Here is a 124,767-nt window from a genome sequence, read left to right on the forward strand (position 1 = left end):
AGCTCTGCTTTTAAAGAGTATCTAGGGTTATCGTGTCCCTTTGCCACTGCTGTCTTGTAACACAAATCAAAGTCTTACCGTGATTCATTAACGTTTCAGAATTGCACTTGAAACAAATCTTGAGATAATAAAATGTGACTGTACATTCTGAGAATAACAAAGAGATTTCAAGGAACCAGGCATAAGAAAAGGAAAATAAAAATAATCATCCTACAATAGCACTGTTTGTGTAGCTTCATGAGCTTTTAATTTTGGTTTATTTATGTATTAATTTTGAGTTCATGTCCATAGTCCCTTGCCACTCTAAAGCACTCATCACACTCTGTGGCTTAATAAATGAGGGACTGAGTGTTAACTAGTCTAGGAATCATCTGCAAAGCTACTGGCAGCTTTGAAAATTTGGAAAGATGCATTTTTTTCTAGTCATTAGACACAAGCTTGCAAATCACATTTCAGCCTTAGATTTTACTTCACTCCAACCCATGGATAGAAATCTAGTGTTTCTTTTGTCTTACAGACTTTAGACAAGAATAAAAGTCCACCATTTCAGCATTAAAATAATATATTGAAAATAAATCTTATGTGTGTAAGTGTTTAAAGGAAATGACAAAAAATGTGTGCTACTTTTTTCACCTTTGTCTATCTAAAGATATAGATCAAATATCAAATATCTTTTCAAAAACTCCTGCACAGCAGATTCTGTCTGCCACTACACAACTTTGAATAACATAAATAATAAATAACAGCTACAATTCCATTGATTTTAAGAATACAATTTAAAAAAAGCATTAATATAAAACACCCTCATGAAAACTTAAAAGTGTCTAATGTAATGACAGAAGGTATTCCAGACTGACACAATCTACAAGAATGATTTGCCAGAAAAATACAGAGTGCATTCTTATTCAAAGAGTGAAAAACAAAAGGTTTTTTAAATGCACATAATAATAATAATTTACTCCTTTTACTGAAACAAAATCTTTAAAATCCTGAGGAGGTAAAAATAATAGATTTAAGGATTTAAGTAAGGATATTTAAAGGTCTAGATTATCAGTTCATTGCAAAATAATAATAATGTATAGAAATAAAAAAGGATGATGACAGGATGAAGCAAACAAAACTATATTATAGATTCAACATTTATGATAATATCCTAAGATCACTACTGAGAAGTAAATATTACTAAACAAACATCAAAATGAAACAGAAATAGCATGGCATACAAGAAACATTTGCAATGGGTGACTTTAGAAACAGAGGGAGACTCTATGATGTTAAAAATGGAAGTAAATCTGAAGACTGATATGGCCCTAGGCATCGTCTCATTCTGTATCTATGCACACAGGCTTGTTCGCAATTTGACTGCCCAGAGAATGTTTGTCTTTTGCCTCCTGCAGAATTTACGTGAAAATTCTATCCTGAAAAAAGTAACTTAAAAGTCTGGGGGAAATAAAGCAATTTGTGAAACATTGACAATGCATGTGAAATCTACTACACTAAAAGATCATGCAGGAAAAATGTTAACATGTTGAAATATATGCTACAGTATGTCATTTCCAATTTTATGTCCCTCATGTACATAAACTTTCTGTGTAGTCAATGTCCTCTATAATTTGAAGAGAAAACAGAAACATTTTGTGTAACAATCTAAAAAAAATAACTTGGCTGTAGGGGACTAACAAAGCAAGAACTTCAAATTGCTAATCATGCTATAAAAGCATTTCCCTTTAGCCTTCATACTGATCAAACGGTAATTGACTTCTTAGTTTAATCATGATAATTGAGCCAAACATCCTCTGGGACATAAATATAATTTATTTGTGACCACATAAAAAAAGAATTAATTAAAATTATGATAAAACATGGATTATCTTTTTAAAACAACACATCTGGATACTGCTCCAAGTCATGACTTTAATTTGTCACTCTAAACACTGTTAAACATACTGTAAATGTTCTTCTTTTCCATCCAGATTGACTATCGTTCCTCTAAGTAATGATATTAATAATGATAATAATAATTTCATGATACTAAACTTCTGGTAATAGGTTTCTGGTATATAATTATTTCGCTGTCATACAAAAGTGATCCATAATATGAGAACCATATTATGAGAATATGAGGATCTGTGTATTTCCACAGATATGAATCACTCACACTTTGTACAGCAGTAATAAAAAGGGAATATCTTTCCCTGCATTTTCATATAATGCAGAATTTAGGATTATCTTCTGAATGAACCTTTATGAACCTTTATCTTCATCAATTCCGTAAAGGTTGCTGTACAATGTCACTGGTGACTTCATCTGTAAAAAAGGTTCAGAGAAAAGCCAGTCTATTCAATGTGAGGAAATTAATAAATAAGAAGCAACATTTAAGGTAAGGAGTGTTTAAATATACTTTATAGCACTGAAGAAAATTTGAAGAGATCATTGCACAGCCTTCCTCCCTTTGAGTTAATTGCTTCTTTGACTACCAAGTGTCTAAAGGAAATCAAGCATATTTATTGATTATTAATTGTGCTACGCAGATATTTACAGATTAGAAGAGGGTGAAAGGACGCGTTTGAAGATACAAACAAGTTTATCTTCATCATGTCACTTTCATAACTGCTGAAACCACCATTTCTAAACACACCGGAATCCAGCACAATACAGCACATTCTGTCTCCTCATTGCACCTGCTGTCACTCACAGGACACTGTGGATTTTAGTAGCTCTTTCTTGTCAGCCTTTGTCTTGATACGCTGATTCACTTGTAGAGAGACAAGCAGTGCAAACTCTCAGATGGCGGGAGCCATGTGGAGTAAAGACTCCGGACTGTGGGGGGTGGGTGGGTCAAACCCCATGTGGGAAACAGCTGCTGTGGACTTGGGCAAAGTCACTTTGCCCACATTACTCCGGGAAACCCAGCTGTACAAAAGGCTGCATTTAAAAAGAAAAATGGGTTTAAAAAGGTAAACTGAAACCCCCTGTCAGTGGCTCTGTGAGACCACATCAGTTGCATAAATCAATGATAATTCATGCAAGCAAAGAAGAGACCATAACTGATTGTCACGTGGCCAATGCAAAAGTATCCACGACTCAAGACCAAAAAAGGACCTCTTCCTCTTGAATGTTTTCTGATGAACTATTAAAATCAAATAATTATACCTCATTATTTTTGCCAAGTGTGTTGATTTTGAAACATTTTGAGGTGTGGACATTGAAAGGGTGGAGAAGTGCCTGCACAGAAGCAACACGTCTCTATAACATGAGCAACACAAATCACTATGAGAAACACACTGGTCTGGATCTGAGTACCCTTTCTGGCCTGACCTGCAGTGTCCGTTTCAGCACGTCAGGGCAGAACTGCCCATTACAGCCAGATGGGTTTCTCTCAGCACTCTGGCAGTTCAAAACATTAATCAACCCACAGGCACATTTACTTAGAAAAATATGATGTTTACTGTATTTTAAAACACTCAATAAACCTTATAATATGCCTTAATTATGGTATGTTTGAAAACATGGTATTTTTAGTATTGAATATCTTTTTGACAATATGAGTTCCATAAAAACGTGTATTGTCAGGGAAAAAAGCAGTCTTTTAATGTTAATCATTGTTCTGTTCTCTGTAGAGAAGCCTATTCATGTTTACATGTGATTATGGTCATTAAGTATTTCCCTTTATGTAAAGAACTAAATTTCCAAAGGAGATAAAATGTATTTTTATATTTCTGAGGATTAAGGATTTGATTTTATTCTGATGAACAGAAATCAATTCACCAATTCAGAAAGCAGCTTGTTTGTAGTAAGGGCTGCAGCTGTGCTAAATCTATTCCAATAGTACAAAAGGAAGCCAGACTTCCCCCCCAGACAGACACAGGTCCATCACAGGGCTCCCACTCGAACACACATGGCATAAATAACAATAAAGCTATAGAAACATATTCCTTTGGCACTTCTGCAAAAATAAGAAGGAATTAGGTAGGCTGAAATAATCTTTTTCAGATATGTGTATTTTAAATAATAATAAATAATGTATTTTATATAATATGTTTCTTAACTCTGACTGTTTTATTAAAGGATTTATTTATTTTTTCCCTGACGTCACCTACTGTACAAAGGAGATTGCTGTGAAAATGTGAAAGCAAACATCAAAAGTCTTTTAGATTCCCATTATTGATCGACTGTGTTATAGAGCAGGCTTCTAAATGTCGGAAATCCAGGGGACAACAAAAAAACAATAGCAATTAACCTATCTTCAATGAAGGAAGAATGGTATGTTGTAAAAACAAACCAGCAGAGCTAATGCTGTAGTAAAGGCTCACATCCTGCTGCTCTCTGAGGTCAGGTTATCACAGAAGAAAAGCCAATATGTTCACTAAGTGCTTCTTTCTTTTCAGTACACCCAGCATTTCTAAGGGAGGTGGCTATGAGATATATTTTTGCACATTTGTTTGGCCTGCTCTAAAAATTAATTTCACTAGGGACAATAACATCCAATGATTGAATGCTTTGACAATTTTGGAATGCTTAGTCAGTTTGGCTTAACCTGCTTAGTTAAAGGGTAGCTGCATGGTCATAGGACGAGAAGACTCGAACCCCATTCAGTCAATCAAAGGGTAGCTGCAAGGTGGAGATGGGGTAAAGGAAGGATGCTTGAGACAAATGAGAAGGGAGGGGCTTGGGTCTGATATACAGTATACCTACTGTAATTACATAATGATGGTGATTAGGCATACTGTAGCTTTTTGTGATTGACTAGTCATTATTATGTCTCCTGAACTTCAGTTAATAATTTCCATTTAAAAAATTTTCAGAAAATTTTCAGTCAAGGTGGTTTACTAGGAACATCCCAGTATTAGGTTATTAAAAGGTTTATTGAGTGTTTTAAATTACAATAATTTGACTTAACCCACTTGGCTGACCTTCTGGCAACAGGACGAGAAGCTCGAGAACCCCATGTTGTCAAGGATGGAGTTAGGAGCACCTGGTTGGACCCCATGCGGCGCTGAGACTGTAGGTACAGTAGCTAGTGACTGGCATCCAAATCCCAAAGGCAAAAGGCAAAAGTCGAGGTAGAAGAGCTAAGTCGGGTATCACAAGAGTCAGGTCGAGAGTATCCAAATCCAAAACGAGAGACGAGACGAAGTCAAGCAGGAGGAAAACAAGGTCGGGGAGCCAGAAATCAGGTCGAGAGTAGTATACGTGCACAAGAGAAAGACAAGGGTTATTCTCAATAGTGAGCGGGGACTGAGTGGAGTGAGAGGGTATTAATAGGGAAGAGCGTGAGGAATGACAATTGATTAATAAGTACGTGACTACGGTGAGAGGTGCTCGTACAGTAGGAATGCGGTTCGCGACACGCGTAGAGTGAGGAGTTTCCAGGGGCAGCTGCAGAGGTGAAGATGGGGTTTAGGAGGGATGCAAAAGACCTAAGCGAGGGAGAGAAGGGGATAAAGGGATAATTTATAAAGATTGGGTGAGAAAATTACATCAGGATTGATTCTGAATTACTGATAGCTGAGAGATTGACATTGACTGTTGTCATCCCTCCTGAACTTTTGTTATAAACTCCATTTATTTATACATATTAAAAGTATGGTGAGTTAGGATGTTCTGAAATACTATTATAAAGCATTTCATTTTTAAAGTAATAAAATGTGACTTCTATATGCAAAGATGTGTATGATGGATAAATAATTTGAAGATATTTGTTGTTGTTGTTGTTGTTAAATTTTGCTTAACTATCCATAATACTTTACTATTTTAGGGCTATTTCCAGTGCAAGCGAGTCAGAATAACTAGGGTGTTCTACCCTGGTTGTGACTTTGCTGACTCACTATGTCTGTTTTTGACCCCTCACGCGGTAAATCCATCCATTGGATTCAAACTGCAGAACTATTCTTGTTCATTCTTGAGCAGAGAAAAAGACTTCAAGCCCACTGTGTGCCTGAAGAGAAAGCCATTATGGTCACTGAGAAGCCTGAAGTATATCTCCAGGTGCCGACTGATTTCTGTTTCACCATTTCTCTTTCTCTGATAAGGGAAAGGATACAATTTTTTTTGCTATTTCTGGCTTTGCTTTTCAGTAGAATTATAATTCATTTTTCTTACTACCGTTAATATTTTGATAGTTTTATCCAGAGCAACTTGTATTTGCACCAACATACAGTACTGTACAGCAGGGTACTTTACTTGAAACAATCTACAGTATGTGAAGCACCTCGATCAAGGGTACTGTACAACATGTGGGATGTGATCCCGCACAATTCCAGCTACAGTACAAATCACTGTTCCACACTGAAGCCCCTTAAAGAGCGAATAAATAAAAAGAATAATCAGATCCTGCTGCTTTATAATGTATGTATATAAAATATATACTTTTATATTATACAGTATATCCTCCCCTGACACCTTCTGTCACTTTCAATCTTACATACAACTGTACCATCCTGCTCTGTCATTTTTGCATCTACAAAAAACAGTCCCGCTCTAATAGTACAGTAGAACCCTAGCAACATTTCTGTATATGTTTTTGTGAACATCATTGATAAACAATTAAAAAATATTGTTTTTCTAAGCTATGTTTCACTGCCTCCTTTAATTACAGTTCACACTCCGCTCCTTGTGATTCCTTTTAATTCATGTAATGGCACTGTTATTTCTTGTCCAATCTGCCTGCCAGCCAAGACATGAAATTCCCCAATTGGACCCTGTGTCGCGGTACTGGACCTGCTTTGGTAAAATAATCAGCAGGAGGGGGAAAGGGAGCCAGGAGCCAGGAAAGAATCACATGTTCTCCATTAAATATTAAAAAGCTGGCACTTCTGCAATATTTACAAGGATTTCTTTTTGCCTTAAAATGTTAACAGCAGCAGCGACATGCTTCACCTTTCCTTGTTTTACTTCTGTGGCAGTATCACAGACCCCTGGGGAGGAGGCCTTCAGGCCTGCGGGGGCTGTTGTTTTTCCAGTATACTGGCACATTAGGGAGGCTCTTTGGTGACTCTTGGAGGCCGGGTCACAGAAAGCTATAACGTCTTTGAGCCACAAATAGGAATCACACTGTGTTTGGCTGCTCACTGTAAGGTATCTCTAAAAAGTGTACCATTAGCAGCCAGAAATCCATTGCAGACTAATATATAGCACTTCAATTTGACCTCAGTAGGCCCTTTAAACCAACTGAAATGCAGGACAATTTCTGCAAGTCTTTCATGAAATGTGAAGTTTTAAAAAACAAGAATTGAAGCTTGTAAGTATTAGTTCTTTCACGCTTTCTTGTCACATGTGAATTCACCTGTAGGCCATCAACAGTCATTCACTGAAATAATGAAGAAAGTAGGGTTGAATCTTTCCTGCTTTCAACACATTCTCTCATATTCTGCAGGGAAAACCATTTGTTTAAAACAAAAGTTTTTTCATTGTGATTAATATTTAATAATTCCAGCCTTAACCTTAACAGTAGGTGTTTTTTTTTTGCTTAAATATTTATGCACAACAGCCTACGCTAATTTGTACTCATTCTTATCAGGAACAGATGCTGCTAGAATTACAGTAGTCAGCAATATGGCTAGTAGTCAACATGCAATAAAGATATTTTTGTTACTGCAATTTTAAAAACAGTTTCAATCAGAACTGTATATGAAACAGATGCAGGCTGGAATAAATAATGGAATAACAAAGCATCATTTTTATTCAGACTTGGTAATGGCTAACTAATTTCTTGAACGACACAACAAAATGCATATGACTCGAAACTACAGAACATTGTTAAACCTTTGTATTGGTAAATCCAAGCACATTTATCTTGGTCATCATATATCAATCACTATGACTTATAGGAAATATTAAATTTCATGTGACTGCTTCACAGCATTAGAAACAACCATTGAAAAAACTTGAAGCTCTAGTCTGCAGGGATGCCAGAAATCACAGTGCAGTTCAGTGCAGGTTTGAGATTAATTATGAAGGCCTTCGGTGGGATACTGTAAGTAGAGATATTGTATAATGTACCAACGTTGTTCAGCTTTGAAAACTGTTTCTTATTCCAAGTTTTTTATCCTAAATTTACTGCAATCAGAAAACAGCCTCCTGTGTTGCCACATAAGGAATAAAATGTTGTGTTTGGAAAAGGTAAGCCAAATGCAACATCATCACTTGACCTTCTATTCACAATCCAAGCACAACTATTATCGTTCTTTAATGCAGCTTTATTCACCTGTGGTCAAATATTGTCTTCACCAAAGCCAATCTCATGAACATAATTTTCTTCATTAAGACATTTGAACACAATTAATATGCTATTAAAGGTTATCATAAAGCAGACTAGCACATTAGCTGAAAAACAGAAGTGCCTTCAGCCTTATACAGTATGTGTTCTACTGTGCCTGCTATTATAGCCTCTAATTTCTGCTGACAAAAGACTAAGATGAAAGATGCCCAATGCCTGTACAATCCATCTCCTTGCATCCCTAAAACAGGGTGGTAGGCCACACAGTCACATCAGTTCCCCAGACTTTTAGACTCAGTCTCACTCATTTACATCGCCTCTCTTTAACTGGGTGATCTAGCACCAGCTGCTGCCTGAATGATAGAGCCTGATTAATGTGCCAAAGACCAGGTTACAGCACCCTCGGTGATTGAAGAGGCCATTATAATAGAAGACGAAATTGAATAAAATAATGAAAAATTTAACAGGTCCTTGTTTTTATATACTTCTGAATAATGACTTTAGGGTGCCTGGAGACAAGCTGGGCCATTTTAACGAGCCCTGTTAAGTTAGTTGAAGATTTCAATAATTAAAAAAACACGTTCTATTTATAATGTTATTACCAGCGAGAGAGAATAGATTAGCCACGCGTTTAATATATCCAGTGTATAAGTAATCCAACGTGTCTGTGTGTACAGTATACAGTATACTGTATACAGATGCTATATACTGTAGGTGGACATTAGTGCGGAAATAAATGACTGGAAAGGAAATTGAGTTTTTCTGTTGTACACCACGTTTAAATGATTTAAAAAATCATTTGTTTCAGGACACTTCAGACAGAAGTCCTTCTTCAGCTGTTTAAAAATAAAGATAACCACGGTGCAATGAACCTTTGCAGTCATTCAATACTTCCGTGAATGACACTGTGACATCAAAACAGAATGTTACTATTCCGTATGTACATTATACTGTTTAGAGCACTATATAATGTATTGTTTGCGAATCCTGATTGTGTTCTTTTTGGTAAAAACCTTTTTTTCAGCATTTTAGACTGTTTTGTTCTTTTCACTTTCACAGTGGAATGACAGCTGGTTACTGGCTCTAGATGAGTGACTTTGAGGCATAACAGAGCTCAATTTGTTTTACCGAAGTGCAAGAAACCTGTATACTACCTGAACTTGGATTTTTTGTAAGTCTTAATGGATTAAAAGAAAAAAAATAATACTTTTATTTTTGAGGCCCACCCCATTGGTACAGACACACCTGTACAACACATTCAACTCATCTAACAAAGGAAAGTGTGGAGCCCCATCTTATTTTTACATTTTCAAGTCAGAATTGCCTGTCCCCTTAAATGCAAATACACTCACTTTCAGACATATAGAGCAAAAATACATACAGCCAGGGACATATTTGGATTAAACAGTGTCTGACCTAGACAACGGAAAAGCTTTAGCTGATACTGTAACTAATGAAGAGTTTTTTTTTCTTTAAAGACCCAATTAATAAAAAATGCTTTCGGTGGCAAAGAGTGTCTCTGTGTGACACAAAGAGTGTGAACTCTGCCATTACATAGCAATAGAAATCAGGCTGGTCTTCATCTGCACCTACGTGTGTGAGTGCTGGTGGCCACAGCCTTTACACCTTGTCGTCAAAAAACACCCTCGGGACCCCGTATGTGTGTACTTCAAGGGTCAGTCTGAAGGAAGACTTTCTGACTGAAAATCATTTCCAGTCACTACCTGTGTTTCAATGAAATGCTACAAAAACAACAGCCTTACAGAAGAAGACACTGAATGTACCTGTACAGGGCCCAGTAGAATTAAGATCTATAATTTCAATGTGAAACTAATCCTCAGAAAACAAAATATTTCTAAAGGAGTTAATATTCTAGTTCTTGGAGGTGATATTGCTAGTTTTGCAAGTGGCCAGTTTATACTTGTTCATATAGAGAACATTAACATGGATGCTATTCTTAGCCTACGTAGGCATATTCATTAATTTAAATTGGGACGTTCCCACCCTTAATATTACTTGTTTTGTTTATATTTCTTCCTCCTTAGATTATTATCCCTTGACCAGATGGCCTCCTATTGTCTCCTTGCACACCTGCCTTGAGACCATTGAGTCTCTGGGTATCAAGGTTACCAGTGGAGCCCACCAGCAGGCAAGAGAATGTGAATGATACTGTACCTCAGCCCAAGCACAAACTGAGCAGTGAAAACAAGCAGAACAAGGGGAACAGAACCACTTGAATCACAGAATTTTTCGTAACCCATTTTCTGTTGTTGTTTTCTTTTTTTTGCTCAGTAAGAATCTTTTGTTTTTTCCTGTCATAAGAAATTCTGAATAAATATTACAACGAAATTGTTTTTTTTTTTCTAAAATGAGAGAAAAGAGACTTGGAAATATTTCATTGTTTGCAGGACAGTGAAAATTGCTTTACCCAAGATTTCAATGCCTATCTCAGTAAGAAATATTGTACTGCTGGCCTGAACCTCTGGCAATTTTACAAATGTTTTTAATGGGCAGTCTTCCTAGCTCTTACTACAGTGGCTTTAAGCTATAATGCAGTAACGGCATCATGGCGCATTTTAATTATATAAACTGTGCAATTAAATTGAAATGTAATTTAAAATGAGTGACCTGGTAGGATGCACCAAAAACTGAAAATGCACATTGAATGAAAGGCCCATGCCTCTTTTAAATCCATCAATTTCAATGAACTCAAAGTATTATGTTGTCTGGAAATATCAACCAATTAAGTAATTCAACTTAATGATCTGGTACTTACTTGATTATTCCTAAATAATTTGGTATTTTGTGTGTGTGACCAAGAATATATTATTATATGTCACTATCAGTGTGACATTCTGCATTCACTGGTTATGTAAAACTGTCATAAAATCATAGAAAAAGACATGCAGGTTACATAAAAATAATTTATAGTCCCTACATATTATTATACTTTAAGCATATAATTCAGCAGAAATTGCTGTTTTTACTAAACTGAACAAGAACAGGAACAATACAACAACTAGTTAATCAATGAAACATATTGGAGAGGCTCCCAAAGCTGTCAGATAATAATAATAATCTTTAAAATTATTTATTCCTGCAGCCTATGAAATATGTTTTTGAAAGATGAAACACGGGCCATTAAAACTGCAATTGAGCTCATCCAATTGATGACTATGTCTTAGCGACAGCCCAGCTACAGAACAACAGCAGATGGGAAAACCTACAACATACTCCTGATTTAAACCACCTTGTCAATGGAGAAAAACTTTTAGAAATCTAAAAGTAAAAAGAAACCCAGAATGCGGATCTGAAGATTAGAATAAACTTGCAGGGGTCTCTGTTATAGTTATCCTCGTAGCTCTTTCCGTCAGATGGCACAATGACCTTCTCTTTTAGTTATGAGACAAGCAGTTAATGGATATGAACTATTGTATCGGTCATCTGCCAAACATCCCCCTCTTTTCACCCAAGAGGTTGAATACACACAGGTTGAATACATCTCCTCTTGGTGGCTCTGGTCCTTCTTAATTTAAATAATTAAGAATAATTTAAATCCTTACATTATAAAACCTGAATGATGATAATGATGATGATGATGCTCTTTTCAAGAAATGCAGAAATGCCCTGGGATTATTAATGACCACAGACAGTCAGGTTCAGTCCTTTTTTAAGGAGGACAGCTCCTTACAGTATAGTGTCTCCATTACTACACAGGGGTACTAAGACCCACACAGACCGCAGGGAGAGCAATCCCCACAGGTCCCACTAACATGTTTTCCAGCAGCTACCCTAACTTTTCAGGAGCTCTCCCATCCAGGTATTATCCAGACTCACAACTGCTGAGCTTCAGTGGGATGTCAGTTGTAGGGTGATATAGCAGCTGGCTAATGCTTAATACTGCTGGATAATGTTTTTATTTATGGTTTGAAGTCCATGGGATCTTTCTTAAATATTAAGAATAAGAATAAGAATACAATAAACTTGATAATAAGATAAACCGGATAATGAGAAAAAGACCAACTGCCTTTTGGTGGGATTCTGCATTAAGGAGCAGAATATAAATCATTTCCAAGAACCAACAGATGTGTGTTATTCTATTTTAGGAAATAAAAACTAAACCTTTTATTGGCACGTGCAAACTTCAAAATGAATAGCCAGCTGCTGCATGGAATGTTAATTTGGGGTCAACTCATTGCAAGGAATATGTCTTCATTATTAAACTTCATTGCTTTAGTACATTTTTTTCCTCCACAGAAAATGGTTCTAATCCCGATTTTTACACCACAAAAGTAAGAAATCTTTTTTTTTCTAATCTGAAAAAGTCACCCGTCAGTAGAAAGATCCATTCATGTCCTAAAATGATTTTTTTTGCTGACACACTTGGATACCGGTAGAAAAGACCAATCTAAGCCCAGGCCTCAGACAGGCGATAAGAAAGTCTTTTGATGTGGGGCCCAGAGTCCTAGGCAAGAGTTAGCAGAATTCAGTAGAGGCCTGGTGAGCAGACAGCAGGGGTGTCAGGGTGTACAAGCCGAGCTGCCGAATTGCAGAGTAGTGTCAGGGGATATGAGCAGAGCTGACGAACAGTAGAGTGGCCAGAGATTAGCACTGTTAATCTGTTAATCTACAGGGCCAGCAGTCTGCTGGATATCCACATCCTGTCAAAATCCGCAACGTTTATAGTGCACAGGCACATGAGACCCTGCAGACCCAGTAAATATGTGTTTTAAAAAAGAGATGGTAACATACTGTACAGGTACCTAAGCTTTGGATGAGTGAATGAGTCAACATCTCACTTTCAGATATCTGAACATTCTCATTTAATTCACAAAGTAAAGGTCCAAACAAATTAAGTCAACAATGCTCTACAGAGTATATAACTTCCATCAGCAAAGAGATTTAAACTTTTATAAAAACACTGAAATAAAGGAAGATCCATAACTGTAAGAGAAATAGAGCCACAAGAAATTAGGCACTGTCACTTTTTTCTTTATTAACAATTTTATTAAAGAATATTGTGAGTGAAAAAGAAACTACTGTGTTTATCTCCAATTATTTAGTTTGCCTAATTTTCTCATATTCTATATTAAGAGTGGCGCTTGGGAAACTCTTTTTCTTCCTCCACATCAGTCTAAGTAATTGAAAGTTCTGAGGTGTAACGCTTAATAATGGAAGTAATTTTCCATGGAAAGTGTTTAGACTTCAAATGAGCAGAGATGATATTCATTAATTGGGAAATCTCTGGAAAATATTTACTTCTGCATGAATAGCCCAAACATTTGAATGCACTTAAGACCACTAACCTCAGAAGACATGACTTTATGCAAAACTTTATTACATAAACTAATTTTCTAACTATGCAAAACTAATTTTCAGCACTTACAGTACATACTGTATGTTCTACCTATGTCTTCCATGTGTTTGAAGTACTAAACCTACACTCTTTTAATAGTTTATTTTTTTAATTTTTCCTTTTTTTTTTTCCGAAAGAAATTTAGATAAGTAGAGATCTTGATTCACATAATAACTTGCCTCTGTGGATGCATGATAGGAATATCTGCAGTAAAATAACCATTCATCCATCCATTTTCTGACCACTGTATCCAATACAGGACTGTGGGGGAGCAGAAGCCTATCCCAGCAAGCAGTGGGCACAAGACAGGATACACCCTGGACCTGGACATCACAGGTCAAACACACATATACATATATACACACACTCACACCAGGGCCATTTTTCTCAGAAACCAATACAGTAAACATACCAGCAGGTTTGGACAGTGAGAGGAAACCAGCTCCTGAAGGAAACCAACATGAACACAAAGAACATACACATGCAGATAGTGGCCTTAGAATTGAACCCATGGCCCCAAGCAATACTGCAATGCTAATCACTGCACCAACATGTCACCTGATAGCTTACTGTCCATGAAAAATGCAGACCTTTGGGTTTAGCAAGATTGTTCATTGCATGAGCCTAATCGTATTTCTGTATCAAGATGTAGGACAGAGTGAAAATGAGTGTGTTGCAAAACATTCTGCATTGCCCTAACTTCAAATCTCCTCACCTTTGTATCTCACTTGTTTACGAAGCACTAAAGCAAATTGATCGTGGCTCTTCCTGTATCACTGTAATGAAGCTGAAATAGTAATGTTCCTGAGAAAGAGATTTTATTATATCCAACCAACATGACAGGAACGTTTCTGCTGCAACATCTCATTAATGACTTGGAGGTCGGTTGCTAAATATAATAGCAAGAAACAGCAGGGGATTCAGAGTAAATAACCTTTTCGTTGCTTTTGTTGCCTAATAACTACTGTTTCTTGCCAACTGCCAATATGTCTTATTATCCTTTAATGGCCCGACCTTATTGTTCTAGATGAGAATTGTAAGACAAAATATTTGTTTTTCTCCAGTCTCAGTGCTTTCTGTTGAGAACTCGGTACACAATGAAAACAGAAAGTGACAAAAGCTATATTATCTGGATAAATGTTGATTCAACACCAAATAAGGCTCAGGTGTTTCTGAAGTTTATTTCTCTGGGCTCTTTGCCCAAATTACTTGAGTGCCTATAAGTACCACTGGTTTAAGATCTTTCCAAGATCCTGCTCTTTGGACACACCAACTAACTTTTTGAGTAGGATTTTGTATAGCGTATGTTTGTAATTAACGATCCTCTTTTATTAATTATCTTGTTTGTCCGTTGATTATTAGGATAAACTTCACAATGTTTGTTCTAATAATTTAGAATCATTTTTCAATTCATTTGTAAACCTAAATTTAAAAAAAAAAACATAAAAACATGCATGATACTAAGTGAAAATTACAAGGATTTACATCTTTTATGTCTGTAAATACACAAATACAGCCCTTCATTAAAAGTAAAATTCTAATTCCAATGTCAGGGTAGCAATTTACCGAGGAATCATGGGATGACCTTGAAAATGTAATGAATGAATTTTTATCCATATATATTTTTAAATATATCCAACATCTATTATGTTTTACCTACAAAAGGTGGGACTGAGAAGACAGCTGGATGCACACAAATTATCCCGATGAAGGCTTGTTTGCTGAAATATTGACTAATGCAAGCAAACATTATTTTGGAGCATGACGTCACATGGAGAGTGTGACTCTACTCTTTATACTGTATTTTATTTCTGGATGGCACCTCTGTGATTATTGGGAGTGCATTCTATCTCTCTCCATTAGTTGGACCTTCACGGAGCTCCAGCAGCAACGTTCATATTAAACTCAGAGCTGTCCATACTAGCTGTGTGTGGACAGCCAACGTTAAACTGTTGGCTTGCCTACATGACTACTAACTACCCAAAGGACTAAATGGGCCAAATGTCCTCCTGTCGTTTGTAACTGTTCTTACATTCTGATGAATGCAACAGAAGCAATATGGAGAGTAAATGAAGGTCAGACTCATATTCAAATATTACATTTAATTAAAAGACCTCGTATGACCCTTTTGTAATAACATAATACAGTAATAAAGCTATACAGTATGTGGTGTACCGAGAGTTTTATTAAGTTTCGTTTCTTTTCTGCACACATGGTCTAATGTGGCTGTCAAAATGAGCTCCGGGTCTTCAGGCTTTGCAAGGTTTCCAGTGAAACAGAAGGAGGCACTTCTGTGTGCCTTGGGAGTCTTATTCTGGAGGTGGGACCTCTCCTTTGTTCTCCATTGTCTGAGGAAATGCCGCATTGTCGGACCCTCAGGCATCCCCTGGGGAGCAGGGTCCTGCTCCTCAGTCAGAGAAGAGTGGCACATGCTCACGGAGACTAGCACAGACTCGGGGGCTGTTTCAAAAGTGCTTACTATAAAATAACTCCCGAGCTTTAGGCTATTTATATCGGATATGAGGAGATAATTTGTGGTAGCTGCACACTGCCCGTGGCATTTCTTTTTTAATTATGAAAATTAAATGAACGGGCTCAGTTCCTTGGCAGTGCCTTTTGTGGGAAGCCGTCCAGTCAATTGAGTCAATAGACATTGAACTGGGTGCTCAAGGAGTAGCTTTGTTTTAATAACGTACTGTGTCAAAAGACACTGTGAAGTATACAATATGTGACTCAGTGTTGAAAATCAGTAAGAGAAAAAGGCCAGCTCAGGAAGAGCATGGAGGGCAATAAAACAATTTATTTATAAGTTCTATTAAAAAATCTCAAAAATCACAAAGTTCCCTTTTCCATAGAAGAGTGTTAGCCTGAAGGAGCAACATGAAGGGTTTATTTAGTGTCCCATGGCAGAGGGGCTTTGTGGGATACTGGATTGGGTGGGGTAGCTGTAGTACACATGCAGGAAATAAAATGAGACAGGGACTTCTAACAGTTACACATGATAGAGCAGGCTAAAGAAGATCAACTGATCCGGAAGTGCTTTTTGAGATCTCGATGTCTATCCCTGTTAAACCTTTTAACACAATTTTATTCACAATTTCTAAAGTGGTTTTGCTGGCACCCGTCAGCTTCATACAGTATTTGCAAAAAAGACCAGCCCAGGACACGAAAAATAATTAAGCGACTGAGCTGTCGAGTGCAAAGTGTGCTACAGTATATTCATTAATTTCTCAGGCTGTTCAGTTAGCAGTTAGACCAGATTCCTGGGGAAGGTCAGGAGCTAGATCTTGGAGTATCTATCCCATCATCGGGCAGGCTGAAAGGCCTCGGTCTGCTCCTGAACTCGGAAAGAAACTTACTGTAGAGCAAGCAAGAAGAACTAAGGAAACAAAGTGGGTACATTTAGAAATTAATCTGTAATGATATCATCAGGAAATACTTTGCTAATTGTTACAGTACTTATGTGGTTCGCCTGATGTGAAATGCCTAAATTAGAAAATATTTAAGACTTGTAATGAGAATGAAACCTAACAAATTTTGCACAGATTAATTTATTCTCAGTGCTGTTAATTTCTTTTCCCACCTTTCTCACGTCTGATTTTTTTAGATACTAATTGTGTCTGTTCAAACACTTTTCTGAGCAAGAGCTGTCAACTTCAACGAAGCGTGTTGCAGTTTTATACCCCTGATGAATTGCTTATGAAATCTAGTGTCAGGTATGTACTGGAACAACAACTTTATTAAGTCCTCTCTCTGAAAGACCATTGTAAAGAGTCTTGCAAGATTCATATGTATTTATAAAAATTAGTAATTTAGTACTGTCCTGTAATATCAGCCAAAAGTTGGAATTTTGAAATTAAGTATTTTCTCTGTTTCCTCTCTTTAAAATATATTGAAACCTTTAAGAACATACAGAAGTTTACAAGCAATAGTAGGCCACTGTGTCCATAAAGGTTATGTCATTCCTAGTAGCTAGTATTGATGCAAGGGTCTTATCTACACCATAGTACTGGCTTCAACAACATGGCTGGTTCGCCTGTTCCATGCTCTACAGTCTCATATAAACCCATCTGTGTTCCCTTGTGTTCAGTTTCCTGTTTCCTCTGTTTCCTGTTTCCCTGTTGATTCTGAATATGTTCATTGGGTTGACTGTCGGTGCCTTCTAGGATTTTGAGTCTTTAAATCAAATTTCTGAGAGCAGGGCATCCCTCTAAGCCTGAAAATGTCCACCTGGTCCTCTCCTCTGGACTAATTCCATAACAGCAATATATTTCTTGTATCATGGTGACTAAAATTGTATACGGTATAACCTTCTTGATCATAAAATGAGGTTGTGAGTTTTTACCAAAACATACCTTGAATACCTTGGTATAAACCTACAGTATATTTTATCTCTATATCCTAATTTTCTGTTTGCATTTTTATTTCTTTCCCACATTGTCTAGACGATGAAAATGATGTATCAAAGTAAATACCAGAGTCTTCTTCACAAGTAGCTTCAAATTCAATGACTCCCATTTTATATCTACTGTATAGTTTATGCATGTCTGTGCTATTCATGTGTAATACTTTGCATTAGTCTACAGTAAAGTGCACTTAATCTTTGACTTAATCTTTCTGAATTTCCTTCGCAGCTTCTACAGTGTATATAGAAAAATGTATTTACTTTGAAATGCAAATTGCTCTAGGAAAATCATTGTTCAACAATAACAATAAGTGCACTAGGATGAATTACTACATAACACACATTACACATAACAGTCTGGCAGGAAAACTCCGGTCACTAAAAGCAACATGCAGTTTAACATGCTGGCTGTTGCATTTTGAGTATTCATTAAAATTGATCAATATTTTGCAAAGCGAGAGATTTGAATGATGAGTGATCCTTGAATGATGAATGTCTTAAGTCAGATACAGGTATTCAGTGTTTGAATAAATTAAAGTATATTACCTTCTCAAGCAGTGTGTTCACCATCTACTGGAAAAATAAAACAACACACAAAAACATAAGGTCTACAAATGGTTTCAGCTTTCTGTGATAGTAAAAAAGGCTTGTTTTTTTTAAAAGCAGATAATGACATAAAGTCTCTGAGAACGTTTGAAATATTCACTGTGTGACTGACCTTTGCTTCAATGGGACCCCTCCCTCAACCCCTGCAAGTCCTTTATGCTGTAGTAATTAAACAATGAAAAGTGATAACAGTATTTTTTTCCTTTCCTGGAATTGACTAAGAAATTAAAACATAGGCTGGAGCTTGACTGAAAAAAGCATGCCAAAATCCTCTGATTGCTTGTGTAAAACATGTACAATATAGCTTCCTCAGCAGTTCTCCTATCAGCTCCCACTCAAAAGATCCTGCCTGTGGATTTCACAAAGAGGTGAACTTGGACCCTGCTGAAGAGATCCTTGTTTCAGTACTGAATGCAGATCAATTGCATCCTCTCTTATTCTAGCGAAGGCCATCTTGAATAACAAGATTAGATAAAAGGCTTGCATTGTCTTCTTCTGAAGAACATTCAAGTTTTTTTTTGTTTACATACTGTACAGTACATGTACTCATCCAGAATACGAAAAAAGCCAATGCATCAGTTCCAGTGGCTGTGTTCTAACAGGCTTCCCATTAGTGACACCGGCACTGTCTATGAAGAATTACCAGCAGTAAGGGAGTGGGGGGGTGAAAAACTCAGGAGAAGATGTGAAGTAGAAGTCTTGGCTTTGATGTTATGTAACTTTTCTTTCCACCCAGTGCCTCTTTCACATCATCAACCATTAAACATTATTATTAAACTTTAAGCTTTGGCAAAATGCTAAAATCTTGATGCTACTCCAGGGACTGTACCCATTAAGCAAGTTACAGCTTCACTTGTAATGAAACAGAGAAGACTCTTGAGGATTGGAGGTTATTGGGCCTTCTTGCAATGCACCCTGATAGGTTTATTGATACAATCATACAAGAACTCTGTTACGAAAATGATTTCACATAATACAACAGCCAAAACAAATCAGTGCTGCATGATGCTCTACCAGTGCCACCTGACATCTACAGGGTCGACTGAGCTGATTCTCCACTAGAGTCACTGTAACACTACTCATTTTCACTGAAACAAAAGGAACACGTCTTCTTGGCACTACTTTCATCCTCCAGAGTGTTTTCCAATCTAAAGTTGTTCTTTGACCCAGGAATGGATTGACACAGGGTGGTCGTGTGCAGCTCTGTCCAGACCTTGGGAACTGCTGTTCTTAGAGCTCACATGTCAGCTCACATGACACTTTGCTTAAAGTACTGTGTTTTGAATTTGTTGTGGGAGTGTACTGTGAAGTGCTGCTTGATTTTCTGTTGGTATGTCCATCACCCTGCAGCTCAGAGCATTAAAAAAGTGGTGATGAGCCTCAGAATTCTGGCCCAGGAACACTAAGGGACACAGAATAAGCAACTATGCGGGCAGTCAGGTGTCAAGACCACCAGCCAGTGGAGATCATCTCGCAAAAGAGCTAACCAGTACCAGCAGCGGGTTAATAATAATAACAAGCACCGCCGCACGTGTTAATTCATCAGCACACACTCTACCGTGCGGCGAGCAGCACTATTTAAACCATCCTAACCCGTTTAACGCTGCTCGGTATTGAGTTAACTCCTTGTGAGCTCTACCTGGCGATTCCTACACCTTGTGTCACTCTGGATTTTGGACTACCCCTTTTGCCTTTTGACTTCGTACCTCGTCTCTCGATTCAGATTGTTCGCCACCTGTGTCTGACCTGGATTTCAACCTTCCTTCCTCGCATTGACCTGGATCTCGCCTCTCGATTTGGATTGTTTGCCTCCGGTGACTGCCTTGGATTTCGACCTTCCTTCCTCCCATAGACCACGATCTCGCCTCTCGATTTGGATTGGTTGTTGCCATGACTACAGGCTACTCCTGCGGCTGCACAGGATCCATGCCTCCTCATTAGTGATTCGTTACAGAATACCGAGCCGTAATGATGGATCCCGCGGACACGCAAGCTCTTCGCTCCCTTCTCCCGCAGCATTCCCAACTGTCACCCAGCTTCAATCTTCGCTCCAACAGCCCACTGACCACGGCTCCTGGCTTTCATCTCCCCCCGTTTCGCCAGCTCCCGCACCGATTCCTACAACGCCTTTTGCACAAGCACCTGCTCCGACCCCCGCGGCCCCACCCACCACTCCCTCAACCTTACCATTTGTTCTCCCGGAGAAGTATGACGGCAACCCTTCAGGCTGCAGGGGCTTTATTGCTCAATGCTCCCTGGCTTTCCAGCTGCAGCCTGAGCGCTTTTCTACTCCCCGGGAGCAGATTGGACTCGCTCTTTCCTTGCTCACAGGCACTATGAATATCAGGTTATGCCTTTTGGACTCGTTAATGCCCCGGCGGTCTTCCAGTCCTTCATGAATGACATCTTTAGGGACATTATTGGAAATTTTGTTTTGGTATACTTGGACGACATCCTCATTTTTTCCTCCGACCCTCAGGAACATGTCCGTCACGTCCAGGAGATCTTGTCCAGACTCATTGACAACAAGCTCTATGCCAAGCTCGAGAAATGTGTTTTTCATGCTTCTAAGATTCAATTTCTGGGCTACATTATTTCTCCCCTTGGAGTGGAGAGGGACTCTGCCAAGGTTGCGGCTATTAATGACTGGCCAGTGCCTCGCAATTTAAAGCAAATCCAACGCTTTCTAGGTTTTGCCAACTTCTACAGGCGATTCATCTGGAACTTTAGCTCTGTTGTTGCGCCCATCACGGCTCTGACCCGCAACCGACCTAGCCGGGGTAAATAGAACCCGGAGGCTAACCAGGCATTCCTACACTTGAAACAACCCTTTGGCTCGGCTCCACTCCTATGGCATCCGGATCCCTCCCGGCCTTTCATTGTTGAGGTTGACGCCTCTGCCCATGGTGTTGTTGCAGTCCTCTCCCAGCGTCACGAAGAAGAGCGCATTCCACATCCCCGTGCCTTCTTTTCTAACAAGCTCTCTCCCGCCAAGGTTAACTACGATGTGGGTAATCATAAACTCCTTGCTATCAAGCTGGCCCTCGAGGAATGGAGACACTGGCTGGAGGGGGCTCACCACCCCTTTGTCATTATCACAGACCATAAGAACCTGTCCTATATTCAATCTGCCAAGCGCCTCAACTCACGTCAGGCCCGTTGGTCACTTTTCTTCTCTCGTTTCAATTTTGTCATCACCTATACGCCTGGCTCCAAGAATGGGAGGGCTGATGCACTCTCTCGGCTCCATGACCCCCCAGACCTGGACTACACGCTTGAACCAATCCTCTCATCCAACAGAATTGTGGCGGCGATTCACTGCTATATTGAGGATCAGGTCAGGCCCTCAACCGAACTACAGTTCCTCTGCGCTGTCCCCCGGAAAAGCTTTTTGTGGCTGATCGCTTGCATTCTGCCATCTTGCAATGGGGTCATGACTCCCAGTTTGTGGGTCATCCTGATAGCAGACGCACTCTGAACCTCCTGACCAGGGACTTTTGGTGGCCTTCCATGAGAGCCGATGTTGCCGAGTATGTCCGGGCATGCCCCATCTGTGCCAGGTCTAAGACCTCACGGGCTAGGAAAGCTGGCCTTCTTCACCCCCTTCCGATCCCACACCGCCCATGGTCCCATAAAACAGTCGACTTCATTACGGATCTTCCTAACAGTCAAGGCCATACCGTAATGATGGTGGTCTCCGATGTTTTTCTAAAATGGCCCATTTTGTTACCCTCCCCGCACTGCCCACGGCCCAGGAAATGGCGTCACTGTTTGTGCAGTAGGTTTTCAGGATACTTGGTCTGCCCAGGGATGTGGTCTCTGACAGGGGCCCTCAATTTGTCTCCTCCTTTTGGAAGGCTTTCTTTCAAGCACTTGGGACCCATGTATCCTTGACTTCTGGATATCACCCTGAGGCCAATGGACAGGTGGAAAGGACTAACCAAAGCCTCCTTACCTTTCTGAGAATATTCACCTCATCTTCACAGGATGACTGGTCACCACTGCTTCCCTGGGCAAAGTATGCCCATAACTCCCTTACCTCCTCCTCCACAGGTCTCTCTCCCTTCCTCTGTTTATTAGGTTATCAACCCACTCTCATCCCCGACACCCCTTTGGTTACGGCTGTGCCTTCGGTGCAACAATTCATTTCCAAGCTGCGGAGGTCCTGGAGAATGGCTAGGACAGCCCTCACCAAGTCGTCCCAGGGCCACACTAATTTCGCCAACCGGCATCGCAGACCTGCCCCCCGTTTTCGGAGAGGACAGTTCATCTTGCTATCAACAAGGAATCTATCTCTACGCCTGCCATCCAAGAAGCTCAGTCCTAGGTATATTGGTACCTTCCGGATTCTCTCCTGGATCACCCCGGTCAATTTTCGCCTCGCGCTTCCCCCCACCTTCAGAATCCACCCATCTTTCCATGTCTCCCTCCTGAAGCCCTACCACCGTTCGCCCCTTGCGGCTCCTAAACATCGCCCCTCACCCCTGCATCTCATTCAGGGGCATATGGTCCATATATGGTCCACAAGCTCCTCGACTACAGATGGCACCATGGTACCCTTCAGTATCTAGCCGAATGGGAGGGTTATGGCCCTGAAGAAAGGTCCTGAGAAGGATATTTTGGACCCTACGCTCATCAGTTGTTTTCACAGGGACTATCCTGATCGGCCGTCTCGGGCGTCGGGAGCCGCCCGTGGGGGGGGGGTTGGGGTACTGTCACGACCACCAGCCAGCGGAGATCATCTCGCAAAAGAGCTAACCAGTACCAGCAGTGGGTTAATAATAATAACAAGCGCCGCCGCACATGTTAATTCATCAGCACACACTCTACCGTGCAGCGAGCAGCACTATTTAAATCATCCTAACCCACTTAACGCTGCTTGGTATTGAGTTAACTCCCTGTGAGCTCTACCTGGCGATTCCTACACCTTGTGTCACTCTGGATTTTGGGCTACCCCTTTTGCCTTTTGACTTCGTACCTCGACTCTCGATTCGGATTGTTCGCCACCTGTGGATTTCAACCTTCCTTCCTCGCATTAACCTCGATCTCGCCTCTCAATTTGGATTGTTTGCCTCCGGTGACTGCCTTGGATTTTGACCTTCCTTCCTCCAATAGACCACGATCTCACCTCTCGATTTGGATTGGTTGTTGCCATGACTACTGGCTATTCCTGCGGCTGCACAGGATCCATACCTCCTCATTAGTGATTCATTACATCAGGGCTGTGAGAGGCCTGTGTCCCATGCAGATGAGCAGTGGGACTAATGAGGGGGAGAGTGTTTTGCAGTGAGATGGTAAAGTGAGGTAAAAAGTAAGTAAAAGTAAGTAAACAACACAATGATAATGGGCAATGGGTATCTATATAATGGTACATTTTTACTATAAAGTAAATACCTACACAGCGGATAGTACTTCTACAATTACAGCAACTAGTGGCAACCCACTGAAGCTAAGCAGGTGTGAGCCTGGTCAGTACCTGGATGGGAGACCTCCTGGGAAAAACTAAAGTTGCTGCTGGAAGAGGTGTTAGTGGGGCCAGCAGGGGGCACTCACCCTGTGGCCCATGTGGGTCCTAATGCCCCAGTATAGTGACGGGGACACTATACTGTAAACAGGTGCCGTCCTTCGGATGAGACGTAAAACCGAGGTCCTGACTCTCTGTGGTCATTTAAAATCCCAGGGCATTTCTCAAAAAGAGTAGGGGTGTAACCCCGGCGTCCTGGCCAAATTTCCCATTGGCCCTTACCAATCATGGCCTTCTAATAATCCCCATCTATGAATTGCCTTCATTACTCTGCTCTCCTCCCCACTAATAGCTGATGTGTGGTGAGCGTTCTGGCGCACTATGGCTGCCATCGCATCATCCAGGTGGGGCTGCACATTGGTGGTGGTGGAGGGGAGTCCCCATTACCTGTAAAGCGCTTTGAGTGGAGTGTCCAGAAAAGCGCTATATAAGTGTAAGGAATTATTATTATAATTATAACTACGGGATGGAAATGCATTTTCTTCACATTAAAGTTTGATTTTTAACTCAGAATCAGTACAATAGAATCAATTTTGTATTCTATAAGACACTGACAAAGAAATATTCGAAAATCTAAAGTAGCTGTTAATATTCAACAGGCACTCTTGAAGGCACACTGAATAGGTCTGCTCTAAAGGATCTCTGCTCTCTTCTGTCACTGACTCTGTACAGGAGGGTCTTACTAAACAGAGCTCACTGGCATTCCCCAAGTCACTTTCAATGCATTATCATCCTACAGTGACAGCCAGGGTGCCACCTTCCATGAAAATGTGATCTCTATGAGCTGCTAAGGGTCAGCTTCAATATTTAAACATTATTTTTCTTTCAGGCCTCCAGCTGTTACGATGGATTAATCCAAATCACACCCAGAGCGATGTCAGAAAGAGCATCTTATAACCTTAGACCAAATCTCTTTACCCATTAAAAAATGATCCCATTACAAAAATACACAGACACAAAGACACAACATGTTCATTTAAAAGTGAGAGCTCCAAGTAAATATCATTTTACTAAAATTTTTAGAGAGCTTGATCACTTACATAATCTGATTAAATGGCATTTGAATTAGTGAATGTGTGACAAAATATATAGTGAATAAGGGGAAAAAGTCAGACAGATCACATCTCTCTAATCAAGACAATGAAGTCGCTTTCACAAAGCTATCAGGGAAATCTCCTGCTGCACGTGGCAACAAGAGAACTGAGTCCAGGTGTGGGAGATCGAAGAGAAGGATAAAAAGACAGGGAAGGAGGCAGGCTAGGTTTAAGCAGGGAGGATGGTCGTGAACTGAACCTGAGTGAAGGAAACGTTGTAGTGGCAAGCTAATCGTAAGGGTATCGCAGATAAATTCAGAACGTGGAGTTAGGGAATGTGTCCTGTAAGGAAGTGGAGAAGTCGAATCAGAAATAAGAATCGTGCTTGGAAAGATCCTTGCTTTCCTGATACCCGAAGAGTTGAAGTCGTAACTTTAGAAAAACGATCAGTTTGTTTCCTAATGGCAGAACTGCTACGGCTCGGAAAATTCTACTTTTCACGTTTAGAACCTCAGCTGCAGGGAATGGAGATGTTCCACGAGGTTTTGTTTTTCTTTTATCGTACGGTTATGCGATAACCTCTCAGAAAACGCGTTTCCTGAAGTTCCTTCGCAGCATAAAGTGATACCTGGAATTGTTCAGTGAAGACCGTACAATTGTAATGCAGTTTACACTACAGCGTGAAAACCGACAATGTCTCTAATCGGAGTTGTATTGACATTACAACGAAGTTGTCCAATAGCGATAATGCCCGCCAGACGACAGTCAGCCTGCCTCCCGGTAACTTCATACTTCAGCCCGGGCTCACTTAATTTAGCGACAGGGAGCAGAAACCGCCTGCCCCATCCGTTATCGGTGCGCTTATCCCGGTGCGGCGTATTCTGCATAAGACGTGATTCTATCCCAGGAGCAAGGCTTTCTGCTGTCAGGCTGAGTGGAATACCAGCGGCTGTGCACAGCAACTGTTTTCACAATTAAATGCACTGTATAGATTACACACATAGATGGGTATACAATTTGAGGAAGAGGGTCACGTTGGTTTTTTTTTCTTTCCTGAAAAAATATTGCAATGGGCACTGCCACAGCAGACAGTTCTTAGTTGTAATGAACATGGGTATTTAGATACTTATGAGTCAATAATGTATCAAATAAACTTCAAAATGTCATCATTCATTTTCCATATTATAATCACTACGTGCAGCATAGTATTGCTCTCAATTCATTATCATTTCTTCTATTTTGTCTGTAAATGAGACAAGATGACGGGCTTCTTTAACACCTCTGCATCTCATCACTGTTTTAATCATGACCCACATGTGTAACAATAGCTTCCTGCTGATCATACAGCTTCCTGCTGAGAAAGGATGTGTAAGATGCCATCATGTTTTTTTTAGATGCTCTGTTTAAGGCTCTGTCTCCCCTGACACTTATTACACTTATCTTTTAATTCTGACTACTCTCTTATTTCTGAATGTATCAAAAGGTGTTAAAATAGATGAGATATATTGAAAGCTTGGATGGTTTGTGGAATTTGCATAGAAAGAAAAAGATTCAATTAAATCCTGGGGAAACAAGAGATATTTAGGGGAAATGTGTGACCTGCATACTGAGATTTTAAGTGATTCTAGATAGGAGGAATCTCAATGTGTATGAATTGTGTAAAATTGAATTTCAACAGTGACCTTCAAAACCATATGTTGGAGAAAAGCAGCATTCTTTATATGAGCTAAATATTCCCGAGAGCTTCTGGGTTTGCGAGACCTGTCCATGAGCGTTCTCCTGCTGCATTCATTTAAATAGGAAAGCATGCAAGTAAACCATGCAGACAGCAACTCCACAACAACACAGCACAAAGACACACGCCACACCAAACCAGCACTTTGCCTTGCAGCCCCTGGGTCAACACTGGCTTCTGCAGCTGAGTCAGCAGGAGTCCCTGTGCATAATCACTTTCCATGTCATTCAAGAAGGACGAGTCAGGAGTGTCTTTTTCTGGGCAACATGTTAAACAGTTAGTTCAGTTCTATAGACTGCCTTTCGAGGAGTGCTGAACAAATTGATATCCATTGCATCTGTTAAAGTTGCTGCTGGATTACTGCAATGCCTTGTCTGCAGGCCTTCACAATTCCATGTTACATTGAATATGGTTTAATCAAAATGAAGCTGTCAGAGGATTACTAGAACATAATCATAACACCATACTATTCACATTCTTCATGCGTTTCCACAGGAACAGGTCCTCGGTGGTTCTGGACTATTTAACCTCCAGGGTCTATTGGCATTCTACACTATTGTATTAGCTGTTCTTTGGGATGTACTGTATGAACTCTGCTGGTCCATCAGATTGATGTGAATTCAGCAGCGGCAAGCAAGGGCTTTTCACTGTGTTTCAGTTGAGGACTTGTAACTCCATCCGGTGGCATAATTGACTCCTTCCAACTCGCATCTTAAAGCATTTGAGGCTGTGCTTGTTTTAAGTATAATTGCCCCTACTGTGTCTAGCTTAAGTGCTATTTAAAGGCAATGTATCATGTATAACCATATGTATTATTCACTGTATGTACAGGTGATAGACATGCTCCCAAAATAATGTATCTTAATTTTAAAATATTGGCCCCCCAAAACAAAGAAGACAAGCATTAGGAAGCATTAATGAAAATGTTTGGATGAAAAGTGTGCAAGAAAACCTCGCAATGTAAAGTTCAGAGGCCATGAGACCACATGGAAGATCAGTGAAAGGTCCCCCTTCTTGATTTGTCACAATCAATGACGATAACAATGGGATCAATAGTGGGCTTAGTCAAAATTTACAATCGAAGAAAGCCAAAAGTTAAAGCAATTAAGAGAAAAATAAAAAAAAATCCATATTTGTCTGTATCTAATTACCATACAACCATTTGAAATGAAACATAATTGCTTGATTGCTTAATAAATGTTTAATTATGTTAATTAAATAATCTTTTCCTGCCAACAGCAGCACAACACGTTCAGGCTTTTCTTCAGACTTTTTCATTGCTCAGACGATTCATAGTGTGGTACTATGTGTTTTGCTTTTCAAGTGCAATGTGAGTTTTCTATTTAGTTTTCACATGAAACTGTGACTATATTAGCCTTTTTTCGTTCAAGATTCACTAATTTTACAAAACAGAAAATATTTTTTAGGAACTTTAATTTTTATCTATATCAGCTTTCTTAAGCAGTAAGTATTATTTCAGATGGCATTGCTATGGTGCTCCAATTCATCACTCGACTGGCCCTGAAAAGTGACATCTGCACATCTTAGTGTTGGTCATACCTCACTGCTACCCCAAATGCCACTTGTCTAAAATCAGCCTACCACCCTGAGATCAAACCAGCTGTCAGTGTGGTCTGCAATTGGACTCTCCTGTTCCCAGGCAGGGAAAGCAACTATTGGCTCCAGCACTGCTAAGAGAGAGTCTGTAAGTGGCTGGAATCTGCGCTGAAAGCAAAAGGCAATGAGGAACCCTGGGAAGGGTCCAACATGTTAAGGCCACCTGACAGCAGTACAGTACCTGTGGGCAGATCCTTCACTGAGGCCATTCCATTCTGACTGATGTGACTGGACAAAGCACAGATGGCCTTGAAGTGTCCAGCATAGGGAATTTATTTGATCAAATGTGTTGCTAACAGGAAACATACACTATGTTTGGTGCTTTTTTAGCAAATGAACCAGTTATTACAAAAAAGAATTGCTTGACAAGGAACCTGTAATCCTTGAAAAGATGAGCTTCACACACTGCTGCACGAAGCAGAGAATATGCTCAAGCATAACTGATTATGATGCATGCTTATGAAATTACATGAACCCCTTTCCTTTCTTCAAACAAAGCAGCAAGGGCAGATGATATACCATACACTGTTCAGCTGCATCCCCAATTCCAAACATATATTCCTGAGTCTTATTTTTCACTCCCATTGCTTTATGTTTTAGAAATGGGTATTTAGCGTGAGAAAAGTGTTTCAAGAATAGTTTCTCGACAGTGCTTTTAGTTATTTTCTTTTGTATTACTTCCAGGGTTAGTAGAGGTTTCACAGTGAGGCAAAACATCCCAAAAGAGAATTTTTTCTTTTTCTCTGCTTTTTTTCTTTTAACGTCAGTCCCAACACCAAAGTTAATGAAGGTCGTTACACTGATATGGTAAAGGCTTTCATTCAGACCACTGGCTGGGCCTGTTGTGCAGATTCCAACATGGGCTGTCATTCATCCACATGATCTACAGTATAGTTCCCTCAGTGTTGCAGCACAATTTTCCACTTGTTACACTGTCTTAGAATTGTCACTGGAGTTCATCTGCACATTGAAAAACAACTGCAAAATCAGTTCATTTCAGTTGATTTGTCACATGCACAAGTGCAATGACATGCTCACAATTGTACACAATGTACAGTATGTAACAGATATATTAGTATATGAAAAACAAGTGCAATAGTATAAGAGACTATTTCCTGCCTAGTTTTGATAACGAGCTTATTTTCATGGCTCTTTTTGGTAACAGAAGATTGAAGTGGTGGCAGGACATATCTTCTAATTTAAGCAGATGAAGTTAATTATTCTGTAGACAAGTCTGGACAGTGCAGGATTATGTCCCTAATCATTGAAGGCCAAGCATAGAGATGAGTAAGCAACCTCTTCTGGTACATTTTCCTTTGGAAAAACACTTTAACCTCAGGACCATATTTAAGAAAAAACTTCCAGCTGCTTGAAAATGCCAACATTTAAATATTTTATTAGCAGTGTGTGAAATGTCAAGCAGGATTGAACTATTTATTTATTAACATAACCATGATATTTAATACCATAAAATCAGAAAAAGTCCCCTAGACTCATGTGTGTGAGCCTAATATTAGTTTTCCTCCCGTACGGTGAAGCAGACTGTGAATTCTGACTACTGAAATCCAAATAAAACCAAAAACTAAAACCAAAGCCAAAGTATGCTTTAATAAATACAAAATAAGTAACTTGAGTGTTACAATTTGATTGATAAGCACTGTAGTTTTTCTTGCATGAACTTAAGCATGTTGCTTTCCCATAACTTAAAGCCATCACAAATTTTCACCTAACAATGAAGTAAGGTCAAATGGGGAAGATATTTAGCAAACTGGGGAAAGGCTTTCCCTGTGAAAAAGTGCCTGCTGCTAATGTTAATGGCAAAAACGCACTTGACCTTTAAATTGCTTTGTGCTTTTGGCTCTTAACGTGGAGCAGTTTGCCTCTCCATCTCTGACATGCGCTCATTGACAATAGGAAAAAATTGAAGAAGACATCAAAATTTCGCAACAAAGACGTGGACCACAGAGGAACCATTACTTCACCTGCTCAAGTGATGAGACTATAAAAACCCAGTCGACTGGAAGGTCGGAAATCTTCTCTGCAATAAACTTGGGCTGATGAGTGAGGTGCCTCATTTGAATATAAAACACACTTTGTTTTCCAGCAACACCTGTTATTTAGTGGTAATGGCTTTTCTAACCTGTCAAAGTGTTTAAGCTGGGGAAAAGGAATGGGCCTCCAGCTGTGCGGTTTTACAGAGAAAGCTTCTGTGGAGAGATATTAGTTTAATGAAATGTGTACAGATTGTAATTGTAGTAATAAGAGGGCAATTCCCTGGGGAGCACTCGAGAGGCGGCAGGCGCAGTCAGCCAGAAAACAGGAACTATATCTGACACCGTGAAGGAGGGGGGGGGGGGACAGAGCATTAGGCAGGAGAAACTTAATAAATAAACGTGTCTCGTTAAGAAGGCGAAGGCTGCATATGTTTTAAAATGGATTGAGGGTTTTGCCTTAAGAATGAGCTCTCTAATGCAGGCCTGCAGCTGTAGGAGAAGTGAAATTCCTCCATTTCGTGTTCCAGCTATCTTCTTTTTTTATGGGTTTATTTCACGGTACCTCCACATGGGACAACGCTGCTCAGTCAGCCGGTCGCTCTATTAACTAGCAGTGTCCAGGTAAAATTCCTCAAGAGACAGCTCAGCCAGGCTGGGAAAAAAATCTATCAGCTCGTAGGCGACAGCTTGAAGGAATCTCATTTTGAGATTATTGGCACGGAATCTTATTTAAATAAAAAAAGAAGAAATGTAAATGTGATGTGATATCTTTTGCAACTTAAGCATACAAATGCTATTACCACCAATTATAATAATCAACAACAGCCATCACAATTCTAACATTAACGATCTTGTGTCTTTGTCAATTTCTTTTTCATATTTATTTTCTGTATGCTCAAGACCAATGTTTAGTTAGAACGTAAGAAAGGTTAAAACTGAGAGGAAGATGTCTGGTCATTCAGCCTGTATGGCTGCTAGAAGCTAACAGATCTCACCATCTCATCTAGGACTTCCCTGTAGTTTCCAATTGTGTTGTCTGGTTCAAGGTTTATTATTTTGAAGATATACAGTACATTGGGTTGAGGATTCATTGAGGATTCAGAATATGTTAATCAAGTCCCCTTGTATTCCCCCATATTCATGAGTAAAAAGAAAAAGTTCATTTATCCTCCCAATGTAAGACATTTCCTTAAGCTCGCAAATGTACTGTATCTAGTCGCTCTTCTCAAGACTGATTCTGCAGCAGCAATATCTTTTATGTAACATGATTTGATATAATTTCTACACCTTAACTATGTTTCCTAACATTGTTTCCCACATTGTCTAAAAAAGTAAATTGATGTGTCTACAAAACAGCTAACCTTTTATGTTGACCTTTATGAATAGCTTTATGAAAATCTAAATATACCATATTGTATGCTCTGTGTGTATCCTTTTTCTAAATCCATGTTGAGTATCCCTTAGAATCCAATTACTGTAAAGATGTTCTTCGGAGAGTGAATACTCCAGGTGAGGTGCTGCAGTTAGCAGTGTATCCCAGAGAGCTGTATTAGGATCTATGCTCTTCCTGATGTAAATGAATGATCAAGTTTCTGGCACAGGCAGTTAACTAGTCTTGTTGGCCGTGAAGACAACCTAGTGTTATACAAACCATGCAAATTTGAAATGTATATTTCAAAACAAGATAGATTACATCAATTAAATATCAGCAAAACATAATGCATCAACGCCCTTCAATATTCAGTACTACCCTGAACAGGCTGTTTAATATTATGACAACCTGTTGTTGTATGGACTATAATTCCAGTTATAAAAAAGAATAAACATTTCACATTTCCTCCAATTTCTTCAAAGAGAATTTAATATATTACTGTATGCTGCTGAGAAACTGAAGGCAAGCTGCTCTAATGTTCAGATTCTAATTTTCTTCTCTTCCTGGGTGATGTGGACACCTGCGGTGGGATCATGGGGTTGAAATCTGTATTCTATTTATATCAGAAGACGAATATTCATTTAAATGAGTTATTACATCACCGATACATATTGTGTATGCTAACATTAAGAGCAAGTAACCAGGGATTTCACATAATCCATAAATATTCCAGTAAATACGCAAAATCCCTATTTAAAAATGAATGGATTTTGTGAATCCCTGGTTTGACATGATAATTTTATCACATATGTATCTGTGTTTATATACATTGCCCTCTATATTTATTTGTGCCCTCAATGAAATAGGAATAAGAAACATTAAATAACAGAAAGATTCATGATTTGGATATGGTGTCTTGCTTAGAAAACATCGCATTCTCTGACACAAATCCTAAAATACAGTATGTACTGTAATCTTAATTGCATTGCTTTTTAAGGCTCTACCTTCAAAGTGAACACTGCATATCATTTTTTTTGCTTTTATCAAAAACACTGAATTTTTAACTCAAACACACCTTTCTCTTTTGAACCTTTACATCCTTTTTTAAAAATTCCAATACTATTTCTCAAGCTTTCTTTCTCTTCCACACCCATTGACACAGTATCCTGTATGTCCCACTGGAAGAGAGTCTGTCTGTCAGTCTGTGTGCACAACTTGAGGGTCACCAGACTGCATGTCTGAAGGTTGAGGAGGCTGCAGTGATGCAGCATATCTGGCAGTGAGGCTATATCCAAGTGTTTTGACTCCCCAGCCTAAGAGCTTTCCTTTGCAGATGTGTTTTTTTCTGCCTCAGCTTCTTTGCCTTTTGATCTAATTCCTACCGTCTATACAGCGTAAACAAGGAACATTCAATCCAGATACTGAGGAACCGACACTGAGTGCAGACAACATTAATTAATAACCCCTGATTACATTATGCATCTGATTTGAAATGATGTAACACAGCCTAACTGGCTCTGACTCAACTCTTCCCCCCCAAAGTTAGAGCATGTGCAAAAAAGACAGTTTAAGCAGTGTGTGCCTTAGTTTCTCACATTTGGTTTTGCATTCGCCCACACAAAATGAATAAAAATAGTGTTTTAAGAAAATTGAAAAGCTCAATTTTTTAACTTTTCAAAAGATGTGACAAGTCTTCCTCTAAAAGGGTGGATACAGTGACCCTCTCTGGACTGTTACTGATGTTAGGCGAGGTTATCAAACCCAGACAGCACTGTTCCTGCACCTGCTCATTTTAGCATTAGTGAATGGAGGAAAAATTAGTGCTATTGAACAGGTTGCTTCATTTTCACTTAAGAAATGCATCTAGAAAAGTGTTCTGTTTGTTTTACAATGACATACCTCTCTTTAAAATGTAATTAGCTGTCATTGCTTTTTCACCAGGTCCCAGTTTTGCAAAACACATTAATTATCCTCTGAGTATTAAATGAGTTTATCACAATATACCAAAAGTATTTAAAATATGGTTGTGATTAGCATACACTACATACATACCCAACCCTTTGGCTAAAGATGTGCCTCCTATTCTTTCTAAATCAAAATAGTTTGGATGTCTCATTTAACATTTTGTTGAACACATAACTATCATTCTTCTTTGATTAAGAAACACAAATCTAAAATCTCAGGTGGACACTTATATTCGGTCAAGATGTTATTCTTGGTGCTAAACCACTGACCGATCATACCAGCTGTTTTACTGTAGATCATTATAATAAGACTCTCATGTGAGTTGTTCTTCTGTTCTTAATATCGCCACAGAGAGGAAAGACTAACAGTAAATGGCATCATATTGATTTATGTTTGCCTCTTCTGTTAGGCTTCTTTAAAACAGGTATTAATTTTTAGATTCTTATAATGGAGATTGACACTTTCTACATTAGTTCACATACTGTATGCTTGAGAATCACTCGCATTTAGGAATTAACATGTACATTTTAATCGTGGTTTGATTATAATTCGTTATAAATCAGACACACATTTTGTAATTATTTTGCAAAAATATTTACAGTATGAACTCTCAAATTCACTTTGTTAGTTAATAAATGTCATAGTGCCTAAAGACTCTAATAGGCTCCCTGTCTTCTTGTGTGCGTGTTTTTGTCTGTGTCCTATAAGAAACTATTTCATCACGTTGGCGTCAGACATCAACACATTTTACAGCCTACATTGATTTGAAAGGGTGTTGAAATATGCAGATGGAATACTCAGAAAATTCTCAGTGCTCTGAATTACTTGGCATGCTGTCAGCTACAGAAGACTGTAATAAGTGTTTCTGTTTGTTAGGCCTGAAACAAAACATACTTTTACAACATGAATTTGTGCCCATTCCCACCAATTAATTATCTTCAATAAGCTTAATACTGCTTCTCAGAATTACCCCTAGTGTTCCTGCTGTTGTGCAAAAACGCAGTCTGAATCATTGAATTATTTCTGTCATTTTCCAAGAAAGTTGGGAGAAGTGTGACTGTTTGGTGTTTGGATTATCAGAAGACCAGTTAACAAATACACATTTGGCTGTTCTCCCCCCAACAGGATGTGATCCTGACGTTTGTCAGCTGCAGTACATTTCACAGTCCTGTAATTATTTCTCTCTGTAAGACATTGATTATTTCATATACAGTATAATTATTTTAGATACTGTATGGCCACAAATCAATTGAAAAAGAGAACTAACATCTTGAAATTCTTTTGAATATTTCTTACAAGGGCATTTTAGAACACAAGAAAGTAAGAGAGGTTAACCAAATAAAAGAGGTCATTCAACCCTTCTAGTCTGTCTGGTAGTTGGTAGTTACAGCAGTTGAACCCAGGAACTCTACCAGCCATTTCTTGAAAGAAGCCAGAGTGTTACAGTAGCTTCAGCAACTTGGTTGGTAGCTTGCTCCAGACTTCCACAATATTTTGGGTAAAGAAATGCCTCCTGTTCTCCCTTTTAAATCCAGTTCTGTACAGTTTCCACTTGTGTCCTCTGGTTCATGTTTTACTATACATTCTGAAGAAATTAGCTCGGTTCAGTGCCTTTGAGAATTTTGAATGCTTTAAACATGTTCCCTCATAATCTTCTCTCTTCGAGACTAAAAAGGTTCAGTTCATCTTTTCACTTTTTAACAAATATGTTCACTTGATCCCAGGAACATATTTGGTTGCATTTCTCTGGACTGACTCTATTCTATAACTTGATGACAAACCTGTACGCTTATGAGGCCTTACTAGATGATTATACAATTTTAATACTGTATAACATCCCTTTATTTAAATTCTACGATTTGTATCTATATACAGTATACTGATATTTTATTTATTCTTTTAATTGCTTCCCCACATTGCCTAGAAGATGTTAATGATGTGTCATCATAAGCATATGTTTTTTGTTATTAATCTTTTTTTTAATTTTCTGAAATAACTAATTTTTCAAATGAAATAATGAATAGAGCTGGGATTGCCTGAGTCTGAAATTATATGAAAGAATATAGCGCATGTCTGTTATGTGCACTAGACCTCATTGTGTACAATGAGGTTGCTATGGTGATGTCACTCCTGCAGGACGTCTGATGGGCCAGAGAGCTGCTGTTTTGGTGTGCAGGCTCTGACACCAGTGCTCTATGACTCAGGCACTTGGGGGGTTCAGTTCAAAAGCACCATCGGCTTTTATGGAATGAGGACGTTTATTTATCCTTCAAAATACATTCTTGCTCATTTCTGTTGATTTACTAGTCAAAATTTGCTCCTGGAAAAGTAAGTTTTAATTGTTTCTAGCTCTTTTGACAGAATGTCTTTGTAGGTTGGAGACCAACAAATTATTATTACTACCTTATCCAAAATGGATCTAATATCGTAACAATGTATATCAATATGTAAAATAATGATGGTGACATATTGGAATCAATTAGGATTCTGCGTCTGATAATGTTGTAAGTCCAGAATTAATACTTTCACCCCTCTCTGCAATTCTGAACAGAAAACTAGTAAAATAGTTTTGGATGTTATTATTCATCAGAACTGCTGAAGTGTAGTAGTTACACACAAGGGGGATTTATATCAGTTTTATTTCAAGATGTGGTTAATTGATAAATATGCTCTTCATAGTGACTAACTTCAATTAGCAAAGGTTCAATACTTCAAAGGTTGACGAGAACAAATGATAAAAAATAAGCTTTCTGGGTAGGGACTTTCTGTTCTGATAATATCCATTGTTTCATATTTATTAATACACATTCATTTGATCTGTGTATGTCACATACTGTACACATCCATCCAGTCCCCGGTTTAATTTTCTCTACTGTGCTGTGGTGCCTAAATAGTTCCTGAGTGTCATTTATGTCCCATGACTTCAAATGGTGCATAGCAGGGCCATTTATCATAATTGGTGGCATGTCATTGTAAACGTACCACAGTGATTTATTGAAATTAAAGTATTAAGTCATATACAGTAACTCTTCTCCTTTAATGAGTAACATGACCACAGAAATGTACAGTTAAAAACAGCAGTAATGACACATCAAAAGCATATCCTACAGTATATAACACACTTGCCATTGTTCAATCAATAGTCTGTAATTTATCTCAAATCTTGAAAAAACTCACATACAGTATGTGAATACAATGGACTCACAATGCAACAGTAATGCTGTACTGTATGTCAGAAGGCCATCTTCTGTCTGATCTTTCACCCATAAGATACAATAGATGTTCATACTAGAAATACTGTATAGAGTGAAATATAATTTATTCAATCATAGAAGAGCTTTGATATACAATGAGAGGCAATACAAATGCAACAAATGCTGTTTGTTCCAGTACTCATTTCTTGTGTCTTTAATGCCTTTCAGCACAGTTCTGATTTTAGAGTTTGGAGAAAATGATAAGATATGAAACATGAAAAGAAATTCTCATTTTAGATCCACCTCTACCATTCCCACAGATGTTCAGAAAAGGCAACAAAATATGAAGGTGATGATCCACTGGAGCATTAAAAGAAAACGGGTGTTAAGTTAGAATCACTTCGATAATAGGACCACACTTAGCAGCAAATCTTCCTATAAATAAAATGTCAATGGTCAGGATTGACTTGCTGTTCTGAAATGACAAATCAAGATATATTCAATAACAATAATAATAATAATAATATTGTTTTAATATTATTATTGTTGTTGTTATTATTAATAATAAAGAACAGCAGCTGCACTTCACAACGAACACTGGAAGAAGTGAGAAACTGCTTACTGTTGTATTAAGCTGTGTTACGGGAGACAGCAGAAAAGCCAGATTGTACAGTATAAGCCCAGAGTGGAATTTAGCCAGGACACTGGAGTCACAGTAATACCCACACATTTGCAAAAAGTGCTCCAGGATCTCTATAGACCAAGTAGCCAGGATTTCAGTACCCAGCTGTCTAAGAATGTGAAACAAAGGTCGTACCAGTTAAACAAAGAAATGGGTCCATTGGAAAACAGTCAAAGCACAGTGCACATGCACAACTGTCAAAAACTGATATTTTACATTCCTGCTGTAGAGTTTGCAACATAAATGCGCTGTGAATGTAATTGAACATAATGGCTGAGGAAAGAATGATTAGGTACTAAACCAAATATCCTTGGCACCACAACTTTATTGGCAATTTTTAGATTGTCATTTGAATTCTCATATTCAAATGTTCAGAAATCTGTTCTGTTGTTTTCCAGGTCAATGTTTATAATAAACAAAAGAACCCAACCCACCACTGAAACATTACATTGAAATGCTGTACATCCAATAGGTTGGAAAACTTGATAACACTTTATTAAATAAGATTATGAAAGTCAGAGCAGATAGGCATGTGAATCATATTACTGTATTACTTCAGGTGGATTGTGACTCTGAACTATGTCTGCAAACAATTCTAATGTTTCCAATAATCAACTATTTAAGGTGCACTTTTCATAAAACACAGTTGCATTGCCATGCTGTCCCTACTGAAATTAATCAACCAGAGCAATGTTGGCAAGATCTTCTATTTTCCTGAATCTTAAATGTGCTTTAATTTCTATCGAGTGAGGGGCACAAAGTCCCGATGACCACAGAGCTTTTCCGCAGATGTAACATCATGTCAATTCAAAGAAAACTTCTGCCTCATCCCTTCAGAGCTGCACTGAGCTAATGTACATCGGGTCTCTACACTCTGCCTGAAAAACATCACAGCACTGCAGTGCTCCACACCCCTGCCCCCTGCCCCACACCCCTACTGTCTCTGTTGGCAACTTCCACTCCTCCTGGGACATGAGAATACAGGCTTGTTAAGTCATTGATAAATTCATTGGAGGAACGAATAAAATGAACTCAGAAGACCCTGTGGCTGCAGGACCCGAAGTGAATATAGCTGTTCTAGTGTGTGTTGTGTACACTAATGACTGTGCTTTAATAAACACATTTCAAGTGATAATATAAACTACTCCATGACAGTACAGTCTTGATCCAGTGGAAGAAAAAGTGTTCAAGATGAGACACAACTATTACATTCATCACTGTAAAAATCAGTGTTAAAGCCACTAAATGAAAATGAAGCCAGCACAGTCAAGCCTTAGTTAATTATCTTGTGCTCTGATGTTTCCCCACATCAATAATTGGCAGACACTCTGAGAGGTTCAAGTAGTGTGTTAATAAAGTAAAGGTCAGTGCTCACCTTGGCCTGGTACAGTACCTCTCTTTCTTATGCTTAACCTTATTTGCTGGCTGTGTGAATGAGATTAACACTGACAGGCTCTAAAGTGCACATGTCCTCAGGTTCTGCCCATGACAAGTTGTGACTTGCTGAGACAAGTTTTGCAGACTGAAGATAATGGGTTCTTTAAAAGCAGTGATTAAGAATAATGGAGTACTGCAGGGGAAGGAGCAAGGAAGGAGATTACAATAATCATACCTCCAAGTGGGGGGCCCCGTGTTGGCAACTTTGACTTCTCCGTGGAAGATAACAATGTTGACCTTTCAAGATGATGAACTGCAATGAAACCTCTCAAAGCCAACACTCTTCCAATCACAGTTCTGGCCGTAACTACAAGAATGCATTATTACAGATGCAGAGATAAGCTCCCAGACTGCCACTGTCTGTGATAATTCATACGAAATCTATCTAAAAGTGGATAGAAAAGGGTCTTTGTGAGAAAGCGCAAAATACCTACAGATATGCAATGCAGCAAAAAAAAAAACAACAAAGGATCATGGAATACAGAATTACATTACAGAATTCTGCCAAAGAAACAACTTAAAATTTATTCAGTGTCATTAGGCAGAATAAGCTGTCAGAGGCTTCCTACTTGTTCTTCATTCTAAAGCTGCACCATACATAGCAACACTACTTGAATAACACACACATTCCAGTTAAAGAATTAACTATCCTGCTTTGCACGGACTGAAGTTGTTCTGTGAACAAAGGAGATTACTTTCAGGAGTTTTGTAATTTCTGCATACAATACTGGGAAGTCAAACAAAGAAACTAAATTAATTTTCTCGTGATTGGAGTGCTACCTTTCCTCACAGGTGTTCACTTATTTTACATACTGTACATGACAAGCCATAGTATAGCAGTGCTCTGCAGTAAATGCTCCCCTTGAGTCAGTAACTTATCTTCTGTAGTTGGTTTCTTTCCTTCAGTCGTCTCACTCTTTTTCAAGTGCAATTGTGTTGGTGTTAAGAAGTGAACTATATTGTTTTGGCTTTGCTTTGGTGGGAACTGGAGAGAGGTGAGGATGTTCTTCTAAAGCCAGAAGCATCTTTAATGCTACAAGAATCTTATAAGGGGCTCCTATATTTCTATGTATGCCATTGTGCCATTGTAGAGTTTCTGCAGCTACATATCTGCATTAATATCTGAAAACAAAACAGGTTTCTCAATGACGGATGTAACCTTTAAAATTTTAAAAGTCAAAATTAGTCATCCACCCCACCCCCTATCTCCTCCCCTTCTGCAACTAATTTGTATGAGGACAGAAAGGATTGAACGATTTCCATTCATTCTGGGAGAAATCAGCCAGATTCTAATGCTGTTTGATTACATCTCATCCTAAAATGTCAAGTGCATTTCCATTTAAAGTGCTTGCTTAAACAGCCATGAAAACGGGGAACACCCAGAAATCAGAATAACATCATGACTGATTGGAGCCTCTTTATGGCTGGCCATCATTTAAATCAGCTTTCCTTTTTTTTTTACACAATGCATTTTACAGCCCATCATCTCCCTAAACGAGCATGATGCATCACAGCAGTGGATTGACTCTGGAGTGTCATTAATAAAAATATTAAAAAAATAGAAAGCTCTGCAATGACTCATGTGTAAGGTGTTGTCCTACCATTTGCATCCATAATATTCTCTGCCAAGATTTCATTGTTACACTTCCTGAGGATAACAAATTAGATTTTATATAGAGAAAAGGGAGAAAACTATCTTTCAAGGACCTAAATTTCATAAGTGATTGCTGTCTGCTCTATACCTTATTGTACTGCATCCTTGCATTGAAGCTCCTAGACAGCATGTGATTTATTTTTTTCATTAATAAAATCGTTCAGCACTGATTATGGTGACACAATGGCTTAAAGCTCACACACAGTGCAGTAAAATCATGGTAAATCTATTGTAAAACAGAATACAAAATTAACACATAATTGACCATGACACGGCAAAGTTAAATAAAAAGAAGACACATATAAAATAACTGCTGAAAGCACTATTCAGATTTACTATTTCACAAACTCTGATGTATCTACAGGCAAAACAAAGGTTTAATGGAAAACATTTTATTTCAGAGAGTCCATGGGAAAATTCAGAAGGTGGTGTTTGTGTGAGAACTTTGTACATGAAGGCACAAAGATTCTCATCTGTAAATTAGAAATTTGGTTACTTCCTTTTGTTGACTGTAGTTTCCTTTTTCTTGTATGTGATCGTTGAAATAATAGGCATTTTCCAGGCTTAAAGCCTGGAAGAACAGTCATGCTCTACTTACAGTAAAAGAAATGTATATCCCAAATACTTCTGTATATAAACATCTTCCTGCAGATCCCTGCATTTAGCAACATATTATTATTAGTATTATTATTATTGCCTGAATGAAAACAGTTGAATGGTTGTTGACTCCTGTCTATAAAGGGGGCACCACACCTGGAGAAACAGGAAGTCGTGATTACCTGTCTTGGCTTTCATGTCATGCTGACTGCCTTGTGTCCAAGCTCCACCATGTGGAGGAATGCAGAATTCATAGATCTCTCTTCTTCAAGAAAGAGGGAATTGGTAGATATCTTCCATCTGAACCAGTCATTTATAAAAACAGAGTAAACACCACCACCACAGCAATACAGTGTGATGTACAGTATATTCTTTTTTAAAAACAGTGGAGTCCAAGGTGCCAAAAGGATATAACAACTCCAATTACAGATGCTAAGAGTAGTTTATTGCATGTGTGATTATGCTGCAGGCAATGTGAGAGCCATCTCCTGCCCACTACACAGAGCAGTGCAGACAAAATAATCTTTTCTTTTATAAGCTGGAAGCAGTCACTTTTAAATAAACTTTACTTATAACAATACTCTTGTTTAAACAACATATAGGTACTGGTAAAAACAGTTTTCATTTAGTTTTATTTCTTGTTAAATTTGCATTCTCATTTAATCACAAAACCTTGAGATACAGCCCCATAATTGTGTTATGATGTTACAGTATATATCATATTTCCAATTTCTCCTATTTTCTCTCCCGCTAAAGGCGTAATGTTTCATCCAACCCTGTCCTGTATCTAATAGATTAATCTCTATTTCCATTACTATAAGACCCAACAAATCTGGAGTGGACATGAGACATATCTCTCTTGATAGTGACAAACCTCACATCACACTTCAGAAGGTAAATGCAGACACATGAAAGTCAGGACATTGTGCAAATACTGTAAATTCATTTTAATCTAGAACCATCAGCATGAGTAATTGAATTAAAATGTGATATATCAGTTTATATCAGAAGTATTTTAATGATCACAACTGAAAAGCAGATATCCTTGTAACAAGTCCAGAGATGCATCCATATTTTAGATCTATACTTGCTTATGAATTGTGCGGCTTGACCACAGCCAATAGGATTGGGTTATCACTGCAACAAGTCTACAGTCAGTCTACACATTGAGTATCACCCAAAGCATATGTGGCTTGCTTATGGGCAGGCATTTTCACAGCAGAAAGGCAAGGGCAAATATATGGATTTTTACAAATATATTCTCTGAATCTAGGATTGTCCCTGTTATGCCATCTAGGCTCACATCTTCCGGTGTTCAACTGGATCTCTTAAAATCATTCATTTAAACCTTTCAGTTTGTCCAACATTTTTTTCTGCAGTTCCTGATTCCGTGTCCTTGGAGTTCCAACCTTCGATAACCAAGTTTTTTCACATCTGTTCCCAAGCCCATACTGTTTAAAAACAAAGCTTTTGTCTTGTACGGTTCTCTGCAGATTGTAGGACAGACTGTGAATCACACAATTCAGTGTGCTAGATTTTCAAGTGCTTTTAACAGAGCAGTCAGGTTAGCTTGTATGCTCTGTTTTCCATTTATGTCACAGCCCTATTAGGCTCAGGACACACTTTTGTGACATTATGAATCTAAATAAATGTGTAAATGGAAACCTTACTGTCAACTATTTTTTAATATCACCTTTATTTATTTGTGCATTATAGCTTTGAGGCTGCTTTAGATAGAAAGAAAAAAACTATAATATACTGTAATAGTACACAGTAAACATTATACAGTATGCATTTCCTTCTTTGTACCTTTCATTGACTGCTACTGCTACTGTCCTCTCTAGTTACTTATGTGTTGTCATGAATTGTATTTTACACACATTGAGACTTAGTTCATGCACAGTTTTAGTTTTTTTACATTTTCATTTGGGATGTTATTAGATTACATGTACTATACATCTGTGTAAAAACAAAGTGTTTAAAAATGTGAATATGGTTATATGGTGAATATGGTGAATACAGCATCATCGTGGTTACTCTGTGTAAAGCACTTTGTGATGAAGCCTGTGCCAAGCCCATCACAATGCAGAAGCCTAGACTAATTTTCACTGCTTTTGGAGCTGTTGAAAGCAAAGATCACTTGAATTACCCTGTTAACAGAAGGTGACAGCAATCTTCATCAGAGGGAGACAACACAAGTACTGCAGAACAACTGGTATTGGGTGTTGACTGTCTTGTCCTTTGATTATGTGTTGTCTTTTCCTTGATGACTAAAATACAACTCTTTATCTTCAGTTCTGAAGGATTCAAAACCCCTCTTTATTGAAATGATTCTTTTAGTCAGCCTTCGCCAGATTAAGTTTGGACTTTCCGCTGCATGCTGGTGGTTTTTTGGCTTACTACCCTGCCACCTTCCTTTTGATTCTGGATCTGCTCACCTCCTTCTTACTGTATATTCTATGTTGATGTCCAGTATTGCTTTATGTAAATGTCTACCCTTCTGTTTTGCTGCCATGCCAAACGGCCCCAATGTCTTCATTCTCATCTGTTATTTTCTAGTAATGTACTGGAAATTATAAGAAGGTAGTGGAGCCCGTTTACATTGCCCACTATTTCAGGCCTGCAGCTGGTTTTTCTTTTCCCTTTTTGTGCCATTTTGACTTCCTTTGCTCTGTGATGATAAATACAGTGTCAAGATCTCCAACCATTTCCTCAGAGCCTGAGGGTCTTCAGGTTTCTATTTCAATTGACCTCAGAGCTGCTTGACCCAACCAGTTATTGGTTTAATTAGTCAACATTAACCCACAGGCCCAGCACTAGAGAATAAGAGAAATCTCTGCACCCCAAGCATGATGCATGCCACTACCCCAGGATGTGAGCCATGGAGTCACCACACCCTGTCCAACCAGGAGATTAGCACAGGTACAACAACCGGAGCCACGATCCTCAGATAGAAAACAGAGAGAAACATCTCTCTCTACTTTATAGATGCAATATTATGTGGGTTGGTCACTTATAGGCTTACAAAGCATGGTTTTGCAAGTCATCATTTAGACAGCATTTGTTCATTAAGACAGGCTGTGATCTGGTACCCCTAAACATCACCCTTTTTATTAATTAAGATAAAATTGGCACTTCCATTGAATTAATGCAAGTCTCTTTCACTTAGAATATAGTGAAATGCTGGAGAGAAAAGCATTAAATGAACTAAGAAGTTAATTTCATTAAGCTAATGAAATATACTAATCAGTGGGCAGTTTGTCCTAAACAATGTAGTATCTGTGTTAAGTCAACTCTCCTACAGTTACATTGTCTTATACTACTGACATTCCATCCCACAAACACAGAGTATTTTTAACTATTTTATTCAACGATCTGACACGTTTTTATCCATTATATCAAAATATAACAATCTTGAAAACAGACGTACCCTCCGCTCTTAAAAGGTTTTAACATTTTGATCATTCAGAGTGAAAGAGCCTTAGGCTTTGAACAAATGAAAAACAAACAAAAGTATAATTTACAGCTTCTAGTTTTTCCTGAGTAGAAATATGCCTGCTTTGCCAGTAAATTGATCTGTATGGGCTCCCCCAGGATCTTGGCTATTTCTAATATTTATCTTCGTTACTAAGCAAAAAATATTTCAAAAAGATTTTGCTAACAGCACTGCAATCTGATCTGTATACGTTCACCTCACGCCTAAAATTCCCCATGTTTTTTGACTTGTGGTTAATTTATAAATGGCAAAGGGTCAGCCACATACTGTTGCAAGGAGAATGGATCTTTGTTAGGGCAAAGCAATACTTGGCTGAATCCGAAGAAACAAAAAAACTAAGAATTAGACCTCCTACAACATGGCAAGATGACCTCAACTGGTTTGCAGGATCAGATGCATATGGAAAAATGCTGAGGATGTCTTTATCTAGCAGTAGATATACAGTACAGTATAAAGACTGATGATGAAATATTGTATTATACATTAGATGCAATATACGGTACAAATTAATTGAGCAAGCAAGTTGTTGGAGCATAATGATTCAAAGTCTTTCCACAAATCATGGATAGCTGTTAGCCTTGGCTGGTGATAATACTGGCTCTGGAAAACCACAGTTGTGCACAGATGTTTCTTATATCTTGAATTGAATTTACAGTTTGTCTGGAATCTGGCAAACAGTCCAATCCAGCAAATGGTCACCCACTGCCCACTGCCCAGATGACATCGTCATATGCTGGAGTTGAAGGAACACCAGGAAGACCTGTGTATCTTTCTAGGAGCAGCAGTGAGAATCACTCAGTGCTGTAGGACATGAGAAGGTCTTTCATTTTTATGATTTTAAACCAACGGCACTGATCTTGTAGACTGTACCATCCCAGGGATGGTACATCCCTGGTACATACCATTGGGATGGTACATACAGTCTGTAGGCTCCTGCTACATACTGTAGCTGAATAGTGCATAGAATTCTCCTTCTAATTCTATGAGAGGATAATAATGTAGTTTTTAATGACTTGCATAGTCATTTTAAAGCTGGTGGAAAATCTAGTTTTCTGGTAGACAGTGAAACATCTGGGAGCTTAAACACAGTAAAGACTTCATGGGAAAAAAACAGACAAAGGCATTAATGAAAATCAAGTTTTTAGATGTTTTCTTTCATTTCCTGCTCAATTTTTAGGACAATATAAGAAAGAAACATAATGGAACAGATTATTTTTACAGTCGCTCAGATTTTAAGAATTTCCTAAACAGTAACAATATCAGAATGAATGAATTAAAATAATGTGTTAACAATAGTGTGTTTTCCTACAGTACATAGGAGATTCTGAAGAGGTTGGTGCAGCAGAATCAAATCTTTTAAGAAGCGTTATTAAGGGACATTCTAAACATATTTATTTTTTTCTGAAAAAAAATATAACTTTCGATTATACAGAACAAAAGAAAAAAGGAAGAGAAGAGAAGAAATTGAAAGAGTGTTATCCACAAGGTTGCATGATGAAAACTGCCTGTTGGTTATATAAACCAAGTGAAAAGATACTTTGATAAGTTACAAGAAATTTCTGTTCACCAAATTGAGCACTTCTGGACCAAAAAATAGCATATTCAGGGATAATTGTTGCTGATAATTATACACTCGCTGCCACATTTATTCTTTGTAAACTAACTTGCATTATACAGAATTATGAAGCAGTATCGTGGCACCACTTCTTTCATATCAGAAAGGATATAAAACTACATAGACAAACTAGAGGAGCTCATTTCCTTAATTGGGTGTTAGTAGCTTGATGATCCAAGAAAGTCACCCAGCTGTTTCCTAAGGATCCCAGAGCTTTGACGACAGCTGGGCACTTCCATGTACCTATGATAACTCTTATTAAAGAACTGCCTGCTGTTTCCAATTCTGCATGCACTTCTTGTCATTTTCCAAATCTGTCCATGGACCCAAATCTTAGTGCTGAACTTGAAACAGTCTTTCTGGATCACAGGGTTGATAGCTTTCAGGATTCAGAGATTCAGTTCCTTTAGTTTGCATTCAAACAAACTTCTACTTTCTTATCAGAACTTTACAGACTGCATTTTTGCAACAATGGATGGCTGGAGACAATAGATCCTACAGTATACTGTATATAGCTGTCAACGTCCTATACTGTACAGTATGTATTATATTTCATTTTGATCAACATTCTCTAATTTTGTGCATCTGATTACAAAAATGTTACAATGCTTAGGGAAAGGGGTTAAGATGTTGTCATTTCCACACCTGTCCTTCAGAACACCTGCACATTTTTTCAGTATTCCAACAAGCATGTTCTGACTTACGACCACAGGACCTTTGCAGGGCCCATTCTGCTTCAGTAAACTTTGTAAGAGACTGATTTAACAATGCCAAGAGTAACGTCAGTGAGACTGTTCCAGAATAAAAAGCAGCAATATTAAATTGTTTCGAGGGTAGATTTACAGCCCCCCATTTTATTGTTTGCATATTTATTGTATAAATAACAGTAATGATATACCATGTAATTCAACGTAATGAAGATTTATTAAAGTCAGAATTTTGATCAGATCTGTTGAATGATTTATTTGATTTAATTAGTTTGCAGATGTAAAACAGTCAGTCTGATTAAAGATAAAGACAAGAAAGGAATGAACATAAATAACGTTGGCTCAAGCACATACTCGCATACCTGGAGAGTGTTTATTAATGACTGAAAGGTATAGTTCCCAATTAGATTAAAAGGGTCTGAAGAACAACAGTGCGATACTGAATACTATTAACCTGTCTCTTGTATAATACATTGTGAGACAGAGCATTGATTAAAACTAAACGGATACGTTATTCTCATCAATGTATTGTTTATCAGCAGCTCGGGCTGCCTCCAGTACAATTTACTTCACAAGATCAATGTGCCGACACCACTAAATTCTTTGTGCTCTGAAGATTTATAGTAATGAAAAGGCTGCCTAAATCATTGCTGGAAATACCAAACTGATTTATCTTGTGTAATTGTCAAAGGACCAGCAGGCATGGGGAGAGCTGGGGGCTGGGGTGGGTGTAAATCAGCGCTCCACAAAGAAAGGTATTCACATTCATCCATATCTTCCAAAGGGCACAGAAACTTTTACTGAAACCCATGTCACCCTGGGAACTCACAACGACGTGGACACTGAGAGAACAGCAAGACAAAATTAAAGGCATTCATTTTACTTATAATTTATTTCAGTCCCAAGGATAAAACAGTGTTGGGGTTTTATTCATTCCAATTGCTACAAGAAAACAAACAAAAAAGGAAGTTAGAAAACATTTGTTAAATGAAACTAAAATCAATTGTGTTGTGGCTGGCTGCAAGAGTTCTGAAATTAGTACACTGAATCATCCACTAGGATATATGTTGCGTAGTTTTTGCAAAGAACATCATGAATTTAATTTTTTTTCAACTGTAGTTCTAAATGTTGCAGTATATAGTTTGTGACTTATGGACATACTTTGTTCCCCTGTAAAACATGAAGAAAACTAAAATGCTTATTTCTGTACTAAAAGCATCATCTTAAAACAAAATGGCTGTTGCATCACAAAATAAGTTACAGTGGAAAGAGTGTGTAGACTTTCTATAGGCACTGTATATAATGTATAATGAGTGAAATTTAGTTTTTTTATTATATTTGAAATTGAAATATATAACTATTTGAGCTAGCAGTTATGTGAGCAAGTGTTAATTACTGTGTTCTGTAGTGAGACACCCACCTTACGCCAATCCTAGCCAGTGCTGAGAGCAAATGGGTGCTGTGCTGAGGACTGGGACTGCAGGCAGTCTCCATGACTCATGAGGGGGTTGTTCAGGGTTGCATTGAATGTCCCCTTCAGGACTGTGTCCATTATGACTGGGCTCAGCTGTTGAATGACACAAACACACATACATATGCACAATATATACAGTAAAATTGCTTAAAATGTATTTTTTGCTAATATGTATGCTAAAGTTATTAAATTAATAAATGAATGGATTAATAGTTAGTTAAACAATTTAGTAAAACTTTTACCCACATAGTCACTGAAACAACAGATACATTAAATTGTTGAATAAAAAATTAGAAATGTACCTTTATTTTAAGGCAATAATAATCTCACAGTTTGCTCACTTCTCTTCTTCATCTACAGAAAAAATGCACAAACATACCAGAACTATTTCCTGTTTTGACTTGGCTGAAGAGGAATCTCTGGGTTTGGACTATTCTCTAGTATATTTCAGCAAAAATTCAAAATGTCATGTTAATGTATTGATTCAAATGCAGCTTCATTTAAATATGGCACTGACTGGACTGTAGTTAGTGGTCCAGGTAAAGATTGATCAAAAAACATTAGTCTCTCTTAGCTTGAATGTGACTGTGTATACCTAACTTTTGCAAGTATGTTACAGTACAGTATGTCTTACGTTTTATGTATTCTGCAGAGTATCTATGACACCTTGTCTGACCTTCACTACATCAATCCTTAAAAGTGCTGAAAACCGATTTAAATTATCATCTTCTAATATAACCTAGAAATCTGATGACAGTGTTTGAATTGTTAAAAGCCTTGAGTCAGATTATTTGTCTATTTAATCCACGTTCGATCCATTGCCATTTCTTTTTGTCTAGTTATTTCATTTCTCTGAAAGCTAATTCCATGTCATGCCTTTGTCTTGTAAGGGAGTCTTTGCAGATTGCAGTTGGAACCAGTCTTTGCAGAACTCGAGCTGTACTCACAGCCTGCTGCCTCGCCTGCACACCTGCCGTTTACTGCTTGGCTCATAAGAAAACGGCATGATGAAACTAAAGTGTCACATGAATCCTCCAGGGTGCTAATTTAAAAATCCCTGTATACTCGAGGTGAGCCAGCCCTGGTCCTGGACGTTCACAGTACTGTAGATTTCATAGATCGCCCTTAATCGTCAATTTTGAACACGCTGAACTGTTTTACTTCTGAACCATGATATTCGTGATTGAATGGAATAAAAACACAGACAGTGCGCAGAATATCCTGGAACAGCATTGATCATTCCTCTCTGCCAGATTGATTAAATCCTTATATTTGCTTGTTGTCTGTATAGACCAATATTAAAGGGTGCACTGCTGTATAAGGCTTTCCGGAAAGAGGGCTAGCCATTAACACTTGACATATTTGTTTTTGGTACTGTAAGTCTGTCCTTATTTTTCAAACAATAGCAACTCATTTAGCCTGATAGAAAATGCTTCCGCAAGTGTCCCTTTGTAGTAGTGAACACCATATTACTCTGTGAAAAAAGAACTTAAGAGAAAGCATTACACTTACATATTCTGTGATGCTGACTGTGCTTAGAGTATTTTCTTACATTAAAAGCTGTTCAAAATAAAATGTGTTTCTCTAGCTTGAATATGAGGAAATGAGAAGACTGTGTTCCTATGCTAGCTGATTTAATTGTGTGTCACTCACAAGCTACATTTATTTTCATGCAGTCTTATTCCAACATTGAAACCAAATTAAACTGTATTTACTCAACAGCATTCTATATCAGTTCTAGCAGTGGATAGAATGTTCTAATTATATGCATGTCCAAATCATTAAATGAATGTACCGGAACACACCATTCTAACATTTCAGTTTCATTTGACCAAACAAACAAAAAATAATATAACAAATAAATAGGCTAGTGTTATGGTGATTTCTAAAACAAATTGTTTAAAAGTTAGCTCAGGAGCTACATCACCTACATAGCAATGTAATAGTGTTTGATCGGATTTCAGCTATTGCTTTTAAGAAGTTGATGTTGATTTATACTGCATGTACTGTGGGGAAGCCAGTGGTTAATTTCAATTTGGAGACTAAACCACAAGAAAATGTTTTAGGACAGAATGTTCCAGTGCCAGTTCTTAAAACTCCACTGTTTTCCAGTTTTCACCAGAGCTTCTATTTCAATTACTTAATCTAACATTTAATAGAATTATCTGGACTTAACTTCTTAATAATGATCACGTTTTGAGTTAATTAAAAACGTTAATGATAAAATTGGAAAGCTGAAAACTCTAACTGCGCTTTAATAATAATCCATAAGGCATAAATAACTAAATTCTTAATTCATGTAAGGGTTCAAATAATAATGAGCACCTCAAGTGGAAAGAAAACCTGAATACACTACAGTCAAAGGGGTGCTGGTTTTGGAAGCTTCATCTTAAACTGAAGTAGTTCAAAACTGTTTTTGCATTTTTGTTTTAAAAAAAAATATTCTGTAGAAACATTTACCTACAGTAGCTCTGGTTTCCTATGATACCTTATTGTTTAAGATCCTCCAGAGAGATATTCCATTACTGTGAAGTAAACTGAATAATAAACTTACTAAATGCACTTATTTTGACCGCAGCCTTGAAGCAGGACACTCTCTGCAGTCAGGAGCAAACTGTTAATGTACAGTAATGAACCTCAACCTCTGCAGTAACACTATCCTAAAAGTGCACTGCAAACTTGGGGGAATCAATGGTCCATTGTTTGCACAGTGAAGGAAGGGAAATAAAAAAACTATAAGGCTCCACTCCTCAGATCTCAGTTCCTTCTTTACTTTCATATAATGTCCAGGACTTTAGACGTCTTGGTTTTAAAGGTTCCCAGTAAATAAGAGAAAATCTGCCATTGCTCACAACGCAAAAGCCACTTGCAATCTGTCTCACAAATAGTAACTGCAGTGATATTTTTCTTTATTGGGAATTTCAGTTACATTGAAAGATAATCCTAAATGTGGTGAGTTCATGGTTAGTATAACATTGCATGTATGGCAAATGCAGAATATTCACAAGCAAGTCACGAGCATATGAGCATATACTGTATGATGCACAAAGGACTACTTGAATGGAAAAATTACAGGCCTGATTAGCAGCAGATCAAGTTAGAGTTCATTTTATCCTTGCTGGCATAGTTTACATGTGAAAATACACCCACAATCTTGAAGTATCCATGAAAATGTTTCATTTATTCATCACTCACTTAAGTAAAAAAAACACAGTCTACTAAGATATCAGATGCGCTGTTACTCAAAACTGATAGCAATAATAGAGGCCTCTCAGAACAGCACTATAACACAGCAGAAGCAATCCTTTGCTTGTATAGAGTAATAAAATCCTATACAGTGTGCAATTAATGCCATCTAATCAATGTACTGCATTAAAAGTTGAAAACAATAAAAGGCAAAAAGAATCTTGAAGCAAGGCATTGCCTACATGTTTAGTTATAAAACTGGTTTTATGTTATCAAGGTGGCTCTTGAGTATCAAATACAACTATTAATTATAGTTGTAATTATACTTAATTACTATTACATTAATAATTAATTAATGTTGTAATTATAAAACAGTGTTAATGGGCACACTGTGATGTAATGCTATATCACTTATACAGTGCTACCTAGTTCTGCATAGGTAAGAGATCAACACCACTGCTTCCACAATGTATCAGACTGCATTGACATCAGCAGTGCATGACTACAATGGAGGAGTCCAGGTGAGAGACGTGCAGACAGAGCTGCTACATTGCTAATATTGCTTTAAGATAAGATAAGATCACTTTATTGGCCATATAAAATTTGTTGTATTAGGGATTTGTCTTTTCGCATACCCCAACTTGCTCTCCATGAGACACACACAGGGAGAGAAGCTTGTGGTCAGAGCACAGGGTCAGCCATTAATACAGTGCTTCTGGAGCAGTTGGGGTTAAGGGCCTTACTCAGGGGCCCACATGAGTAGGATTCTTCTGAAGGTTGCGGGATACGATACGAACTGGCAACCTTCCAGCGACAGGCGGAGAGCCTTAGCCACAGAGCCGCTGCACCGCCACCAGAAGGTGTAGATACGTGGCTGTTGCTGTTAATCAGTGTAAGCTTGACTGTCCATGGGTTCAACAATCTAAAACATCTTGCATCAATAGTTTCAATAGGAAGAGAGGCGGTCTGTCATTCCATACAGGTAGGGTTCATGTCATGTCCACCAGCAACCATATTCTTTCCCGTAAACAACCTTTTGCTAAACCGACCACAGCTATGGGTAATTCCAGCAAGTACCACCGCACTGATCAATTATCCAATCACGACACCACATTAATAATCAAACCATCCACTTCCCGGGATATTTAAACCCTCATTACCCTCAGGATTGTGCTCAGTATTAGCCTCTATCCTTGGAGCTCCTACCCTGCTGTTTCTATTGAGACATTCTCTTTCAGATTGATACTCAGGTCTTGGAATACTCTACCTTCGTCTTTCGACTCCGACTTCAGCCTCGCGATTTGGATACCTAGCCTTCGACCCCCTCTGACTGAAACCCTGGTCTTCGACATTCTTAAGACACACACCTTCATCCCTTGACTTTGACTTTAGCCCAGCGATTTGGGATAGTAGCCAACGATCTCCTGAAACTCTCAGAACAACGCACAGGGTCCTTCCTCTACCTCGTGGATACAGTTCATTGTGTGTCAGCACAGTGGCTATTTTGAGTTGTTTTTGCTGGGATACACATAGTATATACATTGTACAGTATATAGTGTATAATTTACGAATCCTTAAATCATCTTTGATAAACAGAGTAAGAAATCAACTCCGAAACTGAAATTGTTGCAGATAACTCAAAGTGCACACTGGTTTCACGTCTTTTCAAACCACTGACTTCTTCAGGGCTGTGGGAAAGTGATCCACTTTACCACAAAGGCTAATGATGAATTCAGTTGTATAATTAAGAGAATGTGGAGCAGAACCCAGATGATTCTGTGGCCCTTGAGGAGTGGAGGTAAAGAACTATTTACAGTAGGAGATGTACACAAATCTATAAGTACAAATCACAACTGGACATACTGCACTCTTTCTCCCATACAGACATTGTGTGCAAGGGAAGGAGGCTGCTACTTGGGCCTCCAGGAGGGGCACAGACAGCATCAATCTGTAGATCAAGGTGAAAAAATGTTTTCTCCTCTCACATTAAACTCGATAACTGTGCATTTACCAGGAAGAGAACACATGTAAACAGACTATATTGTTCCTCAGCCAGTCCTTTGGAATGTTTTCCTCTTCTGGACCATGAAGACTGCTTTTTGTATTGTCTTTTAGTCCAGGTCAAAAAGCATCCTGACAATGTACAACCCAAATGACAAAAATCCTCATACTGGTGTGAAAACACGGATTCTAGAAATCACTTTTTAATATATGTAAAATATATTTTTTATAACAACAGCCATGCAAATATTGGCAAATAATAAGACTATCAGAAGAAGAAAATAAATTACACACAGTGCAAAAGAATTTGAGCTCACAACTATAACACATTTACATAGCCTTCAGATCATCATATATTAACAGCAATTTCACAAAACCACACAATTATTAGTGTATTCCTTACAAAAAAATAGAAATTGACTGCATTATGGTTAATTAAAATACTCAATATGCAAAACAGTATTTTCGACATTATTTCAACATGATATTTTGTGTCATTTAAAATCAACACAATTATGATATTGATCATTTGGAAATAGATTGAAAAATGTTATTTTTGCCAAAGAAATACTGTTTAACAACTTAAAAGTTGTATAAACTAAATCTTTTCAGCAAAGATACTTTTATACCTGGTAAAAATTTTACTAAAATGTGATTCTTTGTTCTGGAGTTGCCCTGAGTAAGCAGTTGATTCACTCTGTATTTATAGAAGAACTACCACATCTGTCACATAGAATATGAACTTCATCCACAAACAAAACACATGGCTCCATTACTTCTGCATAAAGGAATTGCAGAAAAAAACACAGGACCTTCTAAAGGAAGATCTTCACTGGTAGTGTTGATTGAAACCCCAATAGAGAAATCATCACCCATGAAGTTGTACATTTTCATCATATCGTATAAAAAATGTATTTTTAAAGAGCTTTTGACTCAACATACTTAGGTCATCAAATAGCAAGACTAATAGCAGTTTAAAATATGGCCTTTAATAATAGTATTGGTAATCCCAACTGAACTGATTGGCACAGCATGTATCCCTTCCAGAAGAAGGATGTCAGCACGTCTTTCAGCTGTATGTTCTATGCTGATAGTGAAACCTGAGGTTTAATGTATGTAAAGGGCCTGACTGAATAACAGCCACAGTTATAAAACTGGAGCCATAATGGCCACAGAATCAAGAGCAACAGCACTGAAAGGAGCAAGTTATGTTAGTTGAAAATTCAGCTGTTGATCTGCAAAGTTACATAGATTGTTCAAGACTCTGTGAACTTCCAGATGATGCTAAGGATTTTGACCAGAAAACTCTCAACCCAGTACTGTTGAACAGTGTGGTACTGTACATGTGCCTATAGTTCCTTTATTTTGCAAGAAAGGATTTGTTTATGACATTTTTGTTATCATATATTGAAGTGAAATTTGAGAAGAGCAAACAAACGCTCATCTGACTAGACAATCCAAATGTACTATTATTTCTTATGTAAGACTATGAGATTAACATGTAAAAATAACTTAATATGACTAGAACACTATTCACAATGGTCACGATCTGATTTTTAGGCAAGCTTGTGATTTATAAAACTTAATACTAAACGTAGTATGAAAGGAATTTGCATTTGGTTTTAAACATGTCTTCAGTTTCCTTTAAAAAAGGTATCAGCAAATGTAACAAGGCCTTCCCTTCTTCAGCAGTCCTGGAGTGGTGCGGGGCCCTTTCTCACCTCACAGTCTTTGTTATGCTACTGGGTCAGACTGGGTTACTAAAGCATGAACACCCTGTTGCCAAGAATAGACAATACCATGGGTATTTTCGGGGATAGAAGGAGAAACAAAGCAGGCTAAAACTTCAAAAATTTGTCTGGAATGTTTATTAAACAGTCTGCTGTTTAATTCATTTCAGATCATACAAGCTGTTGGTGTTTATAAGCCAACACGGGGAGCTGGATATACCAAGCTTGTTCTGAATACTTGATAAAGGTTAGTTCAGAAGCAAAAATCAAAAGTCTGTTTTAGTAGCTATTCTGAATTGAAATTGAGTTGGGAAAGGAGGTCCAGGGTTTCATGGGGAAATTATATTTGGCAGTTTACTTTCCTCAGTTTTTGTACCAAGCAAAACACAGAAACAAGACTGTGAACGTTATTGAAGAGATATGTACAGTAAACTATTGTGTGCCGCAGACTGAGCTGGCTGCATTTTGTAGTTCTGTATGACTTCCACAGCCTCTTTGATGGGAATGTTGAAACTACTTCAAAGTGTACCCTTATCATATCCTTCTAAATCTGTATGCTTTTATGTATCCAAGAGTTCCTCTAGATTTCTTTCCTAGGCTGGATTATCTTTGTGTTAAGGTCATTATTGATGTGTTTCACAAGTTCAGTGCTGAGGTGCTCTTTCTTGAGGGAAAGCTGGTGCCTTAAGTTTGCTATTGATAGTAATAGGTTACCCAGGGATTTAAAGCAAAGGGAAGTGTTAAGGTGATCAAACACTGCCCAAGATATCACCACTCTTGGGGGAAATGAGTGGAAAAAAGTACACAGATCAGTTAATTAGTTTGAATATTCTTGACATTTTACAACTTGAGTGGATTCCTGTCAGGGAAAGTGCTGTTTTGACAACCCACAGAGGTAAATTATTTGTGTGGGTTCTGCTTTAATAAATCACAGAGGGTTCTTTTTTTCTAAAAAGTGCTAAAAAGAACTGTGCGGTCTATAAACTTAAAGTTTAAAAGACACATACAGTAACACATATTTATAAAATCAATGTTGTATTTCATCAGATAGGTAAAGATATACCATTCTACAACATCTAAGCATTATAAAAGATCCCATTGTTTCACAATATGTTCTATTCCATGCATTTAGCATTTACAATGTCTGTGACAGCTGGAATTAATACTTAAATATCTACCCATCCATTTTCTAAGCCTTTTTAGTCAGTACAGGGCTGTGGGGGAGCCAGAGCCTAACCTGGCAAACAACAGACTCGAGGCTGGATACACCCCGGAGAGGATGCCAGTTCATCACAGGGCACATGCTGACACAAACATGCCTACATTCACACCGGGACCAATTTTCCAGAAGCCTGTTAACCTACCAGCATGTGTTTGGACTGTGGGAGGAAACTGGAGCCCCTGGAGTTAACCCACATGAACATGAAGAGCATATATTTACCCCCTCTATGGGACACAGGGCACACAGACAAAAGAACATAAATATCTGTGTTTGCCTCTGTGCTTTATAGATTGTATTGTATTTTATATTATTAAGGTTCTGTATAAGATCAAGCATGAAATACCTGTGTATATATTCCTGTAAAGATAATGATTTCATTAATATGATTTCACCAATAAATCATTGGTGTTGTGAACCCTGGATGTTTATTGTGCAGTGCAAGCATTTCTTGCAGAGCACTTCAAAGGAACATCCCTTAGTGCCTACAGCACCACTTGCTCTCCTATTAAGACTTAATGCACTGAAAATACAAGGAGCCTGAGATGAGTGTGCAATGCAGATTTACAGTAATTACCAGGATTGTTCTTTGGGGCAAGTTAAAGAAGTTGATCAAATAAATGAGTGGTACTCGGACATTAATTGGTACAAAGAGGGCAACCACACAACCCTTTATTCTTAACAGATTGTTTCGGGTGACAAAGTTCCAGAGTGACTTAATGTAGTATTCCAATGAGTAATTAAACTTGGCCTTATTAAATAGCATTAACTAAAGTAAGAAGGAATGTCTGGAAACACAAGGTCTGATATACAGCCCTCTTGCAAAAGATTAAATTGCTCTATGGTCAGCATGGCTTATGCATTAAACTGATCAGCATTTTTTTTTTCTGAAGACCAACTGAGCCAACATAAGGAGGTTGCAATAAAACAGATTTCTCCTGAAGTGTCAGACCTAAAACAAGTCAAATTTCTGGCCCATCCACCAGTCTGTAACTTTAAATTCTGTACTTGACAGCAGCCTGAGTTTGAAAATACGAAGCTGGTTAGAGCTTTCACTCAGTCTGGGCCTTTGTCTTAGGACCTGCATGAAGTGATGATTTAACATGTTTAAGTAGGTCGCTGTGTCAGTATGCATGGGCTGCAAAAAAACAGGTAAAGGTTCATTCCATGCTGAAAGGCAAAGAAAAGAAACAGTACATTTCAAAATGTTGGGGGAAGCTTGGGGAAGGAGTGCAGCCTCCTTTTTGGGAGATGCTTCACAATGATTGTAAAATGACCCAAGGCTAAAGTACATTTACTAAACAATATACTGTTAAAGGGTGTGGTGTAATGCCTACAGTATGTGCCATTGTGATTCGTGAGAAAGACAGGGAAATTTAATGTGGAAATATTCCAGTTAAATGACTGAAACATCAATCCTTTCCCCAATACGCCAATGTATTTCCTTACAAAACTGTAGCTTGTTCTAATTCTTAGCCATATTTCAGAAAGATATCCAGGAGACCCCATCATTGTAGCTTCCAGTGTTTGTCAAGCTGAAGAAGCCCATCCACTGCAGCTGTGTTCCAAAGTGCCAAGCTGTCCCTGATGTGACTGTCAATTACATCTGTCAATGCAGAGAAGCTAGCACATGCTTCTCTCCATACAGAAAGTGATCCATACAGTTAAGTGCTAGCTTAAGAGGTACAGAACACCCTGGAGTGATGACCTGACTGTTCCTCTGTACCATATGTCTAAAATTACTTAATCAACGTCATTCAGACTTTAAGAGATCTAACAAATTTTAAGTATGTTAAAATGATTAAATAAATCATTTAACTGAGAAGCAGACTCGGGAAGGGACATCAGGAGCTTGTCACCTCTGGTACAAACTATTGAACAGTGCTAGAAATCCATTTTAAAAGAATCCGCATACTTGGATAAAGGAGGAGCTCTTTCTGTAACTTTGCATAGCTTGTATACTGTTTTATATATTTAATCTGCACATGTATTGATGGCTTACAGTAAATCCCTCTAGAGAATCATCACATTGGTTGACCATGTGTTTCCCTAAACGAACCTTGTTTCTCCAGCAGCATGTCACCACACTCCCACAACACTGGTCATGATTCACATTTCCCCATTAAACTTTAGCTTTGTACTGTCATTTTGTAACAAATTTAGTGTTATTATATCAATTATGAGGTCAGAACAGGTACATTTTAAAAAATTCAATTGACCTCATTTAAAGATCCCTTGTTACAATAATGTTTAATGCTGCTTAGCCTATTAAGACAGCAGGGCATATAAAATTACTGTGCACTTAGTCTGGCAGGTTCCCTGAATATGATGATGTCTATGATTATAAATGTACAAGTATAATGAGTACAAAAATGTCCAAGTGCAAATTATATAGTCCATCACATTCTTCACATCTCTGATTTTCTTTTGGGGTTTTTATAATATTCCTTTATGATTCTTTGAAATAATACATTTAATATGCTTACTGTGTCAGAATGAAATGCAGTTAGCGGAGAATACATTTTTGATTCACCCACTTCAAAATCTATCCAGGATTATCTGTGGTTTTTAAAGTACCCACTCCTGTATAATAACCCCCCCACCCCCATTGAAATATGACTCTCTCCTCAGCCATGGTTGTTAACTGGATAGGAAGTTCTAAATTGTTTAGAGGTTAGAGTAGGCAGCTGCATCAGTATGCAAGGTGAGAAGGAGGTTAATTCGACACTTAAAAGTGAAAGGAATTAAGCACATAGCATTTCTGCTCTTGAGCCTCTTCAGGTGTGTCTCACCTGCTGTAAAGTCATGTTTCTTATTCTTTCTTAATTATTTAGTTTTGTAAAACAATACATGGGAACAAAACCACACAGACATACTGTAACCCAAGTTTCACACAATTTGGGCAGAAAGACAGGAGATAAGCCATTCATCTGTAATCAAGGTGACAATTACTACACATTATTAAGCATAAAAGATGTCCTTTGGTCATTTATTTGTCCCCCTGTGCACCATGTGCTCTACACATTTATTTATGTTCAAGCCTTATAACCAGTTAAATTATGGTTAATTTGTGCTGCCAGACAATAGAGTTTATGGTGGTGACATAATCAAAATTGTTCCAATGGCTACTAGATGCCACAAATCTTTACACTGGTGTATGTGTGTTTATTATGTCCACCCTCTGCACACACCAATAGATAGAGATAGAAGACAAATACCACTTGCATTAATACCAATTCAGCAAAATTAATTATAACATTTCAGCAATAGAACTGAAACACAGTGGTGCACAGTGTACAATGCACCCGGTAAACGTTTTGTTTTCCCATTGGAAGCAGGAAGCAGATAAGCATTGGGCAGGACTCTATACAAATAAACTATTACAAATCATAAGCCTATAATAATAGTCCATGGAAAAGCCATAACAGTAAGTACAGCAAATGGTGCTCACGCCTTTTATACGTGCGGAACGTGCTGTTTTGTAAATAAGGCCTTGGGAATCCAGGCTGGCCCCAAGGTAACCTATTACAGTTTTCAGGCTCAGTGTTTCAAGAGTAATTGCTACTTCTTGCATCAAAAGATATTGAAAAAGTAGAGCCTACTCGACTGTGTGTCGTCCTGCTCTTCTCTTCGAAGACATGGTGCACAAGTGATCAGAAGGCTATTTCTATTTTTGAGAAGAAAATACAATGCATTTTCAGAACAACAGTGCTCAAGTTCCATTACACTGTCAATTTACTGTTATTGAAAGCACTTTCAATTCCATCTCTGAAAGTGAAAGGAAAAATAAATAAATAAAGGTCGGGGGGAAATTCAAGGAGCCCTAATACCTCTCGAAGCAAAGGTCATTGCTTCAGACATTGAGGTCACCATGCAGCACAGAATCGTTCAACTTCATCATGTTTCTTCAGAGCAATTCTAGAGCTCAAATCATACAGTTTGTCCTTTTAAACTGGGCCCATGTGGAGCAGCAGTTTTATCTTCATTGTTTGAAGAAAGTAATTTGAACAGATATAATTTCAGAGAAAAAGAACATCATGCCTTCAATAAAAATGGCACTGCTGCTGCTCTGCAATATATTTTCTCTAAGACGACAAGCTAGTACAGTCTTCAGTGTGCGTATGACTGGAAATTAATGTCTTCACACACCTGCTTTTCTTCCTTTCTATAAGTAATTGTTTTCAAAAACTGTTAAATATTTTTGTTCTAAAGAAAATTAAACGAAACACATTATGAAACCTAAATATCGGCACCTACAGCCAGCAATGTGCAGTAGCCAGGGGGCTGTGGGTTCGTATTCTGAATGGGGCACTGCTATACCCTTGAGCAAGGCACTTCACTCAGAATGCTGTATAAATGGGAACAAATGTACAGTAAGTTGCTTAAGATAAAAGCGTATCACCAAATAAATTAATACTAATAACCCTGGCTCCAGTTTAGATGAAGTCCATATGGTGGATGTCTAACATGATGGTGTGGTTTGATCGACTGCCTGACTGGCAGGAGATTACTAGGATTGACAAATCCTCATTAGCTGTTCACTCACTCAGGTGATCACATGGGCCAGATGCCTTAAAAATTGACTCAAAAGAATTTGACCTAATTTTTGTCTGGCATCATTGAATTGGACCAGTGGTTCAATGTTTCATTATTCGAAAACCAATAAATCTTTTAAATAATAATTATGTGTTCCTTCTCCTGGAGCTTTCTGTTTGTTATTCACATAACAAAACACATATTTGTTTGTATTTTTTGTTTTATTTTACGTCCTACCAAGTTTGGTCAAAATTTCAATTACTCTGGCCATACCAGATTTCAAGCACAGCTTGAAGTCACCGTGCTGAAAAATTGTTAGTTTTCTAGTTGAGAAAACAGGTAGGAGTGAGAGAGCTACCAGTGTCACTGTTTACCTGACCTGACCAAATGTGCATAAAGACATGCAAAGCATTACCTCATGTGAAGAAGAACCATGGAGCTCTAGTGAGGGTGAATCTAAAATGATGTCTCTAGTCAACTGTAATCCATTCAACTGTATATTTCTATAGCACTCTTCACCCTAGAGCATTGCACAGAATTAAACAACACAACACGCAAACACAAAAAAATCCAAATTGTTTCTAAGATACATTTAACAAATAAACATTTTCAATTGAGACTTAGAAGAACTCAAGGGTTCAGCCTGCCTGAAGTCTAGCAGGACAGAAATTCACAAACAGTGAGCACCTATCACCTAACACCTATCAACAGCAGATAGGTGCAGCTCCAGCTGTTTTCCAGAAGTGTTTTGGTCCAGCTAGAGGCAGTGTTTGCAGAACTCAGACAGCTTAAGGATATAAGGATATAAGTACAGTACCTATACAGTAAGTGGATACAAGGAAGTCCATGAAGATATGAAGAATAGTGATTATGAAGAGCCATGAGTATTAATTTAGATAATTTAAAGTCAATTAGATGATTACAAATAATGTGGTGAAATAGTACAATATTTTATGATTAAGATATGTTAAGACTGTAGTGCTGAAGCTCCTTTTTGAACAAGTTAAAGCTTCTTATAATAATAGAGACAAAAACAGCAACTAAGGCATTGCAAAAACTGAGATATTAGGTTATAACTATATTACTGACATCTCTATATCCCTCAAGTCAAGTACATATTTTAATATAGCTTCTGTATACTGTATATATGAGATAGAAATACAGCAATATATAAAACAGAAAGGATAATAATAGTTTCCATCAAACATAACATTCATTTGGCTCACTACATACCTATTTCAGTTAACAAAATCTTTGAATTCAGTTACAGAAATGTATAGCCATCCACTTCTGGATTTCATTTAAGCCTTTAAATTCAGATTTTTAAGGTTGTCTTTTCTTAAAACAGGAGCAGCAAAAACGAGAACATAGGAACAGATCTGTGTAATAATGTGTGTTCTGTTTTCAGAATTATAAAGATTTTTCTGAAACAATATTGCTATTAAATAATGATTTAGATGGTAGCTGTTGAGAAACCAACTGCAATGCATTGTAATATTCCCAGTCTTCAACACCAACAGATACAGTATGTAACAAAAATCCAAACAAGTGGCACAGTCGCTTTTTAAAATCAGTCTAATGGTGCCTATGGTGAACAGTAACAGACTGATTTTACAATAATATTGGGTTGTGAGGAACAGTAGGATCAGTCACTCTTATCATATACTGATTCCATGATAATGGACATGTTAAGAGTGAAGATAATGGGTTTTCTCACTTGCACTACAGGACCTTTGAACTAGGGAAAAGATCTAGTTTAAAAAGGGCAACATTCATGCATATCTAAATATTATTTCTGGGGTTGCCAGCCCCATAATGCAGTACCACTGTGACATTTAAGGCTTTTAAATAGTGAGGCACATTGAAGTTGACAACTCTCATGGCATAATAACTTAGATCTTTTAATCTAGATCTAAATTTAGCTTTGCATCTTGAGCATCTTAAGTACCAATTTACCATAATTGGTCATTAAATAACACATAACTTAACAATCCCTGAGCCTTCCTTTCCACAGCCTTCTGTCACAATAATCCGACAGTGTAAGACAGAAAGACATGAGTCAATTTCGACAAGGAAAGAAGTGGCTCCGGAGTGGATCAGCTGGACTCTCTGAAAAAAGTGGTTGCCATTTGAAGATCATCCTGCTGCTGCTGTTGCTTAGATGGAGACCAATACGAGCTGAAATGAGTCTTGTTGTGTCATTTATTATAACACCAGTATGGGTGGGAAATAAGGCAATAATGATGAGAGATTAGAGAAGCCACTACAGCAAAGATGACAGTGTAACACATCAGGTAAGAGTGCTGTGCGCAGGTATTCGATTACAGTGGCTTCATAAGCCATTAATCATTAGGGTTTCCCCTCTCCCTCTTGCAAGCTCTCTTTGCTTTTTAGGAAAAATGAGCATCTGATGGACTTCCCAGACTAGACCACCCCTGTGGCAGAAGAGTCGGCACTCAGGTCTCACTGCCAGTTTGCCTTCCCCACCCCAAGCAGAGCGCTTATTAAACTTCAAATAAAATCAAATTACTATTTATTTCCCTTTACATGACATATTCATCATTTTAACTTTCAGAATCTTTGTGTAATATATACATTCTCTTTTCAAACAAGTAAATATAATCTTAATAATTAACAAACAACACTTTTTAAACTAAGGTGACTGGCATCTCTATAAATCTCAAATACTTTGTAAGAGGACTCAGGAGGGCATTTAACAAGTGCTAGACACATGGAAAAGTTAGTGTTCATGCGTGTGGTGGCAAATAAATAAAAAAAGGCTGCTACCACAAAAATCAGGAGGTCAGATGTGGAATTTGAAGCTGAAATATCGTAATTGAAGTATTAGTTTAAAATATATAACCTACATCAACATTACTATTTTCCACTGGTGCAGATTTTCCACAGAGTGTTGTTCACTCGTGGACACACTCGGTAAGTGACAGATGAGGAAAGACTCCTGATATCACATCAAATGGCAATTGATTAAATTGATTCAATTTTAGGCACTAAAAAATAAAAAAAAAAGCTGTGGAAGAAACTTCATTTTTAATATTGGTCTTCAACAAATTAGTAGTCTGTCGTTTCCTGCCATCACTGAGGTGGTGCAAATAGGAGCAGGCAGACAAAGCCGATGACACACTGCTCTATCCTATTTAAGAAGCACAGCAGCTCTCTACGAAGTGGGGAAGGAACACTGCCCAGGAAGCAGAGAGTCGTGTCATCAATTACCCCTCTGACGTGCTAATGACTAAAGAGAGGCAGGGGACCGGCGGTGATAGGCCCATTCATCTTGCCATCGGACAACAGAGGTGTAGCTGAGTCCCGCCACACTCCATCTCCCACTGTCCCCTGCCACGAACGCATTCTGACACCCGATCAGATAGCAACAATGTTACCTATCTGTCATCCTCCCTGCCTGAAAGGCACCTTGACGGAGACGGCTAGTGCTGACATTGACTTACAGTTCCCCTGCCTCCACGTCCACATGTTCATACTTCAGAGAGGGATGAGATTTACTGGACTGCAGATAGCCTTGTGTGTGGAAGGGTGATGTGCTAATTATGAATGAGCTGCTTCTTGACGCACAAGAAAACTGTAATGATGTACAGTACCGTACACATGCCTCCTTGGTTCCTAACTTACTTAATGTGAGGAATAATAACAAATCAGACTCCTACAAAACATGAGAAAAAGGGAAGTACCACTACATGGGTTTTTGTTTTTTTTTGGGGGGGGGCACTGTGTTTATAGCATTAAGAGGAAGAGGAAGGTTTTCTCTGCTTTATATTGCCTTACACATGCAGTGCATACAGCCATGTGTGTTTTACCTTGCTGTTTTGAGATAATTAAATATAAATAGTATATATTTCATATACTGTATACATACCAGTAAGGTAAAACTTACAGGAACAATGACAAAAGGACACCCTGGCAGCAACCTTGGCATTACCTACTGTAGGTAATGTTCAAGAGGAAATTACATATCCCATTTCCTGTGTAAGGACTCACTGTCTGAAAGCCATACAGTCTCTGCAACTAGTGCTTTCAGAGTCAAGCAGATTATGTTAGAAAAGTTTTGAACAGCACTATTTTTTCACTGAGCACTACTGCTCATTATAGAGTAAAAGAGGATGTGCACCAGCGTCCTGCTTCAACACTGCCCACCCAGAAATTCTGTGACACTAGACGGCTTTCCTGAGAACCTCTTCCACACCCTTATCAGTCTTTGCTGTAGTAGCAAAGACCTTTACTGTAGTAGCTACAGGATACCACCAAAAATCCAAAAGAACAACAATGGATTATCACACAGAGCACTTATGATAGGACATGAAATACTAAAAAGACTCCTAGAACGCAAAAGAAATATGTTTAACAAACAGAGAAGATTTTTAAAGCAAGTGATCCTTTCAGATGCTAATTATATATATTATATATAAATATATATATTACATAACTATGTAAAGACTAAACTGCTATCATGCATTTTAGATAAATGTACTCAAATGGAAATGCCATGTTATCCCTGCCTAAGCATTTATACTGTAGTCTTTGGTATTTCTATACAATTTGCTGGTGCTCCTTTAATGTGATGTCAGATTGAGTAAAGTGAAACTCTTCCTATCATAATGTCCAGCTCACACAGTTTATGCCTTATTGATTTGTAGAAACAGATCTGTAAAGAGAATTATCCCACCTTTGAGCTATAGGGGTGATGTCAGTCCTCATAAAGGCTTTTTTATTCTTAGGCAGAGACACATTAGAGGCAATAAACAACTAAGTAAGTGGAGTTCTTGGTTTCTTACAGGTTAACTCATTGGATTTCAAATTCTGCTTCACTCTCCCTTATGCGTAAAGCAATTTCCCAGCTACAGTGTTTGTCTTCTTTGCACTGTTTCGTTTTACTCAGCCACTGACAATGCAGTATATACAACATAATGTCCAAATTTTCCCCTCTTTTTCTACACAGTTGAGAATGATAGTTCTTCTGACATGACATGACAGTGCATGGAAATCTCATTCTCAGCATGTGCAGGCAGGCGTGTCCATTACAAACCCTCAAAATTAGAGTTTATAATAAAATGTAATCTACAAGGTGAAAAGTCAAGTTTGAAATATCTAGTATTAGCTGAGTATTCTTATTGGTACTTTGAATTTAACTAGTAGAATTCGATTTTAACTTCCAATATCGAGATTAAGTAAAATGCTTTAAGAAAAGAAAAATAGCGTAGTGGCTTAGTAATTCTTATTTTCATGATACAGTTTATCTGAATTATTTTCTGTTATTAGAAACAAGATGTTAAAATGATCTGTAGCAGATATCAGGAGTTACATAAATACACGTAAAAACATATAAAGACAAAGCATTTACTGGTCAAAAGACTGTTCAATCCTTTGAAGAAGCCTGGGATTAATTTATTTCCTTTTTGAATTCTAGTAACAGTCTTAAAGTCTAGGTTAAATATTTAAAGGAGCTTAATGAGGGTTATAAGAACATTAAACCAGAAACTTTTAAATATATATTTTAATAACTTTAAACTTTGTTCCCCTGACACTAAGAATGTGTGAAAATCATTGAGCACTCAGATTTATTAGTGTATATAGTCAAAGATAAAAGAGTTGGCATCCTTTATCTGAAACATTATTTACTGATTCATTTAAGTTTGCCAAACTGCTTATTTTACAATGACATAATTCTGAGGGTTCTTGAACACTGCTTCATCCAAGTAATAAGCAGTAAAGATTATATGTGAATTAACTTTGTACTGAAAAATCCCATCTGTAAATTCTGTCTGAGTGTACTGTGAACAGGCTTGTTCTTAATACTCTATACTATATTTATCCTGACGCTTTCAAAACTGAGATTAGCAGTGAAAGGTTAACATTAACATTAAAATTATTTATTTAAACAGCCAGAAGAAATCATTGGATCAATTACCTGCAAACAACCAAATGAGTTAGATAAACCAAATGGCCTCATCTTTGTAATATTTTTTATGTTCTAATTTTTCACACACTTGAAAAGCACCCAAACTATAATGAGGAATTAAAATGACTTTTTTATTACAATTGTCTTTGCAAACATAATGCTATTTTTTTTGTTAGGATTATGTACTGTATGAAGTGTGCAGGTGCCACCATTATTAATAATTAACCATAATTATCTTAAATCTTGTTAACGATAATGTGAAATTTACTGCATGTGAAATCTATCAAACTATAGTACATTTCATGGATATGAGTCTAGGACTGGTGCCATAGATTATGGGATAATTCTGTGTGATGAGATGCATGTACTGTACATGTAGATTAGGTTTGGTACTGGCATTATGAATGTTACACTGTGTACAATGTGTTAATGTATGTTAGCTTTGACACTAGGATCTTGTGTGAGAACTAGTAAAAGCAGTTTCTGAGGAACTGAGATCAACCTGCTTCTGCTATTATCTACTCCCTATTCTTGTTGAAAAAGCTTACTTACCCCCTTCTATCCTCCATATTAATTATCTCTGTATTTCTTCAAAGTTTTCCTGTGGTTAAAGGAATTAGCCTTAATCCCAGTCTTCCACATGAAATGCCACTACAAGTAGCCCATCCGTGCCAATTGTATTGCAATTCTAAATGGATAAATCTGTTATTTTGACTCTGACTGCTGAAATCTTCATATTTTATCAATAAGGGTCTTCAGAAAACCTAATGATCTTCTGCCCTGTGCATGGAATCAGGTTTGGAAAGCATAAATAAATCCTGTTGTTATTCGAAACAAGTACAGTATACCCGTCTCTTTTTCTAGATTTGAAAAGAATGTTACCTCATAGGCTCCAGGCCCTGGAGTAGATCCTTTAGGTTCCTTAAAACGATCTTCTTTGGACACTATTAAAGCCATCTTTGGACTTGACTTCATCAAAGGACTGTACTGGCCAGGACCTTATGAATGAGGTAAAAATCATGTTAATTGAAGATTTGAAGAAAAGAGAAATAAAGGCACTTCCTAACTCTTTACAAATTTGTTCTTTGGACACAGAGTGTAATGAGCCCATGAATCAATAACATGAGCTCCCATAATCTAGTCCCAGTTGGTGGAGTGTTAACTAAATGAATAACACAGTGCACACATAGTAAATTTATAAAACCACTCAAGTCACGTATTGATAAGGTAGCAGTATTTATCCCTAGAGTCATAATTACTCAAAGAGAAACAAGGAAATTAAAAGCATTTCAACATTTTTTTTATTTGCTATGATTTCAAAAAGGCAATCAGAACTGGACTTGCTAAACAACACATCTTCTACAAACTTTAGAAAATTAGGTTCCATGGTAAAAATAAATATGGTGAAAAGTCTTAAATACAGTACTGAATATTTAAGACCATGTTCTGTAACTGCTGTTAAATGTGATATTTTAAAGCACTTGAGATAGTCAGCTCTTGCTGAACAAACCAGTAGCTAAGACTAAGATATATTAGACTAGATTAGTTTTACCTGGTTGAGTAGTTAATAAATAAATAATGAGACAGAACATGCAAAATGAAGAATTAATTTAATTATGCCATATCTCCGATGGGAATGTGACATTTACATTGTGAAAAAAGCCAATAGACTATCAGATCAAAAATAGCAGAAACTAATTAAGAAAAGCTGCCCAGGGGTGTGCATTCAACATTTCCACAAGCTCTTATTGAGCACTGTTTCTTGACCCTCTGGTACTTTAAAGGTGCTTACTTGTACAAAAATTAGATTGCTTTTTAAGTTCCATTGCATATTGTGAATTTTATACTTTACCTGGAGGACACAAATTTGCACAGTCTCCATCACTTGCAAAAATTATTTTAAAAAGCTGAATCGCTGAATGCATTCTAATCAATTATTCAAAAAATGATAGCTGAAAACTGAGCAGGAAGAATATACTTAAAAATGCTAATGAAAAATACTGAAATCTTTCTCAAAATTATGTTTGAGAACATGTTCTGCAAATAAAAAATCTATTTAAATGCAAATAAACTCATCATTAGGAGTTTGAACTGATGTTTTGAAGAAAGGGGAGGTATAAATTATCCAAAGAAGTCATTAATTTATCAATTTTGAAATATATCATTTTGTGCGCAGTCTTATTGTGCTAATATTTGATTAAATCCAAAGAGAAATTGCCAAGCACCATATTGGATCACATCTTGTTATTTTGTAGGGTGCAGCAAGCATCAACAAAGCTATGACACTCTCGATGTTTTTAAGTGGATGAAATTTAAAGTATGTAAGTGCTTCAGAGTCCAAACCAATACGCATGATCATCAAGAGTCAGATTGGAGTAGTATTGATGTCAAAGTGGAAGAATCTGTTTCCACTGTATATCTCTTCCTTTGTCTCTTCTACCAGTTCTGAACCTGCTCTGTAACTCCACATTTTCTCATTTTCATACTACTGTGTAGTATCGTACTACAGCTCCTTATGACAGTTGGTTGCAGTATAATCACAACCTGTTTTTCTCACAGATAGAGCATTATTATTATTCATTTGACCCTGGCTTTATCCAAGGTACGTTACAGTTACAGTGGCACAACTGAGTTATACAGTATGTAATTGATTGTTTATAAACCTGCTGGTTAGTCAGAGTATCCATGTATTGGTAGTTTTAGTCTTTTGCATGTGTTTTATTTATTCATTATAGGAGTTCACGGCAAGAACAGTAATTCTACATCTCATTGTTTCAAGAGTAAAAATAAAATTAAAAATAAAGAAAGAATAAAATGACCTACTCTCTGATATACTGTATGGATTCCAAACATGTAACACTTTATAGTCCCCTTATTGAAACTGGTTGAAAATGGTTGGAACTAAATGATACTGTATGTGGGAAGCTGATTCTCTCTCTTGATGGTGTTTCTAAATGCATTGGCATCTCCTTCATAGTTACTTCTTCAGCTATCTGTTAATGGAAACTGCATTGGAGCATCCTCATTACTGGCACAACATGAAAGCCATTTTGTGAAACATGAGGCTATTAATAGGATTAATAATGATTATCCTATTACACTGGTGTTTTGCCCTAAAGCAGTACTGTATAGGGTTTAATTTCCAAAACTTTCTTAGCTTTTTTGAAAGACCCAGCTGACTCATGTTCTTGTAACAGAATTTTTTTTAAAAAGTCAAAATTCTGTCTCAAATGTAATCGGAAACTAATATACTAAAATACATACACTGGTTAAGAACCAATTTAAAAAAGAAAAGTCATTAATATTATTTTATTTAATGCATGTATTTTAAATTAGCATGAAATTAGCTCAATAATGATTAAAGTGTATATCTGATTCTAAGTTTTCTCATTGAGTCTTTGCTCAGTAAAGCATTTCAAAAGTGCATATTATCATTGAAAGTGAAATCTATTATCAAAAAATCAAGGGCCTGAAATAATATTGGAAGCTGCCCATATTAAATGTATGCGTCTTATCATTCAGCTTCTTGTCATGAAGAGGAGCTTTGTCTTAGTAGTCAGTGATGAGTCAGTGAAGTCTAGGTCATCAGTGAAGCTATGGGCAAGCGGAAGTTATTATAAGCAGGAAGCAAAAACATGAATATCAAATATCAGACAGGTGGCACTGAAATGGACAAAGCAATATATGAGAAAAGACCTAGAAGTATATGTAGATTCTTCACTTTCTTCAACTTTCTTCAACTAAGTGGTGAGGGGAAGCAATAAAAAGCTAAATAATTACTTTAAGAATGTACAGTACAATAGAGAAATAGCGTAATTACTGCTGGCCTGCAGGGAACACCATTCTAACTCTAAGAAAGGTACCTTAAGGTTTTTAGTCTAGAACGGACATGATTATGTGGAGACTTAAGTATTCAAAATCCAGAAGGCATTGACCAAGCCAACTCAGGGGATTCCTTCCAGACCAGGAACAACACAAGGATGCGGAGACATGTAGAATTAGGTTTAGAGCCATTCTTGAAGGCAGGAGACACTTTCTTTCTTTCAGTCTGGAGCCTACTTCCATTTCAAGTGGTTTAAGCTGATTGAGTGGGCTCTTTTAAAAATCAGGAAATGGACAGATATAACTCTTACAACTTTAAACTGCTATCTTCCACATGAGCATGATGGGCCAAATTGCCTTCTCTCATTTGAAATCTTTCTTGCATTCTTATCATCTGAAAATGATTTCTAATGAAGATGTATTCCTCCTACCAAAGAGAATTGGGCCATCATGTTCATTTGGTTTCTAAGAGCTAATAGAACTGAGGATCTATAACAGCCATTTCCTAAAAGAAACAATGGTATTAGCTTCAACAATATTGCTAAGTAGCTTATTCCAGAGTCCCACAAATCTTCATGTAAGAGTGCCTCCTGTTCTGAATTTTAAATGTGCTCCCTTGTAGTTGTAGCCTGTCAGTAAAGGACATCCCTTTGAGCCAGGCGATATACCCGGTCAATAATCTCTGGACTATTTACAGTATATAGTGTGATGACCAAAATTAAACACAGTAGATCTTATTAATTTTAATATTTTCACTAGTTTTACTGTAACATCAATTTATTTATATTGTACATTCTTCACTATATATCCTCTATTGTGTTTGCCCTTTTTATTGCTTCCTACATTGTCTAGAGGATGTAAATAGTGACAGGCAGACATGGAAATGGTTATGCAGCTTCATATGCTTTCAAAATAAAAGGATTCTTTAAGAAAACATTTGCATTTAGGCAACCTGATACAAAACCACACTGCCAGTTTCTCAAATCCCTTCTAGCGCTTTTCCAGATGAGAGCTCATAAAAATATCTCAGCTTTTCACACAACAGCATTTCAACACAGCAGATTTTTTTAGAAATCATTTAAGGTGTTCAAAGTCAAAGGTTTTTCATCATCTAACTTAATATAGTAGGATGCAACTAGGAAGAGGGAATTTGTATATGTCAAAAAATCTGAGAATTCAAAGGGTTTTGTGAATGAAACCAAAAACATGATAGTCCAATAAGAAATGTCTTAGAACACATACAAAATTAACTACAGTACCTGGTATATCTGGATCAAATTTGATAAAAGCAGGAAGCCTGGAAGCAGCACTAAGGAAGGAGCTCTGTCTCCTCTTCGCTCCTTCGGTGCGAGGTGGGACATAAACACTTTTACTGTGTGTTTTATCAAAAGATTTCCCAATGTCATAGGTGCCTGGGGGAGGTGTGTCCTGAAATACAAGCCATGGAAAATGTTGATAGTTCTCAAAGCAAATAAGCTTTAAAGAATAAAGGCAAAACAGAAAAATAAAGAACAAATAATTAAATAAAGAAATTGGACAAAAATAAACAGTAATGAATTAGAAATGGTCTTTTTGGCGCTCAGTTAACATTGGTGAGAGCACTTCTGCAGTATGCAGTATTATGAACGTAAAATGTACAGTAAACAAGATTCAGGAAATTAATTTTGATGACAAACACAAAGTAAAAAGAAGAAAAACAAGAAAGAAAAAACAAGAAAGCCCTTCTGGGGTTGTGAAAAAGACACACTTGGAGGATTATTGTTTCTTATTCTAAACTGGAGAATTGACATTTACACTTTTTTTTATAAAATCTAGTTTTAAAACCCTATGGTGTAGATTGTGCTGCATGCAAGCTGTGATATATGAAGTCCAGCAATCCCCTGTGACTTGTTTGACAGGGAGCAGAAGCTGTAGTGTTGCCAAGGCATATTCTACAGGAACGACGACACGCTTCTGAAGCTCTTAATCTTTTATGAGAAAAGTGACTCTTGTTGATGTTTTGCCATGGTTTCGGTCCCATCAGACTAAGGTGTTTTTCTCAAGACAAGATCATCACTAAGAGGATAAACTTGTTCTGCAGCCTAATGCACATTATGTGTAATCAGATAATTCAATAAAATATTCTACAACAGTTCACTAGAACAAGAATACTGCCTGTCTTCAGAATCAAAGAACACACCACAAGCAGCTAGTGTACCATAGGTGCAAAGTGACTCCCAAATTCTTACTTTAGCTGACTTTAAATGCAAATGGGTGAATGCACAGCACGTGGCACCTTCTTGACAAGTACATCTAACACAAAGTAACAACGATGTACTCTATACCCACTTGTGAACTATTCATATTTTAAAGCACAATCACAGCAGTTTGTAAAGTATTTTATTTAATGACCAGCCATCACTAGCCATATTTATGACTGTTCTGGCATGAGCAAACAACAAGTTAGTGGTTGGGCATGATTTTGATTTTCTTGCATATGCATGTATGTTGCCTACAAAATACAGCAAAATAACCAACTAGACAACATCTCACAATTCTTCTTCGGCACTGAACTGTATGGACCTAAGCTTTACTTCTTTTCCTGTCCATTGTTAAACTGAGTAGATGGCCGGGTTGTAATTTAAGTGTAAATAATAAGTGTACTCACCACTTACTGAGCACCTGCAAAAGCAGTGGATTTTATGTTTATATCTCCACTGGGTTTAGAGCTTTTCAAGCTGTTTTTTTACATAGAGAGAAAGAACCACAAAATAAAATAAAAAAAATTGGCAATAGAACAGAATATGCAATGTAAACAAAGTCATATTTCACCCGTCTGCTTTCTGCAAAGTGCATTTGGTCCTAAATGTATTTTGTGACATTAATAGAACTATGATGTGCCAGACAACCCCAATCCTGGAAAGGAAATGGTGCAGACACCACGCTCACAGCTGAGACTCACATCTGGCAGCAGCCTAGTTGACAGATTGAAGGAGTGCTTCACTGTCACACATTCCCCCATTACATCTGGATTATTAAATCTAATAAGAAAAACAATCATTGTCCATATTACATCAGGACCCTGACCTCTGATTGCATGACGATGACAAGAATGATCTCTGGCAGTCTGTCACTCTAACCACTGTCAGACATGGATAACTAGACCCTGCTCCTCCCTTCTTCACCTGAGCCCAGCACTCATGTCATGATTCACTGTCAAGCACATTAGGATTAAAATGCTACCCAAGCTATCTGTGATAGCCAGTCACATGTACTATATTGCAGTCAAATGCAAAACCAAGGCTGTTTGCAAGCCATCTAATTTTAAGTAAAGATAGACAAGTCTTGAGTTGCTTTCCATATGAGAGTATATCAACAGGATTATCTATTTTGTCATCACTAATATGATTAAAATTAAAGCAGAACCTGATAAAAAAAACAAAAATACTGTATGTGTTTTACAGTTTTTTAATATTCCCAGGAATTTACTAAAAGGAAATGTGAGTATTGGTGATACTGTAAATATCATTTCATTAGTGGTCAGTCCGGTCTGTTCCCTTTGATAGACAGAACCTGTAAAGGTGTCTGTTTGAACGGGAGACCAGGTAATTCTGTTATTAGCAACACTGAGATTCTCCATGCAGCTATACAGAATCAACCAAACACAGCTGTTGTTAAGTGGGCTACTGCCAGCCACAGGATGCCAATAATTAATTTTTTACACTTGTATAGCACTTTTCTGGACACTCCACTCAAAGCACTTTACAGGTAATGGGAATGGGAATTCTCCTCCACCACCACCAATGTGTAGCCCCCACCTGGATGATTCAACGGCAACCAAAGTGTGCCAGTACTCCACACATGAGCTATCATGGGGAGGAAAACAGAGTAATGAAGCTAATTCATAAAAATATAATAAACCAACCAGCTGTGAGACCTGTGATGAAGAAACATCAGATTTCTTCATCTGTAATCTGTAATCTGTAATCTGATATTTCTTCATCTGTAATCTGTAATCTGTAATCTGATATTTCTTCATCACAGGTCTCACAGCTGGTTGGTTTATTATATTTTTTATGAATTAGCTTCATTACTTCATGTGTTAACCCAAGTTTCTTAGATACTACCTATATTGGGGGCCTTCCAGCATGAAAAATGACAGATGGCTCTGACTAGAGCACACTTTCCTCCAGGGATGACTAGTCATCATCCCTCCTACTGGAGCCTTGAGATGGTTTGATTAACAATCAGCAATTCCAAATAGGAGGTGTAAAAACATTGATTCCAAAGGTTTTAAAAAGGATTCTGAAAATGCATAGAGCCATGGATGAAATTGACATGTATCATCCTAGGACTACACCCAGCACTGAACATTTGCCACATCCTGATGTGAAAAATGTGGACAGATTTCCAAAGCATGTAGGAAAAGGTTAATAAAAAATAAATCCATGATAGTAAAGTCAGAGCAACAAGTGATGACCTAATTTACTGTCTATATGGCAATAGCGCTAGTAAAATCATCAAACACGTATTTAGCTATTCTGGGATCTCAGGGCTGCATGGAAAAAATACTTTCTACTGTTTGCCAGATGACCTGCTACTTGCTATTTCCACTACACCTATTTCCACTGCATGGCTAAAGATAGGAGCTGTAGAGCTGCTTATACAAAATGCATAATGCATCATGTAATGACTCAGTAAATAAAGTACCTCTTGTCATGCGGAGAAAGATTAAAAATTGCTTAACTCTTTAAAGCACAGAACCATCCATTAATTTTCTTAACACAGTTAAGAGTTGTAAAGGTTCTCAATACATAATAAACCATTACATAGTGCTTGCTCTTATTCAGTGCAGCTTATACAGAGACCAGCTGTTGTTGCACTCTTATAAATAAAAGTTTTAACTGAAGTTCGGGAGGGATAACAACAGAAAAAAACTAATTTCACCCAGATGCTTTAAACCACAGTCATCACCGATTTTCGCTACATATATGTCCCTTGCACACACTCTTTCTCACATTATTTTCACATTCATCCAACCTCTACCTCATCTCCACCTTGGCAGCTGCCTCTTGGTTAACTCCTCACTTTGAATGGAGGGATCAATTCTCCTCATCCTCTGGCCAGGAGGCTACCTCTTAACCAAGCAGCCAAAATGTATTACACTTAAATACTTAAAAACATTCACAAAGCATCTGATTCTTAGATGTACTGTAGTTATTCCTCATGAAATAAGGACCTAATTTTCAAAGCTAAATTAAAAAGACAGAATGCAATTCACGGGATTCACTAACTTGCTTCATGTGAGTTAGAGCCAAGGGTGTAACTGATTGATTCCTGGTAACAAGCCACTGGAGAGCTTGATTCCTAATGCACATACAGACCTTTTATGATGCAGGTTTAAAGAATTATAATGACTGGTATAGAAAAGTATGGTATAGTAAATCTAAAAAAGCTTTCCAGTATAGGTACTTCTCAAGAAAATCTTTTTCACACTAACAGACTGCTCTTGTAGGTTTTCAAGATACTCTGACCACCAAACATCTGATTAGAGTGCTTTTAAGAAAGCAGGCTATCCCATCTAAAAACTTGTCCTCTAAGAATGGAGTCTGGGTTCGACATACTAAGAATGGTATAATAGTGCTGATAGTGAGAAAAAGAAAAGAAGTTTCATGCAGCACTTTCATGTATTAAGTTAATCCACTTCCTGTTGATTCAAATCTTTGCCTCTTCCTCACCCACTTCAGCATCATTGTCATCATGCATAACAAGACAGGACAGCTAAATACAACTTATCAGGAGATAGTGGAATATACAGTATGGAGTGGTCTGAAATGTTGAAATATTTCTGTCCTGTAATGCATTGCATTTGATTATTGAGATGTTACCCCTGACCCCAGACCAGGCATATAACCTTGAACAGATAGTGTACATGAAAAAGAGATCTGTAATCTGGTAATCTGTAAAGAGATTGTGCTTGGAGATGAGAAATGGAGGAGATTTTAACCTCTGTCAAAGCTGTGTTAGTGTCTATATTAAATAATTCCAGGAAGATAATAGGATGTCTTTAATATATCCATTCATCAATTTGCCTGTACTGTATATATACTTTTCCTTTTTGATTGTGTGTGTGTTAAATATGCAGAAATTACCACACAAAAACACCTGCATTATAATCTGTGTTCTCTCTTAAATTGTTCATTCAAACCTGCTAATTACCCAACACATCTGAGCTCTTAGCAATTTAAAAGCTGGAATGGCACCAATGTGATATTAAAGATTCTGTAAATTAAATATTTAGACATGCAAACATTAGGATTCATAAACAATTCCTTTTTCTACATCTATAACAGAGTTGTTCAGATAGAATACAAAGACATACTGTACAAATATGATTTGACAAAACAGAGTGCAATAAATCTGTAACTATTTTAGGATTAAGGCATTTTTAAAAAAGCTAATGATGTGAAAGACAGCAGCTGTGATCTCTCACCTCTTCAATAGCTCATCACCTGTATGGCAACATGATGAGTTAATTGCACTTAATCAATGTAAATGTGGCATACAGAACATACCAGCAGGGAGTTTACATTGCTGCACAGTATCGACACTGTAGAATGTTTTAGTTTTTGCTAGTCCAACACTTGCGTTGCTCTTCCAGTTTGTGCCTCATTTGTAGTTTTACTAATTATGCCTCATTAATTTACTTTATTTTACCTGCACGATTCTTCTCTGTACTTATTGTCCAGTACATGTCACATACATTTTCTATACTGTAAGCCAACCTTGATCAGGGCATATGCTGAGCAAATGAATAAATATATAAATAAAACTAAGAAGAACATAAACATCACAGTTATGTCACTAAAAACCAATATCTCAATATCTCAAAAATAACTAATATCCCAGAAACTCAGCAGTTTTAAAAGGTGACTGAGTTCACTGTCTTGAAGGAGGTACCGATTTTTGGATGAGACAATCTACACAATTTGCAAAATTGGCACAATCTGGCCTCTCTAAAGTTCCCCCTAATTCATTTGATTAAGCTGTTTCACACTTCTTCACCTGACTTGCTGTCTGTGTTGGTAGTGATGCTCCAGGCTGAAGTGGGTCCTTTCCTATGTGTACAGAACTTCAGAATCCTTCAGAAAGAGATGTGCTGTATAAACGTAATTTATTCTTATTATGATTCACAGTCGAAAGTTAACCGTGACTTAAGACAATGTCAATACAAGTTATTCCATGTATAATATCCAATTACACTATACTGTATTAATAGAAAAACATATGTTATGACTAATTTGTTTCACATTTCCATTAATTCAGATATACTGAATGTATAATTGTGTGGGTATCTACTAGAAAAACTTAATGTGTTCTAAAAATTGAAAAGGGTAAAATAGAGTTATAATTTCAAACTAATAAGATGATTATAAAAAACAAAGGCTATTCAAAATTCCATCTGTCAGTGTCTCAGTGAATCTCACATCCAAATCTTTGTCCTATTTGGTTGTGTCTGATGTTGCAATTAAATAAGACATGTTTAATTCTGAAACTTCACCTTAATATGTCAGAGGCTGCTACAGGCCAATATGCTTCAATCACAATCACACAAACTGCTTTCCAATGTAATATCTCTGGCATTAGACAGACATTTTCTCCTTCTACAACATACATATTTCTGACAGATTCGGTAATTTGAAAAATGACAGAAGATTAAATATTTTTTCTTCTCTGTTTAGCATCTATAGCAGCACTGTCAAACAGATGAAATGTGAGAAGTAATATGTAATGTATCTGTCTGGTATTAAAAAAGAGAGAAAATATAATTTAAGAAAGGACTATAAACCTTTAGGTGTAGCCAGAGACATCCTTCTCAATCTCTAGCAAGAACATTAAACTGGGAAACCATAGCTAGGAGCGTGGGTCCAGGAGGCTTCACCGCCTTTGAGAGAAGCTATTTGAAAATGATATCAGTTCAGCAGGCCTTCAAATCTGAAGGATAAATAGCAAATGGCAAAATAACCCAGTTAGAGGTACAGTAAATGCTAAGTGAATAAATGTACTGAGCATCAACAGCCTTGTCAATTCCAACTGCAACAAACTCACACAATTCTCAGGAAAAATACATTTTTTCCCATTTGTCTTTCAAGAGATGCTGGATGAGATCTTGGATCAGTTAACTATGACCATGTACCTGGACACTGGTCTCAGAGCAGGATGCCATCATCTTCCGATCATCGACAGGTCTTCAATAGGCAAGTAAGGCATCCAAAGGTGACTGTAAGATTCTCATGTTGCAAGAAAGACGTTACATGAGCAGCATGATGACATGTGTTGTTGAAAATCAGGTGAGGTCCAGAACTTGATCAATGTAGCGCTGTGCAGTCAGGTTGCCATCAATCACTACTTATGGACTTCTGTAGCGACTAGAATCTCCTGGACAGACCATTACTCTTGCCAAGCTGTCAGGAATCATGGTCACTCAGATTGTGGCCTATCATTGACAGACATATTTGAATATAGTGTTTTCCAAGGTTCAAACGTGCTTGCTCTGAACACTCCAGATGACAGGTGTGTTGATTTATTTGTGCACCACATCACTATAGATGTGAATCGCATGAACTGATTATTGCTTCTGCTTCAGGAAACTCAGATCCAGCTGGATTATTACTGCTAAAATAAAGATCAGGGACTTTTACTAGTGTCTGTTTTTTATGCTTGGAAAATGAAATATTAACCTTAAAACCTAGAATTCCCTTTGGGAAATGTCTCTCCATTGCAAATGTCAATTTTATGCCAGATGACCTGTGCTCTGTGAGATCCAGTGCCAGAACTTTCTGTTGAGATTTCTTAAACAAGCTGCCCCTCAGGTCATTTTGTGACATTGACTGGAGGTAATGGGCATTTCCCCTTGTGTTTCGTCAGCACACTTTGAGTAAGGTGGTGATGACAGACCTTTATGATGGAAAATAAATGTCGCATAGGGCCATAGTTATAAGGAGAAGTGTTGGTTTACAAGACTGAATTTTAAACTAATTAAGTAGTTTAATGAAAAGGAGAAATTTAGCACCATGTCCTAAAGCTAGCAAAATACTTGAATAGGTTACAACAGCATCACTTAAGCGTACTAGTTAACTGTAAATGGACTTGGGGAAAGCGCTTTATATGTCCGTCCGAATGCAATTATTCTTAGGTTTAAACACATAAAATCCAAATTGGGAATAGAGACCTAAATGACATTATAAACTGTTTTTAGAATGTAGATTTCTCCAGACATGTAAAGAAGTCCTGCAGAACTGCACACTCTGTTTGACATTGCATGAAATTAGGCAAACCTTTGCATCACATCCTAACATCCACACTTCAAAAGCAAACACTTCAGGCCTCCAGTTTCTACTGGTGCTTCACGTTTGACTCACAGTAGCTATACTGCTGTAAGATGTGTTACATGGCTTTGAGAGGAGGACAATAATTAAAGCTGCAGTGTCTTGTGAAAGCCAGAGCGGCATCCCAAGACTGGCAATTAAGCCCACCTTCCCACTGAGGTACAGGAAGAACACATATATCACACACACTCCCTGTCAAAAAGCCTGTGTATCCCTGATCCTTTATGTAACATTGCACACTCATAAAGATTAGGACTATTTAAATTTTCAGGATCAATAACATAAATAATGGGGACGTTTACTGCCTATATTCCATTATGCTTTCTGCAGCCTCAGCACTCATTTTGTTCCATCATTGTTAGCCCTAGTTAATGAGTAAAAATGTCATGACTTAATGATATTTTACAGGGATAATAAAAAAAGAAATGAGTATGTAAGCTTGCTTATATTTTAGGAAAATGCCAATATACTGTTTATGCAGCCAATTTATTTCTGTCTCCTTCTGTATCACTATATAGTGCATTTCAGGTTTAATCAATGTACATTTTGCGCTGTACACAAGTAATTTTGTCAGCACAAATGCACTGCAATAAAGGTGTTGTCTACTGATAAATATGAGTTTTGGGCCATAAATATTAAGCAACATTAAAAATAAATTAAAACTAAAAATAAAAAAATACAGACTGTTCTTTCCAGGTAAAAAAAAACATACTGTTAAAAAATGTGAACATGTAAAAGTCTAAGTCTAAGTGGAGGAGCAGCTAATTGGCTCTCATCTGGGTTTTGACAGGACTATCCCAGAAGTGGGATAACACAACACAAATTTCCTGAGTGTTGTCTAAATTGGACTGATTTCCTTGCCTCAACCCTTCAGAGCAACCTGTGTGGCATGTTTGCATGTTTGTGTGCTTTGGCTCTTTGTCCGATACTTCTTATACAGCTGCTTTTTACTTTCTGCAGCTGGTATTGATGTCTACGTCTCTGGGATGCTAGCTGGCTTGTTTAAATGGAATTTGGATGTACAAAAAACAATTTAAAATAAGTGGAATTCCAAATTTGGAAGAACTAAGTGATATAGATAATCAAATTCTATCAAGAGGCACCATCACAAAAGGAAAACATTCTTTGATTCACAGATTCTTAATATGCATCTGAGTTATATCTCCTGTAGGTAAGATTTCTATTCTTTTTTGTATGAGTGATGGCTGATGTTAAACAATGCTTTATTTGTGACAGAGAGAATCACTGTCAAACTAGCATTGTTGTGGTCCTTTATTGCAAGAGATTCTCTACAATGTATTCAAATAAAGCTTCAGTGTTATGGCAGTGACAGCTACTGTATGAAAGCATACACAGCCTATATGCATAGGCCCACATTAAACCCAATTTTTCTGCTTAACCAATGCTTCTCATTCTGCTTAAATTGAGATGGGAACATTTGTCTGAGAATGTTTGTATAAGACACAAAAAGCAAAATTAAGGAAGTGGTTAGTAACCTAAATGGCTCTGTGTCAAAGGCATTTGAAAACATAGCAATAGTCACTAAAGTCACAATAGACATAGTCACTGTCCTGAGGGGAAAATTTCCAAGGTGCTACTGAAAGTGGACAGCAAAGTTTAAATGACCTTACATTCCTTATCTTTAAGCGCAGTGGTTCTTAATTTCCAATGTTTATAGAAAATGCAACAATCTGAAGAAGAAGGCATTCAACCCATCCAGCTCTTTGGGTTGCTAGAGTTGTTTTAGTTAGTAAATTAAGTCGATACTCATGCAGCATTCCAGAAGAGGCAAACTCAACAGACCAGGGAAACAGTGGCTGATACACACCACTGAGCCGTAGCTCTTCACCAGAAAGACCGGCTCAATAAAAATGTTATTAAGGGAGCAGTGAGAACAGATGTTTGTCAATAATAATGTGTGATATACATTTTGACTCTTTTGTTCTAGTGTTATTTGTATCATTGACTTTAAAGGTTAAAAAAGCCCTTGAGTTACCTGAAAGACAACATTGAAAATGATTTCCTATCCAACACCTATTACAGTGTGAAAACGTGTTAAACCACCTCAAGACCTGTCATTATTTATAAAAAGAAAAACAAAAAATATTCATATTTCATTTGTTATGGAAAAAAAACAATTTATTTTAAAACTTATTTTAATAACTGTAAGTCAAAGTGATTATAAAACTAAAATCACTTTTATTGTCAATTCAAGCTTCTATCATTGAACTTCTTCCATATCTTATAATGATTTGATATTTTTTAACTTGCACCTCCATATATTGTTTTGAGTACTCATCAGATAGCTTTCACAAAGCCCTACAAATCCCATATTTATTGGAGGTGTTTGAGGACAGGACTTTGTGTTGGAGTCTGCCTGCTGAATGCATGTTCTCCTTCTTTAACAAATACAGTACTTTCCATGTATCTCGGCAAATGTGTTTGAAGTGACCATACTCATGTGAAACTGCCCAGTCAGCTTCCCAGTCAGCTGGGATCCGGTGTTATATGACTCCACCCGGTTCGTGGAGGTGACCACCACTTACAAATATTACATTACAGTCACAGACTGTTTCTGTTTCCTCAAAACCAAATGTTTTGTATTATCCTTTTGCAATTAGGGCAGGGTATTGCTGTGGACTCTTTTTCCCAGGGTACTCTTCCAAACATTCCATCCTCGTGTGACTTGTTCATTTTGTAACTCATCTTCATTGTCATTTTCATGCATTTTTAGACATCTACTGTTGTATGTTCCTATAAGTTTTTTCTGTATTCATTTTTGTACTTTTTGTCAAAGTGTTACTTTATTTAGTCAGTTTGCCCTACAAAGCTTTTAAACTCTTAAGGTCTTTAGACACTGGCAGGCAAAACAAAGTTAAGGATAACACAAACTGTGTTTCACTGAAAACTTGTATTCTTTAGTCATATGAAACTATGACTATAACCCCGAATTACTTTGTGGGGATATAGCTGATGACAGCTATAAGGGAACTGCAATGAAAGAGACAGCTTTCATTTAATTAATTGTTTAAGAGCACCTTTCAATAAAATATTATTGAATTTTGAATTCAATTACTTTTTCATTTTTCCTGGCCACAAGACTTACTTCAGTGTAACACTGTACTAAGTATGATAAACAGAACTAATCATCAGACTAAGTTATTTTAATTCTATAGATAATTCTGTCTTTCAGTATTCATCTAAGATGCTAATACCCAGGCTCCTTAACCTTGGTTTGATCTTCTTTTTGTATGTAACCTTGACCTTCAGCCTCCTTGTGTGTCATCTGTACAGCTCAGGAGGCTACAAAAGTTCCTACAGCATGAATGGTATTATTGTTGTAGGTGTCCCAGTACTCTCTCTTGGAAGGAAAGAAAAACTGGAATTCTTATCAACATGGAGGTTATTAATAAAATACAGTCACAGTGTCTCAACAGGCAAAAACAATATGTTCAAACTACTTGTTTCATGGGCTCCGCTGACATGCCTAATATGATTGATGTTGCCTCCAAGCTGCTGAGAAGTAGATGGTTCCCTTTGGTGACAGCTAGCATCCTGTAAATCACATTAAGAATTTGGTGGAGCACATTTATCAGTGCAGATCTCCATTAATTTAAGAATCTGTTGTTCATTAATGGATGACAAGGAGCACTTCAGTAGCCAAGGGAAACTCACTCCCACAAAGCCTCGCTATGAGACGAAAACATGACACAGCTGTCAGCGAGCCGAATACAACTGGAGGAGGGCATGCAGGTGGAAGGGAGAGCTGGCGTGTACCTTTCAGCAATGCAGAATAAACAACTACAGACAAATTAATAAAATCTGCACAGAAATGTGGTCATCTAGAAATAATACATCTTTCATTACTACTAAGAGTTGAATGTGCGTACCACTAACATTTCATTTTTCTCCTTAAAAAGATTTTTATTCCTGAAGATCAAAAACTCAGTCCATAAAATTGAGAATATACTGTATGAGAGAACTGAAAACCGTAGCTATAGAAATATAAATCAATTTCCTCATTGTTGAAACAAAATGCCTCTATTAATTAGATACTATAAGCAATGGATAAAATTAATAAATTAATGGATAAAATCCATACAGTCCTGCAAATCAAAGAAGCACAAGTAAAACAACACTACTCTCAAAATTGCAGTTATACATGTTTAACATATTTAACACAACTGAATATAATTTCAGGGAGAACAAGAAATTATATCAAAAAACCAACTCTCTACAGCTCTACATCTCTCCATGAAATGACCTGTTGATTTAAACATCTCTAAAGGGTCCTCCTCAGGCACATGTGCCTTCACGGTGTGCTGCCGTTCAAGTCATTATCAGCTACACAAGGAGCCCAGCACATAACCTCTGCACAGACACAGGCAGCCTAAAGCAGCTAGTCACATAGCACAATTATCTGTTATTATAGACTTCAAAGTTCCCAGACACTACCCAGTAATACAGAAAATCTTTATTTTGAAAGGCCAAAAATTGTAAATATGAGGCTATTCCACACTTTTTTTAATATTTCTCACCATGGGACATGAAGAAAAGGAGTCAAATGCAATGCTAACTTGCACTACATCATGCTGGTTTTCATTAAGTCTGTTGAAAGGATGCTCAGTGTGGAATTATTAAACGGCTTTCATACACTGATTACTAAAGGGACATCTCTGTAGGGATAATTTGGGAAGGGGGTGGAGGATGAGATTTGCTATATGAGAAGCACAAATATCTCAATGAAAATGCTGTCTGATCACATTATATTTTACACAGGATAATGTATTGAAAACGTGCTCATAGTGGGATCTTAAGCTATGATGCTCTTTATAACTATTTACTGTAATCTTAAAGAGGAATTTTACCATAGAAATGACTTGGGTTAATTTTTTTGTAATACAACTTATCATTTCAAATCTAGATGACTTGGTGTTTATTTACTCTGTGTAGCACAGTGTCTTACAGTACTGTGTCTTCAGTAATTCTTCCCTGCTCTATGCTTCCACATACCATATTTCCAAGTAATGAAGACATACTCCTATAAAGTAATTTAGATATATCCTGATAAAGAAAAGGGAAAGAAAGTCTTCTAGTTTAAGAGACAAATACATCCTGGAGCCACACAGAGTTCCCAACAGCATTGAAATACAGCATTGTTTCATAATGCTACATGTTTGATTTCAGGTATGTACATCAAATTGAAAAAGTCTTCCCTCATTCTTCTTCTTCTTCTTTTTCACAGCCTTAGTCCCAGACTGTCCTGGGGTCAGCTGCTTTGATTGCTCTTGCTTTGTGTTCTTTGCAACCATGGCTTTGGCAAGATAGTTTTACGTCGGATGCCCTTCCTGACACAACCCTTTTAGTCGCCTCTTACGACAGGCAGGGATGCCCAGGAGGTATTCTGATCCCACTCCTGAGTCTTTCCTCATTCTTTTTGGAAAATCAAGTTACAACTTTGGACATTTCTCTCCCTGGTAAATGAGACAGTGAAGATATGTAGCAAAAATACAATGTCCTCTGTTTTTACCATGCTACTATGCCTTTTGTATAACTAGGCAAACAACTGTGTACCTCATTGTGCTTATCAATTAGTTGATTCCAGTGTATAACATGTAGCTATCTGACTTCACTCTCATATCAACTTCATTTGTGGTCTTCAGTTTTCAAAGCTTTTGCACTTTATATACAAAATTGATGTTGCCTTTCTTTGAATTGGATGCTTGCCTTGGTAATATTTAAAAGTAAAAAGTACAAGAACTTTTCTTTGACGTCTGCATGCTCTTGTGCAGTGGCAGACAGGGAAGAAGCTCGTTTGTGCCAGAGCCTGAGGCTCAGAATCTGATGTGAATGATTCAGGTCAAGTCATTACCCTGGGATAGTTTAAAAAGTACTTTTCTCAACCCTTCTGCATGCCATAAATAATGATTATCTGCAAAACATATTATTCTTCCCCAAAGATCAAAACTACATTTTCTGAACTATATGTTTACAATTAACTGAGGCCATATTACAGCTGCTACAGGTAGGCTCTGACAGAAGAAAATGTACATTTCATTACAGATTGTAATGCTAAAAGGCAAAATCAGAGAGTAAGCATGTGGTACAGTGGATTCTGGACGCACCAGTGATATTTAAAGACAGTGCACACCTTCAAGCTTGTCCGGTGTGGAACAAATTGAGCAACATCAACCAAATGCTCAATGAAAAAATGTAACATCACCTTCAGTCTTCTTTGGGTTTTTTTGGCCTCATCATAGCACTGTGTGTTAACTATCTTGGCAAGCACTGGAAATTCCTCTTAATTGTTGGAAACGTTTGTTTCTTGGTAGTTAGTATGAGCTCAGAATTAGAATCATAATTGGAATTAAAATTCATTTCTTCTGTTTTCTGTGTAGTACTTGCTTCTCAGACACCACATAAAAATGTCAGAGACCTGGCCAGAGTCGACAAGTATGATCCACAGCTGCTGTAGTCTCAGAGTGAAAGCAGGGATACACCTCAATGCTCTCTGTCTCTAGGAGAGGCAATATGCTGCTCAGACACTGACTGATTTAATTCAAATTTTTCTGCTGAGTGTGGCTTTCGTCCTGTGAGTGAATCCCTTTCAGTGTGGTTCTGCCCTGGCACAGGGGTCTTCACCACTGGCCCTGCAGCATCCTCCTGCCTTGCGGTTTTCCTGCCAAACTGACCTCTCAATTACTCAGACCCACTGAACCCTTAAATCGAATTATTCACTTGACTTGACCTTTCTTAACTCTTTGCAGCTTAAAAGGTTTAGAAAAGATCTATAATGCTGTACAAAGTACCAGATTAAATAAAAACTTTGGGTCCATTGCAAATTATTGTACAAACCAGATTTTGGATACCTGGAGTTGATTTTTGGTTCTACCCAATGGTACCCTATACCATGTAAATATTCTCTGTAATTGGTATCTAGAGTAAAGGCTGCAATTTTGATTACAGTCTGTGGCAAAGCTCTGTGATTTATAATTAATCTTTTATGATCAATTTTGTTTCAGTGCAAACTTTCTGAAATTTAAGCCACTGGGTGACATACAAAACTAAAAAAGCTTATAAGAGGGGCATTCAGTATAGCGTAAGTATGGCCTGTGTCTGTGTTTCAACAATTAGATATCTATTAAGTATCAGCCTCACAGATTCACACAGATATGGGTTAGCTGTGCTTTTTTTAAATGAAGTAAGAGACCATTGAACTGGGGTCTATATGCTAAATGCCTTGCTTACTACATCTACTGTACAGCACAATGCATGCAATCTGTGATTTGCTCCTTCAGATTTCTCCTTTATCCAGGTGGTCTGTCCTTTCCTAACCACCCACCTAATTCAGCTTCTCATCCAGGCACTAGTCATCTCATGTCTGGACTCATGCAGCTCCTTTCTTATAGGACTCCCCACAGCCTATCTAGAATTCAACCTCCTGAAACACAACTAATTCACAGCTAATTCAAAATAGCTACCAAATTATAAGGCAATGTTTTTACAGCAATTTATAAGCCGAAACATAAGACCTGCCTTCTAATTGAGCTTCTCTCAATATTCAGTGTGTTAGTCACTGACTTACACTGAGTATGTCCTATTAACAAGCAAATTTACTATCATTTAGCTTAACACATTATGCAGCATTTTTCCTCATTGATTTGATATGATGACGGAAGAAAACATGAATGAAATTCGACACAACTGACCAAGACATCTTCCACCTGTTAACTTTGGAAACGTTTTGGTTGAAATACTTTCCTGACTAACAAGAACCTGGCGAGCAAGCTGTGCGCATCCTCGTCCCATTTTTATCCACCCATTTGAAGGTGGATTTTCTGCACTTTCAATGATTACAAATAAGCAACTCAACAGACTTGATGTTAAAAGTGACTTACTTGTGCTCGTTCATCCACAGAGCCAAATATTTCCAAACATCTGGCAAATATGCAGCATCAGAACTCACACTGATAATGCCTGATGCAAGCTCTTAAATTAGACTGAAGTTAAACTGTGTATTTGGATGATTCTACCTTCAAGCTGTTTCACTATTTTTAAGTAAAAATTATTTTTCATTAATATCAGATTAAGTTCACAAATAGCAATTGAAAATATTATTTAAAAAAAATATTTGCCCATACACCAAGGGGGGGGTTGTGGTTTTGAGTTATCTGAAAGAGGGGTATAATGTGTCAAAGGCTGAGAACCACTACTCCAAAAACTTTTTCTTTCACCAATATAATACAGGTATGAAGTTTTAAATCAATCTCTCTGTAATGTTCTGTGACATTAATTCAGTACATGCCTTTAGTCTTACAATTTTTATCAATCAGTTGAGCTCATCACTAACTTTCCTTAACTCTTACACGTTCTCTCAAAGGCATGAGTGCAGGAGGGCACAACAAAAAGAAAAAAGTTGCTGCCTCGTTGTCTCAGGAGTCTGTTCTGCCAATCAGTCTTACAAGTGCACAGACCTGCCACTAGACTGATGGAGCCTCCAGTCAAAACTGACCTTATCATGTTCTCAGGACACACAGACAGCTAGGTATGCCAGATTGTTACTCCGTTTGAGAGTATGGTTAATAACCAAGAAAATTGAACACTGTGGATCGCCAAACTAAGTCAATAACCAGAAAAGCTTCACACCCTCTCTCTTTTCCTTGATAAATATTGGACAATCATAAGCAGATAAGCAGATAAGCACAATTTGTCCTGTATGTCACATTTTTTTATATTCCTTGAACTCCTATGGGGCTAGCTGCCTACTGTATGTGTGTGGACTCCTGTCACTCTTCCAACAGCAAGTAATGTTTCTTAATTGTTAAATACAAGACTATGTAATTTCCCCCCATTTTAACAGACAGCAGGAATTGCTAATATGGTTTAAAAATGAAATGCAAGGCTTCCAGAAAATATTCCAGAAAAAACACTGTATTTTAATGCTAGTTAAAGCCAATTAATATGAAAAGCAACTTGCTGAGAAAAAAATTAATTACTTGTCTACTTTTATGGTAGTCTGAGATTTATCAATATGGGAACATAAGTTCTAGAAAATAAATTGTCTGTGTTAACAGCAAGACACATTCAGCCTAAAGCAGCTGGAAACCAAAGGCATATGCTGCTAGCTCTGCAGCACTATTTATAGCACGCTATTAAAACCATTTTATTACACAAAGAAATGAAAATGAAATACCTCACGAATCAGTGGAAACTGCCTCTATACATTGACAGTGAAGACTCTTGCACAGGGAGGGTTTAGTGATGTGGGTCTATTACAATCATTTTTTTTGCTAACACCCAACCGAACGTCTCTGCTAAATCTTCTACAATCTTCACTTACAGTATGAACAGTTTACACCTTGAATTGATTTTCCACAATGTGAATTGCCACTGATAGATTTCAAGAAGGTCATCATATTCAAAAATAAGCATAAGCAAATATAAAAACATTCTTTAGGTGAGAAGGGATTGTTGGGTGTAGAAATGGCTGGTTTGATTCCCACTCCCTGTGGTGTTTACTGAGACTCTCTTAATAATCACAACACAGCAGGCTGTGTTGTTTATGTTCTCTCCTGGCCAACTGAATTTGATCTTTGGAGACATGTGCCCACAGTCTTTTCAAGGCTCATAGAGTCTGTGGATAAACCTTGTTTCTACAATGAAATAATTTCTTTTAGCTCAATTTCTATCAAGGAAATAAAGAAAAACATTGTACATTGCAAATATTGTTGCATTTATATAGGGATATGAAAAGTACTGTATATGCATTTTTATGAGGGAAAAAAACAGACAGCTACTGAGTTACTTAACACAACTGAAAGACTGAACTACAGTATATTACTCCAAAAGCCTACTGAATCCTCTACAAGCCAGAGACTTTCCAATATGTCGTATTAATGTCTCTTTTGTTCTCGACTTTATTACTAGACCACATGCCAGAGAGAATAGCTCCTATCATACTATCAGTTTACAGTTCATGAAGGCCCACTAAAGGAGACGTTTCCATCCCCTGTGAGCATTGATCAATATGGCAAAGGAGCCTTTCTATTATTAAACCACAGTGTTTTGGCAGAGGGACGCCGGCCCCTGCCTCGCTGCGACATGACAGGCCAAACGCACAGCAGGCCGTCTCCTCACCTGGGTAGAAGCAGCAGCAGGCACTCGTGGGACATTCCCAATGCCTGATGTCAAGCAGAACAAAGGCGAAAGACGAAAGACTAGCTGGGAAATGAATGTGCTGCTCCGTGAAGCCAGTTTCAAGAAAGCAGCACAAATGTTTTTTAAGATTTTTTTGTACGTACTCGCAAGGCCATTTCTCAAGATTGAACCCTGAAGGAATGTGATGTAAGACTTTGCTTTAGAAAATTACAATTCGGTTCCCCATGCTTTACAGCACTTAGACATCAGGCTAATTAAAGTAGAGTAATTCCACTGTAAAATATCTACATATTAGCAGTTTATGCAAGTATATACAGTAATAATTGTAATGTTCAAAATGTGCATTCATACATTTTGGTTATAGGGCTGAAATATGACAATTTACACTATGCTGTATGTAGGCAGATTTCATTATGTATATCTCACCAAAGCTTTTAATATGGAGATTTTGTCTATTTTTATGTACACTGCAAAGATAGCACAATACATATCCCTGTTGGTTTCTTGTGTGTATCTAAGTTTGTCACCAGTCTAACACTGTGACAACCAGAGCTGTGGGAAGAAAGAAGGTAAATTAACTGACACTAGAAAATTAAGGCAACTGCCTCCCTACTGCCTCACAGTCAGAGTGACCAACACAGTCTGTACCCCTCTTACTAAGTACCAGCTGTACCCCAGTAAAATGCCTTGCCTTACCTTTGCTATTAGGGGAGTTTGCAGCCTTTCAGTTGCTGACCTGAATACAGCTGAGTGATGTTTCTTGTATCTCTCCTCCACTGTGCTCTTCACCTGCCAGCCAACAAGCATGACATTTTTTTCAGGTGTGTACTGTACACCATGAACAATAAAGGAAAAAAAAGTGAAGCTGTAGGGCAATTAATTTATCACTTAAGTTTTGTATTATATCAACAGTTTTTTTATTGTACACTGGTTGTGTAACTTACTATGCTTTTATTTTCCATTTTCCATTTTAGGCCTGTGTGTGAGTTTACAGCTCTGTCTACAAAAGGTATTATTTCTGCTCATCTGACCATTATTAGCATTAAAAACTTTATAGGTTTATTCCATGCTCAAAAGAGAAGAAAGGAAGCACAACATTTCGGCTGTGGAGCCTTCTTCAGGTATAGAGGTGCTTACACGCGAAGAAGGCTCCACAGCCGAAACGTTGTGTTTCCTTTCTTCTCTTTTCAGCATGGAATAAACCCGTTACCTGTTCTTTTGCAGCCTACGCATGCTGACGCAGCTACCCACCTAAAAAACCTTGTGCTGTATATGAAGCTAGGACCACAATTGTATTTCAAGAAGCTGAAAAAACCAATAGATCATTGTGGTATCCAAAACAAAGATCAATATTTTTAATAAACTGCTTATCCTACTGAGGGTAATGGAGCCAGAGACCATCCCAGATATTCAGGGCTCAAGGAGACACTGAGAGAACACAACAGCAGCACTTCTGTACAGGAGGCAGACACTGGTGTCATATCATATGAATTAAAGGTTACTTATTGTAAAGCAAAAATATCCTATCTGGAAAGGAATTCAAATGTCACTGTGTGAAGACAGATTCACAGAGAATTAGTCCAAGACAGGATGGCTCAAATGGCAGTGACACAGGACTGCTTTGGAAACCTGTCTCAATTGGGCTGAATTCATGTTCCATGAAACCACAGATCACATGATCTAAATCTTATCTCTGGGGACACCTGAAAAAGACCAGTAATCAGAATAACCTGTACACCAGTGGGTTCCAATCCTGGTCTTGGCAACACACACACCTGCTAGTTCTTGTAACCGTTATTAAACGGTTAAATAAAATTTTAAAAAAATGAAATAAAAACTTGTGACTACAAGTCACAAATATGCCAATGAAGCAACTTCTTAGATCAATTAAGAATTCTATCTAATCTCAACCACCTTATCTACTGATAGATGGGATTGAATAAATATCAGGAGATGTGTGGGTCACCAGGACCAGGATTGGAAACCACTGCTATACACTGTTATAAAACCAGCAGTTGAACCACAATGATTGCCAGGTTTTACTACACAAAATCCATAATGTATTGATTTTCACAATTCCCAGTGGAATTTATCTGTAAACCATTTGACTGAGGGGGCATGAGCCAAATGAAAGTAAACTAACTAAAGAAAACTACCAACAATGATAACTGTAATTACAGTAGGCTGGTGAATTCAAATGTACTAGGTATGAGTAAATCCAGCTCTATAACAGTTCAATAATGAATGCCTGTTTTGTAACCTTTTTTTTCCACACCTGCACTAGCTTTCACTAATGGTTATACAAGCAAGTCTTTGTACAAGACATTTTTCACTATCTTGTTCATAACATTTGATCAACTGTTTTCTATCAAGACTGTTTATATCTGAGCAAATAATAATGTAGGTATGAAATCAGATCCCATTTTTTCAACAAATGATGATTAAACTGGTGATAAGCCATTTAATAATTTCATTTTTTAATTTCATGATATCTCCTCAACCTGGTGTCCTACCTCTGGTTTAGTTAGCAGGCATCCTACGGCTTCTAGTGACTGCCTTTTCAAGTCAAGTAAAAGACAAGAAAAGAGACACTGGTAAACATATTTGTAACTGTCCCTGTGAGTTTTCTGAATGGCCTTTTTCTTGTCTGCCTCTAGCTACTGCATGTTTCAAATAATTTGACAGCACAGCTACTTTTTCATATACTGACAATTAAAGAAAAACATTCTCAGTCTAAGCACAATAAAAAAGATTAATTTTATATGGTTCTGAGATATCTACAGTACTGGTTATCAGAGAGCATTTTAGTTTAACTTTTAGATTACATTAAAGAGTACTGCAACACTGTACATAAGGTAAATTTAAGATAGCCCTATCTTTACCTGGTACTCAGCTGGCCCTGGAAGCATGGCTTCTTGTTTAGTTACAAAAGCAGGGGTTCGGTGTGCTGTTGACCCAAATCCTCCTTTTCTTGTGCTTTCCAGGTATGCCTTTTTAAGGCTTTCTTGTGCAACACCATAGTTAAACAAATTGTAAGCTCCTGGGCCTAATAAGAGAAATGAAAGACAAAATGGGCTGTGCCCTTTAGACTGTTTTGCCACAGTTAAATTCCAACAGTCACTATATTTCTTCTCTTGAGCTTCTGATATGTCTTCACTGTTATGATTATGTGTTTGTACTTGAAAGATCCACAGAGGTTAGTGACAAAGTTATTGTTGTCATAATCTGAAACTATAGTCTCACTATATACTCTGCAGAGAAGAATCACATTCCAAAAATTAAAACCAATTGAAATGTTATAGTATGAATGGTCTTTACCAGAAAAGATCAATCACAGTGTTGAGGCATGGAACAGGCAAATAATGTAGTGTACTGTAAGTGAAGATTAAACTATACAGTATCTCTGAAGTAACTGTCACTGATTACACAAGTATGTTCCTTATCAAAAGGCAAAGTGCATACTTTTTTTATACTGGGAAACATTATCTATCACAAAATATTGAAAGATGTTTTTAATTTTAGAGGAAAAGGAAAAAGCCTATAAACCAAAATCGATTAATAATTGATTTGAACGTTTGGGCCTTGTAGTAGTTATGTTCATATCGTTACGAACATTGTTACGGACAGTAAATGTATTGCTACATTTCACCTAAATCTTATTTTTCAAGATAAACCTGTCACAATCCATTTTGTGGTTTTATTCAATGTTGTCAGCAGAGCTTTCCTTAAATATATTAAGTGCTAATAGTGTGTGTGACTGTGCTTGACAATCTGAGGCAGCACAGGTACTGTAGGCATGTTTGCACTATGAGCATCATGGAGGCTTGACAGGACCGGTGCTCGCTGCTGACCTGGCGTGATTGTCTTCCTGGAGACCGGAGTGAAGCGCACAGCAGTGACGCCAAAGGGGCTCTTCTTCATCCCTGTGATCTTCCTTAACCTCTCCAAGGCTGTACGTGGGTCATCGTAAGCACCAGGAGCTGGAGTCTCCGACTTGACAGGAGCAAATCGCTGGTGAAGCACATGAGGAGCACAGTTTTGGTTTACAACTGAACTGCAGACCTGCTGGAACTGCTTTCAGAACCCTATGTGATGAACACAGATGATTGAAAGAACGGTAATAATCACCTGATGCATTTCTTAATAAGTAAGATGATTTTATACCTGCTATTGACGGAACAGGTAATAAATATGGACCAAGATTCTTCAAATATGAAACAATGCTTTCTTTCACTCAGTTCAGATATTGTGTGACCTTGCAGTTTTTGTTTCCATTGCGTATTAGCCTACTACATCTTAAAGGGTCATTTTCAGCACCACTAGGTTCCAGTGTAAATTTGAGCACAGTAAATTATTCCAGCCGCAGCCCCAACCTTAATACTAGCACACATGTGACATCTCATGTCTGTCTTCACAAGGCCTAGAGTGCCAGCAAAAAACTGTAAAAATCAAAACTGTACAAAACAGAACACTGTGCATGTAAGAGCATTATTGTAGATCAGATTACAGTTCAGTAACTTTTTTATGCCCTGGTGATTGCTCCTGGTGATTGTACTACAATATACAACACATCTCAACATGCAGCTGTCAGCACAAGCCTGTATTCTTTCTGTTGTGACAATTTATTTAAGAACAAAAACATATGCAGAATCCTCTACAAAAAAAAACCTTTGCCATTTTTTCTTAGGTACACATGACCATAAATTACAATTATGGGACTATAAAATTATTTACACAGGACATTTAATAAACACAATAATGGAATATGCATAGACACAAGGAATTCCTTCCACAGAATATGTTGCATTGTGATATTTATCTGAAATGGTTTTGAACTAAACTCACTTTATATTTTATTGACACTAGCTTAACAATACAGAGAAAAATGAATTATTTAGGCAAAAGGCCAAGGTGTTTCTGAAACAGATAAACTTGCTGTATACCTAAGACAACATGGTTTCTCCTTGAATCATGAAATACTTCCTGTAAATTGTATCAGGCAAAGCAATTCTGTCCTAATTTTACCATTGGGACCAAGGAAACTTTGAGCAAAATGCCATTTTAGAATACGGACAGCCATTTTTTAAAATAAATCATTGGTACTCTGTGAGACACAGCTTTGGGCTCATGTTAAAGTTATTCAAGGTTAAAACAATTCTTGGCAGGATTTTCATTTTGTGTAAAACCTAGAGGGAATAGTTTCACAAATCCATTTTCATAACGCATCAAAAGAAAAGAAAATTCATTATATATTGCACATTAAAAATCTATCCTACATTACTTAGCTTTTACGGTATTTCACAGTGGTCTATGCTGAATGGCATCGTGCCTTGACTATTTCAATTCAAATTTCCTATCAAGTAATCATTTCTTTGATTGTTAGTAACGCAACTCAGATTGATAAATAATCTGCAGTAGGAAAATCATTAGAAAAAAGCTTTTTTCCAGAGTTAGAGGAAGTAATTTAAAAAAGTTTTCTATGTTCTACTGATAAATACACTACAAAATAAAATCCTGTATGATAAAACCTGCCTTTATACAGTGCTCCTCATTCCAAAGCATTGTAGGGAAGCACATAGATCACTGCTCTAAACAGCTTGTGGTTACAGTTAAAGAGACTTAGGGTTGCTTCCTCACAGTTGAGCTGATGGACAATGATCTTCCTGCAGAGGTTCACTGTATTTCTCCATTGAAATATGCAGACACCACAGTGGCTTATAAAAGTGCACTTCACCTGATGCATAAGGTGAGCAATGTGCTTGAGCAATATGTTGAAAAATGCCTTAGCTAGAGATCTCCTCAACACCTGCCCCTGCTAGCCCAGGAAGGAAGAAGGAAGACTTAGCTAGAGAAAATCTATGCAGTTATGAGAAGAATAATAAACGCCTTGTGAGCACATTCAGTTTTATGTCATACAGCCACAGTCGGTGTCAAAATCCAGTACCACCTGCAGTATCCCATGCTGTGGTAATAATACGCTGAGATTTTCTTCCTGTCTCCAAACTTGCACACTGCTATCTCATTGGCAGAGCACTCAGAACTCTTATATGACACACAGACTTTTTTGTCAGCAAGAGATTAAAATCGTTTTGACTTTTAAAACAGTATAAAATGCACATTTATAATTAGTAGTCACTGAATTACGTTTTGTGCATATAGTGTTCTATCACTCTTTTCGAGGCAGTTTTTCTTATTGTGAGTTCAGTGTGGCAACCTGCCTTTCCTGCTCCGTGTGGCACTCTGAAATGTCAGATCTCCAAGTCTCTCAGATATATTTATTATTATTCCTGAAATATCAGGTAAACTCAGGCAGTTCTCGTGTTCCATTCCAGCTGAGCTGTCATTCACTATTATGCAACAATGTGCATAATCCAATCTAATTGATTTTATATGAAAAATATTTACAGAAAAAGATCTAAGCGAAAAAAATGAAGTAGAGCTGAAAGGTGATGAGAAAGGTTTGGAATCTCTCAAGCTCAAGACAGCAAGCTCTCGTGTGTAAATCCTTCAGATGACCTTTCACCCCCCAGACACCTTTCACAGGTCATTCCTGTTAGGTTTTGCCAGCATGTGAATTAAGACCCCAAACAATTTGATCCCAGTACTGATCAGAACTGATTTTCTGTGTATTTTTCCTGATGTAATCATGGGAATACTAACAAAGTTCGATGTAAAGAATGCTCACAATTGGTAAACAACAAATTTTCCCTCAAAATTAGATTTTTTGATAGCTATAGAAAATTGCAGTAGCTATCCCTTTCTAGAAAACTGTTCAGAAAATGAAAACCTAGTCGTTCAGTGTCTTAATTTTAACAACATTAATGAGACAATCTATTTGGTCTAACCAGGACTGTGCTTTGGTCCAAGAGGCACTTGGACCCACCCAGGAAGTGGATCTCCTGATTATGTGAATATGATCTATGGATGTTGAACATTGTAGTGTAAGAGAGAAAATAAGACTGACATTTTGATTGTGCACTGTGAGGGACCATAAAAACCATTCTGCTAATAGGTCCATTTTTATTGTAGGACCTTTGACGGTGAGAAGGAATATTATACCATTGTATAATAAAGTGAGAGGGCAGGATAAAAGAATGTCACAGGAAAGGGGGGACTCTGCTTTCTCAGGAATTCTGCCTGAAATTACAGCTAGTCAGCTTGCCCCGCTTCGAGAGAAATGACAAGAGCTAAGACAACGGATCTTTGGAAGACCTTTTTTGCAGTTACTGCTGCAATACTACTTTCCTTTTCGGTGTTTGAGCACCTTTGCAAACAGGAAACGTAATTGTTTCTGCAAATGAATTTACACATTGAAGACCACAATTCCTGTTCTGCTTAAGACGTTCAGGTCACTTAAATAAATATCTTATATTTACAGTATAAGAGTGTTTAAGAATGTGTTTTAATTGTTATAATTGACTTGGTTTTACCAAAAGGATCTTTTTGTTTGGTTTTGTCTTTTAGCTATGTCCATTTACTTATTGATAGTTCTTCTACAAAGAAAACTAACGGAACTGACAAAGTGGAACAGGTACAATAACATAGATATTCACTTCCTTTGGTTCTCCTGAGCTCCATTTCTGCTATTTTGCACTGGTTATGTCAAAGGAAAATGGTATCTGGCCAGGAGTTCAGGTTCAGGAGTTCATCTTAACCAAGGTGTCCATGACAAGGTGGTAAATGGTCACCCACCATTTGATTAATAGATTATCACTCCAGTAGGACATCATACTGGTTGGCTACCATAGTATACCATTAACCCACCATTGTATTTTTAATACAAAGCTTTGCCAGTCCCATTCTTGTAATTGTAACACAAATTCTCATTTTGAAACAAGGCTACAGAAGAACACACGTGCTGTATAGAAGATCAGATTTCACCTCAGGACAGCCTCTGTCTTACCCGTGCCTGGGACAAGAATGGCGGGTTCTGAGCTGGAACACCATTGTGAGAAGTGCTTGACGTGTCAAACTGGCTTTTAATTTCATATTGGCCGGGACCAGGTACACCCTAGACCAGAAAAGAACAGACCAAAAATGAAAACACAAATAATAACAACAAGCACAAGGACATTTTTTAATTTTTAAAAAAAAAACACAAGTGTACAGAAATGAAAGGTTCCTTTTGTAATTGAAGGCGTCTTAACCAGTACAGATTGTAGAGATAAATGACTGAACTATGGAAATGAAGCTCCATTCAAGGCTGAGACAAATCCAGCAGCAGAACAGAGGTCACAGAACATTGAGCAGGTGCCATCAGCCATCTTACAGTGTCACCTTGCTCTTAGACATCCACATCCAAATAAGCGAGTAATTATGTTATAGATAGTGGCATCTGTGTGTCGACCTTTGACCTAAGGTGGTAAACTGCACACAAACCTCGCAATGTAGGAAGATGCATGGGCAATTAGAGACTGGGAAACAAACAGGGTCGTTGGGTAGTTACTGAACTGTCTCGGCTCAGGAAGCAATGTCATTCATGGCACTTCTTTATTGTCACAAGGCATCATTAATCACAGTGCAAACATATGAGTTTAGAACTGATAAAAACAAGGTAATGCTTATATGTCTTTGCAACATAATTAATATTGCAGGTGAAATACACTCATATATGAAGAAGATATATAACTCATATGTGAAGAAGATTTAACATGAAATCTGTTGAAAGTTGTTTTGCGGCACAAAATTAACCTTTGCTGATTCATTAATTGTTATTACTACTAATACAAAAGGGAAAAATAAGAATAGGAAGAAGAGGTAAAATAAGTCTCTGTTTTATGAAATCCAATTTACATGTATTCTCCTAAAGATACAGCTAGGGCTACATATCAACAAGATCGGGAACCACAAAGTTATAAAAAAATATAAAGAAAGTTATAAAGAAGTCAAGAGTTGCAGTAGAACTTTCAAAACGGAATCAAATTAATGAAAACCTATTAAAATGTGACACATATTTTCACAGAATCTCAGAGTATCTTATCACAGTTACCTCTAGCACAGGAAAAGAAATCTAGTTTAAATAGCATTTTTCCTAATGTGTTTAGTCACAATTATAAAAAAGACTTAAAGTAGCCTATCATGCACATTAATTTGCACTGTCAGGTTTATTTGTGTCTTTGGTCTTTAACTTCAACCAGAAGATAATGGTTCTAAATTAAGATAAAATCCTATTAAGTATCTCAAGAATTTAGTACTTTTACACTATTTTATTTTATATAACCATTGAATTATAGATAATAGCCTAAACAAATAGCATGGTACTAAATACTGAAGTTCAACATATTTTAGGGGTTTGTGTCTGTTGAGTCTTTAGGAGACTCTGAATTATGTTGTAACTGTAAATTCAGGAGACTCTTCATATATATAGTATAAGTCTCAATAGCTGCAAATACAGTTTATTTAAAGATCTTAATCAGCCACTAACTGCAAAGTATCTGCAAATATTGCAGGAATCCACTTTGTAAGATGCCCATCCATGTTTTAAGTAAATGTATGCTAGTAATAGCACTTACAGTAACTGTTTTCTGTGGTCAAGACAGCTTTGTCCACAATTACAAATATACTGTAGATCCAAGATACCCAGTACGTGATTAAACACTTTCAAAGAGAATAACTGGAAGGAGACAATTGCATGCTTATAAATAACTCAGAATCTCATTGAGAAACCTTGCATACTAACAAAGAAAGGAAAGATATGTAGTGTGTAGTAATCATAAAAGTAAATCGCAATTAAAGAAAAGTTACAGATATAAACTACACCACAAAAGACAGAGAACTTTTGATTTCAACAGCCTTTGCTACTTACAAAAACATTTTCATTCCACAGCCATTTTACCTACAGTAGCCTACTAAGCTTTTCTCCCTCTTCCAGCAGCACATTAGAATTGGTGGCATGTGTTTGTGTGTCCCTATTATTAAAGATGGAAGGTAGCTGCAGTGCTGCACAGAGGTTAGGGTGCTGAGAGAGCCCCTGTTATTCTATGTGTTGTGGGTGCTCTGTGTGAGGTCTGTGTGTCCTATGTAGGACAATTGGAGGCGTCCTCCAGGTAGGGGCCCAGAGGGCAATGTAGGCAATAATGACCCATCTGTTCACAAGCTGCAGCCACCACTTTCTAATGAAGACAGATGTGGGCTGCCCTACTCCTTCTGCCTGCAGGGTGCTAATGAAAGCACCTAATGGTCAGAGCCTGCCATTTTTGACTGAATGATGACCAAAAGGGATGCACCTGAAAAAACTAGTTGGTAATGTTAAGCAGTCATTAGTCTTTATCCCTGCTGCATTGATTCTCCAGCACTCTAGCAAAACAACTGCTGCTCTGAAACAATGTTAGCTCCAGCTCCCTGTCACTTGCAATAACCTTGCCCCAGCAGCCTGTCAGAAACACAGCCTGATCTCCAGAACCCTGGATCCCACATGCAAACATGCTCCTGTTACTACATCTGCAGATTTTGTCAGATTTGGAAAATAAAAGAGTAAAATCAAACAGGAAAGCCAAGTTTGAAGGCAGTTACATGGTTATTCAGCAGAAGGGTGACACAAAAAGGTACTTTCCACATCAATCCATTGTTGCCCAGTCAGTAGCACCATCTGGATAAACAGCTCCTGTTCAAATATTGCTTACAAATGACAAGTAAAACTTAAAAAGTATGCCCCGTTGTTGCAGAGCTTTGACTTTTGGCATTTATCCAAAAATTTTTGTGTTCAATGGATCAAAAACTCATTGAAGTAAATTGCCATGCTAACCTAAAGGCATACAGTAAAATGTAGGGTTTTTGTTAATGTGGATTTATTGTATAATGTGCCAAATATTATATCTCAGAAAAGAAGGCTTAATATTTTCAGAGCCTAGCAGTTAGAAAAATAGGTGCACATGCAAATGCTTTCCTGCTCAATGTTAACCAGAATTAAATGATTGGTACAGTATATTCCTATTATATATTATTGGTATATTATTTTCAGATGAAGTACCCAAAACACACATTCATGATATTTTTTTACTTGCTGGTAATTTGAAGTAAGTAAATTAACACAACAAAAGTCTAAACCTTAGATATCACAGGTTACCTAACGGTATTTTATCACTAGTTCCTGTAAAACGTCCAATTAGGAAAACACATTTTTGAATGTATGACATTTATAAAACAAAAACTTTAATACCTTATGGTGTTATTAAACAAAAGTTCAGGAGGAGCTCAAATTCTAATCCCGAATTCTAATTTTCTGGTCTGGTTGGTTGCCCAAATCTCTGAATGTCTTTTCTACACCCCTCTCTTCACCCCCACTGCACCCTAGCAGCTGCCTCCCTGGCTCATTCCTTGTAAATGAGGGGCTAGCACTGTCATTTCCTCAGCTTTGTGAGTTAACAGCAAAGTATTAAATACACTATCTCTTTATATTCATTGGCTCATTTTGACAAAACTACTAAATGTCCAAAGAGGCAAAATAATCACTTTAAGCTGCATTGCTTCAGTCCAAAACTAAGAACATTTGTGATGGCAAATGTTGCCTACAATATGTACAGTACTGCATTTTGGATGTTTAGCATTGTCAGGCTCTATGGAATGTTTAATATTACATTTGTATGCATCAGAAATTTACTAATTTAATTTTTATTATTTCTTTTTTATTTATTTTACCCTCTATTTTCTCTGCTCTGTATGAGAATATTAATTATTGTAACAGAAAAAGTCCACAAAGATAGTGTGTTTTTGTTATTTGAGTCAGAACTCTGTGTGTGGAATGTGCAATTTGGATACTGGCAAACACAGAGACCTGGGAAACAGCCTCAATTTATCTTGAGCAAAAACAGAGCAACTGTCTTCCATTTGCTGATATCAGAAGCCATTAGTGCTTTAGGGGAACTCTCACAAGCCTGTCTCCCAGGGAAGGCAGGCCTTCTTCCAAGAGGGAGTGAAATGGCTGATAGGTTATGCCAGGAAGAAAACGAAATGCAAATTACATGGATTTTTAAGTTGAAGCTTCTACAAATATAATCAGCTGTCACTTGAAAAAGCATTTAAGGCAGTATCTCAGAATTTACTGCACAAAGTCTGTCAAGACAAGGTGTACAGAGTAGCTATGGGTTGTAGGGTATGTCAGATTTGACTTTTAGATAAAAAACACAACCAGGCAAACATCAGGAGTACACAGACAGTTTGGATGATTTAATACACACAATGTGTAGAACCCTAAATGTGCACAGACGTAAGTCCCAAACCTCCGTAGGACTAAAGGAAGCTATGCAGGATTGCTCTGGCTGAGGTCCCATGATCTTTTGGTGACTTTCTTATTGTACTAAAATCAAAATTTATTGAAGAGGTTTATAGTCTTCACCATTGGCCTGTTGAGATAAAATGGTGGTGACTAAAGAGAAGAAACAATTTATACTATATTGAGGCACTTCATAAAAGTTACAGAATATGTTTCTTTTTTGTTACACATAGGATATAGGTCAGATCCTTTCATTTATAGAAGAGAGATCTCAAAGTATCCAATTGTTAATCTTCTTTCCCTCCTCTCACAATACAATTGTCATGGTACTTTCCCACTCGTCGTCTCTGCTTCAGGCAAATGTACCATCTTCAGTCTGCAGCAAAGACTACACTACTGACTCTTTCACAGTCTAACAGGAGTTTCATCGATCATTTGTTGGTATACGACACAAAATCTTTTGCAAAACATATTCCAAATATTTTACTTATATTAAATTAGCTTCTAGAATATCTGGGAAACCAGACAGGACAAAGAGATAACAAGAGAAACATTCTTTGGATAAAACCAATTCTGACATTCTCTGTTTCCCCATATAATGATAGAAATGTATAGAATTCCTCCAGACCCAAGATGGAGTGTAATTTGATTCATACCGAACAGCTATTACATAATTTTATTCCAGAAAGTGAACTTTTTATTGTAATATTCTGTAGTCCCTAAAGTAAACAGTTGAAACACAGTATGATACCAGCCAGACTCCAGCTTCCATTTGAGTTAAAATGACTATCTAAGAAACTATGAGGAACAAAGCAAAAAGTGGCAATGGTTTAGTGGCAGTTTACCTTACCACAAATACTGGACAGAAAAGTAAGGTAAACTAATGTGCCCTGAGCCAAGCATTCAGAGCTACTCAACTTCATGTTTAAATTTGTTTTAATTATCTATGGGAAGAAAAAAATATGGATCCTCACTTGCTTTGGAATATGAATATAAGAGAACTCCTCAACAATATTTTCACCATAATTGTAGTAAAAATAGTAATTATCCATAAAACACAGGTTAATTATATATACTGTATGTCCAATCTACCTTCTCTTTTAGATGTTATATTCATCCGTTTATTGTGCACTGTTAAGGCATTCAAAAGTATTTTTACTTTTGTACAGTATTTTACAAAATGGATGGAATTATTTTCACACAAAAAAACATTGTTGGAAGTTTCTTCAATTGTTTTGCACTCCAGATCCGAACAATTCTCAAGAATCACATTTTTCAACTACTTTTAATCAGAGACAGAATCACATACAAAACAAGTACAACATGTTACACTACATAACAACAGGAAAATCATGCTTTTCACTTCACAAAATTCCTACCAGAGGAGCAGCAACAGAGCACAATTCCCTTTCTATCTTTCTTTTGTGATGACACTTTTGTTTCTATAGGGTTCAGCACCCTGGTTTTGTCCTTGCTTATGGGGTGGCTCGCCTACTGTATTCAAACAAATGAATCTTAGCTGGAGAGATTTTAAATTTGAGACCGATCTTCAAGATGTACCATAAAAGACTTACGTCTGATTCTTAAGCTTTGGCGCCATCTATTGAATATGTGTTTCTCTTCTTTAGCAGGTCTTTCTGATATTATGTCACCCTGGGTTGCCCATCATTACTGGACGCCAACAAGGACCAAGGCCCACAGTGGCCTATGATTCCAAGGTCTTGAGTGCTGCTTCCATTAGAAGTGCCTTATTTTAAAAATTCCCAACATAAGTCAGCTCCAGATTCTATTTTGATCAAGGAAATGCAGCACAGTAGTGACAATTTCACCTTCTTTGAATAAAATGTTTTTTGATCATGTGCTGTTAAGAATTTTTAACCTTAATCATATAGTACGATACATTTAGTTTTAGGTAGAGTGACAGTGGAGCTTGCATTTAAAATGGACTGTTCACTAGGACCGATGGTATTTTTCCAACTGTATCCAATGAAATAAGGTACAATATTAATTAAATGTTTGCTAAAGGGTTTCAAAAGTCACTGAAAAGGGAAAGTTTTGCAAATTGATCACTGAAATGTAGTATTATAAAAACGTAGTCTCTTATAATAGATCCATAATAGACTAGTATTCACAATCCTGAAAGTAAGTTAATACTGCTAAGTACTTCAGGGTCGATAATGAAACTAGGACACAAGCACAGGATACGAACTTAAGCCACTTAGTGAAGGTTCTGATGATTCTCTGGAATCTTTAAAAAAAAACTAGATAAACTCAATCAGATCAGATCAATATGCCACTAGCATCCATACAAGTAAATGATTACTGCAAATAGACCTAATGACCTTGTAGATGTGACATATGCTTACCAGCCTGGCAGCAAGTAAAGTTAAAAAATGTTATAAGACATCTAGCACTTAAATGATGCCATCAGTCTGTCTTTACTATTAGGAAAATAATAAAATAATATATGCCATTGTTTTTTTTTTCCTGAGTATTATGAACTCATCAGACTGATTCTGAGAACATGAGAACCAAAGAAAGGCTTTTGTGCCTCCTTTTTTAACTAATGAGTTCACATTCTTCTGCACATCCATCCATATGAGTTATATCCAGGTTATTCAAGGAGAAATAATGGATTTCTGGCTGGATGGCTAGGATAAAGAACCAGTGAATCATTCATTGAGGAAAATGATTTTCTCTTCCTAAACAAAATTTTAAATTGTGCAAACCTTTTTAAGTGGCAGCTCTTGTTTGTAATGGCTCATCTGTGCCTTTTATGCTAACAAGCAAACTGTACATCCTTTTTCCGAGCTCGGCTGAACAGCCTTTACCTTCTTCTCCTCTTGCAGCGCCACCACTTCGTGGTACCGTGGGATAAAGAGCTCCTGCTTCTGCTCTTCCTTCCTGATATTGACGTGCTCATAATGTAGTGCACTCTCTCTGCGAGATTCAGAGGGAGATTTATGTTTCATTGACTTAAACGGCAGGAGGAAGATCATCTCTTAAGTCAATCAATGTGAAATGCTTATCACAGTGTTATGTATCTGCTGTGGGAGGCAAATGATTAAAGTTTTTTTCTTTTTCCACCCATCTTAATTGTGCTGAGTGCAGGTGAGGCTCAAACTTGCTATAAAGATACTGATGATGCTAAGAAGTTCAATAAAAAAGTCTAGACGGAGTGTGAATTTACAGTGCGCACTAATAAATGGATAATTACAAGGGATACATTTCATAACCATTAAATCATAAATTAAAGGATGAATTATATGATTTAAATAAAAGTAAAACTACTGTTATGATCCCAGGAAAAAAATATAATTATTTTATTATGTTCAGTCTCGGAAATATATTTAAGGTTTGCAGATGATTCAAGCATTTCCAATGAAAAAGTAAGCACTGCGAATCATTTATTCAGATTTAAAAGAAAGTCTAATGTGTCACAGAGTGTGTTAGTTAGCGAATGCAGACTGAAGCCTCTGTCTCTTAAAAAAAAATCTCTTTTATCTGATTTAACTTCTGATTCACTGTACCATATGTGGTTTTGAGTTTAATTCCTCCTGTCAGAAATAAAAAAAGTAAAGATATGCTATGGGTGTTAACAGAAACATGCACTATACAGTACATACGTATCTGATTACACTACTTGTTTCAGTTTCACCAGAGCAGAGCTAGTGATCCTGAAGTCACTTCACACATACTGTATTGTGGTTTACAGCATCCAAATCATAACTTGCCTGTAAATGGAAAGCATTTGCTGCTTTAACCACCAGAGGCTGCTGTTTCATACCCCAGAATATTAGAAGTCCATTTTTTAAAGGGATTTAAGGCCATGATCCTATTGGCAATAAGAGATGTGCTTAGCTACATTAGTATATACTGTATGTGTCTGTGAATGAAAGGGTCCAAGAGAAAAATTATCACTATATGTAAAACAGATGAATATATAAATAATACATAAACTAGAGCAATTCCTTTGATTGTTGTAGCAATTGAAAACTTAGACTTGCACAGCCCACTATAATAGATGTGTTTGATATTTAAAACTGTTCATGGCACTGAGAAACCATATTTCATCCTCACTGTAGTTCTGAAAGTACTTTCTGTAATCTCCCGAGCATCAGTAACCCTGCGGTCACTGTGTTCTTTCTATTGGGAAGGGTAAATTTCGGGATGTATACCTATATTTAATTACCCTTTTAACTATCACTTGCTAAACTAAATTAGTATTCAGTAATACCAGAAAAGGATTCATTTATAAAAATATTTTTGATATTCATTTATCAAAACAAACATTATTTTATTTGTTACAAATACAGGGTCATCATACCAGTAAGCAATTCAGTACATGATGACATCGGTACTGATCAAACTGTAACATCATTATTACCAGTTTTAAGTAAAGCTGTTTTTATTTTTTTAAATAGCAGAGGCTAGATCACCAAAAGCACACATCACATGGCAATGGGGTGAACAAGGGAGTGATGTGCTGTTACTCACTCCGATAGGTCGTACTCCCCTGGTCCTGGCCCCTCTTTCACTTTCAGCTCACAGCGTGCTGCAGTCTGGTTTCCAAAATGCACTCCTTTGTACTTCTGAGTTGCATAGGATTCGATCTGAAACAACACAGAGAATAGATTTCATTATTGATAACCTAATAATTACAATGAACTGTAAAGATTCTTAAAGCTAATGTTAAGCACTTTGAACAGTATTGAGGGAAACAGCATAAATTTTCACTCTTCTCATTAGCAATGAAGAATATAATGAATATTACAGTTGGACTCAACAGTTTGGACAGCAGTCTATATCAGAGATCTGTAGCTCTGGCCTTGAAGGCACTCCTAAAAATTTACTGTATTATACTGCGGTAAAAGGAGCATGAACTATAGTATAAGAAAGCACAGTAAAATTGAGGTAAAGCATGATCAAACACAGAGAGGTACAGTAAAACATGCAAACCTTGGGAAGCCAAAGTAAACATATTATTGAAATGAGGGAAAACACACAGAGCAAATTTTGCTTTGAAAACAAAGAAGCAATTGTGCTATGACGCAACAAGTAAGATAATGTTATTTTCATGTCTGCACTGCAGTTGTGGTCTTTTCTCAGTGACCTACAGTACAGTACACAGTATGGAGGAGTTAATTTCTCCTATTGGAACAAGTAGCACCAAACCTACTTTAGCTACTTTATACAGTACATTTCTCTGGTCTCTGCTCATTTTTATGACAATTGCCGCTTGATGGACACATACTACTGATTCCCTACCATCAGTTTTAAAGAAGTTACACACAATGTGCCCATCAGAAAAAAATTCCCTTTATATTTTTAATAAGGGGAATACAATAGGAGATTGTATTGTTAGATGAGGGACCTAGCCCTACAGTACATATTTTGTGAATATGTTTTTACTCTTTAATGATTCTATTTCAACAAAAGTAGGGGCTGGTCTCAAGAGGTCAAGGATGGGAAGACTGTTGTTACCATTCATAGTCACCGCCATTACTGTATATGCTTTACATTGCACTTTAAAGATATCCCAGATTTGCTGTTCCAAAATCGTAGGACTTACCTGCCGTGTGCAAAAAATGCTTATTTTCACCAATGTCTATGAAGACACTTCCACATAATTTTCTCGATTGTGATATTTTAACAACACTAAGTAAACGAGGATGGTCATTGTAAAAATGATCATGGCTATAAGAGCTGTGATGTTATATTCCAGTAAATTCACCTTTCACAGGGAGAAATATTTTGTTAAAGACATTCTAAACATACAGTAATTGGCAATCATTGAATGCGAAGAAATACTGCATCCATCATGGATGATTTGATTCTTACAAGCTGAACTGCAAAGAATGGATGAAGCTGACTGCTACATTTTAAATATTTGGTTTCTTTGATTCTGTTCAGAAACACTTCATTTGCCACTACTAAGTTGCTATATTTACATATTAACATGTAACAACATCATACCAACATTTTAACAGCAACATGCTGTTAATATTATTAAAATGTCTCAAATATGCTACAAAAAAACATAAACATACAGGAGTGCATTACCCTGGTGGTTTTAGCATAAACATCATTTCAAACAATATAATTGACTGTTTAATAGAATTAACTGATATTCATATTTATTAAATTGTGTCACCTGCTGAAAGTGTCCTTCTTCCTGCTTGTACACATTAACTCAAATATAAAAGAAAAACATATAAATATTTTTTTACAGAGTATAATTTCTTCAGAAATTGTATTTCTTTATGTCATTGTATAATCGTACAATCATGACATGTTAGATGTGATCAAATTCAGGACAGCTTTTTTGGCTTTTTATATGTCATTGCACTGACAGTGAGTCTTACAGACAGGGAAATTTGAAAGCAGAGTACAGGTTAGGGTTAGGACAGGAATGATTTGTCCCAATAGTTTTATCACTGTATATCTTAGAAATGGAATGTATCTTTTTTTCTGTGTCTTTTTTTAAATGTTAATAATTTATTATGTGAAATCCACCAAGGTTAAGATGAATATTTCTTCAGTGGGAGAGAAAGATAAAATTTAACACAGAGAATCTAGCTACTTTAAATTCAATTTGAGTCTTATAGCCTTCCTGCTGGCAATTCCAATAAGACTAAACTTGTTTCTATACTTTATATTAGTCTATTAAACTTTGTCAGTGCCACTGAAATAGAAAATGAATACCACTTGGTGAAGAAATCAGAAGAACAATAACTACACAGTTGTCAGAGTGAAAAGTTGATTCTGACATCTACAGGACTTCCTACTGAGCTAAGTACAAGTAATATCTTGAGATCTCTTTGCATAGTAACCCTTAAGAAACATGGAAATGTCACAGTCTGAAAAAGGATACGCTTACAGTATTTATTCATTCACAGGAAATGTGCATTTCAAGTTCCATGTTTATTGCTATCCTACCAATATACTTAATTCAACCAGAAACATCTATCACAGAATTTGAATGAGCTTGTTAAATGCAACAGATGTATGAAGGATAGAAAAGTATTGAATCATTGTCTTCTTTTATTGTAAATGTTTCAAAGGTTCTGTTTGTGATGGTTGACATTTTAAAATCACTGTTCCAAAATAATGCAATTAGACAAGAACTTAACTTACTGACCCAAGCATCTTTAAGCTAAATCTTACATCTATCACAGGATTAAAAGCCCTTAAAAGACAGCTAAAAATAAATAAAGAAATAAATAAATTGATGCACTCTTGATAACCCTAAATCACTAAGCTCTTTATGCCTCAACTCAAAGTGTTGACACAACCTACTTCAAGGTCACTGTTGACTTGGTTAGTCATTAGAAAATAAAATATGGTTTAATTGAAGCAAAGTCAGCATGGTGCTGCATTATTTTAAGTGAATATTGTAATATAACTTGAAGAAGAATTACTAATAGTTCCTTATGTTGACATCAAAATGGATGAACAAGGTGCTTTGCAACTTTTTAAAACGATGCTCCCATAATTAAGTATGGAAATAGATTCTGCAAAGAATTAAGGGTCCCAGTGGTGCATTAATTTAGCCGCTAATGGACTGCTCGCCGGTCCCATCACACACAGGTAGTTCACTTTGTAAGGGCCACGGTTGCCAATATGTCAATGTCAGTGGCGCGGCTGGTATAAAAGCCAGGCAAGCTTCTTTATGTTTTACAGCTCCCTGAGCTTAAAGAAAGAGAGTCAAGATGCTCTGAATGCATGCTAAGCATACATAATGCCACATTCCATCCAGAGAGCATCGCATCAATAACAGCTGTGTTATTTTCACAGGTAAAAAGGAGTACACGTTGGTACAGTTTTAATTGTGGCAGAATTGCAGAATGGGCAGTAAGAGCATTTAATATACTGTATATATTCTGTTCCTTCAAACTCAGAAAACACATGACAATCTTGTGTAACAGTTTTAATGGTGTTAATGCTTAAAATGACATTTACAGCATTCCATTTAAAAGTAAGCATGGGAAGAAATAATGGGAGAAGGCTAAATTATTGTTTTTTAGTGAAAATGTCTACTGTTGGGAAAGAAATAAACTAGCGTATCTGTTTACTTGTAATTATTGATTTGAGGACTTACTGAAACTCTTTCCTTGAGGAGACAATGCTGTTACCTCTTACATACAGTAATTCTGCAGCAAAAAAGTCCTTGTGGCATGATTTTAAAATCTTATATTTATGTTAGGATGCAAACTGATGAGCGAGGAGAAAATTAATTTATTCAGTTATTTATTTAAACTCAGTCTTTGAAGAGTGACGCTTACTTTTATAACTGTATCTACAGTTTATGGATTTCATTGCAGCAAATGTTAGTAGAATCTGCCTCCAATTAAAAACTTAGTTGCTTCATTAGACAATTCAGAATTCCAGTATTTTCTTAAATGAGACATCAATCTGGAAAAGACAAAAAATAAAAATAAAAAAATATTTAAGCAGATCTAATAAATCTATAAAAAATAATAAATCTGCATGTACAGTTTTTCTCAGTTGCTTAAAAGCTGTTCCTGAAAGTGTACAGACAAAAAAGTAAACACTGTTCAAAAGAGTGAACAAATATCCCCAAACTCTATTTCAGTTCGCAAAATAACACGTTACCAGAGTGAAACACCCTAAGATACTTGGTATAATATTTACCACATAGCTCAAAATCAAAATCTACCAAAATACGATAGTGTCAGTAAATGGGAATCTCTCTTTCTCAGTGTTTAAAGAGCGCCTTACAAAATACTATCAACATCAATGTGACCCTGAGTGCATGTTCATCTGCAGTACCTTACAGTCCAACTAATACTGAATATCACTGAAAGTGTAATTACTGTGTTAAAAACCACAATGTAAATAAGGAAATTCCCATACAAACAAAAAGCAATAAATTCAGGAACAGGCTCCTGATAGTGTTCATTTAGAAATATGTAACCAATGCACATACATAAAGTGAAACAATGAAATATTGTAAATCTCCTGGAGTTACAGGTATGTCCCCACAACCAGTGTTTATTGCACCCAGCAGAGACATCTGATCATGAGATCACAAACCTTTCACCTCCATGCAGAGAAAAACTCCTCAATGGGGTTAAAGAAGGGGGAAGAGGGGTTGGAGGAATTCCATAGCCATGGTGAAATGGCAAACCATTCCCCAACGTTCCCCCACACCACAGGTCAGACTTCACCAGCTCTCTCTCTTCAACAGGTATATGACCATTGTGCAAAATATCTATAACGATTACCTGTGTTGTGGTGCCTGGTGGGGGGATGTGGGCAGTGACATCATCATCTGATATGGCAGTGCACATGGTTGATATTTGCTTTCCTCCTCTTTTTACCCATCCCTTGGCCCCTGCTCTACCACAACACATTCAGAGCCCCTCATCCTCTTCAAACTACGTGTTCCCGTTCCGTCTTTCAGCAGCACTAACTCACTGCTAACCTAATACATATGTGCTTAAGTATTGATTGGCCGTTTAACAATTTTGGCAGTTAGGATGTATACCTCTGTGGTAAGATTGAACACACATGAGATTGGTTGCTTTCAACTGTGAACTAATTAATTCATTTTGTTTCACAAGTCTTTCTCAATTGGTTTGTGTGTCAGCTGCAGAGATTTGTATTTATTGGTTGGCACAAACGTGCTTGATTTTGAGTGAACACAATCACAAATAATACAGCATTTTGCAAATCACATCGCTGTTGTGGGGTTTGCATTAACCGCTTTGAAAATGTACATAATGTTTCGGGAATTTCACTCACATTTCAAATGAGAACAACTGGTGCTCTAAGTTACCCACAGGTAAAAAAATAGTCAACAAAATAGTGTTTAAAATAAGCAGGGGTGATCATGTGGTATTCAATGGTAAATCCTTCGTGAGGTGTAGTAAAGCACCCTGAAATCATAGTAAAAGCATGGTGGAAAATAATCATGCAGGCTAAAACAAAATGAAAACAGTGGGAAAATATGACAAAAAGCTAATGTAAGTGTTGACAGCCATGACAAAGGTGTTAATGCATGGTGTAAATGTGGTAAAACCACAGGTTTAACCATGACAGAACCATGACAAAGCAGTAAATTCAATTTGTAAATGTGGTAAAACCGTGGCAAAACATTGAAACCACTGCACATATTTACTGCATCGGGATTTTGCCACCTTCTCAAGAGCAGACGTTTTCCTTACTGTCAGATCGTGAGCAAAAAAAAAAGATGAGATACGAGAAGATATGAATTAACTTGTAGACCTTTTAGAAAATAAATCTTTGTTTAAAAACTCATATATTGCCCAAAAAGTTGTTCAGCACTGTTGGAATGATCTTAACATTTATCATCTACTGTGACATGTAGCATTTTAGACTTATATTTGTAGAAGGAAAACTATTTTGAATCCTTTCATTAGTTATCCATAGGGACATTTCTGCTGCTATGCCATTTATTTTTCATACCATCTCAGACAGGCAAGCAGCTATTATCCTTAAAGGTGGCCAGATGGAGAATCTCATATCATAATAAGTGCCTCTGAGGTTACAACTATTTCTCATATCAAAGCCCACTCCAGTTTCCAATGAATGTCTGCCCAATGTTTCTCACTGAAGGTCAAAACCACATTTTTTGTTAAACATAAGGAAAAGGGCAGAATTCTAATAATAAAAACAAGCATTCCTGGACATTTTTCAAGTTTCTGTCCTCTCCAGCTGGTTTTAACTCTGTTATTAAATTTGTTAAGCCATGTTTTTAATTAACACATGGTTATCTGCTGAAAATGAAACAATTCTTCCATTTATGCCTCGGTTAAAGAAAAGTGATCATTTTGCTTGCAAAACTCAGGAAGATGTGATCACTGCAAACTTCCTGTTGAATTAATCACAGACACTCTGTCTGATGACACACATTGTCCAACTTAGGAAATAACATTGTGTATGAATAGCAGTAAAGCCCATTTTTTCCTCATAAGAGAAGATCTCTTAAATTGCAATTGGCGCATCATTTTTTGTGCTGGATGAAGAAAAAGTTAAGTGAATTTAATTATTCCTCATGTCTCTTCTCAAGCGCTGTGCATGAGTTTTGTATGACAACTAATTGGGCAAATACAGTCAAAATATTAAAATTACCATTGTGACTAAATCAAATCTGCAAAACAGTGTTAATATGATTATACTTTATGTTTATGTCTTTAGATTACATGCAAATATATCTGTATATTTATTATTTTACATTGTTTAAACAGCAGGCGGCATTTGTCTTTGATGATACTTTGACAGTTTTTAAGGTTCATTTCTAACTGCTTATTTGACAACATTTTTCAAAGTCAAACTACACGTACATTGTTTTACTGTCAACCCCCCTAATTTTTAATTCATTTAACTGGGCAGTAATTTTTAATTATCCGAGACACAGTGCATTTACATACAGTGAGCCTCCTTCTGATACAACTTTATTTCTTTTAATCTCTCTGATGGATACCCAATAAACCCTGGATATTTTTCCAGGCTGTGTGTATTTAAAGCCCTAATTCACTGAGGAAGCTTGGCCACAGATGGGTATACGTCATTTCGAATAATAGGGCAGCGTCAACAAGAGTAGCATTTTGATAATGAAGTACGTGGGTGTTCGAGGGTGTTCGAGTACTTCTTAAAGCAGCAGCATCTTTCACGATGACAGCTGTTTGGAGAGTGTAGGGGAGAATTTGGAGCACAGGCATCGCCTGAGGCCTGATATAATCGAGATTTTACTCTTTTGTGAAGGTCTGTAGTTCACGAAACACTGAAATACACATTGTTGAGTTGCACCTGCAATCCTGCCCAAAACATAGACATTTTACGTTTTACCTTTCATTGTACTGTTCTCCATTCAATTTTATGAATATTTAATGTTGAATGAATGCACTTATCATAATAGCATGGTTGTGAAAAGTCTATCTTTATAAAAGAACACAACAGAGTCCATAGCACATGTGAGACACATAATTCAAGGTATTCAAGGTACTGACTCATTGTTCTAATTGTAAATTCTACATGGCCCACCCTTGTCCCTCACAGCACTGTAATATAATCCTTTGATTCGCCTTGCTGAAGGTTGCTTAATTTCCCCAATGAGCTACTGTCTGAAGGGTATGAATGTAATCTATGTGCTGACCCTGGGCATCATATTCCTTCATAAAACCAAAAATAAGTAACATGCCATCAGGATCCCTTGGGGATAGGGTCTGTTCATAAATCACACTGCTTAACTCTCTTTTTCAAGCAGTTTTCAAGGTGAGCCCAAACGTTCACATCATACTTAGGTGTTCACAGAGCAGAGTCTGTTTCCAACACGACAACATCTGCTTACAAGAGATTAAAGGGTTTCAGAGATATGAAGGCAGAGTGACACAAAATGTGCTCATACAGTAGTTACAGAAAGAGAAGTCAAAAGGGGTCTGTGTCCACAATACAAAAGAAACAATGCCAAAACATTTTTTTAAATTTAAATTATGATGGCTGTGGCACAAAACAAGAATGTCATATTCCTCATGGTCCATCCATTAAATGACACATAAAAGCAAAGGCGAGTTGCCAGCAACTCGGCAGCAGGTGTTAATGCAGAGCTAACCCCATAGTATTTGTAAGTGGCTGTGAATGAAAGCCTCAAGCTATGTAGCTTAACAACTGACAGGGATGCCAATGGGTGTGCATTACTTGCCGGACAAAAACACACTGTTAATGGCTCACTAAGTCATGTTCTAAGTGCACATTGACAAAAAAAAAGGTTTTCTTTCAAAATCAGCTGACGTATGGTGACACTCATCTGTGGGCAACTAACAGGACCTCTGCCAGCAGCACAGAAGACAGCAGTTCTCAGGGTCCAGTGGGACAGAGGCAGTATATATTGTAAGGATTGCAGATTTATCCACTTCCTCTTCACACCTTCACAACATGATTTCAATGCTGCAGTAATTGGGGTTTGTTTTACAGAGTTGTGAGTTGGGCTATGAAGGGACTTCCTACAGGTCAACAACTTTGTGAACTAATCAACATGGATAGTTTGGGTATTTACTTATTTCAAAGAAAAAAAATTAAAGCACACACCTTTACAGCATAGCTTTGTGCTGGCAGCAACTGTAGCTGTTCTTGTTGGTGCAGCTTTCTTTAAATGATCACCAGGAGATGCCAGGGGCTAAGTTTACATACAGTATATGCAATAATTTCTAAATCTCTTTGTCAAAGGAATGTCTGTAATAGGTACTACTACAGATCAAAGGCAGATTTGTGTTTTTATTCCTAAATGGAGGCAAGGCTAAAATGTGCTTTAATCTCACACAATTGAAAAAAAGCATTTCTTAACTCTGCGTAAGAGAAGCAACATTTCTTTCACCCTTTCCACAAAGTAATTTCTCTGGCATAAGTGCAGTCACATTAGCTTTGGGAAAGAGGTCACTAATTAAAACAAAATGCGAAAGACTTTCAAGAGAAGTTCGTCATAAATGTACATAGAGTACATAGAGTACATACCAGAAAAAACACAAGACATTGCAAAGAAAAAAACATAATACCCGATTCACCACTGAGAGCTTATTTTTTCCTTCTCATTTTAAAAATAAATTAATTATATGACATGAATATGTTTATACTAATAATATCAGTAATATATTTTCTGCATCCATGCACTTAGACTGCAAAAATATCTTCACCTCAACCATACAACAAGGTTACCTAAGAAAAGAAGTCTAAGGACATAGTAATTAGCATCTGTAATGTCAAACATCTATTAGAACATAATGCTTTCCCCTGGTGTACTTTTGAAATTTTGATGAGAATTCACACTTTGAAGATAGATCCTTTAACTAGAATATCCAGATGTCTTGATTAGGCTTAAATTCCTTTAATGACTAAACATACTGCAGTAATCTCTGCAGTGTTATTAGTATAAACACTTCTTGGCCTTCGCTTTTTTCAAAGATACAATATCTTGAGAAGAAGGAAGATCTCTCACTGATGCGTAAACAATGCCAAAGCCTGCAAGAGCCTCCCCACACAGTCTGGTCATTTTCTCCTTAATGCTCTGAATGTAACGAAGTCTCCAGCCAAGTGCTGCCTCTGCAAAGTGACATGTGAGGCACAAACCTGCCAAACTCACCGGCCCAGGATTGTAGAAAGCTGGTCCCAGGGTTTCATCCCTAGGATGCGGGGGCTGCTTGTGGAGCACGCCATCTTCGTTTTCCTCATATCCATACGCCTGCCCCGGGGACGGGATCGAAGGAATGTCAGGTTTCTGCAGGTATCTGATACGACTCGATGCCCCCTGAGGAGTACATACATATATTCATGTCTTAGTTCTTCAGAGCCACAGTGCCATGATCCTACAGCTTCTCTCTCACAAAAGCACATCAACAAAATTGGAACAAAGCAACTGTACCTTTCTCAAGCTTCTTTTTGTAGGTGTGTCTTCCACAGGTTTTCCTGCTCTCACTCCTGACACAGCTGGAATAACATCATAAGAGCCGGGTCCTGGCACATCGGAAACATGCTCTTCGAAACGTTTGGACCTGTTCTGAATGCTCCTTCCACCCAGAATATGCTTCTGCAACATCGCCATAATTATTCTTCTTATTATTTTTTATTAAAGTTTGATATTTTAACCATATGTACTTAAATTACAATTTTACAAGTTATATTACAAGTTACATATTTCAATAATAAGTGCCACAGTATACACAGGAGAGGTTACAAGATACAGGAGGTCTCTTTTCTGTGCATCACCATAGAGCTAACTGTAGGAGAAAGGGAGCTCATTTGTCCACACTGCTCAGGGGAAAATGATCAGGGTGGAAATCTAGTAATGTTTTCTTACAGGAATAAACTCAGAGGGTGCATTATATTACCTGCATTTTTTGAGATACAGAAGGAACTGGCACAAACAACAAGAAGGAGAACTCAAACTCTGCACAAGCAAGTGCCCCGGGCTACAGTCAAACACAGGGCAGCAGTGCTGACCACCATGTCATCATGCTGCCCCCCTCAGTATAATTTATTGTGTTTTATTTATATGTACAAATGCAGTACCTAGGAAAACTGAACTGTAGTAATTTATGGATAAAGATTGCAGTGGAAGTCGGGGTGTGACACCTGATTTTTAACACAACATGAGGCATTACAAGCTATTTAATTCATTCCTTTCTTTTATAAGAATACAAATTGCTCCACCAGGTGAATTAAGGGAGAACTTTAAGGAGTTCAGACTGTGCAAGCCCAGAGTGCAATATAGCCAGGACATGAGTTAATACCTTAACATTTCCGAACAGTGCTATGAGATCCTTAATCACCAGGGAGTTAGGACTACAGTCTAACATATATTGTTCTTATGATAACAATAATAATAAATCCTCCATCTAATAGGCAAGAGGACAAGGTCATGACTTGCAAAGAGAAAAGCAGGGCAAGGCATTAAGCTCCTCACTTTACATCCTACAGCACATTAATCCAACTGTTATTTAGAGTGTCTGTGGCGCAATTGGTTTGCATGCTTGATTGTTAAACAAAAGGTGGATGGTTCAAGACCACCCAGGGGTTCTGAGAGTTTTAGCCAGCAGCCATATCACCCTCCAACTCACAACTGGAAATCCACTGAAGCTAAGCAGGGCTGAGCCTGGTCAGTACCTGAATAGGAGACCTCCTGGGAAAAACTAAGTTTGCTGCTGGAAGAGGTGTTACAGGGGCCAGTAGGTGGCGCTCACCCTGTGGTCCATGTGGGTCCCCAACACTATACCGCAAAAAGGCGCTGTCCTTCAGATGAAATGTGAAACCAAGGTCCTGACTCTCTGTGCCTCTCAAAAAGAGTAGTGGTGGCTTCCTAATAACCCCCTTCTATGAACTGACTTCATCACTCTGTTCTCCTCCCCACTGAGAGCTGATGTGTGGTGAGCTTTCTGGCGCACTATGGCTGCCGTCTCATCATCCAGGTGGAGCTGCACATTGGTGGTGGTTGAGGGGGGTCCCCATTACCTGTAAAGCGCTTGGAGTGGAGTGCCCCCAAAAAAGCTCTATATAAGTGTAAGGAATTATTATTAATTATTATTATTAAAACTACTAAATAGGAACCCATCCCAATAAAATGCTGATCTTAATGTCATATGCACTAACAAAGCAATGCCTATAGAGAACATTTTGCACAAATGACACAGAATAAAGTACCTTTAGAGGTGAAACATCATATTGGCCTGGGCCAGGAGCAGCGAATTCTGCATTTGAAGGGTTAAAAAGTGTTTCTCTGCTCGACAGGGACAGAAATGGGGCATAGCAATCTGCAAACAACACAAACAAATAGCTTAGTCAATGCATTAGATGACTGCAACAAATTACTGGAAATAAACTAGGGCTGACAACAAGTAAAATAAATCACAGAATACTAGTTCATGCTGAGAATGAGTTTTTCCTGTACGGATTCAATATTGTTTCAGTATTCCTGAAAAGAAACTAAAGATACAGAAATTTGCAGCTTTTTCCCACTCGTTTTGTTTTGTCTTTCTCTACAGTAGGGACCTAGTAAAAAAAAGCTAAATATCTCGAACTGTTTATACAAGAGGTTTTCTGTGTGCATACTACACATACATTTCTTACAATGATGAAAATAATGATAATGCACTGAGATGAGGTCTGTAAGCTGTGCTAGTGCCCAAGACATAAAAGCCTCCAGCACTCTCTACTGTCAATCACCTCTATCAGCACTGTGACAGACCCAGACTAAAGCTATGCAGCCAATGAAAATGTGTTCTCCCTGTAATTACAATATATTTAATTTCATCCTGGGATCAATGCTTTCACAGAAGATGCTACCACCTGCTTACAGCCCTTTTGAACTTAGCTCTCCACCAGAAAAGCAACTAATATTTAATTACACAATAAGTCTCTTCTTGTAGCCGTGACCTCTAATGAGCACGAGCGCTAAGGTGTCTTGTGTTGAGACTGAAGTAGTCAGCCTTAAAATAAGTACTTTTTATAGCATTTTCCATCCCAGAAAATCAAAGTACTTTACAGCTCTACAGGAGAGGGCCCAGTTCACTTACCACAAAAGTTCTGCACCCAACCCTGGTGATACTGTACATAGCTCCCAATCTGCACCAGCTGCCCCAGGTGGAGAAGTGGGAATCTGCTTCACTAGTTCAATTAAGGCAAGACTATAGGAAGGCTAGTTTGCACAAGCCCAGAGTGGACTTCAGCCAGAACCCTGGGGGTACAACCCCCACATTTATGGAAATATAAATCTTTAACGGGCAAGTAGCCAAGAACTCGGCTCATTTCATCCTTCATTGAAAGGATGGCACCTGCTCCAGCGCTACTCTTCGTATGAGATAGACTAGTCGTGCTTTGTTGAGTAATCTCTAAACTATTTACTGTGAAAAAAACACATTCGGTTTCAATAGGCTGTCCATTCTTGGTGCAGTATTTTTACAAGGCCGTATTCAAGATATGCCAAGGCGGTCAGGTGTGGAATGTGTCCAATCGCTGCTTCAATTTGTTTTGAGGGAATAGGGAAGTTTCTGTAGCAACTATAAATGTAATTACTTTATGTATAATTTCCAGCTTCAGTCACTGATTGCTTATTATTTGAATTCATTGGGTCAGATTTATTCTAAAATAATTCACAATGCTTGTTTTGTTTTAGTAATTGCAACATTATGCTTGCAGTGCCATCTACTGATAGCTAATGGAAACCGTACAAAGAACACTGCAGCAAGAACTTTCACACTGCAGACATTTCTCGGAGGTTCAATATTAATTTCGTTATCTCATACGTTTTGGACATACTTCTTAGGTTTACATGTATAACAATTCCTTTTCTGCAGAGACTTTAAATATTGGACTTACAATACTGAAACTTCTTAATACTATTTAATTCTGTGCACATATAAATCTCACTCGGTGCGCAGTGGCTTTAGTAAAATACAATAGCCCTGAGTTCTCTGTTGCTCCGCTCATGTACGGTGATGAAATAATAAGTGATAAACAGATTGAAACCAAATCATTTAATCAGTGTTGTTGTTGCTGTTTGCAGGGTGTGATGATAATTGACTTTGTGAAGAGGTTATTGTCTTGAAGGAGTCCCGAACACCTCGCATCTGAATTACGGAGGTAATTACCGCTTCTTCCCAGCTGGTTCTCAGTGTGTGGGCGTGTGGGGGCGGTGGGTGTGCAGACCTCACTTACCAGAAGGGCTGCTTGAGTTTCTGCATCCCGTTTTTGTCACCTATTAAGCTCTTTCTACAGACTAATTACCTGATCAGCAGTACGCAAAAGCAGCATCCTGAAATACAGACAGATTTCTGAACACTGCCGATTCAGGATAAATGATACTATGTTGTTTACAGATACTGCAGTACCCAAAGTACCCCCAAAGAATAAAACGGAATTAATCGATCTGTATATATCATTCCTGTACTCGCAATGAATACATTTGGTGCCCTCTAAATTGATCTGTGCGTAACCTTCAATATGCACTGAAGTATCAGCAGTTATTTATTTTTTAAGAACTGCATATATTTTTACTATATAGATAGAGACCAGTTTATTTTTTTCTCAACAGCCGATAACTGTAACTATGAATGTGTCAAAGGGGGTGTCCGCTTCAGTGTGCTACAGCATGTGTCGCCTCGCAGCCAGCTCATTCCTCAGTGCCCAGCGCACCAGGGGCGAAGACAAGTCCTGCCCGTGGTTTGTGCCCACGAAGGTCTTACCTGCTTTGTTTGACTCGAATTTTCTCACGTCATAGGAACCGGGTCCCACTGCAGGTGCAGTGCTTCCTACCGTAGCACAGGTGACCCTTGGGGCTTTGTCATACATTTCTAGCTAATTTCTTTCAACAAGTTTCAGGCTAGTAAAACCGTCAAAACGGACACATCGCGCATATTAACACACTAATTAAAACGATTTAGTCAACTAAAGTCAATCAAGAACATATTCAAGACTGAGCTGACCCAGTTATTTATTAAAATAAATTAAAGATCAGAAAAAAATGTTAAATAATAGTAACGTTCTTTTATCTTTGTCTACTGTTTTTAAGCTACAAATAAGTTAGCCAAAGTCTTCCAAATAGTTTTCCCAAAGGCGCTGTGGGCGGAAGTCCTGCGTGTTGTGAGCCGTTGCCTGGACACCGCTTACGTCAGCAGCCCGTCTGTCCAGACACAACAGGGCCGTGCGCTGGAGTCCGAAAGCTGAGGGGTGACGTCACAACGGCGGTGGCCATGTACCATGTACCGTCATGTACCATGAAGGATGCTGCTTGCCTTCATAATTACACACACGATTCACGCGTATTTGTCACCAGAATTTTCAGTTCAAGTTCAATGTGATAAAGGGTCAGCGCGTTGCCTAAATAGAAATAAAACAATAAACACGAAGAAACTAAAAATATTAACACATTTAATACATCAACTGCATAAATAAGTGAAGTAAAAAAGGGGATAGATACCTATTGTAAACTGAGACGTTCAGTCATTTAACACAATGCTGTGCTTAGTAGCGGTATCACGCTGTTTTTTCAACGCTACTACAATTCTTCTTCTTATCCTTATTCTTAGGTCGCAATATGATAATACCACTAGAGGGAGCTATGTATCTAGGAGACTAAAAGTCTCGTGAGAAATTAGCTTTGATACATCTAAACCTCTACCATGCGAAAAGAATATGAGAATAAGTGCGTTTATCGAAACAATGCATTTAGAAGACTAGGATCCAACCGGCCTGTACTGCAAAAAGTAAAGAAATGCCATCGATCTGTTGAGGTTTTCTATCATTTTGTTAATTGCATTTATTGAGGCTTACAGAGGGGCCTTTGTGAGGGGACCCTCTTCATTCCCAATTGAAGCCTGCTCAATAGCCCCACTGCTCAGCTGCTCAGGTGGAGAAGTAAGTCAGTAAAACCCAGATTGTTCATGCTGAGTGGAATTTAGCCAGGACATTGGGGATAACCCCCTACTATTGCAAGCTTATCATGGATTTAATTGTCTAATTGGATTTGATATGTCTCATATCTTGCTACGTCTTCCAGAACTACACCAAAATTATGAAGTGGATATTTAGAAACTGGATTATTAATTTAGAAACTTTAGATTTAGATATTTAGAAACTGGATTATGAATGTTATAGTTCCTCTTAATAGTATATAGTACGCTCTTCAGTGCCTGTGGATAAAGAGAAGTTTCATTCCGTTCAAGAAGACAATTATATCACCACTACTGTTTAGAAGGTTTAGCTCCACTTCCAGTAAGTATTAGAGAGTGACAGCATTAAAGACAATATACTCACCAGACTGGTTCTTAATTTCTATTGTAATCTTTGCAACAGGCTCACTAATAGTATTAATTCCAACGGCCGAATATGTGTTGGCCAAGAAAGCCATAATTATGTTTTCATGGTTACCACCGAGTCCAGCATAATAACGAATCACAGACAGGAATGTGAGGAACTGTATGTCTGCGAGTAACAAAGAGTTGTTAAAAAGTGCCTTGGTATGATAGGACAACCTCGATTGGCAAATACATTTAAAATGTCACCGGTTAGAAAAACCGTTGGTGCACTTGTAAACTTTCTTAGGATAGATTAAAGCTGAACCCTAACTTAGGTTTAACTTCTAGATCTGCCCTAGGTCTGTTTCAAACACAATTCTTAATCAGATTGAACTATGACCTCAGTCTGGACTGGAGAGTGTTTTGTCAGTTCTGTCACTGTAGGCACACATGTAAAACAAGTACCACACTTATAAAGACAGATGTTTTAAAACACTCAGACATTGAGGCCAGGTGACTTGAACTGGGACTAGGAGGGAATGGCTTCTCCCTACAATCAATGCAAACATGGGCTGATTTATAAATGTAGCGCCAAGTGAAATTTGTTTCATGTTGTCACCAACACCAGAATGGAGGTGGCTTGGGAAAGGGATATTTCTTTATTTCTGTTCAGATTTCACTTTAAAATGATGCTTCTGCATGCTGGTTTGTTAGTTGTGACTTCCTAAGCAAGTGAAAAAGACAAACGTTCTTATCACTCAGAAGCAATGATTTTGAAATCTGCCTTAGACATCCCCAGCCCAGTAGACTTCACAGGTCACCAAAAATCGCCTGTTCTAAAAGCATAGGAATTGAACTTTTATTGATAAAGTTAACCAATTTATCAGTTCGGCTGAGGGAACTTTGGTTTTCAAGGGCTGAAGGTTGTTCAAAATTCTATTCCATGTAATCTCTGCATTATTTAATTCAACCAGGTCCTTGCTTTCCTGATCACAACAAAGTTGTGCCAAGTCTTTTTTGTGATTTAATAGTTACCTATAAAACCTGCTGGACTGGAACTCCTTGGAGAGAACTGAAGCCCTTCTGAAAATGTGTCAAGCACAAACTGTCCGTCATAGAAGTTCTCAGACTGTTTTTCAGCAAACCCATTTTTAAAAGGACGGTGGCACAGAGGGACCCCAGCCTTCTCTGTTTCCTGTGATGATTCACTAGTGTGCTTTATGAAGTGTCACTTCTGGCTGAACACAGACTGAACTACCCTAGAGCAGTGCCTGCCCTTTCCAATCAGTTACTTCACTCCAGTTCTCTATGGGTTTCCAGGCATGCTTGGTTACCTTTAAACGTCATGAAAGGATAAACAATTGGGTTGCCTTGACAACTGTGTAGCAGGGCTGACTGTGTCAACACTCCAACAGCCTGCAAACAAGCTGTGCACAATAGCAGGAAAGGGGACAGAAACACAGTGATGGCGTTTGAATTGTGGCAGCAATTAAGCATTACAAGCCCAATGGGAATTCAAATGTAAATTGACATGTGCTTCTATATAATCAATACAGGGATAAAAGGTGTTGCAGTGTGTGCTGAACTGACCGCTACCTCCTTCTGGTGATGTCATCTGCTGACAGTCCCATAAATCTCTCTGCTTTGGGCAAATGTCA

The 124,767-nt window shown here is 37.5% G+C and overlaps 1 protein-coding gene across 1 annotated transcript; it reads right to left on the reverse strand.

Annotated features, from left to right (window-relative positions):
- Positions 1-48,085: 48,085 nt before the first annotated feature.
- stpg2 (sperm-tail PG-rich repeat containing 2) lies at positions 48,086-121,664 on the reverse strand. The gene is made up of 14 exons (XM_088911316.1): positions 121,559-121,664; positions 119,019-119,128; positions 117,244-117,408; positions 116,965-117,129; positions 107,340-107,455; positions 105,674-105,782; positions 98,535-98,642; positions 94,483-94,642; positions 93,514-93,677; positions 91,328-91,420; positions 72,365-72,533; positions 68,166-68,281; positions 48,629-48,775; positions 48,086-48,150 (listed from the first exon to the last, which is right to left on the reverse strand). The coding sequence occupies exons 1-13, from the start codon at positions 121,662-121,664 to the stop codon at positions 48,641-48,643; spliced, it is 1,716 nt and encodes a 571-aa protein (XP_088767442.1). The 3' UTR covers positions 48,086-48,150; positions 48,629-48,640.
- Between the last annotated feature and the right edge of the window lie 3,103 nt (positions 121,665-124,767).

This window comes from Atractosteus spatula, chromosome 3 (genome assembly GCF_055471065.1).
Source record: "Atractosteus spatula isolate fAtrSpa1 chromosome 3, fAtrSpa1.hap1, whole genome shotgun sequence".
NCBI lineage: Eukaryota > Metazoa > Chordata > Actinopteri > Semionotiformes > Lepisosteidae > Atractosteus > Atractosteus spatula.

Bases quoted from the DNA above. Each gene is read 5' to 3' on its own strand.
- stpg2 (XM_088911316.1), bottom strand. From the start codon at position 121,664: ATGTATGACAAAGCCCCAAGGGTCACCTGTGCTACGGTAGGAAGCACT. The intron at 93,678-94,482 runs GTCAGCAGCGAG...TTCTCTTATTAG, and splicing joins CAGGAAGACAATCACGCCAG to GCCCAGGAGCTTACAATTTG. The intron at 68,282-72,364 runs GTACTGTAGTTA...CTCATTCATAAG, and splicing joins ATTTGATCCAGATATACCAG to GTCCTGGCCAGTACAGTCCT.